Here is a 143,431-nt window from a genome sequence, read left to right as displayed (position 1 = left end):
CAGCTGTAGCTCCAGCCTCTCTCCAGTCTCAGTCAGCTGTAGCTCCAGCCTCCCTCCAGTCTCAGTCAGCTGTAGCTCCAGCCTCCCTCCAGTCTCAGTCAGCTGTAGCTCCAGCCTCTCTCCAGTCTCAGTCAGCTGTAGCTCCAGCCTCCCTCCAGTCTCAGTCAGCTGTAGCTCCAGCCTCCCTCCAGTCTCAGTCAGCTGTAGCTCCAGCCTCCCTCCAGTCTCAGTCAGCTCTCGGTCCTCCAGCCTCCCTCCAGTCTCAGTCAGCTCTCGGTGCTCCAGCCTCCCTCCAGTCTCAGTCAGCTCTCGGTCCTCCAGCCTCCCTCCAGTCTCAGTCAGCTCTCGGTCCTCCAGCTCCCCTCCAGTCTCAGTCAGCTCCTGCTCCTGTAGCTCCCCTCCAGTCTCAGTCAGCTCTCGGTCCTCCAGCTCCCCTCCAGTCTCAGTCAGCTCTCGGTCCTCCAGCTCCCCTCCAGTCTCAGTCAGCTCTCGGTCCTCCAGCTCCCCTCCAGTCTCAGTCAGCTCTCGGTCCTCCAGCTCCCCTCCAGTCTCAGTCAGCTCCTGCTCCTGTAGCTCTGCCTCGCACTCAGTCAGCTCCTGCTCCTGTAGCTCTGCCTCGCACTCAGTCAGCTCCTGCTCCTGTAGCTCTGCCTCGCACTCAGTCAGCTCCTGCTCCAGTCGCTCTGCCTCGCACTCAGTCAGCTCCTGCTCCAGTCGCTCTGCCTCGCACTCAGTCAGCTTCTGCTCCAGTCGCTCTGCCTCGCACTCAGTCAGCTTCTGCTCCAGTCGCTCTGCCTCGCACTCAGTCAGCTTCTGCTCCAGTCGCTCTGCCTCGCACTCAGTCAGCTTCTGCTCCAGTCGCTCTGCCTCGCACTCAGTCAGCTCCTGCTCCAGTCGCTCTGCCTCGCACTCAGTTAGCTTCTGCTCCAGTCGCTCTGCCTCGCACTCAGTTAGCTTCCACGCAGTCAAAGTCCCCAGTGTCAGCACTACCAGGTACCTCACAGTTGTCAATGTTAGCTGTAGCAGTCTCCCCTCAGTCTTGGTCAGCTGCAACTACCCCTCAGCTTCTGCCAGCACCTCTGGTGTCAGCCTCAGTAGCTTCCCTGTCTCAGCCCCAGTCTCTCCCGTCAGCTGCTGTAGAGTCCCTAGTCTCCCAGTCAGAGTCCCAGTCAGCTCCCCTGTCACCATCAACCTCACCATCGGACTCACCCAAACAATGCCCTAAGCAGACCCAGCCGTCGGAGGGGACGACTGCGCGCCCTGCAGAGCAGCCCCAGCCTGCACATCCAGAGCCCACGCTGGAGGGTCCCGCTCAGTCCGGGCCTCCTGTCCTGTCCCGCGGCCGGCCTCCAGTCCTGTCTCTTCGCCGCCGCCGCCATTGGGAGCGCGGCCGGCCTCCAGTCCTGTCTCTTCGCCGCCGCCGCCGCTGGGAGCGCGGCCGGCCTCCAGTCCTGTCTCTTCGCCGCCGCCGCCGCTGGGAGCGCGGCCGGCCTCCAGTCCTGTCTCTTCGTCGCCGCCGCCGCTGGGAGCGCGGCCGGCCTCCAGTCCTGTCTCTTCGTCGCCGCCGCCGCTGGGAGCGCGGCCGGCCTCCAGTCCTGTCTCTTCGTCGCCGCCGCCGCTGGGAGCGCGGCCGGCCTCCAGTCCTGTCTCTTCGTCGCCGCCGCCGCTGGGAGCGCGGTCGGCCTCCAGTCCTGTCTCTTCGTCGCCGCCGCCGCTGGGAGCGCGGTCGGCCTCCAGTCCTGTCTCTTCGTCGCCGCCGCCGCTGGGAGCGCGGTCGGCCTCCAGTCCTGTCTCTTCGTCGCCGCCGCCGCTGGGAGCGCGGCCGGCCTCCTGTCTCGTCTCTTCGCCGCCCACCTGAGGTCATCCATCGTCGCCGTCGCTGGGAGCGTGGTCGGCCTCCTGAGGACCCTTCTTTTTCCTGGCCTGTGATTCCTGCCCCTTGGCCCGGGCGGCCCCCTGAACATTATGGACTGGTTTCTGGCCTTGTGCTGTTTTTTTGTTTGGGCCCTGTGTTTTTTGTTTCTGGTTCTTTGTGTTTTGTTGTTTTGGTTCCCTGGACTGCTTCGGCCATCTTTGTCCTCGTACCCTGAACTGTTTATTGGACTGTTTTTTTTTCTGGCTTGGTGGCGCCGATTTTTGGTTTGCCCTGTGTTTTTGTTTTGTTTTGGACCTTGTCACTTCCCTGGCAGACCCCCTGAACTGTTTTTGACTTCTGTTTTGTCCCCCGGGTTTGGTTTGTTTCGGTCCCTCCGTCCGGTTCCCCCTCCTCCCGCCCTGGTCTGGTTTGTTTTGTTTTTTTTTGTTTGTTTCGGTTGGGACGTCTGGGGCCGTCCCTTGAGGGGGGGGTACTGTCATGGTCCGGGGTCCACAGGACCCCGTGTGTTTTTGTTTTGCTTCGTTTTGTCTGTTCTGTTTGGGATTTCTTTTGGTTGTGAGGTTTAATTATTTCTAGTCCCTGGTGTTCTCTCTATTGTGTCAGGTCTGCGTTTCTGTTCCATCGTGTTACTTCCTGTTTTATTTTGATAGTCATCCAGTTCTGGTCTCTTGTGTTTAGTTTTGCTTCCCCTGGTCTCGTCAGTGTTATCAGTGTCACCTGTGTTCCCACCTGTTTCCTCTTCCCTCATCAGGCCTCTTGTGTATTTAAGTCCAGTGTTTTCAGTGCCTGTTGTCGCGTCGTCGTCTATGTCTCCTGCTGTGTGTCCTGTTCTGCCTTCTTATTTTGCTCGGTGTTTTGCCACTAGCTCTGCCTAGTCCGGCCTTTTGTTGTGCACCTGATAATAAAGTTGAATTACCTTTTACCTGTGCCTGGCGTGTCCTGCATTGGGGTCCTCCTTCCTGCCTGCCACACAGACGATACATGACACTCTGTCTCGGTCAAGCATCATTTCTATGCTGTTTGTGTGCGACGGCAGTTGAAATGATGGTGCTTATAGATGTGAACGACCGTCATGTGACTCAGAGGGATTTGTGTTTTTGTGGCGTTGGCTTCGAGGAAAGACTCGAGCCTGTGCTGCCGTGTGTTCCCACAACAACTGCAAAGTCTTAAGAGTTGTGAAACCTGAGTGCAATGTGTGGCTGATTACTTACTGTGTGTATGTGTGTGCGTGTGTGACTCAGCTGTTTCTACACTGCCAGAACAGATTCAGACGTGACATGAAGCAGCTGAGCCAATCAGGTCGCTGGGGATGGAGTGGGTGTGTTTCAGAGTGCCCCCTCTGATTGGACCTGGGGTCAGCTGGAGGAAAAACAACACAATAAAACAGCTATGAGAGTTTCATCACAGTCGAGTGATGTGATTAAGTCATATATAAAGAATAACAGTAATTACGTGAAAACTGTTTTTTTTTCCATCTTAAAATCAGACATTTATCAATGTTGCTCACAAATTGTTGTTTCTTTAAATGTAGTTGTTGTGGTAAGTGGTATGTTTTTAAGAAGAAAATGCTTAAAAATTTCACAAAAAAACTGGATAACTTTCCTGTTTTTGTCTGAGTCGTTTGCCATTCTCAGTAAGACAATGCACCTCACTGTGCGCAGCCATCAAATCTGAAGCATAAAACTTTTTTGGATGGTCTGTACTACACAAAATGCTCCAAAAGGTGCACATAGCAAAAACATGATTAAGAGGTCCAGTTCAGGTGAAGCCTAGCAGACAGCCGGCAGCTATAGCATTTTAAGGGTTAATGCCATTTTAACAGATGAGTTCTAAAGAATGTACAGTTTTAATGAACTGGTCAAACTGCCTTTTTGTAGCAGGCTGTAAACATGTTTCTGTGTCCTCAAGTGGCCTTTACATGAACTTCATCTTCAGTCCTGGAAGTTGCCACTTGGGTGAAACACGCACACAAATACAAAAGGAGGGAAAATTGTGTGTCCATAAATGACAGCAGTAGTAGAAGCTGAAAGGAAAAGGGCATGACACGCGTCAAACTTTCCCCTCAGCTAAAAGTTTTGACAGCATCCATCAACATGCAAACAACATTGTGTTCCTTCTCATCTGTCTGTCCAGTGCATGCCACTGAAACACGAGGAGGTGTGTTTGGGAGGTCGTTGTTGTAGGATTGGTGTTGTTGATGGAGGCTGTTATTGTTGCCCCCCACCCCACTCCAATCCAACTCAGCCCAGCTCAACCCAACCCAACCCAATCCAGCCCCATCCCTCTGTGCCCCTGATGGCTGCAGGATGGAATGTAGTGTGACTCGGTTATTTTTAGATGAGGTCACTTGAAATACTCCAAGCGGGGCTTCATTGAGGATAAACAGAAGCTGCTCTCACGTAGTGTGTCACACTTAAAACTTGAGTTTACCTCAACACTGGGCTCGTGTTTTGTAACGGTGGGGAAACCAAATTCTAGCTGTTTCCTTCTTTCTACCTTGACCAGTTTGTGATCCAGTTTGTGGCTGGTAGTTTTTGTTGTGTCCTTAAGCCCTCTGAAGGTGCCTGAAGACCTTGAGATGTCTCCTGAAGACCATGGGGCAGGACTGAGGTATGACTTATTTTGCCAGCTAACCCAGCTCATATAGAAAAATATGTGTTTTTTTTTAACAGCTGGAGATACGCAGATATTTGGACAATTTTAGCTTCATTTTCCTTTTATTGTAGACGTTAAATGCATGTTTCTGAGATTTCTACAGCTGAAATGAATGGAGGTGAACTGAGCCTTTAAGGCTTTAACTTTTGTTTTAAATTTTGAAATCAGTGTTTTAATGTAATTCCTTTCAGGACCTCAACTTGCAAAGCGTAATGTTAGATCACACCTGAACGATCAAGTTTAGGATACATTCAACTTTTGATGGCAGTCTGAATAAATAAGCATCACTGAACATTTGTAAAGTTGTACACAGCGTTGCATCATCTCTCCATGTCTGTCTGTTACACTGGTGTCTTATATTACTTGTTGCTTTTGGCTTGGCTTCTTACACACATGGAGACTGGCCTTTCACTAAGGCATTAACTGTAAACTTGAGCAGCCTGGAGTCTGCTTTATCACTCCATTACTATCAGTCTTCTGTGTATATGTGTCTCTACGCAGAACATAATCAGGTATTAGTGGCATCAGAGTCAGGGTTTCTGTGGTAAATACCCATGTATTCCCCCTCCTTCCAATCACAAGTGAAGAGCTGGGAGGGTTTTGCTGCCATTCTTTGGATTGTTTGTTTCTCTATTTTTAAACCGCCGTCACCGGGCTTGTTAGAGGCTCAGACGTGCCACTTCTTGTGTTGTTTCAGAGATTACTGATTGGGTAAAAATTGATATCTGCCCAACAGCTGCTGCATGTGATGCCTCCATCTTCATCCCCCAGCTCCGCTCTCCTAGCTTGTTGCCAAGTTTTCAGTTGAAATTGGTCATTTAGTTTCCACTGGGCTGTTGACAGAAGCCTTCATACCATGTGACTGATTGATGACACATCAGTGTATGGTGGTGCTCATTGGTGGTGTGTAATAATCTGGAGCAATGAAATGTGATATATTCTTTTCTCAGCATCTGAACTGTTTTTGGAGCACAGAGTGTGGCAGGAGGGTTGAAAACGCACATGTAGAATGATGTGCAAACACGTTTGGGTTAAACTTTGTTCTGGCACATCCAGTTGAAGCTTGACTGGGATTTGGGGAGTTGAAGGCTGGGTTGTTGCCTTGAAATATGTTGTCTTCCTTTAACCATTCCCTGTGAGTTTTTGTGGTGTGTTTGGCAAAGTCCTGTTGATTTGGGTGTGTGCTTGGTCTGCAGCAATGATGATACTTACTTGTGGATGTGAACAGGGACAGCTGCTACCTGCAGACTCCACAGATAAGTAATGACTCCAGTTACACTTTTTTTCAGGTTTGCTTGGAGTCTTTTGGAAGGCGCTATGGGTAATTACTGCATTGTTGCGTCTGCATGGGCAAGTCCGATTGTTCGATTGTAACAAAACGATCAGTGTTCTTGACATCACCTCTCAGTGTATATACATAAGGATGGAAGATGGTTTCCAGCTTACCAACAGCTTACTTCTGAACATGCCGACAATCAAAGCACCACGTGTGCTGCTTTGCTCTGAGAAATCCACAGATTTTAGTACTTCTTGGTTTCGTTCCTTCACTCCTTATCTCATGAATGTGATGAAGGAGATGAGGTGGATGTAAAGGTAATTTTACCATCATTAATGTTTTCAGTTGTTAATGTTTGTACAGATGTCAAAACTTTAGAGTGTATTCAGAAGGAATATGGTTTGTCAAAATCACACCAACTAGCTCCTCTTCCTCAGCCTTAGAACAAAAAAAAAGAAAAGAAAAGTTCAAAACATGTCTTGTGAGCTGAATTTACCAGACAGTTTCTTTATGTTGTGTCACATCAAATCAGACCTCTGGTGGCCCCGCCCAGAAAAGTCAAGGCCAAAAGAATCCAAACCTTTTGCTAAATGTGCGTTCATTTCTCAGCTGACGCAAATATGACTGAAAAAGATGAGGTGGATGGAAAATTAAATGGGATTTACTAATTTCAGGCCAAGCATTCATAAGGCATTGGATCACATCACGTCCAAGAGGTCTCCATATCAGCAGCAAAGCTGGATTTGCCAAAGGAATTACCAAGCAACAAACTCAAACAAACAAATGTGGTGAAACTTTACAGAAGATCTGCGAGTCTTCTAGGGAGATGTATGGCTTTCGTGGAACCTTGTCAGTTTACCCATGTTGCTATAATTGCCTCACAGTTTCACTGTCACATGTTTAGCCCATCATGTTGTCTGGAAAGCAGCCTCTAGCAGGGGCCTGGAAGTCGAGAGGGGAGCAGCAGGTTGAACTTTCACCATCAGGGTTATGTGAGGCTGGGAGAGTGGGTCAGGTGCGTGTAAATGAGATACTGTCGCTTCGCGTGGCCTAGCAGTCAAACTTACACATGATTATGGGGGAAAGCCTTGGGTGGAGCTGTAGGGGGGAAAGAAGATACAAGTAAAAAATACTGAAGAATGGAAACTTAACTTTTGGCTTTGATAGTTGAATTTGTCTCCTTTAGAAAACACTGTGGCTGAACTAAAATGCAGGTTTTTGAATTAAAAGCAATTATATAGAGATTTTTTTTGTCAATTTGAACCTGTTCAAACTGTCCATGTTGGGTCTGACAGTGTAATAAGAGTATATATAGTAACAAATTGGTGGAGTCACCTTTAATTCTAGTCAAGGATGAAAGAGTAACAGAAAAATTACAACAGACATGGCACTGATTCAATTAGAAAGCAAGAAAATGAGCTGGGCTCAAGATGGGTTGCAAAGTGGCTTGCAGATGTGCAGCAACTGTAGGCAGGCGTTCCCCATATGAGATTTGCCAGTTGGATACATCGTGGGATATCAGCTGAATCATCTTGGTACTCAAAGTTTAAGTTTAGTTAGTTTAATGCTCTTTTTGTGAGACGGTAGATGGACAAAACAATGACTGTGGAGTTAAATGAGGAGAGGAAAAATGCGACCTTGGGAAACATCATTTCCAGTATTAGACGCTGCTGACAAAAGCTAATTTGCAACACTTAGGATGTCAAAGCTTTCCCTGAAGAGCTGCCAACAAGAAGGATAAATCTGGGATGTGTCAGAAATACCACATTAAATCAGATCTTCCTGGAAATAAAAACAATACACACATTCAATCCCTTTTCCACTATGTGCTGTTAAAACTTCTGTCAAGTCGCACTCAGAGAGAAGGTACGAGTTCATTTTATTAGAGTGACAAATAGACTTTCACAGCAGGTCACTGGAGGTAAACACATGGCCTTAAATTGTCAAAAACTTCTCAGATTCACTGAGATTAAATCAGGCTCAGAGCCAGAACCCAGTATGTCATTTAAGGTAGAATATGTCTACGAAAAACTCATTTACAAAAAAGCTGGTATGCTGTGTAAAATATAAATAGTCCCAACACAGTCTACAAATGTATGTCATTGTGCACTACTCTTAAATAAAGCCAACATTAGCTAGTTAACTGGTGGAAACCTATTTAGCTGCTGTAGTAACCTGAGCTCCATCATCATTTCCTACCAGCTGATTCCAGGACAGCTGCAACCACAGGACATATAGTTTCCATCCTCAGCTGGATAAAATGGGATATTTAATATGGTAAACATGGTTGAGGCATTTCCAACTTTTACACTGACAGCTTAATTCGGTCTGAACAACAGTATGCTGTGGTTTTAGGATAGAACATGCAGTCTTCTCTTTTCTTTTCTCCTTAAAAGGGAAAACTCACTCCAAAATCAAAGTTACAAACTTTCCCTCTGGCGATTAGTGCCATTTATCCATTTTGTTTTGACTGGCATGAGTTGCCCAGTTTTGGAGATATCAGCCGTCTGCTTTTTCTTAGATATAATGGAAGTATTTTGAGCCTCATGGTGCTCAAAATGGCAAAAATATACACTTGAAAAACTCAGAGGTGATGTATTTTTGCAGAAATTGTACACCATCTTGTGAACATTTTACTTAGGAGCTATTTCCTTTCTGCTATCTTCATCTACCAACTAAAACAAGTATGCAACTAATGTTTACTATCAGCCTGGAGGTAATAGGTTCAGGTCCAACTGCAGACAGGAGAGTAGCAGCAAAAAATAAATACTTTATTTAAAAAAACCCATCCATTAAACAAAAAGTGCTGCAGTTAGGAAGTGGGAACTTGATATTCCAAAGCATGAAAACCAAAAGTCCAAACAGAGTGTAAATGACAAACTTTGGAGACAAGACTGAGTCATTAGGCATAGACTAAATACACAGCAGGAAAACGAGGATAATAAGGTATAGGTGAATTTAATCAGACACTAAAGAGGGTAGGACAAAGAAGAAAATGAAGGAAGTAAAAGCATGAGGAGCTAACCTTCAAAATAAAACAGGGAGTAAACTGAAAAGGAGACTAAGAATTAACTGAGGCAACAACAATGAGACATTGCAGGGTAAATCAATGCTTTCTTCTATAGAGTGATGCTTTGATTGGTGTGTTTTGGTATAAGAGCAAATAGTTATTTCAGAACCAAGTTTGGGATTTTTTGAGTAACTGGGCGAAGATTTCCATCATATTCAAGAGAAGAAGGCAGATGGCATGGATAAATGGCATTATTCAATTTAATTTTATTTATATAGTGCCAAATCACAACAGTTGCCTCGAGGCGGTTTATTTTGTAAGGTACATAAATCTGATTTTTGGGTGAACTATCCCATTAGGTATCTTTATTAACATGATCTTATTCCTCAGTGTCTGACAGTATCAGTATGCTCTTTATTAAAACCTAATGGCATTTACACAAAGAAAATACTCAAACACGAGCTTACAATGAACATGCTGTAAATCAAATAAAAAAATATTCCAGATGTTTCATGTATTTATTTATCACCTGAAAATATTTTAGCTTTACAAAAGTTTCCAGCCCATTGGGTTACAGCCAGTGGACCAGAAAGCAGCTAAGAGAGGAGCATGACTTTACCTGCCTCATGCTCATATCTATTTATTGCACATGACCTACATATGAGCCACATCTGTGCCTTTCATAGTTGTTTTATATCTGACGGGAGCATGAGGGGCTGATAGTGGAGCTTAAATTGGAGGTGATATTTGGGAACTCCCTTCCTGGAGCGGAAAGTCTCATAAATCACCAGGTGGCCCAGAATTCCCTTCAGTGCCACAGCATGGAAACCACTTTCATATCCCTATTCCCATCCCACACCTGTCTGCGCAGTCATCTTGCCAATGTTATTGTAGGCTTCTTAATTTAGACAATGACATTTGCATTGGAGTTTTTTTTTTTTTACTTGGACTAAATTGTATCAATGACCCTCAACAAAGTAGAATTTCAAGCCTCCAAGAAGTCATGCAATCCCCTTCTTAGTGGGGTCAAATGCTGCTCCTATTTTTAATGCAGAGTCACTGCATGATGTGTCATGATCTAGTCTAGTCAATTAATTTATAAAGATAATACAAGTGCTTACAGAATTTCAAAGTGGCAACTTAAAACCTAAACGTGCCAACAGCACAGAGTCGGATGTTCTTGGATTCCTGTAAGGGACTACAAAGACAGACAAAGGTTATAGTGAAATAAATTACTTAATTTTACGAATTTTATAATACTTTGAAGTCAAAAGTCTTTGAAGTTTGAAGTTAATAACAGTTGTTAGTGAACCTTGCATGACCCAAAGTGTTGAGGCTGAGAGCAGCAGGAACGCCATGAACCCATTGAACTGTTTTGGGGGTATGTACAGCTGTTACAGCTTAAATTCAACATAAGTCAGTTTAAATAACCACCGTTGAAACTGGTGCCCTGTTGGTGTTGTACGAGTAAGTACAAGCATTACAGAAGAGACTCCAAAAAATAACGTAAGCTGAATGATTCAGCAGAGGGCGAGCTTTAATTGCTGATTGAGAATCCAAGTTAAATCCAACAGGGTAAAAAGAGGGCAGCACATGCTGGACGGTGCATACAGAGGGGACTAACTGGGGAACAGAAACAGGAGGGCAGCGAGATTCAGGTGAAAGTAGAGAGAAAAGGCACCAAAGAGGCACTATTAAAGTAAAACAGGTAACCCAAAATATTAACCATGGAAACAAGAAGACTCACATCAAACATGATAACATGAGGCAGTGAAACGCTGACTGGGAAACACTGAGGAGAACAAAACAGTCAAAATAATAAACCAATAACTTAACCATGTCCTAAGATCTCAACATGACTAGAAAAAGAAAACATGACCCAAAATTCAAAATGAAACAAGAATCCCAAACTCTGAAACATAAACGAACCCTGAGATACAAACTCATGCCTCGTGGCTGAAGGGTCTCATGTTTGATTCCCCCGTCCATCATGCCCTCCAAATGCTGATATTGTGAGTCTTCAAACCATCTTGCATGAGGTGCTACCTGCAAATGTGAAGACACTCATATATATATTGTTTCACTGATGATATTATTGTTATTATAGAGGATGTTTGGAGTTTTAAAACATGGGACAAAAAGCACATATTGCCATTTAATGAAAACCAGAGGCTCAGACTGACTCTAAATTATGGTGGATATTTTGTTTGGCAGTAGAGTGTCATCAGCTCACCTTATCTTTATGATTTCTTACAGTATGCTATGACCAACCATCCACCTAATCCCCTTTTTAGAGGCTTTCTGTTCCAAGCACAGTTATCTTAAATTGAACCTGGATTGCCTCTGTCTCCATCTCTTTGCAGCTGGGAGATCATTGATTCAGGCCAGGACAGCCGGTCTGGGGTCGGACCTCAGCTCACCGACTCCCTCAGACTCTTCCTCCAAGAGACATCGGCTTTCAAACAGCAAAACCCGGGCAAGGTGAGGCAGAGATGACATACCTGACATACTTACACACAGCGTAATGTGCAGGATGAACAGGTTGATAAAATTATTAAAAATGTCTTGCTTTTAACTGGAATAAATACTTGAACGATGCTTCTTTCTGAACTTTTTAAACAGATACATATTTAGTATAAGACTCAGTAAATGATAGAATCAGCTAACAGGTCACCCTGCCTGACAAAATTTCTATAAATCAATTTGGCCATTCAGCATTTTTGCAAAAGGCCTCGAATGTCTCCTGAATCCAGGAGGGACTCTGCATAAACACACAAACAGAAATGTTATAGTTGGTGTTTCAGGGGGAGTTTGAGTTGTAACTGACAGCAGAAGATTCTCTTTGTGTCTGCCTTTCTCTGTTTTAGTTTTGCCTGCTGGTTTGCAGTGTGTGCACTTTCTTTGCTGTGTTAGGACGCTACATTCCAGGGATCGTTATCTCATATATTCTAGGTGAGTCGTCAAAGATTTGCTGACCAAAAGCCCAAAAACATTCTAATCACATCTTTTTGTCTGTTTTCAGAGAGTTGTGCCACCCGATTGAGTGCTGTGTGTCACTAGCATAACTTTAACGAGTGCAGTAATCAGCAAATGATTACTGAAGATTGTAAACATAGATTTAAACTACACATATGATGAATATCAAATGCTCAGTATGAGAAAATTTGCTTCAACAAATAAAGTTGACATCACTTTTTCTCTCTCTCTGTGAAGTGCTGGGTGTTTTCCTCTGGCCTCTGATTTCATCTCATGAGGTCAGTTTATGGCTGGAGCCAGTTCTGCAGAAGCTGGACTTTGGCATCGGGGAGTTTTTTCAGAAAATCAAAGAGAACCATGGTAAATACTGTGCAGCCTGAAAACAGTCACAAAGATACTAATTTTTTTTAAAAAGTCATCATTATATTATACAAAAGCTAACCATGTGATTTTTGAAATGTTTGCATGATTGTTGAAAGCACCAGAACAGATAGGTGAAAACTTCTACTGAAGTTTGGTTGCAAGTTTTATGTGCTAACTCTGGGTACTGAAATATTATGCAGTGTATGAAATATGAGCCATATATCTCTGTGTTACATTATGTTTTCACTTGGTGATCACTTTGATGATGTAATCACATTGATCTAAGGCATCACAACAGTGCAACATGTTCATATACGATCTTGTAATATTTCTGTGAGCTGCTCTCCGTGCCAAGTTTAATGGGACCATAAAGATTTCATGCTTTATGCAGAATTCAATCTGTTGTCAGATCGTAAATACTGCACACATGCTCTTTCTATAAGAGTCGTGGTATATCTAAACAGAGCCTTAAGGAGCATAAAAGTCACACACCTCAACAACACAAACCCGACACATTAACAGCAGGATGAAACCAGCCATGTCTCCAAGTGTTTGATGGTTGAAAATATTTGTTGTTTCTACTCTGCACTTCATCGAGACCTGTCATTCACACAGTGATGTGGAGCTTTTTTGGTCTGTTTGTTTTTCAATTTGACCTAAATATCATGTTTGTAGAGAACATTTAGGTCTTGGTTTGGTTTGTGTAAAGTGTGTAATTTGAGTAAATTACTGTAGAAATGTGCACTGAATATAGAGCAGATTTTGAAACTTTATTATGTTGCATCAAAATAAGCTCAAGTTTTTTTAATCCAATGTTTTACTAATTCAGTCTTATCGTGTTTTTTTCTTTCAGAAAAGCGACTCCTGCAGGCTCAGACTGAGAAAGAGGGCATTGAGTCAGACCTCTCCTCTATGTTTCCCAAGGTTGGCTAATCATCTTCTCATCTCTATCTAATTATGCCTCTGTTGACTGACAGGGTCCAGTTAAAGCTAATGAAATTCAGTACACATGATCCACATCAGCATCGAGATCTGTTCCAAATACGATGCCAAAAAAATGCTTTTTAAATTTCACTCTTCATGCCAAAGACCGGCAGCCATGATGATATGGGGGAAAGTTAGTGTCCTATTAATATCTTGATGATATATTCAGGTGTTGGAGCCATCTGCTCCATTCAGATGACATATTTTTCAGGGAAGGACTTGTATATTTTTGCAAGACCATGCGAAACTGCATTCAGCAGGCAAGAAAGTATTAGTTTTAATTTTGCTGTGATAGACATTTTTTGCGGCTCCACCCACCCCAGGTCTAATCCATAGACTGCAAAAATAAGATGGTTGCAGCTGCTGGGATGTCAGTCATTAGTTTACAGTTTGGTATTTAGCTGCAAATGTCATGTTTTTTTAATCTGAGAGAGCGGAATTGGGTAATTATTAGCTAATGCTCGCTGTTGGTCTGAGCCGCTTGGTCTGAGTCAGCCAATTACCAGCTCAGATCTGGTTTTGTGCTATAAAATCTGATATCTGCATGTTTTCCTGCACTAGCTCGACTCCACAGCGTGTAAAGAAATGTCTGTCTCGGACACAGAGGTGTCTGATGTTACGTGGACAGACAACGGTACTTTCAACCTGTCAGAGGGACACACACCACAGACTGAGAACTCAGAAGGTAAGCTCCATTTGCCGGTTCTGCTGACCTACAGACACAGCTTCTTTCAGACAGACAGCTTCATGTCTTCTTAAATGATTGTGAATAATTGGTGTTGCTTCCTTTTCATGTCTCTCCTGCTTAAACAGACCTGGACAGAGAAGAAGTGTTCGCCGGTGGCCTCCCTGAATTCCCTTCGCTTGATAACGGCACAACCACCAACGGCGACGACGACGAAGACCTCAGCCTCGGCCTTCCTTCACCCCCACCTCGGCTCCAGCATCCAATCAAATCCAAGCATGAACCTCAAGACCAGCCCGCCAACAAAGCCCTCGAATTGGTCAACCAGATGGCAGGCGACGTTATCACTGCCGCAGTCACAGCCGCCATCCAGGAGAAAATAGAAGCGGCGGTCAGCTTCATGTCACCAAGTGAAGACCCCGAGCGGGCGAGACTCACAGAATCAAGCAGGCTGCTGGAGTTGGCGGAGGAGTCGGACAGCGAGGTGGAGGACTTTGAGCTGCTGGACCAGTCAGAATTGGAGCAGTTGGAGGGGGAGCTGGGCCTCGGAGAGGAGAAGGCCAAACCCAAAGAGGAGGTGCAGACCGATAAGCCTGCCTCTTCTGGCTTCTTCTCCAAACTCCTCAAACGCCACTGATGGATGAAAAGTTTGAAAGAGGAGGGTGGAGGGCGGGGGGTGTTTGCAGAGGACATGTGGAGGGGAGGAAACAGAGCTTCAGTTTAGCTTCTTCCTGTTGAGCAAACATCTACATTTCAGAGCTGATCAGAAAGTGCTGTGTTTTTTAATTTTTAACTCAAACCAGACCACACCATATCAGCCTAATCATGGCTGACCAAACTGATGGCACCTAAAAGGGTTTATATAATTAATGAAGGACCCACCCACTATATGTATCTCCAGGCCTGTGTTCTAAAATATTAGGTCCCCCATAAAACTAAACTGCATTCTCAGTACTGTTGCAATAGAAAATGCTTTTAAATTGTCACCAATACAACAAGGCAATCATGCATTAGGTGAGACAGGACCTCACACTGATAATCCAAAAAATAAAGGTGGAGCTTAGAATGTAGTTTACAGCGTGGAAACATGTTTTAACCCAAACTAGGAACTTTAACTGAACCTAACCAGGTAGTTTAAAGCCTAAACTTAACCAAACAGCAAGTGAATGTAAAAAAAGAAATAAAATGACACATGGATATTGAAACTTAGTCTCCAGGGTGGAAGTCTTGTGACACATGACTCTTTCAGTTTTCATCATGTTGGAGTGAAAATAGGTTTCCCTCAAAACGTGTTTAGGAGATGGAGTTGGTACTTCACACAGAGTTGAGAGAAATTAGGCATTTATTTATGCCTGTGAGTCAAATCACAGAAAAAAAAAAAAAGAATGATTCTCATTGGCTAAAGTGACATAGATGCCTTTATTAAACACAGAGATGTTGTGTGGTCTGGTTCTGGCGTGACGGGCTGGTGACTGATGACAAAGCTCCTGCTCTTGATTTGTATCAGTTGTGGCTTTTTGAAGCAGCTGGATGGTATATGAGGTCAATTTAGGATTAATAAGCATCATATAAACACATAACATTTGATTTATCACATGCTGTTATTTAGTTGTAAGCAAATAAGGATACTGTTGTGGTTATTTATGTATTTGTGGACTTCTTTTATGTAAATCATTTTGTATTGCAAAACTAATAAATTAATGATTATTCACAAAGTACAACAAATATCATATTAAGAAATGTTTATACCTTTGTGTGAACCATCCTGAGGTCTGTGCATTTAACTTCTGTGTCGAGGCCTTGTGGGGAAAACAGTTTGCTCACTTTAAATTGTGAATATTTCATATTTTGTGTTTTGATCACACTTGAACACTAATATTTATTGTCTTTTATGCACATTAAACATCTTTATATCTGCTTACAGCTAAATTATGGTGTGTAATAAATCATCAAATTAATATATGTTGCCTGCAAGTGCTGAGAGTGCTACCATCAGGATCTGCCTGAATTCGAAACAAGATGAATTCAAAAAAGTTATCTGAAAAATGCACACCTTTTAAATTGTAATTTAGGGTGAATATTAACCTCTGACCAGTGTTACTGTAGCAAAATCTGCATTTTACCAGTGAATTTGTGTAGCGAGCCGACAACCTGCTGCTAATATTATAACTGAAAGGATTTAGTTATTTCTCTCTCCGTGACAGCTGGGATAGGCTACAGGATCACACACACACACACACACACACACACACACACACACACACACACACACACACACACACACACACACACACACACACATATGCACAGAGCTCTGAACTGGATGTCTGGAAGAAGAAAATGGATGGATTTAGTTTCAAAAGCTGCTGCTGAGCTCCCAACACATAAATCTCACTTCAGTGCTGAAATAATCCTTCCAACTACATTACCCACAATTCCATCAAACCAATCAATTCAAGGCAACCAAATAATCTTCAGTTTATGGTTAGATCATTGGTATACATCAGGGATACTCAAATCCAGGCCTCGGGGGCCAGTGTCCTGCAGGTTTTAGATGTGTCTCTGATCCAACACACCTGAATCAAATGGTTGAATTACCTCCTCAGTATGCAGTCAAGTTCTCCAGAGTCCTGCTAATGACTTCTATATTTGACTCAGGTGTGTTGAAGCATATATATATATATGTATATATATATATATATATATATATATATATATATATATATATATATATATATGTATATATATATATATATATATATATGTATATATATATATATATATATATATATAAAATTTCGAATTATTTCCTTTCTTGAATTTTATATGTGCTTTCTTCTTTTCATGTGATGTTTATGTCCCAACCTGAGACATGAAGATATTTAATCTGAGAATGTCTGCATTTGATTCGTCACATTATGGAAAATGGGAGGATTTAATGACGGCTTCATTCCTCTTGCATGTGTTCACAGTCACGGCTTTCTTGGACACTGACGGCTTTTCTCATTTCTCTGTTTTGTGCCTCTTTATCAGCCATGAAATTGAGCTCAGTCTGCTCAGTCTCTCTTTTTGTTTTAACTCTTGATATACCAGAAACATTGTACGGAGCTGAACTATACAAACCACAGTGTGAGGAGCATGCTACAAATAATTATTCTTTTTTATTCATAAAATTAGATTTTTCTTAAGATGATCAACTGCATAATCAAACTTTCTGTCCTTCATCATTTCTGTGTGATAATTAAAAACATATGATTTAATTTTCAGGGTCAAAGGTCAAGGTTACCTTTAAAAATCCCTCTCTTATCATTGGTGAAATTTTATAATTCATATCTCAGTGTATTTTTCATCTATCGCTCTGAAATTGGATACTGAGGTATAAACAGTTACTGTTAATGATTCATTGTCTTTTTCTAGTTTCAATTTAAATACAATATGCAAAGTGAACAAACCCTACACAAAAATCACACAAAATATACAATTCATATCTCGACAAATGCTTGTTTTTATTTTTTCATTTCAGTTTTGAGAGGATGCTATTAGGGTACATAAACTCAATAAAACATATCCAGACTGTATATGACACTATCTGTCTATGTGGATCTGATTTTTTTAAATACAACTATAATATCACATTTACAGTTTTTAAAAGCCAATAAAATACATTTCTAATATGTACATTTTTCCTAGGGCAGCATGGTGGTTAGCACTGCTGCCTCACAGTTAGAATAACATCTAGAAGACTTGAGTTTAAGTCCACCTTGGCCCAGGCCTCTCTGTGTGCAGTCTGCATGTTGTCCCCGTGTCTGTGTGGGTTTCTTCCCACAGTCCAAAGAACTGCAGTTACTGGGGTTAGGTTAACTGGCCACTCTAAATTGGCCATAGGTGTGAATGTGAGTGTGGATGGTTGTCTGTCTCTCTGTGTTGGTCCTGCAAGAGGCTAGTGACCTCTACATGGTGTACCCTGCCTCTAGCCCCATGGCAGCTGGGATGGGCTCCAGCCCCCCCCTGTGGAACGGGATAAGCGGAAGAGAATGGATGGTTTCTAGTCTTTGTGAGCTAGTATTTATGATGAATTATGACAACATTCGATGGTATCTATTACAGCGTGGTATTGGCACATAGAAAATTTGGGGTGGGTTATGTATATGCTCTAGTGAGTGGCCTTTTAATCATGAGAAACTCCCACCCCACCCCTAATACAGTTTATTCATTTATCAGGGAGGTGTGGCCAAATGCAGAACTTGCGGAAAAAACAAAGGTAAATGAAAACTAACCTTTAATTAAGCTGAAAATTCAAACTCTTAACCAGAAGCACGACGCACAAATAACAAACAGACCCACTGACAAAGGACAAAAAGAAACTGAGACAAGCACAGCTAATTAGGGGGGGCAAAAAGACTTGGGAAATGAGAACAGCGAGAAAAATGCATTTGTGAATGCATAACGTTTCCATACTTCCAAACTACTAAAATGTAAATATACTCAGTTTTCCCCCTGGCTTCATCAGTAAGACATAAAAACAAAAACATCCCATTGAAAGCTGTTTTAAAGAGAATTCACCACTAGAGGGCAGAAACGAGCAATCAGCCCCCTGCGTACCCTTAAATAGTCAGAGGAGCTCTGGGCTTGATTTAGAGAGCTCTATTATATCTAACTAGCAGGGGTAAAAGTAAGCCGGTAGTGCCAGACTAACTTCACTGCCTTTGGTAAATATGTAATAACATATATAATAATATATTAAATGTTTTAATTTTTTAACTAAAGTGTTTTATGGTGTCTTCCTTAACAATTAAAAACACACACACACACACACACACACACACACACACACACACACACACACACACACACACACACACTGACACTGTCATCTATCAAAGTTAGTTTTAGTCAAGGTACTTTACTATGTCTAATATCTGTATGAGAGGAAGAACCCCAATGATTCAACACTCCCATGTGAGCAAGCACTTGGTGAAGGTGGGGAGAAAAAACCTTCCATTTTAACAGGAAGAAACCTCCAACAGAACCAGCATCAGGCAAAGTGAAGACAAAGTAGGCAAACACCACTCTACCACTTGGCAGGCTGGTTGGACCAGGGGAACATGCAGCTCCTGAATCAGAGATATTGGCAGCCTTTCAAAAGGGGCACCAATATCAATATTTTGCCTGCATTTCAGAGCTCACAGTCTCCCTCTCCTTCTTTCTCCTGTGATGATGAAAGTCAGCTGAAACACACTGGAATTTGTGACAGCACCACGAGTCACCTCTGACAGGCCCATATAACTTAAATGTGCACCTATGTATGGACATCTGCTGAGAAGAATGACTGTAGTGTATGCATTCATGGATTTGAATATACAAATGCAGCAATGGTTACTGAATTCTCTTGAATGATTCATTTAATGACTTGTGTCAGCATAAGATGATGAACTTCAATAGTTACTTCCTCCAAACCAGCAACATGTTTATTAGATCCCATTTCTACTAGACTGTTCAAAGAAGTCTTTACAATTATTGATGCTTCAATCTTAAAAATGATCAATCAGTGTTTATTAGTTGGCTATGTACCACAGACCTTCAAGGTGGCTGTAATTAAACCTCTACTTAAAAAGCCATCACTGACCCAGCTGTCTTAGCTAATTATAGGCCAATGTCCAACCTTCCTTTTCTCTCAAAGATTCTTGAAAGAGTAGTTGTAAAACAGCTAACTGATCATCTGCAGAGGAACGGTTTATTTGAAGAGTTTCAGTCAGGTTTCAGAATTCATCACAGTACAGAAACAGCATTAGTGAAGGTTACAAATGATCTTCTTACAGCCTCTGACAGTGGACTCATCTCTGTTCTTGTCCTGTTGGACCTCAGTGCAGCTTTTGATACTGTTGACCATAACATTTTATTACAGAGATTAGAGCTTGCTTTAGGTATTAAAAGGTACTGCACTGCAGTGGTTTGAATCATATTTATCTCATAGACTCCAATTTGTTCATATAAATGGGGAGTCTTCTTCACACACTAAGGTTAATTATGGAGTTCCACAGGGTTCTGTGCTAGGACCAATTTTATTTACATTATACATGCTTCCCTTAGGCAGTATTATTAGAAAGCACTGCATCAATTTTCATTGTTATGCAGATGATACTCAGCTTTACCTATCAATGAAGCCAGATGACACACATCAATTAGTTAAACTGCAGGAATGTCTTAAAGACGTTAAGGCCTGGATGACCTCTAATTTCCTGCTTCTAAATTCAGATAAAACTGAAATTCTTGTTCTCGGCCCCACAAATCTTAGAACATGGTGTCTAACCAGATACTTACTCTGGATGGCATTACTTTGGCCTCCAGTAACACTGTGAGAAATCTTGGAGTCATTTTTGGCCAGGATATGTCCTTCAATGCACATATTAAACAAATATGTAGGACCGCTTTTTTGCATTTGCGCAATATTTCTAAAATTAGAAACATCCTTTCTCAGAGTGATGCTGAAAAGCAAATTCATGCATTTATTACTTCTAGGCTGGACTATTGTAATTCATTATTATCAGGCTGTCCTAAAAGCTCCCTGAAAAGCCTTCAGCTGATCCAAAATGCTGCAGCTAGAGTACTGACAGGGACTAGAAAGAGAGAGCAGATTTCTTCCATATTGGCTTCTCTTCATTGGCTCCCTGTTAAATCTAGAATAGAATTTAAAATTCTTCTCCTCACATACAAGGTCTTGAATAATCAGGCACCATCTTATCTCAAGACCTCATAGTACCATATCACCCCAACAGAGCACTTCGCTCTCAGACTGCTGGCTTACTTGTGTTCCTAGGATACTTAAGAGTAGAATGGGAGGCAGAGCCTTCAGCTTTCAGGCCCCTCTTCTGTGGAACCAGCTCCCAGCTTGGATTCGGGAGACAGACACCCTCTCTATTTTTAAGATTAGGCTTAAAACTTTCCTTTATGATAAAGCTTATAGATAGGGCTGGATCAGGTGACCCTGAACCATCCCTTAGTTATGCTGCTATAGGCCTAGGCTGCTGGGGGGTTCACATAATGCACTGTTTCTTCTCATTCACCTTATTTACTTTGTTTATACTCCACTCTGCATTTAATCATTAATTGATATTAATCTCTGGCTCTCTTCCACAGCATGTCTTTCTCTCCCCTCAGCCCAACCGGTCGCGGCAGATGACCCCCCCTCCCTGAGCCTGGTTCTGATGGAGGTTTCTTCCTGTTAAAAGGGAGTTTTTTCTTTTCCACTGTCACCAAGTGCTGCTCATAGGGGGTCGTTTTGACTGTTGGGTTTTCTGTGTATTATTGTAGGGTCTTTACCCACAATACAAAGCGCCTTGAGGCGACAGTTTGTTGTGATTTGGCGCTATATAAATAAAATTGAATTGAATTGAATTGAATTGAATTGAATTGAATTGAATTGAATTGAATTGAATTGAAAATACTCGCTTATAATTGCCTAGGAGGACGTTGCAGTGGCTAAAAGTAAATTTTTAGCTTACATGTAATCACTGCAAGACAAAGAAATGTTCCAGCCTCTGAGTAACTACTGAGGCAGGTTCATGCTCATCCAAATAAAGATAATTTTGGATTATAGTGTAACATGGGGAATCCTTTAAAACAGCAGTTGTAAAGGTAGTTGGAAAGACCATAACCAACAGGCTAAATCATCATAGCTAAGCTTCGACTTGTGCTATAATCAAAGTTTAAAATCATCTGTGATTTTATTACGCTTTCAAATTCACACACTCAGGAGAAAATAAGGAGACAAATGTCAGACAAATGACACTTGTCATGCACTTGACACTTAAAATTGTTTTATAGAAATGATGATTTTCAGAAATGAATCCTGCAGTTAAAAGAACAGTGAAAAAGAAAGAACACTGTAATGGAGGATGTCACTTTCAGACAGAAAGACTTGACTTCTGTGACAGTGAATAGCAGATAAGAAGGTGCTGACTCATATGTCCACAATTTCAACATAATCTTATCAGTCTGATACGAACTGATGGCTCAATCTGAAATGAATCCACTTCCAAGCATGTAGATGTTGTTTACTCATTTATTGAACAGAAGTATTAGTCCAGGAATATATAGCCATAAGTTGTTTGTGGCTAGTGTGCAGTAAGGGGGGGTGTGATGTGTGGGATGGTGTGGTTTCTGTTGAAAAAGCACATAGAAGTCATACATAATTGTATGGACAGAATGACTGAATGTAATACCAAACAATACTGTAGCAGATGTGTTCCCAGTATAAGGGACTGTCAACAAAAGATAAACTTACTATTTGGAACTGTGTATAGGCACACTCATCACACTCACTTGGATCAGTGTGACAAATTAGTGACAGCACATGTAAAGAAGGCAGATATATGTTTGCATTCGGATCATGATTCTGTTTGTGAAAACTGCTAGAGAGGACAGGCTAAAAAAAGAAAACAAAAAAAAGAGAAGGCAGATAATTCCAGATGAATGTGGATCCAAAATTGATCAGCAAAGGCTTGACACTGTCTCCATCTATGCCGTCTCAAGAGCTCTGTTGCTGGATAGATGGCCTGCAGCAAAAGCTGGATTTGGCCGCCCCTTCAGCAACATGTTGGGGGTGATTGGGTCAGCATCTGCCACATCTGAGGAGATGTAACCCAGGAATTTGGAGTTGATGATAACTTCACAGACTGTGAATCCAAGGTAAGTGCAAAGAGCTGACTTAACGGAATGGATTTCCCATTCCCATGAACCACCGAAGTGTGGAGCATATGCAGGACTGACACAGAAGTGGATCTGGTACATTCAGGTCCTGCGGGATTTAATAGTTCTAACAAATAATTTAAAATATTCTAAAAATTTAAATACCCATTGTATTTTTTTAATAAAAAAAAAAACTATCTCTTTTGCAGAAATGGTTAAACACACAGTCTCTCTCTTTCCTCTTCCTGGAATGAGTCCCAGCCTGATAACCCTCCCTCTGCTTCCTGCTCTCTAACTCAGCACCTCCTCTCTGTCCACATGTCTCCTTGTTCCCTCCCCTTCAGATCTGCACTTTAAAGATGGGTGAAACCAACATGTGGTTACATGTGAGAGCTGAGAGGCTCCATTCACTGCAGACAATCATGTTGTTTAGATCAGAGCTCAGACTAGTTTCAGTTATCAGGAAGTGAAACTCACACAGTCACTGACACTGAGAGGAGAAATGGCGCAGAAAGGAGTTCAGCTGGACCGAGAAACCTTCTCTTGTTCGATCTGTTTGGATCTACTGAAGGAACCGGTGGCTATTCCCTGTGGACACAGCTACTGCATGAACTGTATTAAAGGCTACTGGGGTGAAGAGGAGGAGAAACTCTGCAGCTGCCCTCAGTGCAGACAGACCTTCACACCGAGGCCTGTCCTGGTGAAAAGCACCATGTTAGCAGTTTTAGTGGAGCAGCTGAAGAAGACTGGACTCCAAGCTGCTCCTGCTGATCACTGCTATGCTGGACCTGAAGATGTGGCCTGTGATGTCTGCACTGGGAGAAAAAGGAAGGCAGTGAATTCTTGTTTGGTCTGTCTGGCATCTTACTGTGAGGAACACCTTCAGCCTCATTTTGTTGCAGCTCCATTAAAAAAACACAAGCTGGTGGAGCCCTCCAAGAAGCTCCAGGAGAACATCTGCTCTCGTCATGATGAGGTGATGAAGATGTTCTGCCGTACTGATCAGCAGAGTATCTGTTATCTCTGCTCTGTGGATGAACATAAAGGCCACCACACAGTCTCAGCTGCAGCAGAAGGGACTGAGAGGCAGAGAGAGCTCGAGGTGAGTCGACTAAACATCCAGCAGAGAATCCAGGACAGAGAGAAGATGTGAAGCTTGCTTCAAGAGGAGGTGGAGGCCATCAATCAGTCTGCTGATAAAACAGTGGAGCACAGTGAGAAGATCTTCACTGAGCTGATCTGTGTGATCCAGAAAAGAAGCTCTGATGTGAAGCAGCAGATCAGATCCCAGCAGGAAACTGAAGTGAGTCGAGTCAAAGAGCTTCAGGAGAAGCTGGAGCAGGAGATCACTGAGCTGAAGAGGAAAGACGCTGAGCTGAAGCAGCTCTCACACACAGAGGATCACAACCAGTTTCTACACAACTACCCCTCACTGTCAGCACTCAGTGAGTCTACACACTCATCCAGCATCAATATCCGTCCTCTGAGCTACTTTGAGGATGTGACAGCAGCTGTGTCAGAGCTCAGAGAGAAACTACAGGACATCCTGAGAGAGGGATGGACAAACATCTCACTGACAGTCACTGAAGTGGATGTTTTACTGTCAGATCCACCAGAGCCAAAGACCAGAGCTGAATTCTTAAAATATGCACAGGAAATCACACTGGATCCAAACACAGCACACAAACAGCTGTTATTATCAGAGGGGAACAGAAAAGCAACATTAATGAAACAAATACAGTCTTATTCTGATCATCCAGACAGATTCACTAACAGGTTTCAGGTCCTGAGCAGAGAGAGTCTGACTGGACTTTGTTACTGGGAGGTGGAGTGGAGAGGTATAGGAGGAGTTTATGTAGCAGTCGCATACAAGAATATCAGAAGAGCAGGGAGTGTGAATGAATGTAAATTTGGACGTAATGACAAATCTTGGGCATTAAATTATAACAACTACAGTTTTACATTTTGGCACAACAACATTGAAACTCCTGTCTCAGGTCCTCGGTCCTCCAGAGTAGGAGTGTACCTGGATCACAGAGCAGGTATTCTGTCCTTCTACAGCATCTCTGAAACCATGACTCTGCTCCACAGAGTCCAGACCACATTCACTCAGCCGCTCTATGCTGGATTGTGGCCTTGTTCTTCTTTTGGAGACTCTGCTGAGTTCATTAAGCTGAAATAGACTGAAGTCTTTCATATTGTTGTGGGTTTAAATCTGTATTTTAGTTTCATGTTATTTTCTCTCCATCATTGTTGTGGCATTTCTGCACTGCACAGAGATCAGCTGTCAGTCAAACATTATGGGTGGTACCTTGACATCTTCTAGTTGTTCTCTTGATGTTTTGGAGTTTTTAGGTGGAGCTCTTTCCTGTGTCTGTTTAACCATGGAGGCGATCACTGCTCATGATGATTTTGATTTACAAAAATATTTCTCCACATGAAAATGTAAACTTCTCTGTGCTCTAAATGTTTGCTGAATATTTGTATTGATGTATTTGTATGTTGTTGTTTCTCTTCTACTTCATGGACTATAACAGAGAAATCAGCAGAGCTTCCTTTATCACACAGATTTTCTTCTCATCACTTTGGACATTTGGAAAGAAATCTATAATTACATTTATCTGTTTGATAGTGCAAATATTTTGCATACCTAACAGACCTCTTACACACATACACCCCACAAAGGTCCCTCAGGTCGGCTGACCAGCTACTTCTTACTGTCCCCAAGTCGAGACTGAAACACCGAGGTGACCGAGCTTTTTCTGTGGTGGCGCCTAAACTATGGAATGGGTTGCCTCTCTATGTTAGGCTGGCCCAACACTAGAGGTTTTTAAATCTTGATTAAAAACACACCTTTTCTCTGAGGCATTTCAAAATAATAGTCTCTAGTTAGTATTGAGTCATTTTGGGAACTGTTTTTTTTTTTTTTTTTTTTTTTTTTTTAAGTACTCCTTTTATGGTTTATCCTTTTAAATTATTATTATTATTATTATTTTATGTGTTTTTTGTTGTTTTTTTGTTTTTTTTTTGTTTTTTTTTTGTGCTGTATTGTATTGCTGTCTTTTATCTGGAAAGTGCTTTGTTCAACTTTGTTGTCTTTTAAAGCGCTCTATAAATAAAGTTGGATTGGATTGGTGTGGATTGTGGTCTATCAAACAAATGAGTTATTATAAAATTGTCATAATTATAATCAGTGATGAGATCATTCAATATATTTAATGTGTGAACAAACTGAATTTTTTTGTAATAAATAAAAGTTTGAAAAAAGTCTTTTATTCTGTCTCCCGGGATCTTCCAGGATATTAGTAAAAAAAAAAAAAAAAAATTTCAGTTTTTCATTTTTTCTTTAACCAATATGAAGTGTTCAGGGTTTTTTTGGTCTTGGCTGGAAGGTCTTCTCTCCAATCAGCATCAGTGTGATATTACAGATATTTAAATCTCTCTGTGCTGATGTTGTTGAAGCTGCTGGAGGCTCAGTGAAGGTTTCCATGTCTTCCTGCAGCTTAACAACTGAAATCTGAAAACTGATGCTCAACACAAGAGGGCGCCTTCATCCTGCTAACAGGGATGTAGAGGAGGTTAAAGCAACTCAGCTCAGTTTGATTTACATTCTGCCATGTTTTTAGTCTGATCAAACCCTTTATAATAAAGTACCTTGTGTCAAAAAAACATCTTAAACTGTATCAGAGCATCATTAGTTAGTCAGTGAGTTAATTTGGAGTTAATTTGGAGCTGTATCATCTAACACTGTAGAAACATTTCCTTCAGCTTCAGCACAGAGTGTTAAAAACAGAACAGGACTGTTGATGAGAACAAACAGCAGGGACACAGTATCAGCAAACAACAACATGGTTTAACATGAACACAGTCAAAATCTAATAAAATGGTAAAAAGGACTTCCTGCAGACATTTTTTGCTCCTGACTCTTCTGCAGCGCCTCCAGCATGGTTCAAATGTTCTGGCTGCTTTTGCACTGATTTTAGTTTCTGTCAGCAGGAAGTTCATGTTGAGCTCAGTGTGTTTGATGTGACTTCAAACTGATGCTTCAGTGTGAACACCTTTCTTTACAGCTATCAATAAAGCATCAATACTTTACTGCTGTGATGGAAATAAAACGCCTGTGTGAGTGTGACGTCTGTAAGGCAGGTAAGCATGCTGTGATGGTCTGCTCCAACTGTGCTGCAGAAAGAAACCTTAAACACGAGGAACTGTCAGGACATCACAGACTGTTCCTTAACTCAGCCGGGATCATTGGGAACCTCAAATTCTGTATTCAGGATTCTGCGAAGTACCAGAGTTTGTGTGAGGAGGGCAGCAGTACACCCGTGATACGTCTAATCTGCCTGAAGTCCAATATAAGAAGAAGAATGGCAATGACTCTTACCAGCAAGCTGTATTCCTGTTTTTGGCTCCATTTCAGGCGTTAAAAGGTTGAATTTTGGCTACATTTTGGCTAGGTTACCTGAGATCAGTTATCTGAGTCACTACTTAGTGCGGTTTAGGTCCCCCAGCCTTTTAAAGCACTTATTTAAATTAGAAGCAATTCAAAACTTGGATTCAATATTATAAAGATTGGGGCAATTTTATGAAAAGCTAATACTAATATTATGTTCATGAACAGAACATTCTGCTTCATTTTCACACAGTTGAACACTTTAAAAATTGTACAAATACTGGGATTAATTACACAGCTAATGTCAGTTTAATTATTTTGCTGTATTACCTGGTTGTTTTGATGTGTCATGAAAAACATACTTTAATGTTTGTTTTTTGGAAAAACACAAGCAGACAGGTCACTTGTTAAGCTGAGAGAGGAAAAGGTGATTTATTCACAGGGGCCAAACATTCAGCCAGAGCATTAAAAAATGGCTATTGTTGCATAGCCATTTTTTAATATACCAGTTTAACCATGTTGGGCTTAAGTTTACAGTTAATGAAACTCACATCCTAAACTGAGCTGTAATCATCCTATCCGCCTATCCTCTGTCACTGGGACATCATCATCTTCTCCCTATCATCCCCACACTGTTCACCAGCTGGGTTTGCAGGGCTGACTCCATCAGCATCTGTCATGTCACTAAGATGTTTTCAGAAATGCAGTGAGTGCAAAAGACTAATTGAGTTTTATTTTGGGCCCTGCAACAGGCTGGCGACCTGTTCAGGGTGTACCCTGCCTCTCGCCCTATGACAGCTGGGATAGGCTCCAGCCCCCCCGCGACCCTTAACAGGATGTGCGGAAGCGAATGGATGGATGGATGGAGTTTTATTTTGACCACAGAAACAATAAACTGTTCACAAATATCGGGCAAAGTATTTTATACAGATTAGAATAATAGTTTTATAATTTAATGTTTTAAAAATATTAATGAATCGTGAATAGTGATGTTCTAATTAGAGCGGAGACTGTGAGCCAGGCCTTCTCTCCAACATCAGTGTCTGACCTCACAGATGTGATTCTGGAAGAATGGTCAAAAATTCCCCAAAACACTCCTAAACCTGTGGAAAGACTTCCCAGAAGAGCTGAAGCTGTAATAGCTGCAAAGGGTGGGACAACATCATATTAAACCCTCTGGATTAAGAATGGATGTTACTCATATGTGTGTGAAGACAGACGAGATAATATTTTTTTTTTTCACATCATAGTGTATTTTGGAGCTGTTTAATTTCATTAGGAGGCTGTATGTTTGTATCATCTCTGTCCTCCGAGACTCATTTATCACAAAATCAGGTGGAGTGCAGGTCAGATATCTTTTGGCTTAAGACAGCTATGGAAATGCATGATTGTCTCAACCCATGAAGAAATATTTAACAGATCAGTTTATCTTTCATTTTATCAGAATCATTTAAAATTATCACATTATGTGAGATTACAATTTAATATTGTAACTAAAGCTTTCAGATAACTGTAGTTGTTGCAATAATTTAAAGAGGAAGATATGTCTCAGAGTTAAAGGTATAAATTGTCATGAAGTGAAAATAAATTAACGACTTTTTTTAAAATTTTTGTTCCACTTATTGCCATTTTTAAGATGGATGGATGGATGGATGGATGGTCAAAGTGAAACGATACTTACCACCTGAAGTACGCTGACCTGTTGTTATTGTTATCATGGCTGCTGGCTCGAAGGACCCAGCTGATCGACCTTGAGGTACCCGGTCCTGGCCGCAGATGAATCATCGCTCGTTTCGGTCACGGTTACTAGGCAACAGGAGCAGCGCGACGTAAGCTGGACCGTCCCATTCAGAGCCGCTCGGCCTTCACGGCCTGCAGAGGATGCAGCTCCCGCATTGGGACGCAGCTTTGTGCTGTTACCGTCGTGACTGTTAGCTGGGAGAGTGTGCTTTGGTGGTCTGAAAGATTTCAGTGTCTGAAGTAACAGTGGTGAGTTTATAAAGGAGAGATGAACTGCTGCTGCTGAGGACATCAGAGGTTAAGAAACGATCGTCCAGCATGAGGACATCAACCGTCTGCGCAGACTGCTGGATATCAGACCCGAGATAAAGTCACACCGAATCGGTATGAAAACCTGTGATGGTCCCAGTGACGCATGTAGGATCTGATCAGAGCTCCGTTTGTAGGCTAACAGTGAAATCACGGAGCAGCTAATAACACAGCTGCGTCTCCTTATTTAAACGATAAACTTTTAGCACTAAACGAACAGGGAGACAGGAGGACGCGACTTCCACAACATTTCTTTACAGATTAAAAAGAAAGCTTCTGCTTTCTGCAGTGAGCCACAGCTCGCTGTCTGCTTTCGTCTCTCTGTCCCTCACTCCGCGGCTACACGGCAGTCCGCTGCCGCCTGTGGTGCTCCTCACCTCCGCCTGCGCACGCAGACTTCCCGAGGTGGAGGCAGGCCGGCAGGGACCGCCGGTTTCCTTTGAGAGAAGAGCTTTACGGTCTAATCAGGTCATAACTCCCTGCCAGACCACCGTGAGTCCCCCACCACCCTCACCTCTTTGTTTAATATATATATATTTTTTTCATTTGAATTATATCTAGGCTCAAGGAAACTGAGGTTTTAATTAATATTGTAAAATAATAAAAACTGCGTCCTTGACCACAATAATGGTGACTGTGACTTTAATTAAAAGGATTCAGCTGAATCAGCATCAATTTTAAACTTATAATGCACATTTCATTACACGTAAACTCAATGTCCTTACAAAAAATTATGAAAACATAAAAAACTGTATGTGTGCAATGTCTTAAGACATTGAAAACAACACAGTAAAACTTTACAACAGTTAAAACAGTTAAAGATCAGCACCTGATGGCCTGAGAGGCCTGACTGGGTTTTAGGCACTGAGCAAGTGAGAGATGTGCTGGAGGGCCAAATCACTGAGAGCTTTATGAATTTATAGAAGGATTTTAAAGGTAATTCTGTATTGAACTGAGATCCAATGAAGTGAGTTAAGCACTGGGGTCATATGTTCAAATACCTGTGTACCTGTGAGGACTCTGGCTGCTGCACGCTGAATAAGTTTAAGTCCTACTCGTGATTTGGGTAACCCAGTAAACAGAGCGTTACAGTAATCTAACCTGCTTGATATGAATGCTGAATGAAAAGGGACTTTTTAACAATGGCTTTCTTCTTGCCACTCTTCCATAAAGATCACATTTGTGCAGTACACGACTAATACAGTGGCTTGCAAAAGTGTTCATACCCATTGAACTTTTCCATATTTTGTCACATTACAACCACAAACAAATATATTTCACTGGAATTTAATGTGAAAGACCAACACAAAGTGGTATATAGTTGTGAAGTGGAAAGAAAATTATACATGATTCAAAACATTTTTTACAAATAAAAAACTGAAAAGTGCAGTGTGCAAAAGTACTGAGCCCCCTTTTCTCTGAGTGCAACCAATTGCATTCAGAAGTTGCCTGATGACTGCTAATGACTGAAAAGAGTCCACCTGTATGTAATCTAATCTCAGTACAAATACAGCTGCTCCGTGACGGCCTCAGAGGTCGGTTAAGAGAATATTGGGGAGTAAACAGCATCATGAAGTCCAAAGAACACAGCAGACAGGTCAGGAATAAGGTTGTGGAGAAGTTTAAAGCAGGCTTAGGCTATAAAAAGATTTCCCAAGCTTTGAACATCTCACGGAACACTGTTCAATCCATTATCCGGAAATGGAAAGAGTACGGCACAACTGTAAACCTACCAAGACAAGGCCGTCCACCTAAACTTACAGGCCGAACAAGGAGAGCACTGATCAGAGATGCAGCCAAGAGGCCCACGGTGACTCTGGACCAAATGCAGAGATCCACAGCTCAGGTGGGGGAATCTGTCCACAGGACAACTTCAAAAGTATTCATATCTCTTGAACTTTTCCATATTTTGTCACATTACAACCACAAACATAAATATATTTCACTAGAATTTAATGTAAATGACCAACACAAAGTGGTTTACAGTTGTGAAGTGGAAAGAAAATTATACATGATTCAAAACATTTTTTTACAAATAAAAAACTGAAAAGTGCGGTGTGCAAAAGTATTGAGCCGAAATGCAGAGATCCACAGCTCAGGTGGGGGAATCTGTCCACAGGACAACTGTTAGTCGTGCACTGCACAAATGTGGTCTTTATGGAAGAGTGGCAAGAAGAAAGCCATTGTTAAAAGAAAACCATAAAAAGTCCCGTTTGCAGTTTGCCAGAAGCCATGTTGGAGACACAGCAAACATGTGGAACAAGGTGCTTTGGTCAGATGAGACCAAAATTGAACTTTTTGGCCAAAATGCAAAACGCTATGTGTGGAGGAGAATTAACACTGCACATCACTCTGAACACACCATCCCCACTGTCAAATATGGTGGTGGCAGCATCATGCTCTGGGGCTGCTCCTCTTCAGCAGGGACAGGGAAGTTGGTCAGAGTTGATGGGAAGATGGATGGAGCCAAATACAGGACAATCTTGGAGGGAAACCTGTTGGAGTCTGCAAAAGACTTGAGACTGGGGCGGAGGTTCACCTTCCAGCAGGACAACGACCCTAAACATAAAGCCAGGGCTACAATGGAATGGTTTAAAACCAAAAATGTTCATGTGTTAGACCGGCCCAGTCAAAGTCCAGACCTAAACCCAATCCAGAATTTATGGCAAGATCTGAAAACTGCTGTTCACAAATGCTCTCCATTCAATCTGACTGAGCTTGAGCTGTTTTTCAAAGAAGAATGGGCAAAAATTTCAGTCACTAGATGTTCAAAGCTGGTGGAGACAAACCCTAAAAGACTTGCAGCTGTAACTGCAGCAAAAGGTGGTTCCACAAACTATTGACTCAGGGGGGCTCAATACTTTTGCACACTGCACTTTTTTGAGTTTATTTGTAAAAAATGTTTTGAATCATGTATAATTTTCTTTCCACTTCACAATTGTATACCACTTTGTTGTTCTTTTACATTAAATTCCAGTGAAATATATTTGTTTGTGGTTGTAATGTGACAAAATATGGAAAAGTTCAATGGGTATGAATACTTTTGCAAGCCACTGTATTTGATCAGATACATGTTTTCCTGCCATTGCATAAGTAACGTTTTTCTTGTGTCACTTTGTTTCTCAAGACCTCCCACAGCAACATGAAGTGTGAGGAAGAGGAGGGTCTGGATGACCAGCAGGTCTGTAACCAAGAGAGGAACTCCAGTCTGGACCAGGAGGACCCAGAACCTCTACAGATTAAAGAGGAACCGGAGGAACTCTGCATCAGTCAGGAGGTGGAGCAGATCGTAGTGAAACAGGAGGACGAAGGCTTTGTTTGGACCGAGGAAGAGCGACTCAGACTCCTGGATAACATCTGGAAACCTGAAATGAACTTCCATGGCACAGGTATGGAAAACTGCGATGGTCTTCATAAAAGATGAATAGCATTCACGTAGGATCCCAATCAGTGCAATCAGGAGCATTAATTCATCTTTTTTTCTAAATGTTTAACATTAAACCTCTGAGCAGATCACTGCTGAGACGTCTGATCAAACGCACTTTGAATTACCGTAATTACGCGACCGTTTGTCCTATCAGGAAAATTCAAACGGTTTCTGGAAGCTGAGAAATTGTGCTTCACACCCAACATAGGGCTATTATGGTACTTGTTCCCCGAAGTCTGCGAGCAGCGGTACATTTGAAGTAGGTTGCATCCCAGACGACACGTTCAGCTTTATAGGCTCAAGTCAGAGGGAAAACTGATGTGAAAATCTCAGACTCTAGCATTTGGATTTTATTGCAGCATTTTATCCAGTCTAAATGCAGCACTAAATTGCTGAAAGTTTAATTGAGTCAAGCTAAAAGAATCTAGCTGATATCTGTTGGTCGAGAAGACAGAATTCTCCATGGAGTCTGTGCAGTCACAATATTTATTTAACATAAATATTCTTGTCCATTTGTCTCCTCAGATTTCCAACATGAGTGTGAGGAGCAGTTGGTTCTCGCAGACCGGCAGGTCTGTAACCAGGAGAGGAGTGTCAGTCCAGACCAGGAGGATCCAGAGCTTCCACAGATTAAGGAAGAACCGGAAGAACCCTGCACCAGTCAGGACGTCGATGGGCTTATCCTGAAGCAGGAGACTGAAGGCATTATTATCTTTATGGTGGCTCCTACTTATGAGGAAAGTGAACCAGACCTGGACAGTGACCAGCTCCTTCCTTACAGCTCTCCTGAACCAGAGAGCCGAGATCAGGAAGACAACTTTCCCGTGTTAGAGAGTCAGTGTAAAACTGACACAAGCAAAAAGTCTGTAAAATGTGACATTTGTGGAAAAACATTTGAGTATAGATCCAAACTAACTAGACACATGAGAGTTCACACAGGTGAGAAGCCACATTCTTGTAGCACCTGTGGGAAAAGATTCAGTCTGATGATAAACATGAAAACTCACATGAGAATCCACACGGGTGAGAAGCCGTATTCTTGTGGCATCTGCGGGAAAGAATTTCGGGACCAATCGACGTTCAAAAAACACATGACCGTCCACACAGGTGAGAAGCCTTACTCATGTAGCACCTGTGGGAAAAGTTTCAGTCAGAAACCAACATTGGAAAGACATCAGAGAAGCCACACAGGTGAGAAGCTACATTCTTGTGGCACCTGTGGGAAAGAATTCAGTCAGATGATAAACTTGAAAACTCACATGAGAATTCACACAGGTGAGAAGCCTCATTCATGTAGCACCTGTGGGAAAAGTTTCATTCAGAGGATACAGTTACAGAGACATGAGAGTTCACACTGGTTAAAAGTATCACGCGTGTAAAATGTGGCAGAGCTGTGAGATGCAAGAGTTCGTTGAGAAGCCAAATTAGTGCCACGCCTGAGTGAAAAGATGACCTCATATTCAGGTCATATATTTTCTGTGTAGAACAATAAAGAACCATCAGTATTGTTTATTGTATTCAGAGGTGGTTGACATAGCCTCAGTTATTTCACAGGCCCTTTTTCCACTGATCGGGTGCTGATGTCAGTATTTGAACCGTTCAGTGGTTTTCCACTCACTCGGTGCTCGGCTGAAAACGGGTTCAACTCCAGCACTGCAAGCTAGCTGGTTTGGAACCAAGAATAGGTGACACACAGCAGAAGGGCGTGACTCTTCCATCTCAACGTAAAGTTCTATCTATTCTAATCTAACCACCTCTAATCTTAACACCACCGCTATTTCACTGCATGGTGTGTATTACATGAGAAAAGCAATGCGATTTTCACAGCTGTGAATTAGATTGGGCCCTAAGGCTTCCCTGGAAGTTTTAAGAAAAGTGCATTATAGCTGCTCACACTTTACTTTAATGATAACTAAAATAACATATTGTATTATATTGTCATATAATCAAAATGATGTGGAAAATATTTTCTACCTGGGATGTTTTATGGGATGTCGAGCTTTTTAACCAGCTGCTTACAGCCCTGCTCTCCCACCGTGCAGCTACATCACTGATTTCCATCAGCTGTTTGCTCTTCCTCCTGCTGTCATATGGAGTGTAACTAGCGAGTGCTCCAGTGATGCTCGGTTGAATCATCTGTTAATGTTTGGGTTGCTCATCACCAGCTCTATATCTCCTCCTCGTGTGACTTCATAGCCTGGCTGTACTCAAGTGGGTTTTTGCTTCAAGTGGAGAAACAGGTTTGTTTCCACTTTCAGCAGGAACAGTTTTCTTGCATATTTTACGAAGCATTGTGCTCTGCTGGAGTTTGTTGATGAAGTTCATCTTTCAGGTACCAAACTGGAGGCAGACACGCAGCTCTGTCTGTGAAACCTGCCTGGGTTCGTCTCATTGTTGTAAATGTAAAGGTCCGTGTAAATGTTGTTATATCATTGCTATTGTAATGACACTTTTATATCATGTAAAATTTATACCAGTATTATTGCAGATGATGTGTCACAGCCCTGATTCCAGATTTTGCTTTTTTCATTTAAAACTTAGAATGAAGGTGAAACATTTATTTGATGTGATATTTGTACCATGTAGAGCTGTGGAGGTGACACAAAAAAGCCAAAAAAACCATGTTTTTGTGTCACTTGATGCTTTTCATGTTTCTGTTGTTCAGTGGAGAGTTTTTACTACACGGGGTTCAAAGCTGTAGGTGAAACAGGAGTCAAACACTTTGTTGTTGTTGTTGAGTTTCATGAAGGTCAAACTTCAGGATGTGCCTGTCCTGTTGATTCACAGTATGTCAGTGCTGGTTATGTGTTTTAAAGTCAAATAAAGAGTTCTTTAAAACTTCTTCTGAGGTGTCATCTCTGCAATATAAAACATCAGAGTGTTCTGTGATGTCGCTTTAATGAAAGAAGCAGAGCCTGGAGACAAGGACGGAGACCCACCCATCACTGTGGCTGGGATCACTGAGGGAATTAAACTCTCTGTTTGGGTGGAAGAGATTTGCTCTGAGCCACTAAAGGCTCTGGACGTTGTGGAGCTGTTCTGGTTGAAACGCTGCTCAAACATTGTGTGGAGGTTGAGGACTGCCCTGTTTTAAGCAGGGGGACTGGAGGGTGTGCTCCAACTTCAGGCTTCCCTGGGAGGGTCTTTGTATGCAGTTACTCTTAATGTTTCCTCACTGCTCATTCAAACATTTGCTTCTACTTGTAGACTTTTTACTTATTGATTTATTTGAATTATAAATTTAACCTTAGGCTTCAAGTTTATTTAAAACTGTATTTATCTGGGACTTCTGGTTGGCTCATGGGGTAGTAGGATGCACAGGGAAGCCGCTCTTCCAAAACGCACACGTATCCTACTAAATAACTCGATAGCTCGACTTTTATCAGTGTAAGGCGTTGATGAGTGGGAAAAGACCCACTAAAGGCCGTATAAGAAAGGGGAAAATGTCGAAAACCCAAGAAAAAAGTTCTTTGAGGTCGAAGGCTAACAATTCTGAACCCGGGTCATGCTAGCAGTGGTGAGTCGAGTTCAACAAGCGTTGTCCCCGGTGAGGTAATTAATGTGATAAAGGAGCTGAAAATGGACATGAAAGGAGAGAATGACAGTCTGAGACCTGTGATAAATAGCCTGGGGCAAGAAATCAAGGGGAAACTTAACGTGATCACTGAAATACAAAGCATCTCGGATCGACTTGAAGAAATGGTGACACGTGTGGAACAGGTGGAGGGATGGGCGACAGCGGCAGCGGAGGCTCCCTGCACCTGCCTTGGTGAGCAGCGAGCATTGCAGTCCAAACTAATGGACTTGGAGTCCAGATCCAGATGAAACAACATTCGCATCTTCGGGGTTGCAGAAGGAGAAGAGGGAAACTCGGTACAACAGTTCATTGACAGGCTTATACGTAAAGAACTGCGACTACCACCGGATTTTAAAAATATAATACAACGCGCTCACCGGTCACTGGCACAGAAACCTCACCCTGAATCTCCACCGAGACCCATTATAATCAACTTTCAGGACTTCACCATTAAGGACAAGATATTAAAAGAAGTTTGGAAGAAGAGAATCCAGGTGGGCTCCAGATTTATCTACTTTGACCATGACTATGCTTCTGAGACTGTGAGGAAACGAAAGGAATACAGTGGAATAAAGAAAATCTTAAAGGAGAAGGAGATCTGTTTCCAAGCACCGTATACGAACATATGGATTCACTGGGACACCGGGACTCAAACATACACCAGTGCACATAAGGCGCAGAGAGAGGTGGTGCAGCCGGAGTCACCTGAGAGAGAGTCAACGGAGACGTGGCTCCAGGAGCTTTTGGGATGGAGGCAGGACGACGGTCAGCGTGTTTTTGCTGATGATGTTATAGCATACCTCCAGAATCCAGACATAACTCTCCCCAGACTTTTGAAAATATTGGCTGACTACGGCCAGATGTCAGGTTACTGTATAAATATCACTAAAACACAAGTTCTCCCCATTAACTACATACCAAGTAAGACAATCAGGCAGGAATACAAACTGAAATGGGATGCTAAATCAATAAAATACTTGGGTGATGGAGACACCCAGGTATTTTATTGATTTAGCGTCATAATATAAATTATGACAAAATAAATAACATTATCCAGAAAGATATTAGAAAGTGGTCATTGTTAATAATGGATTTTAGTTCTAGAATTGAGGTAGTGAAAATGAACCTGCTGCCAAGGCTATTATATCTTTTTTTTTCCACTACCAATCAAGATCCCGGACTCTCAGTTTGCAAACTGGGATAAGATGAAATCCTGGTTTATATGAGCAGGAGCTCGACCAAGAGTAAAATTTTAAACACGTCAAGCAGGGATTATGGTGGGCTAGCACTGCCTAACCTTAGAGAATATTATTTTGCAGCCCAAATATGACACATTGTTTATTGGTACTCTCCAGATTATCAGGCCAAATGGAAACACACTGAACTAAATATGGACCAATCTCAACCTCAGACTAGGCTTAGTGCATATGATCATTCAAAGGTGGGGGGTCGTATATTTGAGAAAACTAACAATATGGAAAAAGGTTGTTAGGAACTATAAACTAGAAGGTAATAACAAACTTCTTGTTTGGCCCTCATGCACCCCTAAGTTTGGACCTGGAGTGATAGATATTACATTTACAAGATGGAGAGAAAAAGGAATAATGGCTGTGTGTACACTTTTAGAAGGAAGAAACTTCAAGACATTTGATCAGCTCAAAAGAGAATTCAAATAAAAGAGACCTGTTCAGATATCTGCAGCTAAAACATTTTTTGACAGAAATTAAAACAGGGATTTCAGCAGGAGGTTAGATGTTAGATTCAACTCATTGTACACACAACAAAATGCTTGTTCTAGATCACTCATCCAGAGACGAGCATCTGCAGTCATGCAGCCAGAGACCGGCACTACCATTAGGCAATGTGGTTTAAGTGTCTTGCACAAGGACACAATGTAGCGCAGGGAGAGGGGCTCGAACCTGCAGCCCTCCAGCTGTAAAGCAAGCGCCTACCCACTGCACCACTGCCACTCTTTTTGTCTGACGAATTGATTGATGTGTTGATTGCTGCATACTAACTCCTAGACAAATCATGTCCAAACTGTATAAGGGTTTACATAAGCAAAATGATATAAACTCTCTATATGTTATATTAAAATGGGAGCAGGAAATGAATATTCAGTTGTCTGAGAGTGATTGGTATTCTATGTGCAAAACACAACAATCCTCTACTAGCTCTAATGGGTGGAGGGAATTTGGTTGGAAGATTCTGATGCATTTTTTCACACCCTTATATCAAAAGTAAGCAATTAGGGCTATAACAGCAATGCTGGAGACAATGTGGAAACAAGAATGCCAGTCCCTCACATGTTTTTTGGTCATGTACAAGGCTGCAACCAATTTTAGACAGAATTCTGAAGACTTTGGACGATATTTTTAACTTCAACACTATTAAGGATGTGAAAATAATGTTCCTGGGTTTGATACCTGATGCCATATCTCAGACTGAAGATGCCTATCTCTTCAAAATTTTGATACTGGCATAGTTACAAGAAACGGGCTGAAGTGCGACGCTCCAAGCTTTGTCCAGTGGATGGACATTGTCAAGGAAATATACACCATGGAGAAGCTGACCTACTCTCTCAGGACTAAAGCAGGGACCCATGTAAGACTTTGGGGCAAGTGCGTATCGTACAAGAATAGTGGGTCAAATTTCCAGTTTTCATGAGACCAGCCTAATAGCTTAGCGATACAAATAATACCCCCCTTGTTTTGTTTTTTCTAATTGTGTGTTTTGGAATGTCTGTTTCATATAAAACTTTAAAATTTAAATAAAGAGTTAAAAAAACTGTATTGATCTTTTATCCTAATATTTGCTTCACGCTTCCTTTTCTGATTTTCCTAAATAAGTTTTAGTTTTAATTCAAAGGAAAATATTGTTATGCTTATGTGGGTTTTATAATTTTATTTTAGTTTATTTAAATTTTAATATGTTAGCATGAACTGGAAAACACTTTGAGTTTGTGTTTTGAAATGTACTTTATAAACAAATGTGACATAATTTGTTGGTAAAAATCAGTAAAAAAGAGGTGGGTAGTTCCATTCAAAGAATGCATTCAGGTCCTGTGGGATTTAATAGTCGTAACAAATAATTTAAAAGATTCTAGAATTTAAATACCCACTGTATTTTTTTTAATAAAAAAAATTTCTGTTGCAGAAATGGTTACACACACAGTCTCTCTCGCTCCTCTTCCTGGAATGAGTCCCAGCCTGATAACCCTCCCTCTGCTTCCTGCTCTCTAACTCAGCACCTCCTCTCTGTCCACATGTCTCCTTGTTCCCTCCCCTTCAGATCTGCACTTTGAAGATGGGTGTAACCAACATGTGGAGCTGTGTGAGAGCTGACAGGTCCCATTCACTGCAGAAACTCATGTTGTTTAGATCAGAGCTCAGACTAGTTTCCGTTAGAAGGAAGTGAAACTCACACAGTCACTGACACTGAGAGGAGAAATGGCGCAGAAAGGAGTTCAGCTGGACCGAGAAACCTTCTCTTGTTCGATCTGTTTGGATCTACTGAAGGATCCGGTGACTATTCCCTGTGGACACAGCTACTGCATGAACTGTATTAAAGGCTTCTGGGATGAAGAGGAGGAGAAAAAAATCTGCAGCTGCCCTCAGTGCAGACAGACCTTCACACCGAGGCCTGTCCTGGTGAAAAACACCATGTTAGCAGTTTTAGTGGAGCAGCTGAAGAAGACTGGACTCCAAGCTGCTCCTGCTGATCACTGCTATGCTGGACCTGAAGATGTGGCCTGTGATGTCTGCACTGGGAGAAAAATGAAGGCAGTGAAGTCCTGTTTGGTCTGTCTGGCATCTTTTTGTGAGAAACACCTTCAACCTCATAATGATTCTCCTCCATTAAAGAAACACAAGCTGGTGGAGCCCTCCAAGAAGCTCCAGGAGAACATCTGCTCTCGTCATGATGAGGTGATGAAGATGTTCTGCCGTACTGATCAGCAGAGTATCTGTTATCTCTGCTCTGTGGATGAACATAAAGGCCACCACACAGTCTCAGCTGCAGCAGAAAGGACTGAGAGGCTGAGAGAGCTCGAGGTGAGTCGACTAAACATCCAGCAGAGAATCCAGGACAAAGAGAAAGATGTGAAGCTGCTTCAACAGGAGGTGGAGGCCATCAATCAGTCTGCTGATAAAACAGTGGAGCACAGTGAGAAGATCTTCACTGAGCTGATCCGTGTGATCCAGAAAAGAAGCTCTGATGTGAAGCAGCAGATCAGATCCCAGCAGGAAACTGAAGTGAGTCGAGTCAAAGAGCTTCAGGAGAAGCTGGAGCAGGAGATCACTGAGCTGAAGAGGAAAGACGCTGAGCTGAAGCAGCTCTCACACACAGAGGATCACATCCAGTTTCTACCCAGCTACCCCTCACTGTCAGCACTCAGTGAGTCTACACACTCATCCAGCATCAATATCCGTCCTCTGAGATACTTTGAGGATGTGACAGCAGCTGTGTCAGAGCTCAGAGAGAAACTACAGGACATCCTGAGAGAGGAACGGACAAACATCTCACTGACAGTCACTGAAGTGGATGTTTTACTGTCAGATCCACCAGAGCCAAAGACCAGAGCTGAATTCTTAAAATACTCACATGAAATCACACTGGATCCAAACACAGCACACACACAGCTGTTATTATCAGAGGGGAACAGAAAAGTAACACGAATGAAACAAGACCTGTTTTATTCTGATTATGCAGACAGATTCTCTGGATTGTGTCAAGTCCTGAGCAGAGAGAGTCTGACTAGACGTTGTTACTGGGAGGTGGAGTGGAGAGGAGGAGTTTATGTAGCAGTCGCATACAAGAATATCAGCAGAGCAGGGAGAGGGAATGAATGTTGGCTTGGACGTAATAACAATTCTTGGGCATTAAATTGTGACAAAAACAGTTTTACCTTTTTGTACAACAACATCCAAACTCCTGTCTCAGGTCCTCAGTCCTCCAGAGTAGGAGTGTACCTGGATCACAGAGCAGGTATTCTGTCCTTCTACAGCGTCTCTGAAACCATGACTCTGCTCCACAGAGTCCAGACCACATTCACTCAGCCGCTCTATGCTGGACTTTGGTTTTACACCTATGGAAACTCTGCTGAGTTCATTAAGCTGAAATAGACTGAAGTCTTTCATATTGTTGTGGGTATAAATCTGTATTTTCTTTCCATCATTGTTGTGGCATTTCTGCACAGAGATCAGCTGTCAGTCAAACATTATGGGTGGTACCTTGACATCTTCTAGTTGTTCTCTTGGTGTTTTGGAGTTTTTAGGTGGAGCTCTTTCCTGTGTCTGTTTAGCCATGGAGGCGATCACTGCTCATGATGATTTTGATTTAGAAAAATATTTCTGCACATGAAAATGTAAACTTCTCTGTGCTCTAAATGTTTGTTGAATATTTGTATTGATGTATTTATATGTTGTTGTTTCTCTTATCACTTCGTGGACCTTAACAGAGAAATCAGCAGACCTTCTTTTATCACACAGATTTTGTTCTCATCACTTTGGACATTTGGAAAGAAACTGCTTCATTACAGAGAAATTACTAAAGTTTTTGCTTACTTGTTAATTGTTTTAAAGGTGTTTTTTTTTTTTTCTTTTTTCCAATCCAGTCATCCAGTTGGTAAATACTCAGGCTGTTAAGACTGACTGAACCATCTCAGTTAATTTTATTCCATGTATTCTGGCATTGATGTATTTTGGGATATTTATCAGTATCAGTGTGAACACCTTTCTTTACAGCTGTCAATAAAGCATCAACACTTTACTGCTGTAATAGAAATAAAACACTTGTGTGGGTGTGACATCTTTACCAAAACTTAAAAATAACAGAAAACATATACTCCCCCTTTAAAGATCTATATTCATATTAATCTACAACTGAACAGCAGGAGCAGCTGATCTGGTTCATTCATGTCCTTCTGGACTCAGAATTGGAGCAGATGCTGCATTGATTCAGTGATATTAGTTTAAATATTTTTGTAGCTCCAAGTGTTGGTTTGACTCAGGATGATGTTCTGAATTTAAGAAGTTTGGTTACAAATTCTTCAAACTAGTTTATTAAATATGTCAGAAAATTATTCAATCAAACTGAACCTGGGCCAAACATCAAACTGATCTTAAGCTGTGTCCAAATTCAGGGGCCTCATTCTTCGAAGGCCGCATTTGTAGGCTGATTACGTCACAGTGAGACAACGAAGGCTGTCCAGATTCAAAGACTCCTCCAAATGTGGTCAACGAATGGGTCCTTCTTTTCTCGAATTTGAAGGATGGGTCCGGTGTATCCTTCGCGGCCTACCATATCCCATGATTCATTGCGTATCAAAACTCAAACACAAAAATGGCGGAGGATAGCAGCCAAAAAGTTTGAAAAATGACTCTTTGTGTGACAAAAAAATAATCTTTTAAGTTTGTTTAATTGCAAAATGTGCTCCGCTGTTTTCGGAGCTGTCTGCTGTAGACTGCAAATTTAAAATTTAATATCAAGCAGGCTTTTCAAACAACCTGCACAGGCATATACGAATTATTCATCCATCAGTGCAATTAGAAGAACAAAACAGGGCAGGTCATAGCAGGTAGGAGAAATACGATCAACTTCTCAAAGGCCCTTGGTTTTTCTGAGTTCCAAACTTTTGTTTTATAATTTGTATTTGGAGCGCTCTATTATATGTTGAGTATATAAAGAAACGTTTCATATAATGTATGTTTTTACATTAGTAATTAATTTTACACTTTTTTTAAAATTAAAGTCTGAGGAGCCACTTGGGAGCCGAAAGAGCCGTCTCTTCTTTGGGAGCTGAGCCTTAAGAGCCGGCTCTCTGAAAAGAGCCGGTGTTACGTCGAGCCGCGTTTCCCCATCAGATACGGTTTCCCCAGCGTCTCTGCGCCGCCCACCAGCGTCTCTGCGCCGCCCACGCGGCAAAAAACGCGCGTGCTTGTTCAGCGCTCGTAACCAGCGCACCGTGCTTGCGCCGCAAGAAAACTACGGACACCGTGAAAGCTCAAACAACGTGTTTCGGCGAAGTTGTCCCACTTTTTGCAAATGCGCTCCCATCAGATACGTGCGCTCTCTCTCTCTCTCTATGTTTAGATGTTTATCGATAGATAGATAGATAGATAGATAGATACTCCATATAGCCCATGCGGATAGCTCTATATAACCCAAAACTGGGTAAACACATCTTGATAGCCTAATAACAGCCATCAGATACCGTACCCCCAGTTTAACACAGGGGGAACGGTTTCTGATGGCTGTCCCTGGGCCATCAGAATGTGTTCCCCCAGTTTAACACAGGGGAACACGTTGTTTGAGCTTTCACGGTGTCCGTAGTTCTCTTGCGGCTCAAGCACGGCGGTGTGGTTACGAGCGCTGAACAAGCACGCGCGATTTTTGCCGCGTGGGCGGCGCAGAGACGCTGGGGAAACCGTATCTGATGGGGAAACGCGGCTCGACGTAACACCGGAATTCCCATCACTAGGGCGTAGAAAACAAACCGTGACAAAGAGAAAGTGAGCCAAGGGAGACCCCTTGTGGCCAAATTTAGACATGACAACATGGGGTGAAATACGTCTTGTAAAGGAATGTCGAGCTTCTAAAAAACTTTTCAAATGAGTGTCTAAGGTCAGACAAAAGGACAGAAATGACTTCACAGCATTCAACCAGCCCACTGAAACAAAACGTTTACTTAGTTTAACTTCTCCCTTTCATCTATTTCAGTCCATTAAACACGTGGTTATAAAACACTGGCGGGTTTTTGTAAAGTTGTTTGTCCTCCTTTATGCTATGAAGCATTCTTGTAATTTTAGAGATAATCTTGCAAAGACAGATATATGTTAAACCTCAACATCCCTGAGCTGGGCGGAGTTATAGAGTTATAGAGTCATCTGGGTGGGTGACTTCAATGCACATAATCCTCTGTGGGGCCGTGGAACAAAAAACAGAACAACAGATTAGAATTAAGTATAACAGCACTTTATACATTTTCTGTATCATCAAGGTAATACACGCACATTCCTGTGATGATGCTGCACACAGTTTGCGCTTCATTCAGTGGTTTTATAGGGTAAGGCTAACAAGCTGCAGATATAAAACTGTTCCCCTATCAGAGGATCTATATGCTAACAGGATTTTGTCTCATCCAGGTACCTAGATCACGGGAGACCTGCTGAAGCGTGTTTTGCAGCTGGCTCAGCAAATCTCGTAACTTTTAAAGTCGCCATTTGTATGCGACTGCCAGAGACAAAAGGCCGCTGAGTGGTGTTAGGCTCAGCCTTTTTCTCTAATTTCAGCCAGTATGGCCACCAGAGGTGCTCGGTTCTGCTGTGCTGTGAACTGCAGCAATAACAGCAGGACTTCCAGCTTATTAATTAATCAAAGATTCAGACAGAGTTTTAATTCTTTTGAAAGCCTGACTCTTAGTTTTGTCCACCCTAATTGGAAAATTCAAAAACCTGTTTTATTTGTTATTATCTATCGTCCACCTGGTCCTTACTCAGAGTATCTGTCTGATTTCTCAGACTTTTTTTTTAACTGATTTAATGCTCAGTTCAGATAAAATAATTATAGTGGGTGATTTTAACATCCATGTAGATGCTGAAAATGACTGCATTTAATCTATTAGACTCAATTGGCTTCTCTCAAAATGTAAAGGAGCCCAACCGCCACTTTAATCATACTCTGGATCTTGTCCTGACATATGGCATAGAAACTGAAGACTTAACAGTATTCCCTGAAAGCCCCCTCCTGTCTGATCATTTCTTAGTAACATTTACATTTACTTTAATGGATTACACAGCAGTGGGGAATAAGTTTTATTACAGTAGAAGTCTTTCTGAAAGTGCTGTAACTAAGACATGAGATGACCCAAATTTCTGTGAGTATTTCTGGTACATCTGGCACATTTGACAGCTGTTTGATTTTGCTTTTTTTTTAAATATTGTTTTGCAGCACTAGATCAAAACACATGTGCTCTGCCCACTTTGAGGAAGTGGCATACAACTGCCAGTCTGACATCTCCAACTCCAACCTCCTGCCTTCTGCTGTCCCCACTCTGGTGGCATGTCCAAATCCCTCACTCAGTCAACATGCAAACCATCTGCTGAATGCCGCTGTCCAGGGCGCCTGCCCCCTCCATCGCCACCTATCCAGGCTGTGAGCACACCAGAAATAACTGGAACGGTTGGTGATGACCTGGAAGCAAAGGGCAGTTTCCTGGAAGAGCAACTTCAAGCTGAAAGAGATGGGGTAAATCTTAATCTTTTGTTAATTAATTAACTTCTCTATTATGTGTGTAACCTGTTCAGATCTTTCTAAGAAAAAAAATTATCATATGATCCATGAAATGCCCCTTTTGGTCAATTGCTGCCAACGTCACCCCGTTTCATGTGAACGGACTTGTACCTAGATCGGGAAACCATGGATCAACTTAGTGAGTTGATAACCAGCTCTGTGTGAGTGCTTATCCTGATTGCCAGTATTTGGGTAAGTGAATCCAGATAATGGAAGAAACCCTGGGTATGCTGAACTCGCATGTAGTGTAGGGCCCAGGCCATGGGTGTCATTGTTTGTGCTTTCCTTTTGTTGATGGACTTCTGTCACCTGTGCCCACCATAGGGTTTGGTGCTGCTGGTGCTTTAATAATGGGAATACGCACATGAAATGCAGAAGAAAGCTCCATGCTTATGTTTCTTTTTGCTGCCCTGTAATGTTAAAAGCATCGCATATTCTGACATTCTCAAAAATTTGTTTAAATGCTTCAGAAACACACAGTCTAACAATCTGTATTTGCACTGAGACAATGAAGAAACCAATAACTTGATGATCAAGATAAACTTTCATACCAAAGATGACAGATAAAAATGAAAATCATGTAAAACTTTTACATTTTTTTTTTTTTTGGTCAGGTCTGTGTGAATGGTTGTCTGTCTCTTGATGCGTCTTGATGTCGCTGCCATGTGGATGTATTGAAGAAATTCTCCCCTGACAAAGTTCTTCTTAGATTATCATAGATTTTTTTACAAGAAAGAACAGTGTCATACCAAGAACTCCTAGTCTGTGCTTGAGAGAGATGTCCAGTCGTCATCTCTTTGTCTCTCTCAGAAGACCAGAAAGTTTCAGCTTCTATACCATAGTGCTCTGCCCCAACATCTGTTTACATTGCATGTGATGTCATCTATAGACTGGCTGGAAACAGTTTCAGAGAACTCTGAGAGCCTCTGGTATGCAAACCTTTCCTTATTTGGTCAAAGGAGAGAAGAGGACTTTAAGGTAAAGGGCCTCAGCTAAGAAGGCCTCAGCTATAATTCGTATATCTTAAAGAAAACCGTATATGGAGTTTAAAACACACAGTATATCAGACATCACACTCTCTGTGTTAGCCTTGCCACAGGCTGGTGACCTGTACAGCGTGCATCCTGCCTCTCTGACAGCTGGGATATGCTCCAGCCCCCCCCATGACCCTGAAAAGGATAAGTGGAAGAAGATGGATAGATGAAGGTCTCAGTCTTAGTGCAGAAGCAGCATTTATATGAACTCACTGGCCACTGTTTTTCCATGGGTGAACTCTCTCTGCTTCCTCACCTCAACTTCTTCTTCTGACTGCTGCTGAACTCTGACCTGTTTGACCCACAGAAAGATTCCTTGATGGGATTAATCTAGGTCCAGACAAGCTACACAGGTTCATGAGGGAGAACTGGAGCTTCATGAGAGAGGGAAGAGGGTGAGGAAGTGTACAGAGAGAAGTGTTCGAGTCATGGATATTCATAAGGACAACTGACTTGTAACTTTTGCAGTGTGATGCAAGTTTAATTGCATTACAATGAGAGGAGTTTAAAGGATTTGTGTTTTAAAGATCAACCAGCTATTTTGTGCACTCAGGAGTCTGGGCTTAAGCCTTGTCTAGATTTATGTGTTACTACGGTATGAAAGTGTCAGACTTGATCAAAATGAAAAAGCTGGTGAAGGGTGTGTAGCTTTTCTAAGGTCAGATGCTTATTCAAGAGTGGAACTTCAGTTTTGAGTGTCTGGCTGTAAGGATTTGGGTAAAACACAAGTGCATAAACACAGTAAACTTGTACATTGTACTGAGTTGGATGGAGTTCTGGAGCAACGAGTCATTTGTGTGGGTGACTTCAATGCACATAATCTTCTGTGGGGCTGTGGAACAAAACAAAACAAAACAAAACTGGGAGTACTTTAGAGGAATTCATGGACAAGTGTGGGTTATTATATTTGGATGGTGACAGCATTCTGTCCCATTAAGTTTCTCCCATTGCTGGTTTACATCCATCTTGTAAATTACCACCATCTCATGACTGCAGTTGGGTTTAATCTCAGGAAGCTAGCTTGACTCCGAGCCAGTGGAATCTGTAACATTTGTTATTTTCATAGCTGTATCTTTGAGTTAACAAAATCTTGAGTTCATGAAGCTGCGAGGTGAATGGCTTTTTTTCTGGTGTAAAAAAAGAACAGGAGGGATAGGGTGATATTTAATTTCTTAGCGGAATAAAGCCTGGGAACTGTGCTTTGAGTTATGCCTGAATGACTGCCTAAGAACAGACACTGACACTTCTGGATGCAGATCCATCATCAGGGAAAACATAACAGCTTTGTGGCAGCAGCAGTGGGAGAAGGAAAATAAGGGCCATCGTGAATTTTCATTGAAGAAGAATATTAACCCTTTAACATTCCGGGGGTTTTGTGTCAAAAACGCCTAAGAATTTACTCAAATTTTTAAGTTAAAGCTGTTCCTAAACCCTTGGGACTATGTGAAAAGCTTGGGCATTTTGGAAAGGTAACATTCTATATTTTTAATACAAAAGTAAGATTTCCTCTAAGTGTAACTATCAGAAAGTTATTCTCTTTGAACAGACAAATTTGAAGATTTTTTTTCTCGCCTAGATTAAAAAACAAAAAAACAAGAGATTAGACAGTTGAATTTGGTACTTATGGACTTAAAACACATCATGATTGCAAAGAATAAGGTCTTGGCTATTCCCCATTTCAAATTTGAAAGCAATAGCTGTAAAATTGAGCATTTTACAGCATATTCCATAAGGTATGGGTTGTGCGTTTTTCAGAGTGACATTTTGGAGACACTTGGACAACCCTGAAATATGCAATAACTTCTGAATGCTTCATCCTACAGACATCAATGAGGGCTCTAATGAAAGCTTACACTTAGAGGAATTAGAATATAGAGCCAAAGCCACTCTCCCTGTTTTAGAAATTCATATTTTATCATAAAAAGCAATAAGAGTACACTAAACGTGTGCATTATAAACAGTAGTCCAAACCAGTGCTATAGTCAACAAACATTTTAATAAACACACAAATATTACTATATATACTATATACATACTATATTTAAATAAAAATATTAAATAAAACTATTTACATACTCATGGCACATTATTATTTTACATGTTCTTTTCTCTGTGTCAGTCATCACGGTTTACAAAGGCATGGTACACACTTGACTGGAGTTTTTTCATGGCACTATAGCCTTTTATAATCTTTTCTTTGTGTTTTGGCAATGTTTTGAACAAAAAAAAACCATCAAAACAGCAATAGCACACATAAAACATCTTTTATACATGAGCGCACAGAAATCCTGAAACCACAAATCTGTCATTCGAAGGATGCTCTGTTTTACAGAAAGAACATAGACCCCTCAAACTATACATCCACGTGTTCAGAATTTCATTGGCTAAGCGTCTGTAGCGTTATTTTTATTCTGTGAGCTGATAGGTTGGATCTGTTGTCATCAGAATGTGGGCAGGAGCTTGTGCTAGTCTGTGACACTCATTGGCTATTCCTTGCTACAGACAGCCGTCACAGTGTCCCAGTTGGTCAAGTTAGGTGTCAATCAAAGCCTAAGACCCGGAACTTCCGATTTGGAGCAAAATGGAGGCTCTATCGGCAGCTATACAGCTAACAGGAGGCAACAAACAGTGTTTACGTTTTTTCAAGAAAAGTTTAGGCTCTGTTTTTGGTGCCCTTGTGGATACGACTCGTGTTTTTGACCTCATGGATGTATTGGATTATATTCACTGGACTGTTACGGACAGAATGATGCCAAATTTGTGGAGAATTATGAAGATTTGGAGTCCAGACGAGCGGTCGAAGGTAGGAAAGTCAAATTACTAGTTTCGGCTATCAGCTTACAATACCCTGCGCTGTATATGCTGTGATTTTTGTACATGGCAATGGCATACATGGTTAGAAGAGGAGAACCGTGGCTTTCTTTTAATGTTTCGTATGTGTGTTTTGACAACATAGGGACGGAGAAATTTGACTGTATATTTAAGAATTCTGCGCGACGGCCCTTGATCGGGCCGCGGAACGTTAAAGGGTTAAAATACAGAAACACCATCTGTTGTGTATAAAGCAGCAGGGATGGGGTGATTTTGATTAGAGTGAGGCTGGACCACTGTGATTTGAATTATGGGTTGGCACTGATGGATGAGCATCCTGGTGGAAAGGCAGAAAGTGTTAAGCATGCTTTGATGGTCTGCTCCAACTATGCTGCAGAAAGAAACCTTGGACATTACAGAATATTCCTTAAAATCAATGCTCAGCTTGGATCACTGGGGGAAAAATAAATTCTGTATTCAGGTTTCTGCAAAGTACCAGACTTTAAGGCTCGTTTGAATGGCACCAATGACCCGAGGAGGGCAGTGATGCACATTTGGCGCGTCTATTCTGATAGAAATACAACAGAAGAAGAAGACGAAGGGCGGCAATGACACGACTGTTATTGCTAAGCAGCAAAGTCTGCTGTATGTGAGTTTATCAAGCAGAGATAACCTGCTGCTGCAGAAGCAATATGAGGATGAGAAACTATCGTCCAGTATGAGGAGGCGATCAGGCGTCAGGTTAACCTGCTGGATATCAGCCTCAGACCCGAGATGGAGTCACACAGAATAGGTATGTAAACTGTGATGGACTCAGCAAGCCTGATCGGAGACGGCAAACCTTTAGCATTAAGCGTCCATTGAGACAGGAGAAAGCGACTTTCAGAACATTTCTTTACAGATCAGAATCAAAAGACAGCGGGAGAAAGTTTCTGCTTTCTGCAGTGAGCCACAGCTCGCTGTCTGCTTCCAGCTCTCTGTCCCTCTCTCCGCGGCTACGCGGCAGTCCGCTGCCGCCTGCGGTGCGCCTCACCTCCGTCTGCGCCCGCAGACTTCCCGAGGTGGAACCGTCGGTGCAACATAAAGGTTGCAACCTGGCCATCAGCATATACTGTCGTCTATGTGAACCGGCCATAAGACTGATCATATACTGTGCATGAAAGGGTCAGAGGGTGCCTTGACACAGACGTATGCACCTGCACTCTAAGTACAGTAAATGTTTTCATGCCGTGATATTTGTCTCCAAACGCAAGTGCTGTAAAACCTAAAAACATCACTCTCCCTGCTCTCTGAAATAACAGTTAAGGATTAATCATCTGTTTATTTGTGTTCAGTTGAATATTTATACATTCTAAACGCATCTGTAGTTCAAAATCTGGTATAGAAACTTATTATGAAAGAATTGGACAAAAACTGACCTGGACCATATTGTGAAGGTATAAAGTATAAACACTATGTAAAGACTGAAGTGTGAAGGTAAATGTTTTCTACACTGTTGTGTGTACTTTTGTTCCTCAAGACCTCCCACAGCATCATGAAGTGTGAGGAAGAGGAGGGTCTGGGTGACCAGCAGGTCTGTAAGCAGGAGAGGAACTCCAGTCTGGACCAGGAGGACTCAGAACCTCCTCAGATTAAAGAGGAACAGGAGGAACTCTGCATCAGTCAGGAGGGAGAGCAGCTTGCAGTGAAACAGGAGGCCGAAGGCATCATCGTGTGGACCGGGGAGGAGCATCTCAGGCAGCTGGCGAGCATCTGGAAACCTGGTGAGCTTTTTTGTTGTTTATGAATAACCTGTTAATGGCACTCTTTAATAGCAGCTTCATTTTGTAAAACTCTGCATTGTAATTGTGTTACAAAGTGTTTTTTAGTTACTTTTTCTACCTACTTTCTCTTTACCAAACTAAATTTCTTCCTCTGAGTTTTGTTGTAGTTTAACCTCGTTGTGTGAAACTACCAGTCCAGTTCAAATGAATTCCACAGTCACTGAGGCCCCGTTTACACGACAGCGTTTCCAGTGGAAATGGTGTTGTTCCGAAAAGTGACGCGTTTACATGGAGATGATTCAGAAATGATCTCCGTTTACACGGAAAAGATAAATGCTGAAAATGCTGCAGTTCCCATTGCCAGGCCACCAGTTGGTGGGGTGGATATAGGAGCCGCAACCATAGTGCGCAAGTGTGAGTGTTCCCTTTTCAAAAAAGCGTTTTTGTCTGTTTACGTGGAAACGGAGGCCGGAGCGTTTCAATAACACTCCACTCTGGAGCCCGTTTCCAAAAAGTGTCATATTCACTCTGTTCTCGTGTAAACATTAGGAAACTTAACCGTTTTCATTTTGAAACATTGACATGTAAATAGGGTCTAAGTGTGACTGACTAACGATGCAGTGAGGATGAAGTCTGTTGGTTAAGGAGACTGAAACAGTCTGATGTTTGCAACCTGTGAATGAGATCAGATCTAAATTTGCTCTTAATATGCTTGTGCCAGAATATGCTTAATATTTGTGTACATTATTAGTGGCAGCAGCAGATATCACATTTTGGTAAATGTGAATTCACACTTTGAAATAACAGCTTGCTGACTTTTGTATTCTGCTTTCTCAAAGATACTTTCACAGAATACTGAAGGTCCTGATTCAGAACTAAAACTTGATCCACTTCATTTATTCATGATAAGAATAAAATATCAAAAAATAAACTCTGAAACTGATGTGACATGTTCAGCTGATTTTACAGCTGCTCAGTCTGATGATGAGTTGAACTGCAGACTTTGATTGCACAACTATGTAAGTGAAGCTTCTTCTGCTTAACAGCAGCAATCTGAGACTGCAGATCTCCACCAAGGATGAAAACTCTTCTACACAGTGCATGACTTGAGTCCCTGAATCCAGAAGGACCTGGATTTGTTTAAAATATTTTGTGGAAAACATTTAGTGTTCCTAAATGTTTCTATTTCTTTTTTTTATATGAATTTATGAATAAATTCTAGGAGATTTTACAGTGAAATAGTAAAGAATACTTCCAAAAATACCAGAAATATTTTACTCAACGTTTCATTCCAACAGACTGGAAAAAAAATCACTCCCATTGCCTGATCTTGTGCTGAGTGGAGACAGTACAGAAGTGAAGGCACATTAAAATGACCTGCAGTTTAACATGCTGTCACAGTTGTATCAGCAGCAGTGACCATCAGCACCAGTAAACAGTCACTTGAACCCTTTTTACTCTTAACATTGCTGAAAAGTGTCAGAACTCAAGTTCTCATTTGCATCAGTTTGTTGTTCACATTTATACACTTTTAATTTCACCTGCACATGTGAGCCACATGCTGTCATTACAGATTTGACCAATAATTAAAACTTATCTTCTCATTGTCTCATTGTCCTTTCAGAATGCCACCAACAACATATTTGTAAGGAGGAGGAGGTTCTTGCACACCAGGAGAGGAACTCCAGTCTGGACCAGGAGGACCCAGAACCTCCACAGATTAAAGAAGAACAGGAGGAACTCTGTACCAGTCAGGAGGTGGTGCAGATTGTACTGAAGCAGGAGACTGATACCTTTACGGTGACTCCTACTTATGAGGAAAGTGACCTCAATGAACCAAACAGTGACCAGTTCCTTGCTCACAGCTTTCCTGAACCAGAGAGCGTGGATCAGGGAGAAAGTGTGCATGTGGACTCGGGCTCAACTAGAAATGCAGAGCTAAAGAAGAGGAGACATCCCAGTAACAGAGTAAAAAACTCTCCGGTGTCAGAGAGTCTGTGTAAAACTGATACAAGTAAAAAGTCTATAAAATGTGAAACTTGTGGGAAAACATTTCAGTGTAGATCCAGCCTGATGAGACACATAAGAGTTCACACAAGTGAGAAGCCACATTCTTGTGGCACCTGCGGGAAAAGATTCATTTGGAAATCAGGTTTGGAAACACATGTGAGAATCCACACAGGTGAGAAGCCATACTTTTGTAACACTTGTGGGAAAAGGTTTAATAAGAAATCAGGGTTTGAAAGTCATGTAAGAATCCACACAGGCGAGAAGCCGTATTTTTGTGGCACCTGTGGGAAAAGTTTTGGAAAGAAATCAGGACTGGAAACTCATTTGAGAATCCACACAGGCGAGAAGCCGTATTCTTGTAACATCTGCAGGAAAGAATTTCGAGACTTGTCGACAATGAAAAGTCACAGGAGAATCCACACAGGCGAGAAACCATATGTTTGTAGGTGCTGTGGGGAAAGATTCAGTTGGAAATCAGGATTGAATTTTCATCTAAGAATCCACGCGGGTGAGGAGCCAAAGCACTACAACAGCTGAGGCAGAAGATGACCCCATATTCACATCATGGTGGACTTCCTGTCCACAGCCGTGAAGAACTCTACATTGTTAATTCCAACTCTGACTTAACGTTTCTCTCAATTTGTTTAGTTTTTAGAGGTCCATCCATCCATTTTCTTCTGCTTATCCTTTTGAGGGTCGCGGGTGGGTCGGGGGGGGGGCTATCCCAGCTGTCATAAGATTAGAGTCGGGGTACACCCTGTACAAATCGCCACCCTGTTGGCGGGCTAGGTTTTAGAGATGACACTAATATTTATTGAATACAGAGGCTCTTTTAATATTTATCACAGAAATTGCTTCATTAAAAAGCAACATGGAAATTAGGGCTGCAACTATTGATAATTTTAGTAATCAAGTATTCTATCAATTATTCCATTGATTTATCGAGTAATAGGATAAGAAATACTTTTGTCTTATTAACAGTTCATCTGCATATTTTAACTTCGTAGATTTACTGAAGATTTTTTTTGCTGTGTGAAACAAACAGCAGTGGATGGAGCAGCTACAAAGTTCTCTTTTCTTCACTTGCTGATCAGGTGGTTGATGAAGGACCTCCAGCTGTTTCCCAGTAAAGGTTTAATGGTCACAGGGAAAAGTGCTGCTGCTTTGGATGCTAGAAAACGTTTCGTTTTGCTCCACCTGAGCTCACCGTCTCGATGACGGCTCAGCGACGGAGAACTTTAACGTAATGTGGGTGAAATGCTCCGCTTACCTTGAGGCACCTGAGCTGCAGAGTTTAAACGAAGCATCGAAGCAAAAAATTTATGAAGATCTTATTTAGAATTGAATTATTTGAGTTACTCAAGGAATTGTTGCAGCCCTAATGGAAATGAATCTTTCCTCACTTGTACCTTTTTAATAATGTTCCTTTCTTCTTTATCAGCCAATAAATATGTTTTACTGCACATGAATAAAGACTAAATTATAAATGTGGGTTATTTTGTTGCAATTTATTTTTAATGAAGACTAAACTTCAGTATGGCCTTGTCCTGTTGGTTTAGTCTCTTGTGCTGTTTTTTTTTCATATTGTGACTCATATGTTGCAAAATTTGATTAAAACTTGTGACTAATTTTGTCTCATGTGTACGCCCTGAAATATAAATGCAGTCTTATGTGCTATACTGGCTCATGATAAGTGGTTGTGTCATATTGTCTGGACTCAAGTAAACTCATCATATGCAAACCCAAACATCTGTGCAGCTTACTTCATAAGTGCAGTCACTTACTGTTAAAAATACGCTGTTATAGATGTATATTATTCATAGTTTATATTTTATTCTGTATTACAATCTTATCCACAGTCTCTCTGCAGCTGCACTCTCATCATCACCAGTCCTTGCCATTGCCTGACTCTCTGTCCAGACCTGCCATCCTGTAGCTGTCCACCAGATGTCCTCAGACCTTTGCTACATACCTGTCACTACCTGTCATTTGTGTTACCATTACCTAAGCCTGCTTCCAACCTACAATCCTTTACATACAAGGTCCTGTTCAGGAGGCAGGCACTCGGGTCATTTCTTCATTCACCAGTGGAACCAATTACTTTATCAATTTACCAATTAATCAGCCAGTTTCCCCACACTGGAAACATTTACTGTAGCAATCACTGTTTAAATAATCTGTTTAAAGCTGATCAATAGTCAGTCATGATCACGCTGATGGAAGAATGTCACAGTTGGGATCTTGGAGATGATGGGAACATTTGAGTGAAGATGAGGATGAAATGACTGAGACTAAAACAAAAGTATATTTTAAAATGACTTTAAAATTGGCAACATAAAGGCTGATAGTAATCTGATTACATTTCATGTTGAAATTTGTTCACAGATTGAGATTCAGTCATTAAATGACATCATCATTTTGTAAGGTACAGTGTCTGAAATTCAAAGTCTGAATTTCAACATATTTCCTACTGAAAATCACTTAAATCCATCTCAGTGGGTCAACCCAGATAGCAGTGACTCCAATCCAGGTCCACCTGAAGGTATCATAGGCTCTGTGATGGAACCATAAACCGGTCATCAGACTCCAGTTGCATGGAGCGGTGGATCCACTTCAGATCTGGTCATTTCCCATTCATCCCTTCCAAATCTGAAATGGATGGAATGGTGTCAGCCTTGTACTCATTTGTGCACATGTCCAACTTAAACCCCTTGAAGGTCTCAAAGGCCAGATTAACACTTGTTGCACTTTAAATTCTCACTCTACATTTGCATTTACTAATTTGTATCCACATTCTCATAACACATTTAAATCAATGTAAACATTTAAATCAGTGAAGTGGTTCATTAAATATGTAAAATAATATTCAGTGATCCAAGTCTTTCATGTTAGTTTATTTTGAAAATCTCTGTTTTCATTCATCTGTTTTTGAAGCATTAAAATTCAAGAAACATGAAGCCAGGTGTGTGTGTGTGTGTGTGCCAACCAAAGGAGCTCTAACTAGTCTAACATGACTGAATGATTGGTTTTGTGGTCTCGGAATATGCATGTTACACATTGTCATTAGTAAGTAAATCTCATGATTCAGTAGCTTGTAGAGCCACGTTTACCGCAATAACATGAAGTAAATGTTTTCTCTATGACTTTATCAGTCTGTTACATCACTATGAAGGAATTTTGGCCACTCTTCTTTACAACGTTGTTTCAGTTCATTGAGGTGTATACACAGTTCTCTTGAGACCAGCCACATCATTTCAATCAGTTTGAAGTCTGAACTTTAAATTGGCCATTGCAGCACCTTGATTCTTTTTCAGCCATTGTGGTCTAGATTTGCTGCTGATCTTGGGATCATTGTCAGAAACAGATGGCCTTGGATCTGACTCTAGAATATTTTGGTATATAGAGGAGTTCATGGTTGACTCAGTGACTGGAAGGTACCCAGGTCCTGTGGTTGCAAAACAAGCTCAAATCATCCCACCAGGTTTGAATCTTGATGGTCACTTTTTGGTTCTGGTTCACTGGGGCCACACTTGTAAAGACAGAAATGCTAAGCATGCTTTGATGGTCTGCTCCAACTATGCTGCAGAAAAAACCTTATGCATGAGGAACTGTCAGGGATGGAAATACAGACTATTCCTAAAGTCAGTACTTTAGGAATGTTAGTACCTTTTGGATCATTAGGAGCCATAAATTCTGTATTCAGGCTTTATCCAGACTTTATGTGAGAACTTCAGGGGGGCAGCAGTGCGCATTTGATGTGTGTCGCCTACTGGAAATCAAGAAGAAGAAGAAGAAAAAGCCGCAGCAGCAGGAGCAGAAAGCGCGGAAATGACGCGGCTCACGGCTATTTTGGTGTGTGAAGGACAGTGAGCTGAAAGAGTTTCGTTTGGTGGCGTGTTAGCGCGATATTTCATAGTTAAAGCAACAACGGTGAGTTTATTAAGGAGAGACTCACTGCTGCTCCTGGAGAAACCTTCTCAAAGGTTAAAAAACCATCGTCCGGTATGAGGAGATCAGTTGGTGTTGTGACCAAAAGTGATCGTCTGCAAAAAGTGATCTCCGATGTTTTTATGTGTTTTTAATGTCTAATATGTTTGATTATGTTGGTAAATAGACTGCAGTCAACATGATTTAGAAAGGCGTTATATAGAAAAGAAAGAACTTAGCTGTTTTCGAGCATCTTTATAACTGCGTTACTGTACCTACTGCTTACATTATAATCAATGCAGTGAGTCCTTTTTGGCCCCCTAAAAAATCCCGATTTTAACAGTTTTGTTATATTTGTTGTAGGGGTGGGACTTTTACGCGTTAATTACGATTAATTAATTACAGGAAAAATAACGAATTAAAAAATTTAACGCATTTTAATCGCACTTTGCACCATGGAACGTTTCTCAGGAGTTCCAGGCATACAGATTATATCGACGCACAATGTGATGACCGTGATGAGCTGTGTCCAAATTCATATCGCTTATTTGCAAAAAGTGCTCCGCTGTTTTCGGAGCTGTCGGTTGCCGCTGCTCCAACAGCAGCTCGCCTCGCTAGCTGTCTGCTGACCGGGCTATCGCTTGTCATCCAGCTGCACTCCCAGGTACCTGTAGCTGGACACAACCTCTACCTCCGAGCCTTGTATGCTGACTGGAGCCAGTGTGGGTCTCTTCCTCCTAAATTCAATCACCATTTCCTTGGTTTTACTAAGAAGTCCCTGATTGTGCCCCTGTACTCCTCTTCCTGTCCTTCACTTGTACAACCACGATTGCTGACTCAGATATGTATCAGATATGAAAGGACCAGCCTCTTAAGAGTCTTAATAATGTGGGAAGTGAGGGCTACAGGCCTGTAATCACTGTTGTCATCAGGGAATCTGTTCTTGGGAACAGGAACTATGCACACTGTTTTCCAGAGTGTAGAGACCTTTTGTAGGTACAGTTGACTGGAGGAGGTCCTGAGAAGTTTGGGGCTAATTCCATCAGGACCAGCCACTTTTCCCAGCCATGTTGTTTCAGGCTCAAAATGATTGATATAATTCATGCAAAACATGAAATATGTTTCCAAGATTATAGGCTAGTGAGTCATTTACAACAGCTTAAATACCAGCAATCAATTATCAACACTGGCACACTGATTTCCATAAACAGTCACAGGAACAGGATTCATGTAGGACACTAATCAGGTCAGCTTGTAGGCTAACAGACTAAAATCAAGGAGCAGTTAATAACAAAGGTAAACCTTCAGCAATAAACATCCAGTAAGATGCAGGTGACTGAGAGTGGGAGGAGACACAAATTCCCTAGAGGGCTGCATAAAATAAAAAAAGATCTGCTGTGGTGATCCCTCCTGTCAATAAGGCAGATTTTTTTGTACACTTTAAATTTCTCTCACATAAGTGAGCCACATTTTCACTGCTGCTGAAATCTATTTGCTTAGATGTTTATTTTGCTGTCAACACATTAGTAAAGTTTTTCTTTTGTCTGTTCTACAGGAATTTCCATAACAGCATGAAGTGTGAGGAAGAGGAGGATCTGGATAACCAGCAGGTCTGTCACCAGGAGAGGAACTCCAGTCTGGACCAGCAGAACCCAGAGGCTCCCCAGATTAAAGAGGAACAGGAGGAACTCTGCATCAGTCACAAGGGAGAGCAGCTTGTAGTGAAGCAGGAGGGTGAAGGCATCATCGTCTGGACTGGAGAAGAGCAACTCAGACTGCTGGATAACATCTGGAAACCTGAAATAAAGTCACACCGGATAGGTATGTCAAACTGTGATGGTCTTAATAAAAAATGAATATGACTCATGTAGGATAGTAACCAAGTTACTTTTACAGGAAGAATTTAAGATCAACTACAACAAATATCATTAATGCATTTCTTTTCTAAACTGTTAAAATAAAACATCAACTTTGTATCAGTCAAAGGGGAAACATAATTATATTTGATACTGATATTTAAGATCTTTATTTGTGTGCGCGCTCCAGGATGCCCACAATAACATACCCGGGACAGATAAACTGTGAGCTACGCAGTCAAAACTGCATTTATCCATCTGAATGTGATGGATTTGCTAAATGTTTCCACAGATCGCTCGTGTTTCCACTTTTATAAGCAGAAGACCTTTTGCACGTGTGACAATGAGCACAGTCAGGATGGACTTTATTTCTCTGCCACTATCAGTAAGACCAGGACCAGAGAGACAGAGAGAGAAATCAGTACCAGTAACGTTGGAGCTTATTGCTATTTTAGCCTTTAATAAATTAGCCGGGTTTTATAACCCATCCCTAGGTAGTGATGCTTCTTCCTCATAAACTGTCTCTGCTGAGTGCAGACAGTGGCGTTGTGTAAATGTCCGTTTCACCACCAAATTAGAGACACACAGGTAGGAATTAAAGGGGGAATGCAGGGGAAACATCCCTCCAGTGTTTATAAGTCATACATTTGCACCAGCAAATGCATGGAAAAACCAGAGGAATTACTCAGACAAACTGGTAACATGACTTAGTGAGATCATGCACTAGTGATTCTGCAGTGGGTCTTATTTTACTCCCAAAAAGTGATTATGAGCTCCTACAACCACTTAAGTTTTTGTGGAAAACGCAAGTATTCCCATTGCGCAAACATGCATAGACGCACGGTGTCAGTGTTGTCAGCCAGCAGCTACACGGTGTCTCCTCTGGTGGGTGCACATTCAGGCAGGTTTATCATCATGGAGGAGCCACAAAGGAGGAAGGAAGAGATCAGATATCAGGGCAGTTTTCCCAGAAAGTCTGGAAAAAAAAGTAAACTGGGAGCCCAGTAATGTTTTATGGAGTTAAAAAGGGTTGTTGCTCGTTTGCTAACTAATATTAAAGTAATGTTGCCTGTCCCTCTTTTCAGTCAGCTTCAGTATCAGAGTTGAGATGTACATGATTTGTAAAACTCACTGAAAATACAGGGATGTGAAATTTTTTGGAATGAGCAGAAAATTTTGAACATAAGCAGAAATCTTGCTGAAGCACATGTGAGCTTTTAAAGGCCCTGGTTAAAATCCAGCTGAGCTGATTTCAGGTATCATTCAGGGGAACAGGTGACTTGAAAGAAAATTGCCAGTGTTTTCATATTTCATACATATGCAGCATCATAAACAGCCAAATATTGAGCTAAACTTTAATAATAATCAGGAGTCAGCAGTCATTTTCATCAGTGTCTAAATAATTTTTCACTTTTGAACATTTTAAATTTCACTGGTTTATGTTTGGGCTGTCAGGATACTAGAATTTCAAACTGGATACCCAGGAAGGAATTTGATACCAGTTTTGACACCACAGAGGACAAAAAGGACAAAAAAATTAAGAGAGGATATTTTTATAAAGATTCTCCATCCATCCATCATTCTCTTCCGCTTATCCTGTTCAGGGTTGCAGGGGAGTTGGAGCCTATCCCAGCTGACATAGGGCGAGAGGCAGGGTACACCGTGTACAGGCACCAGCCTGTCGCAGGGCCAACACAGAAAGACAACATTCACATTCACACCTATGGGCAATTTAGAGTGACCAATTAACCTAACCCCACTAACTGCATGTCTTTGGACTGTGGGAAGATACCGGAATACCCAGAGGAAACCCACGCAGACACGGGGAGAACATGCGAACTTCACACAGAGAGGGGCCTGGGCTAAGATGGAATCGAACCCAGACCTTCTAGATGTTATTCTATTAGTGAGGCAGCAGTGCTAACCACCATGCCATCGTGCTGCCTAAAAATACAAATAACATAAATGTCACTATTTGTAACTTGTGTGACTTGAAGCAAAAAAAATTACATTAACATAACTGTAAGGTTATGATGAATATTTTAAGATTCTTTTAGGCTGTGAAAAGCTAATATTTTTAAATGGTCTGAGGTAGATTTTTCACAGCTTCAATCTGGGACTTTAAGAGAAACATAAAACTTTTTAGATACAAATAGTTGTGTTAACCTGTTAAATTAACACAGTTTAATAACATTACAGAACGTTTGCTGCCTAGCTCCCACATTATTGTTACTGTTTCAGCCGCTAGCCGTGACCTTAATGATAACAGAAGGCGAATGTGGCTATTGGGTACTTGCTAATAGTTAAACAGTTTGTATTAAAGAGTGCAGTGGCCAGGTTAGCATTTATAATTGTTTAATATTTCAGTGTTGTTGAAGCAGGAGCTTTACTGATTTCTTGAATTCCTCAGTTTTGCTCAGTGTTGTGAACGTTAAATATCGTTCATGTGTTCAGCTACTAGTGAGGGAAGGGGCTTTGTGCCTGCCTGTCTGCAGAGTTGCTGTGTGAAGTTGTATTGACTGGATGAAGATGGCACTGTTTGTATCACTAGTGTGTCAAATGAGTATCTTAATCATCACTGACTCCTCCAGTCTGCATGCAGATACTAACCTCTGAGGTACCCCTGATACATCCATCAGAGTGTGTGCGAATCTTAGAAAAAAGCTATATGTGTGATTGGATGAGAATTGAAGTAGAAAGTGCTTTGATTGCTCAACTAAGTAGCCATGCACTAAATGGGTACCAGTATATTTATCATTTACATGCCTGGAACACCTCTCCTTGAACGTGTCCAGGAGGCATCCTGGATCAGATGCCTGAACTACCTCACCTGGCTCTTTTCGATGTGGAGGAATAGCAGCTGATCAAATGACAGAGCTCCTCACTCTGTCTCTAAGGCTGAGCTCAGCCACTGTTCGAGGAAGCTCATTTTACCTGCTTGTATCTGGTACCGGATCCATATCACTGCAGATGCTGCAGCAGAGATGAGATCCTGAAGCCACTGAACCAGACACCCAGCTTACCCCTCAGCTGCAACTATAAATTCTATCCATAATAATTATGAACAGAATCAGTGAATAAGGGCAGCCCTGATGACGTCTAACACCCACTGAGAATAAGTGGATGTTATTGGGAATGTGGACCAAGTTCTCACAGCAGTTGTACAGGGACTGTATAGCCTGCACCAAAGAACCAATATCTTATACTCCTGAAGCACATTTAAGAACATCCAGAGCCTTGATTTTATTTATTTATTTATATATTTTTATTTTTATTTAGTATAGTCCTTGGGGTTACAGATCTTGTACAGCACTTTGGTCAACGTCGTTGTTTTAAATGTGCTTTATAAATAAACTTGACTTGACTTGACTTGACTTGACTTGACAAAGTCTCCAAGTCCACAAAACACAGAATTCGACAACTGTGATGAAAAACGCATTGTTCCTCCAGAATCTGAGGTTTAGCTAATGCATGGACTCTCCTCTCTAGGACCCTCGCATAGACTATCCAAACGAGGCAGACAAGTGTGATCACCCTGACACTGAAAAAAACCCACTCTGGTCCCCTTTCTTGAAAAGGGGGAACCACCACCACTCCAGTCTGCCCTCAGTTGAGGTCAGCAGAGTCCCATCCCCACCATATACAGAGTGGACAGGAAGCTACTTCCCCCTCCTGAGTTACCTGATGGTTTGCCAGAATGGCTTTGAGGCTACCTAAAAGTCTTGCTTTGTGGCCTCCCCCGAGGGAGGGTTGGCACCTTTGGGCTGAGCCAGTATCTAAGCCCGGCGTTTTGCCATGCTGAGGTCATCTTACGCTGGGCTGAGAATTTCACTAGTTTGCTGTTCAATCACTGCAGTTAGCAAGCAGGTGCGCACTCCGCACACGCCACCCCACCACTGATACCAGACTGTTTTTTTTTTTTCCTCTGGCTAGATTGTTACAGTATAGGATTATTTCACCACAATTTGCAGTCGAGCACTGGGCACGGGCAGTTTCTCTCACAATGTGCCTGCGTGATTATATAACAGTCCTGTTCATGCTTGATTTTGTGTGGTAAAATAGCGATCAGCATGAAACTGAGGGAGAAGCAGAGGAAAAAGGGACCTCAAAGGGCACTTTTGAGCTTCCTATTAAACATGAAATCCCAGGAGCTTGTCTTGTTTCTTGTCTTGGTAGACTCAAGGATAACACACTGAAGTGTTGGTTAAGGAATGTTTATTAACAGTAGCTGCAGGTAAAAGTGCATCTTACTTTCAGAGCATGTAACACAGACTAGGGGGATTTACACTCCTATTATCATCATGTCACATGGTCCAATCAGATTCAGGTGCCTTCAATGACCCAAGGGATCAACCATTATCACATTAGCAGGCTGACATAGCAGTTAGCATTTAGCATTGGCAAGATAATTAGTATTACCAAGTTAATGCTAATTAGCTCACACCTCCCAACACACTTCTGCGCTGGGCGGAATTTTTTTTCTGGATAGAACCCTGCAACAGTATTCAATTAGTGTCTCGGCATAAAATTTAAATGCGTGACATTCTCATAATGTAGAGACCCAATGATTACGATTATATTTCCTCAGATATGTGTGTTTCTATAATTTGTGTCCATTCCTCCCTTCAGACCTACCACAACGACATGTCTATAAGGAAGAGGAGGTTCTCACAGACCAGCAGATCTGTAACCAGGAGAGGAACTCCAGTCTGCACCAGGAGGACCCACATCCTCCACAGATTAAAGAGGAACAGGAGGAACTCTGCACCAGCCAGGAGGGAGAGCAACTTATGCTGAAGCACGAGACTGATGCCTTAATGGTCACTGCTGCTTATGAGGAAAGTGAACCAGAACCAAACGGTGACCTGCCCCTTTTTTACAACTCTCCTGAACCAGAGAGCCGACACCAGGAAGAAAGTGAGCATGTGTACTCCACATCAACTAGGAATGCAGAACCAAAGAAGAGGACACATCAGAGTAACAGAAATCAGTGTAACAGAGTAGACAACCCTGCTGTGTCAGAGAGTCGGTGTAAAACTGACACAAGTAAAAAGTCTTTAAAATGTGACACTTGTGGAAAAGCATTTCTGTATAAATCCAGACTGACTGCACATCTGAGAATTCACACAGGTGAGAAACCATATTCTTGTAGCGCCTGTGAGAAAAAATTTAGTGACTTGTCAACATTCAGAACGCACAGGAGAATTCATACAGATAAGAAGCCGCATTCTTGTGGCACCTGTGGGAAGAGATTCCGGCAAATGACACACTTGAAAACTCACCAGAGAATTCACACAGGGGAGAAACCATATTCTTGTAACACCTGTGGTAAAAGATTTACTGACTTGTCAACTTTCAAAACTCACGAGAGAATTCACACAGGTGAGAAGCCACATGCTTGTAGCACCTGTGGGAAAAGATTCACTCATAAATCAACACTGAAAACTCACGAAACAATCCACACAGGTGAGAAGCCGTATTCTTGTGGCATTTGTGGGAAAAGATTCCGTGGCTTAACAGCAATAAAAACTCACATGAGAGGCCACACAGGTGAGAAACCTTATTCTTGTAGCACCTGTGGAAAAAGGTTCAGTAAGAAATCAACACTGGAAACTCACGTAACAATCCACACAGTCAAGAAGCCTTATTTTTGTAGCACCTGTGGGAAAACATTCAGTCAGAAATCAGCAATGGAAACTCGTGTAACAATCTGCACAAGTGAGAAGCCTCATTCTTGTAGTACTTGTGGGAAAATATTTAGTGATTTATCAGCATTCAAAAGTCAGATGGGAATTTACACTGGTGAGAGGGCTCATTCCTGTAACACCTGTGGGAAAGGATTCAGTAGGAAATCGACGCTGGAAGCTCATGTAAGAATTCACACAGGTGAGAAGCCACATTCTTGTCGCACTTGTAAGGAAAGATTCACTTACATGATTCAGTTAAAAAGACACATGAAAATTCATGCAGGTTAAAAGCTTAAAACTTGTAAAATGGTGAAGAGCCCACACTGGTGAGAAACCCACAAAGATTCAGATTAAGGTGGTATATTTTACTTTAGGTTGTAGAGGTGACACACATAAGCTGTAGATCAAGGTTGTTAACATTTTAATTTAACAGCTTTGGTAAGGTAAAATAAGCACAAAAGAGTAGTGTTTTTTTTTTTTTTAATAAGGATTTCATTCCTCTGTTGATCAATAAAGAGGTTTTGCTACACAAGATTAAAGCTGGAAAGAGATGCACATAAGCTTGTATTATTGTGAACTTTGAGGTCACTTCATGTGTTGTGATGTTTTTCGTAGTTTAATCTTCAATATGTGCCCTTCCTGTTGGTTCTTTAACTGTGTTAAATCTTAGTTTTTTTTCCCTAAAGTTTATTTAAAACTTATTGTGACTATTTTTTTTCCTGGTGAGTACTGTCTTAAATATGAATGGGAAGTTTTTGTGTTTGACTTTGTGTTATATAAATTTAGAAGCTGCTGTTTGGATAAACACGTCTCAGGCTGCTTTATACTTCTGTTTAGCTATTGTAGCTGCAGAACTTTTTGTCTCATTGTAGGGCAATGAGAGATATAAGATGTTCATGTAGTATAGCTGCAGGCTTATGCTTCAAACTGCATTAAAATGTAACAGTAAAAACATTTAATGGATTTCTAAGTCTTGTTGTTTTTAGTAATTTAATCAGACGTTTTTCAGTCATATTTAATGTAGATTAGCACATTGTCTGACATGCTGTTTGATAATAAATACCTTCACACTGCAGTGAATTATTATCTACTATATTTTTCAGACCATAAGGCGCACCGATTTATAAGGCGCAATATCAATGAACGGGTCTATTTTCATACATAAGGCGCACCGGGGTTATAAGGCGCATGATAAAACATGTTGAACGAAACAAAAGCATCAGGTAAGTTGAGCTTTATTCAACTCATTCACAATAACTCGGAATATTATTCAGTTGTAACAAATACAGAAAAATACACACATTTTAAATCATTCATCTTCCACAAATCCATCAAATTCCTCATCTTCAGTGTCTGAGTTGAACAGTTGGGCGATTTCAGCATCAAGCATGCCGGGTTCCCTCTCGTCATTATCCGAGTCAGTCTGGTTGTTACTGTTTTGTTCTGGTTGCGGCACACAGCAACCATTTAATTGTTAATAAAAGGGCAACTTTTGCTGGCAATCTCTCGCCATCTTCTTCAATGTCTTAACAGACGCTTCAATATATTCTTTATTAATGAGGGTAAGAACAAGTCATTTCTTCATTTTATATATAAGCGCTTCACAAATCCTGTGCACCAGCATATTTTCCGATATAAGCAAAGAAAAAACATTTAAAAAAAAAAAAGGAAATCCCTTTTTGACTCCACACTGGAAACCTGAAAACTCCGCTGTCACCGTGATGTGCTCGTACTGCATCCCTTTGTACGCTGTGGCATCGCCCGGACCTCTCTTTGACACCAAGGGAGACAGCACACACACCCGGACCTCAATTCGTCCTTTAGCTACTTCTAGTGATTTTTGAGACAGCCAACAGCGAGTTTTGTTGCACAAAAGTTGCCAACAGTTGAGCTCTGAAACTGATTTTTTGATATTTTTTGAAAATCCTTTGCAAGGGGATCAAAACAGCACAAACAGTCTTTGCACCAGCATTGATCGAAGAAAAAATAACAGCTCCTTTATGCTCATTGTGTGGATAAAATCTTGTTCTGTTAGCTGTGTGGAGTTCCAGTTCCCACCACCATGTAGCATCAGCATGATAATAACCTGCGTCATGACCTTGGACACGTCTTACATTTTAGTTGTTTTCTCATCTTCACTCACTCAGTCTTTGTACAGGAAAATTACAGGTACATACCCAAGAGGTACACAGAGGTTATTAGAGTTGAAAAACAAATTTTCCATTACACAAATTTTGATTACCACCGTGTTTCTGTTGACAACAGAAATTTGCTGACAGTTCTGAAAATCTCCAGCAGTGTGAGGGTATGAAAGCACTAATGTGCAGAATCTTGTGTACTGTGTTGTGTACTGATAAACTCTTTTACTAGTGTAAAAGCAGAAATTGGAATGTAATTAGAACCAGAACGTATTTTGGAAGCAAGTTGTGGATTTCATCAAGAAAACAATCTTTGTAAGAGAAGATAGTGTAATGGGTTTAAACATGGCTAGTTGAGATAAACAGGTCAGTGTGGTGTTGAATAAGTTAATCAAATCTTCTGTGCTGAGAAGCCTCATGAAAATTGGCTCAGGGATGAGTTGCTGCACTGGGAGGAGGAGTTTAAGTATCTCGGGGGCTTGTTCAGTAGTGACGGGAGAAAGGAGAAGGTAGCAGGTGACTGCCAGATGGACCAGGGCTGCGTCTGCAGTGATGCAGATGCTGCACCGGTCTGTGGTGGTGAAGAGGGAGCTGAGCGTGAAAGCGAAGCTGTCGATTTACTGGTCGATCTACAGTGTATCACAAAAGTGAGTACATCCCTCACATTTCTGCAGATATTTAAGTATATCTTTTCATGGGACAGCACTGACAAAATGACACTTTGACACAATGAAAAGTAGTCTGTGTGCAGCTTATATAACAGTGTAAATTTATTCTTCCCTCAAAATAACTCAATATACAGTCTAAACCAGCAGCAACAAAAGTGAGTACAGGCCTAAGAGACTACATCTGTAAATGTCCAAAGTGAGCACTGCTTGTCATTTCCCCTCCAAAATGTCATGTGACTCGTTAGTGTTACTAGGTCTCAGGTGTGCATAGGGAGCAGGTGTGTTCAATTTTGTAGTGCAGCTCTCACACTCTCTCATACTGGTCACTGAAAGTTCCAACATGGCACCTCATGGCAAAGAACTCTCTGAGGATCTTAAAAGATGAATTGTTGCTCTACATGAAGACTGTTATATAAGCTGCACACAGACTACTTTCATTGTGTCAAAGTGTCATTTTGTCAGTGTTGTCCCATGAAAAGATATACTTAAATATATGCAGACATATGAGGGGTGTACTCACTTTTGTGATACACTGTATGTTCCTACCCTCAAATATGGTCATGAGCTTTGGGCAGTGACTGAAAGAATGAGCTTGTGAATACAAGCGGCAGAAATGAGGTTCCTACGAAGAGTGGCTGGCCTCTCCCTTGGAGATAGGGTGAGGAAAGCAGCCATTTGGGAGGGGCTCAAAGTAAAACCGTTGCTCCTTCACATCAAAAGGAGCCAGTTGAGGTGGTTCGGGCATCTGATTAGGATGCCTCCTGGGTGCTCTTGGGTGAGGTGTTCAAGACATGTCCTAGCAGGAGGAAGCCCCAGGGCAGACCCAGAACATGCTGGAAAGATTATATCTCTCGGCTGTGCTGGGAATGCCTTGGGGTCCCCCGGACAAGCTGGAGGAGGTGGCTGGGGAGAGGGAGGTCTGGGCTTCTCTGCTTAGGCTGCTGAATAAGTGAATAAGGTTTATTGAGTGCAACAATTGCTTATTTTGGAGAAAGTAAGCTGGGAGCAGCTGGAAAAACTGTTTTTAATCTTCACACCTTATTCAGCCTGAAAAACTGACCTAAATAAAGAAGACAGTCAAAGTGAGCGCACCTGTAGGAAGGACTGGAAAGAGTGAAGGGAGACTCAGAGGAGATGAGTGAGCAAACATGAGTGAGTCTGGAAAGACAGAAAGCAGGCTGGAGGGTGAGAGACCCGAGCTGACTTTGTAAAATATTCACGTGAAATTTCACAGGATCCAAACACCAAACACACATTGCTGTTATTATCAGAGCCGGCCCAAGCCTTGAAGGGGCCCTAAGCAAGATTTGATTTGAGGCCATTCTCATATCACTTCATTGTCCCCTGAGCCTAAGTTGAAGTTGAATATTAATATTTTGTGATGCATTGCTGTTTCAGTCATGTGCATAAGCCGAGTGAAAAACATTGTATTTCAGTGTGATAAACATTGTAAAACTATGTCATGTCCATGACAGTGAGGAGGGTGGGATGAGTATCAGTGCATATCATATCCAATCTAGAGGGCATAGGCTTTTTAGGAAATGTGTGATTAAAGGTGTTTCACCTGCTTTTGGACATGTTGGACTGTTTTCATCCAAAAGATGTATATTTTTGCTTAACTATGTAAATACACCTAATTACAGACTAGTAAATAAGCCATTTGTAATATATAAGAATTGCTCAGCATTAGTGGAATAATCTCAAACACAAATGTCAGCAATTGGACCCTGTGCTACAAGAGGTGCTGTAAATATGTTATTACGCTGCTATACCATAAAATGGCGAGGTGGCACCCCAAGAGCACAAATGAGGCATAAAAGTGAAGTCCACTAGTCTATCCATGCAACCTGACCACAGTGTGAGAACAACAAAACGCTGTAACCACAGGAACAGTGAGTAAATCAGTTGGATTAAACCACCACAGCTCACAAATGTAGTTATGTCTGAACATGCGCGAATAAAACCAAGATATGCATAGCTAGTTTTTCCCATGCACTGAACCTTGTAAATATTGAACAGCGTTGACATAAGTCATTGTTGTGCTACATCAGTGAGATATCATAGAAATCACTGTAATTTGTATTTATCCAAAGAAGCAGAAAGGAAGTCACATGATTTCAAAGCACACACTGTGAAGACCTCCTCGCTGAGTTTTAATCATTTACAGAAAGTAAACAACAGCCTGTTAAACTTTAGCTTGTCAATGATGACTCACAGTTTATGATCACAGAAAAACAAACTTCCCTCATCTGTGTCATTTGAAAACTGAGGGAAACTTAAATCCAAGTTTTTGTTGGAAAATAATGTTGCAATGATTAGCACAAATACTATTACTACTAGTTATGATTATGTTGTAATTAAACACTCATCTTTATTGCAGGAAATGTGTTTTTATTTTTTTTATCTCACATTTATATTAAATTCCAGTTGGCCATCAGTTTATCTAGAATAATTATTTTTATTACACATTTAAAGATTTGAGTTTATCATTGTTCAATATTCAGTCATGGCTCTAACACAGAGCCTTCATGTCCATTTAATCACCCAGAAAGATTTGATACAGAAAATTTAAATAATAAATATAAAATATGTCTGGAAAGTAAGTATAAATTATTCCTGTGACACTACATGAGGAGAAAATCATATTTTTCCTGCCCCGAGTTGATGTTGTAGTTTGATGGGGCTAAAGTGAAACCCTGATCAGGAGGCTTTCCCTGAGGCCTCCTGCATGTCCGCAAACAGTGTTTCAGGTTCGAGGACTTTAAATTCATAATTTGATGTTGTTTATTGTTGTATTTTCATATATCTCAAGTCTGTATTTCTCCTTTTCAGGTTACCTCCATTTGAATTCTGGTCGGGGTTTATGTGGGGTAGATGTTTATGTTATTTTTCCTAGCTCTATCCCCCAGGTTCTTCTGTGGGGACAAATGCTGTTGCTTCTGAACTGCTGTGAATGTGTTGGAGAAATTCTCGTAGACAGAGCCTTCTTGAATAATATGGTTTATTACAAAGGGAACAATGGCTTACATTCTTCCGGTTGATGAATGGGAGAGGAAAAAACAATCGTCCTGCTCGTCAGAGAATTACAAGAGTTTTATACCTTCATATCCATACCCACATCTTGATTTGCATCAAACATGATATCTTATGGTGAATCCGGCTTCACCTAGTTTTCAATGTGAGATACTTGGTATGCAAACATTTCCATATTGGGCTAATGTCACGTAAGGGGGCCTCAGTGTCTAAGCTTCTTTACTGATGAAAGCATACACATATTCTAAACATGCACATCCTTATATAGAAAAAACACGAAGTGTGTGTGTGTGTGTGTGTGTGTGTGTGTGTGTGTGTGTGTGTGTGTGTGTGTGTTTGTGTGTTTGTGTGTGGGGGGGGGTCCACACAGAGAAAAACAGGGCCTCACCTTAAGAAAAAGGCTTCATATCTGATATGTCCCCTAGAATAGTTAAAAATCCAGTATGAAATATCAGACATGTAAAGCATCAGATACCACATTTCCATGTCAAGTTTTGAGTGATAGGATCTTGTGTCGTGTTTGCTGGTTTTATTTTGATAGTCATTTGTCTCTTGTGCTTTGAATTTAGTTCTACTTCCTTTATCTCCTTATTCCTGATCAGTCTCAGCTGTGTACCCAGTTGTTCCCTATTCCCTCAATTAGCCCTGTTGTTATGGTCTCTCTCTTTGGCCCGGGACCTTTGAATTTTTTGAGTAATGGACTATGTGAGGGTTTTTTAGCCTTGTATCTTTGTTGTTTATTGGTTAATTTGTTCCCTCTTTCTGTCTCCTTGTCTTGTCATGTGTGACTGGTTTCAGCTGTGTTCCCACCTGTTTGCCTGTTCCCTCTCTGTCCCGTGTGTGTATATCATCTCAGACTTCCCCTGTGCTTTGTTGCATTTTCCCTCTTGTTGTGTGGTTTCTGTGCAGACGGCTCTAGTTATTCCCAGCTGTTGTCCAGTTACTTTTCTGTTGATTGTTTTGATTTGGAAGACTTCAGCAATAAAAGCTATTTGTGAGTCTAATCCTGTTTTTTGAGTGCTGTGTTGGGGTCCTGTTTCTGTCTTGACACCTATAAATAAGTATAAATACTATGATGCAGTATTAGCATAATCAGTTTCAGTTATCTTTTGTTCTCTGTCACAGCGTCTGTTTCTTGTCTGGATTTTGTTTGCAGGGACTTCTTGCTGGACTTTCCACCTGGTGCGTTTTCAGTTTACTCAGTTTGTCTGAAGAGTCTGCATTTGGGTCCTCCTCCTGCAAGTACATGACAATCAGGGCTTCAGGGCACAACATCAAACATCTAAAAGTAATTTCACCTAAATCTGTAAAACTGAAACAAATAAAATGAATCTGAGCAGGTTAAAAAACAAAGGAAGAAGAATCCTTTTATTAAGGATATTTTATCAAATTAAATGACACTACTCTTAAATTTCATTATTAAACTGTTGTTTCCTAATGTTAACATTACTGTACCTGACTGTGTTCTTCTCTCAGCCGCAGGTGCATCATATATCGTCATCATATATATATCTCCTGTAATAATAAAACAAATGAGAGAAAACTGAGATTTGTGCATCCATCAAACAATGCTGCATAAAAAAGCTCTCAGCTTCTACTGTCAGGGTTGCTAGGCAACAGGAGCAGCGCGTCGTAGGCTAGACTGTCTCAATTAGAGCAGCGTTGAAAGGATGCAGCCCCTGAATTGGGACACAGCTTTAGCGCTCACGGGCTCTGATGGATGCTATCTTCAGGTGTGGCGTGCAGTTAGCTCGAAGACTTTGGTTTGAGAAATATTTCAGTTGTTGAAACAGTCATGTCTTCAGCTCAGCATTTGAGAGAGTTTATCAAGGAGAGACTAACTGCTACAGCTGCAGAAATCTCCTCAGAGGCTGAAAAAACAATCGTCCAGTATAAGGAGGGGATGAGCCATCTGTGCAGACTACTGGATGTCAGCCAGAAACCCAACATAATAGGTATGTAAATATATATATATATATATATATATATACACACACACACACACTTTTTTTTTTTAAATATAAAAATGACACAGCAGTAAACTTTTAGCCTTAAACATTCAGTAAGACACAGGCAAAAGTGACTTTAACAGAAGATGGCTTTAGAGGTTAAGTATGCTTTATACAGTGTGCCACAGTTGGCTGTCAGCTTCATCTCTCTGTCCCTCACCCCGAGGCTGCCGAGCTGGTCTCCTGAAGCAGGATAGTCCTTCACCCCGTCTGCATCCGCAAAATTCCTGAGGTGGAAACACTGGCAGTTTCCTTTGAGACATGTTTTATTGTCAAAAATACCCCCAAATCAGAGCCTAACTTCCTACGTGTCTCCCACCACCTTCACCTCTTTTTTATATATGTATATATGTGTGTGTGTGTTGTTACATTTGATTTAAATGTAAGTTTCAAGTAAATTGAGTCCATAAATATTCCTGTTAAATAAGATAATAATCATGATTATGACTTTTGCTATGTGCTTTTGCAGCAGCCTTAACTCAGACTAAAAAGATCAGCTGTGTGGTGGAAATCTGAAAAAATAAGCACACTTCAAATGTCTCTGAGTCTTCATTAAAGCTGCAGAAGTGCCAGCATGGACAGACACACAAAGCATTTTGTGCAGGCTGAATAACGAAGAACTGCCCTCTGAGAGACATTTATTGAGTGAACCAGCCTGATAAAGAAAGACTGACCTTGAGAGTGAATGAAAAGCGCTACGCTGCGCAAACTGGTTCAGACTGGCTGCATAGTTACTTCCTGCACACATAAACAGTGGAAAAATACAAAGTGCACCACACAACACTATACAGTGTTTTAGAAGATTCTATGTAAATTACAATATATCACACCTCTTTATTAATATGTGTTTTCTATTTGTATTGATTGAGTTTCATTTACACTAAAGATCGCAGACATAGTCACTGATGATACCTCACACTGGCAGTAATGTCTGACAGGAGCAGAAGATCCTATCTGAAGGAGCCTAAAGTATAAAAGCTTTTTTTCCAAGACACACTTACCCATTCATGTGAAACTTTTGACTGGTACTGTATGGAAAAAGGGATGTTCTAGTCAGCTAATGTACTCTAAGGAAGGCAACAGTTAATTACATTCATCAGTAGTCTAATTGTCTGTTAATATTCACTGAAATGTGTGGCCCTTTGTACCATTCATAAGGTTTCACACATGCAAATAGTAATGTAGCTAGCTACAGAAAAAATGGGCAAATGTGTAAGAAAAACAGGACATGCTAAATTCTGTTTTTGCGCAAAAGACTAAGCGGAAGAGGATGGATGGATGGATGGATGGATGGATGGATGAATGGACAATCAGCAGGCAGCAGCTTCCTAAATGTTTGATGCTCTGAACCGTGTTGATAAGAGTGTCAGAACTCATATTAACACACTTTGAATTCCATTCACGCATATGAAGAACGGGCTCAGAATGTTGAGTTTACTGGAATATTGTGTGTTTCTCTGTCATCACATAAGTAATCTTTTCTTATGTCCCTTTGTCCCTTCAGACCTCCCACAACAACATGAGTGTAAGGAAGAGGAAGGTCTGCTCCAGCAGGCCTGGAACCAGGAGAGGAACTCCAATCTGGATCAGGAGGACCCAGACTGTCCACAGATTAAAGAGGAACAGGAGGAATTCTTCACCAGTCAGCTTGTACTGAAGCAGGAGACTGATACCTTTATGGTGACACCTTCTTATCGGGATAGTGACCACACTGAACCAGAACCAAACAGTGATCAGGTCCTTTCTCACAGCTCTCCTGAAACAGAGAGCCAAGTTCAGGAAGAAAGTGGGCATGTGGACTCAGGATCAACTAAATATGCAGATCCGAGGGAGCGAAGACATCAAATAGACAGAAATTACACTAACAGAGTAGACGACTCTCCTGTGTCAGAGAATCAGAGTAAAACTGATACAAGCAAAAAGTCTGTAAAATGTCACACTTGTGGAAAAACATTCCATTGTAAATCCAACCTGACTAAACATCTGAGAACGCACACAGGCGAAAAACCGCATTCTTGTGACACCTGTGGAAAAAGATTCAGTCAGATGGCAAACTTGAAAACACACATGAGAATTCACACAGGTGAGAAGCCGCATTCATGCAGCACCTGTGGGAAAAGATTCAGTCACATGATAACCTTGAAAACTCACATGCAAAATCATACAGGCGACAAGCCGCATTCGTGTGGCATCTGTGGGAAAAGATTCAGTCGTATGATACACTTGAAAACTCACATGAGGATTCACACAGGTGAGAAGCCGCATTCGTGTAACACCTGTGGGAGAAGTTTCAGTCAGAAATCAACATTGGAAACTCACTTAAGAATCCACACAGGTGAGAAGCCACATTCCTGTCGGATCTGTGGAAAAAGATTTAGTCAGATGGCGAACCTGAAAAGACACATGGGAATCCATACTGGTTAAAAGTTTCAACCTTACAAATGAGTGAGTTTTCAGACATGGCAGTAATGTGTTGATGACAGAAATCACACTGGTGACAAACCAAATTGCTGCAATTCCTGAGGGAACAGATGAGCTCGTATTCAGTTCAGTCTAGATTTTCTGCTCCAAACTCTCATCATTGTTTATTCCATTTATTTGGCTTATTGTTATGACACAGGGCAAACCCTGATTTCAGAATTTTTATTTTTGTTGTTTATGTTGTGGAGGTGACACAGAATCAATAGCTGTAAACAGATTATTTTAATGTTTGTCACTAAAATGTTTTTGTACTGAAAAATGAACAGGAACCCCCCGCTCCCCCATATCAACAGCTGGTGTCCCACTTCAGGGGCTCCCTGGTGGGCAAGATGGTTGCTTTCCTGCACCTTTGGGCTGGGGAAAGGGTTCTCAGTGTCATCTACACCAACACACCAAACAACAGCTCAGAGTGCTTGGGGTACCTGAGTGCGATCTGGGGGCGCCAGTGTCCTATGGGAGACTTGGGCACTCGTGAGCAATGACAATGTGATCTGAAGGGATGTGACTGAAAATAATGGCCTGTCCAGTCTAAACCCAACCAGTGTTCTGTTGTTGGACTTTGATGCCATGTTCAAACAAAAGGGTGTCCACGAGTACACGTGACACCAGGGCCACAGGTTGCTGATCAGTTTTGTAATCTGTCAGACTGTCTTTGGTGATTTTTATAGATTCAACTAAAAAAAAAAAAGGGAACACTGTAACAAAGTGCTCAAAGATATAATTTAAAATTGATTCTTCTCTGAGTAGTCACTTATGTGTAGACACAACACCAATTCATCCTTTGAGTTAGGTGCCTTTTTAAATGCTTGCTTGAATGATTCATGGGTCAGTGTTTAAAAAAAACATTCCTCTGAAAATGGTCAGGTACAAGGCCTGGATTTAAAATAAATGAAAAAGCAGCCAGTGTCAAAAAACCACACACACACACACACACACACACACACACACACACACACACACACACACACACACACACACACACACACACACACACACACACACACACACACACACACACACCAAAGGTCTTCTTTCAGAAATCATAGAGAACAAGATCACTTAAAATTCAGAAAAATTACAAGAAAATTTGGCTCCTTTAAAATTTAGAGAAATGAGGGGTGGCTCAAGACTTTTGTGCGGTGCTGGTGACTGGTTTTGTATTGCTATTAACTGTATTGTAATTTTCAACTATATTTTATTGTGATTTTTTTTTCGCTCTTGTTTTCATTTGTTGTGACTGCAAGTCTGTGAAAAGCACATAATGAATAATCTTTATTTACTAACTGTAGTTTAATTAAATGAGTCACCAGATCGATCAATGAAGTGATGTTTTTTTCTGATGTGGTGTTTTTGTGACTAGTTACTTCCTGTTTTAATTTGATGGGTCGTCATTCCTTGTGCAGTGTGTCTAGTTTTGCTTCCTGTGTTTCCCTCCCAGGTGTTCCCTATTATATCGTTACCTGTGTGTGTGTGTGTGTGTGTGTGTGTGTGTATTTTGCCTCAGTTTCCCTTTGTTTGTTCCTTGTTGCAGTGTCATCACTGGGTTTTTTTCTCTTTTTTTTCAGCTCTTACAAATGACCACATGTTGGTTACAGCCATCTTCAAAGTGCAGATCTGAAGGGGAGGGAACAAGGAGACACAAGGACAGAAGGACAGAAGGTGCTGAGTTAGAGAGCAGGAAGCAGAGGGAGGGTTATCATGCTGTGATTCGATCCAGGAAGAGGAGAGAAAGACTGTGGTTCACTGTTTTTGCAAGAGATTACTTCACATTTAAAAACACAGTTCATAACTTGTTCCAAAAAAATAATCTTTTAAGTCTGATAAGTTAATGTTTTTCATTGCAATAATTAAAATATTCCAGATGAACAGAGAAAATATTGAATAGCTTGTCAGTAGTGGTGGGTGGATTGATCCAAATATCGATAATATCGATACCAACATTGGTATTGATATTGAGCAATACCAATGTAATGAGATCAATACTTTAGCTTCAGTTCCTCTCCTGTATGCAGTGCTGTGGTTTCATCAAAGATACGAGGTGACTGTTTAAGTGCCGCTCCTGTCTACAGCACAGCGCAGGAACACTTTGCTCCCCTCCTCCTTTTGTTCCTTTAAACATATTTAAAGGAACAAAAGTAATTTGTTTAAATGTTTTATAATGTTGTGGAGAGATAATTTTGTACAGCTTGTTTATTTAAGAAAAAAATCCAGAAAATTAGTGAATGGAGGGATATTTTTTATTACATTTTTGTATTATACTTTCTGAACACTCTACCTGAAAAAAGTTTTAATTTGTTCTTGAGTGATCATTTTGTACATTTTATTTAAGAAAAAAAATCCAGACATCACAACATTTACCCATATATATATATATATATAAACTTTGCCCATTTCTATTGAGTTCTAATTAATGATCCAAAGGGGAAAAAAAAAAATCACAAAACACTTAAAAGTCATGAAAATTCTTTATAATTATTAAAAAAGTATCGCTATCAGTATCGGCGATACTGGCCCTGTATTTTTACTTGGTATTGGATCGATACCAGATCTTGCAGTATCGCACACCACTACTTGTCGGGATTGAGCTGAGAACCAATACAGACCTTATATGTTTTATATTATTAGTTAGACTGCAGTTCGACTTTACAACACATCATGATGTCATGAATCACTTGGACACTTCACCTCCATTGCCATCACTTTATCCATACAGTACATATACATTTTATTTATTACACTCTCACCCATATAATGCATACCATGTATGCTGTGTACCTTACAGCTACAAATGTATATAGTGTTTTGATGTGTGTGTATATGTAAAGGTGTATTGATATTGTATTGATATACATATTTTATGTATATAGTGTTTTCTATTCTATTTTATTTCATTTGTTTTATTCATCCTCTCATTTTTCTCTGTACTGAGCTGCTGTAATGCGCAAACATCCCTGTCATGGGATCATTAAAGTTTTATCTTATCTTATCTTAGTTACAAAATGAAGAAATTTTAAATAAGTTGCACAACAAGCTCTTCATATGCTCTAGTAACTCTGTAATTTAATACAGTTGAGCTGTATGTATTTTAAATAGTTCTCTTGTGTGGCAGTTTTTTGTTTCTTATAACATGTCTGTGTCATGTAACGCTGTGGCAGGCAGGTTGATGACCCAAATGCAGAAATGCAGGAAGCTAAACTGCGAACACTGCACAAGGCCCACCCCAAAATAAAACTGAAAGTAAGTAGACACAGAGACCAGGACTAGGACACAGGAACTTAATGCAAAGGCAGAGGATGAACAGTAAAAGCAAATATAAGACACCAGCAAATCCTAAAACACAAAACTATCCCACAACCAAAAAATAAGCCAGGAATCAAATACAAAAGCAAATTCAGAACATAGAAGAAAGAACAATAATAACAGAACCTCAGGGAAACAAAACACAAGACACTGGTCAAAAGGCCCAGGACCGTGATAATACCTCACCCCACCCCCGCCCTAAGGGACAGCTCCCATGGGAGCTGTGGAGATGCCGCTGGGGGCTCTGGCCTCTTTTGTCCTTGGTCTGACCAAGTGGCAAACAGGTTACAGAGTTCTGGTGAAACAGTTCTTGGCTGAGGCATAGCTGCTCAAGTCATTTCACACTAGTACAGGTGTCTCAGAGGGCTAACGGGGAGCTGCATATTTAAACTTTCTTCATTTTGTAACTAATAATTTAAAATTTTTGTGGTCTGTATCTGTTTTCAGCTCAGTCCTGACAAGCTATTCCTTATTTTCTCTGTGCATCTGGAATATTTTAATTATTGAATTGAAAAAAAATTATTTATCAGACTTAAAAGATTATTTTTTTAGAAGAAGGTTTGAACAGTGTTTTTAAATGTGAAGTAATCTCTGTTTCAAAAACAGTTAAACACAGTTTCTCTCCTCCCACCCTGATAACCCTCCCTCTGCTTCCTGCTCTCTGTCCACATGTCTCCTTGTTCCCTCCCCTTCAGATCTGCACTTTGAAGTTCTGTGTAACCAACATGTGTGTTGGCTGTGCGAGAGCTGACAGGCTCCATTCACTGCAGAAACTCATGTTCTTTAGATCAGAGCTCAGACTAGTTTAATTTATAAGTAAATGAATCTCACACAGTCACTGGCACTGAGAGGAGAAACACAGAAAGGAGTTCAGAAACCTTTGTGGTATCTAACACTGTCTATGTTTTAAACTCCATATATGGATGTGTATTATAGCTGATGCTTTTTTAGCTGAGGCCCCTTTTCCTCTCCCCTTTCCTTCCCCCTTTTCTCTCCTTCAGCCAAATAAGGGAAAGGTATGCATACCAAGACCCTCTGAGGTCTGTGAAAACTGGCTGGAGCCAGTTCTATGCATGAGGCATGTGTGGTGTGAACCATGTGTTAGATGCTACATAACCTATGAGATCCTTTGATCGAGGAGAGAGACAGTCGGCAGGAGCTCTCTTCCAAACACAACTAGGAGTGTTTGATGTGATGCTTTACTTTTTGTAGTAAACTGCTCTATTCATAAAGACTGCTTCAGCGGAGAATTTCTTTGAACACATCCACATGGCATCAATATCAAGAAAAAACACCTTCTCTTGTTTGATCTGTTTGGATCTACTGAAGGATCCGGTGACTATTCCCTGTGGACACAGCTACTGCATGAACTGTATTAAAGGCTACTGGGATGTAGAGGAGAAGAGAATCTACAGCTGCCCTCAGTGCAGACAGACCTTCACACCGAGGCCTGTCCTGGTGAAAAACACCATGTTAGCAGATTTAGTGGAGGAGCTGAAGAAGACTGGACTCCAAGCTGCTCCTGCTGATCACTGCTATGCTGGACCTGAAGATGTGGCCTGTGATGTCTGCACTGGGAGAAAAATGAAGGCAGTGAAGTCCTGTTTGTTTTGTCTGGCATCTTACTGTGAGAAACACCTTCAGTCTCATTATGATGTGGTGCCGTTAAGGAAACACAAGCTGGTGGAGCCCTCCAAGAAACTCCAGGAGAACATCTGCTTTCGTCGTGATGAGGTGATGAAGATGTTCTGCCGTACTGACCAGCAGAGTATCTGTTATCTCTGCCCTGTGGATGAACATAAAGGCCACCACACAGTCTCAGCTGCAGCAGAAAGGACTGAGAGGCAGAGAGAGCTCGAGGTGAGTCAACAAAAGATCCAGCAGAGAATCCAGGACAGAGAGAAAGATGTGAAGCTGCTTCAACAGGAGGTGGAGGCCATCAATCAGTCTGCTGATAAAACAGTGGAGCACAGTGAGAAGATCTTCACTGAGCTGATCCATCTGATCCAGAAAAGAAGCTCTGATGTGAAGCAGCAGATCAGATCCCAGCAGGAAACTGAAGTGAGTCGGGTCAAAGCGCTTCAGGAGAAGCTGGAGCAGGAGATCACTGAGCTGAAGAGGAAAGACGCTGAGCTGAAGCAGCTCTCACACACAGGGGATCACATCCAGTTTCTACACAACTACCCCTCACTGTCAGCACTCAGTGAGTCTACACACTCATCCAGCATCAATATCCGTCCTCTGAGCTACTTTGAGGATGTGACAGCAGCTGTGTCAGTGATCAGAGAGAAACTACGGGACTTTCTGAGTGAGGAATGGAGAAACATCTCACTGACACTCAATGAAGTGGATGTTTTACTGCCAACACCAGAGCCAAAGACCAGAGCTGAATTCTTAAAATATTCATGTGAAATCACCCTGGATCCAAGCACAGCACACACACAGCTGTTATTATCAGAGGGGAACAGAAAAGTAAAATTTGTGAAATATCAACAATCTTATTTTGACCATCCAGACAAATTTTTTGGATGGCTTCAGGTCCTGAGCAGAGAGAGTCTGACTGGACGTTGTTACTGGGAGGTGAGGAGGAGCGGGAGAGGAATTTTTGTAGCAGTTGCATACAAGGATATCAGCAGAGCAGGGACTTTGAATGAATGTGGATTTGGACGTAATGAGAAATCTTGGGCATTAGATTTTTCCAAAAACGGTTACACATTTTGGCACAACAACGTCCAAACTCTTGTCTCAGGTCCTCGGTCCCCCAGAGTAGGAGTGTACCTGGATCACAGAGCAGGTATTCTGTCCTTCTACAGCATCTCTGAAACCATGACTCTGCTCCACAGAGTCCAGACCACATTCACTCAGCCGCTCTATGCTGGAGTCTGGCTTTACAACAATTATGGAGACACTGCTGTGTTCATTAAGCTGAAATAGACTGAAGTCTTTCACATGGTTGTGGGTTTAAATCTGTATTTTAGTTTCATATTATTTTCTCTCCATCATTGTTGTGACATTTCTGCATCAGCTGTCAGTCAAACATTATGGGTGGTACCTTGACATCTTCTAGTTGTTCTCTTGATGCTTTGGAGTTTTTGGTGGAGCTCTTTCCTGTGTCTGTTTAGCCATGGAGGCTATCACTGCTCATAATGATTTTGATTTAGAAAAATATTTCTCCACATGAAAATGTAAATTTCTTGAATATTACTTGTCAAATATTAGTATTAATGTAAAAAAAAAAATCAACAGACCTTCCTTTTGTTCTCATCACTTTGTATGTTTGAGAAGAAATCTGTAATTGCATTTACATTTACAGTCAAACTTTTGACTGGTACATTATCTGTTTGGCACACTATATTTATTTTGGTTTTTGGTTTTTAATTACACAAACAAATGAGGTATGATAAAACTGTGGTTTTAATGTTTCTAATCAATGATGAAGTCATTTATTGTTTTTAATATTGAATGTGTGAATAACTAGGACATTTTTCTGATAAATAAAACTTTTCGAATTTTCAAATTATTTTCTTTTGTCTTCATTCCAGGATTTCACTCAAATCTGATAAAATGTGAAACTGATCTGAGAGAATAAATGAAGCAATTTTCCTTCTGAAACACGACATGTTCAGAGTTCATGTTTGGAACAGAAGAAGATTTGTATATCCTTTTCTTTTACTTGTTAATTTTTACAAGCAGTTTTTTAAAATGAGTTAATAAATATGACCTTTTCTGTTTTGGTAAAATTACACACATTTTCTAGCATTGACGATTTTTTTAGAATATTTGAAAACTGCACATATGTAATGTGATATTCTCCTCCTGCTCTCTGACGGCGACAGTTGCATTCTATCTTTCTCCTGCCTTCCTGCCCTCCCTATCTCTCCTGCTTGCTGCTTGCTGTAAGTGCGTCTCTTACACACTGACCGAATAAGAATAAGATTAAGAAGCAACATGGATGAGGCAAACTGGGCCCTCAACACCAGTGATCGAATTTTCTCCACTATGAGATCGGAGAAAGGGGAGCCCGCGTGTCCGAGTGGAACAGACCCCATTGGATACGTCTTCGATTCTTGGAGCTCGTGGAGAGCTGTGTACCTCTCAGCTCTGGCGGTTGAGGATGTGGAAGACCTATACATATTCGGCTATTTGGTAATGGGATCTGTTCTGTTTGGGCTTGGAGGATACCTGATTTACTGGGAAATTAAGAAAATCTGGACAGCAGTTCGACATCTGCCGAGACTGCACAACCAGATGGATGGACTGTGCAGAGCCATACAGACTCAGACTCAGAGCCTGTTGGACCTGAGCTGCAAGCTGGACATGTAGTCCAGCTGAGAACGTGCTTGCAGGTGAAAGGATTAGAGTTCGGTTCTGCTCGGCGACGACGGTAATTGAACAATTTGGATTACTGGATTTACTGAATGGGTTCCCCAGTGAAACTGAAGGCTGTTGGAAAATAACAAGCAGTTTGTTCCAAAACAACATCTGCATTATCAGAAATTTGGTTCCCTAGCCAGCCTTGACGCTGGTAATCATATCTCTCCGGGACAATGTGTGACAGATGCTCTTCCCCCCAGCCCTCTTGTGATTTGTGTGAGCTGGATCTGGCATGCCACGGCCACTGACGAACATCCATCACTATCAGCGAACTGTTTTGGCTAGGAGCTGGCATCTGGCTCCACCCTCTCATCTCCGTCTGCATCCCCCCACCCTACCCTATTGTTATCCCGGCTTTAAATGTGCGAGTATGCTTTGCTTAAGGTGTTTTTTTTTTGGACCCTGGTACGGTGCTCAACATGAGCACCGTACCAGGGTCCAGCTGATTTTTTTTTTAACCTAACTACCCTGTTGTGTGTCTGTTTCCTTTTCTTCCGGGGACTGATTGTATTGGCGGCACCTGTAGTGGCAGTGGCTGCAGACACCCATCTCCCCTATGTTAGTCTTGTCTGTTCTCCTCTTGGATGTTTGTCCTGAACGGAATTTTGTTGTATGTATAATGATTAACTTTGTTGTATGTATAATGACAATAAAGTTCTATTCTATTCTATTCTATTCTATTCTACTCTATATTGCCAGAGCTGAAAGGCAGTGCAAAGAGCAAGAAAGAAAAAATGAGAAAAATTGAAATGAGGGGACCAAGCACAGGTACAAACATACAATGGTTAACCAACTGCTGCACCTGTTAAAACCAACTAATACAAAAAACACAGCACCTGAAAGAAACGTGCTCAATACCGAGGGTGAGAAGTCACAGCAACATCCCCTGTGAAACAGTGGCAGACATGCTACTTTTCCACCGCTGAGGTGCCGGTGCTCGTGCCAGTGCTGGTGTCGGTTTCAATGAACCGGCGAAACGCTTAAGAACAAGCCTGCATTTCCACCACGCTGTGTGAACTGCTCCTTTACGTATGAGTGTGGGTGGGTCCTCGTCTGGACACGGAAGCCGAAGGGCACAAACGTGGGAGAACACGCTCCCCTTTCTTGTACTGCGAACACATTTTACGGTCCAAACAAAACTACTGCAGCATGTGTGTGCAGCACAGAGGGAAACACAGACAGAGATTAGAGCAAGACGACAAGTACGCACTTTGTGTCCTTTTATCTGTGATATGAACTTATACAAAGCAGCAAGTTCAGCCTTAGGGCCCAACCTAATTCACAGCTGTGAAAATCGCATTGATTTAGATTAGATTAGATCAGATCAGATCAGATCAGATTAGATTGCTTTACTGTCACTGAACGTTCAGCGAAATTTCCATTGCAGCTACCGTTTAAAAAGACATATATACAATAGTAAAATACACAATAAGTTAGAATAAAATAAAATAAAATGTGCAGAATAGTGCAGGAAGGAAGTAACTTCCAGCCTCCCCCTTATTAAGTGGGAGGGATTATGTGTGCGACTGCAGAGGGGAGTAGGTGTGTGGCAGCGGCAGTGGTGGACAAAGTACTCAACTCTAGTACTTAAGTGAAAGTATTGATACTCGTGGTCAAATATTACTCAACTACAAGTAAAAGTTGCTCAGTCAAAAGTTTACTCAAGTTAAAGTACTGAAGTACTTACTTTTAAAAATACTTACGTATTCAAAAGTACATGCATTTAAAAATACTCAAGTATCCAAAAGTACAAATTATATTTTCTAATATCCGTACATTGCTGTATTGTTTTGAGTGCATTTACAGAACCTTGTAACTTGTTGAAACCACATGATGATGTATTGACATGTAGAACCACTCTGCAACAAAAAGTCTACACCACTTGTAAAACTTCAGCATAAAAACGCAATAAAAAATAGGACAACTCTTGTCATTTTTTTTTTATTTACACCCCCCCTCAAAAAAACCAAAAAAACAAAAACAAAAACAAAACAGGAGACTTTTCTCCCCACAAACAATAACACTGGTAACTAAGAACTACCATACTTAACATAGATGCTTACAAAACAGTGAAAGCTCTGTACAGATTAATCTAGATCAGGGCTCTAAAACCTGTCCTGCAGGTTTTAGATGTGTTCCTGATCCAACACACCTGAGTCAAATATAGAAGTCATTAGCAGGACTCTGGAGAACTTGACTGCATACTGAGGAGGTAATTCAACCATTTGATTCAGGTGTGTTGGATCAAGGACACATCTAAAACTTGCAGGACACCGGCCCTCAAGGCCTGGAGTTACCCACCCTGCACTGAGTAGTCTCCTTCTCATTTGCCAGCACCAGTGTTCTGATGATCTGTGCTACCTCATCAGATTTTCCTACTGTAGCGTATCTAGATAGCTAAGTCTATCTGTTGGTGCTACCTTTCAGAAATTGCTTCCAACATGTTTACATACAGAACACCGACCGCTCAGTTACCAGTGCCAGCCTCTTAATCAGATCAGTAGCTGGCTTCAGAATGGATATAGCCTTCTGCGACGAGAAAGTAGCCACCACTGGGTGTGCAATATTTGTAATTTTGGCGCTGAAACCATGCCATAGTTTCCCTCTCACTTGTCACCAAGCTTACCACACTACTGGTCGGCTTTATTTCAATCATCGGTCATGGCATTAAACTGCAACCACTTAAACCTCAGTCAAAGTCATTTAAAGTTTTTATCTAAATTAGAAAGAAAAAAGTTTGCTTACATACTTCAATGTGCTTTCTAAGGTTGGATGGCGAGTTCTTAAATGCAGAAATATAGTTTGTTCGTGGTAAACACAGAAGACATTTAAACTGATACGAACAATTTTTTTGTCCTGAAATCTCAAACAGCAAGCTGAGATATGGCCATGGGTGCAGTGGTTTCTCCGCTTGACTTTCTCCAACTGTCTCCATTGCTGATTTCTGTTTGAATGAAAGCGGGAGCTCAGCTCAAGTCGACGATTGTGTAATTCCAAATCCCAGGTGTGAGTGGAGACTGTGATTGGTCTCCCTTCTTGTGAAGATCATACCGTGTGGCCAATTGCATTTCAGTAAAGAAAAATAACAACAGCGAAAAGCTGTCCTGAGCCAAAAGGAACAAGTAACAATCTTTTTAGAAATGTAGTGGAGTCGAAAGTACAATATTTGTCTTTGAAATGTAGTGGAGTGAAAGTCATAAGTTCACCAAAAAATAAATACTCAAGTAAAGTAAAAATACTCAAAAAATGTACTTAAGTACAGTACTTAAGTAAATGTACTCCGTTACTGTCCACCACTGGGCAGCGGGGGTGTGTGTGTGTGTGTGTGGGGGGGGGGGGGGGGGGGGGGGGGGGGTGAGTGCAGTGTGTGGCTATAGTAGGGGGAGAGTGTGTGAGTGTTGCTGTTGGGGGAGGTGTATGAGTGTGAGTAACCGCAGGGTGATGAGGTGTGTGTGTGAGGTTTGTGTGGGGGGTGATGGCTCTGACAGCTCTGGGGAAGAAACTGTTCTTCAGTCTGTTGGTGGTAGTCCGTATGCTCCTGTACTGCTTTTCTGATGGAAGTGGTGCAAACAGTCTGTGGCCTGGATGGCTGGGGTCCGTGATGATGGCTCTGGCTCTCTTTTTGACCCGGCCTGCATAAATAGAGTCAAGGTCTGGGAGGGGGCAGCCCACAGTGCCCTGTGCTGTTCTTACCACCCGGGCCAGTTGTTTCCTCTCCAGTGCCGTGCATCTGCCATACCACACTGTCACATTAAGGCAGAGTACGCTTTCAATTGTGGCCCGGTAGAAATTCAGGAGCAGCTGAGATGAGAGTCCAGCAAGTTTCAGTTTCCTGAGGAAAAAGAATCTTTGTTGTGCCTTCTTCACCAGGTGGAGGAGTTGGTAGACCAGGAGAGATCAGATGTGATGTGGAGGCCCAGGAACTTGATGTTCTCCACATGCTCCACTGCCTCTCCGTCTATGAGGAGGGGGTGTGGTCCGTCTTCCTGGACCTCCTAAAGTCCACAATGACCTCCTTGGTTTTTCCTGTGTTCAGCACATGGTTGTTGGGTGAACACCACTGGGTGAGCTGCTGGATCTCCTCTCTGTAGTTTGTCTCATTGTTGTCCGAAATGAGACCCACTACTGTGGTGTTGTCCGCGTACTTCACCACTGTGTTTGTGTGGTGGATGGTAACACAGTCGTGTGTGAACAGGGTGAAGAGTGCTGGACTGAGCACACAACCCTGCGGCGTGCCTGTGTTAAGGACCACTGGGGACGATGTTGCCCCCCACTTTTCTCATGTAATACACACCAAGCAGTGAAACAGCGGTAGAAAACTAAGTTGAGACGGCAGAGTCACGCCCTTCTGCCGCTTTCATCACGCGTTTTTGGTTCAAGACTAGCGAGCTTGCGGGGCCGGAGTTGAACCCATTTTTCAGCCGAGCACCGAGTGCATTTGCGGTGGAAAAACTGCTGAACGGTTCAAATGCTGGCACTGGCACCGGAACCCCATCGGTGGAAAAGAGGCCACAGAAAAAGACCCAGGGGACCTGGGCCATTTGCAGCACCCCAGGACCTCTGAAGACCCGAGGTTACACATCCCGATGGCATCCCAGAAGAGGAAGGAGGAAGGCCCTAGATGGAGCCCTCTCAGCCAAAGGGCAAGAGTCTCAGAGAGTCAGAGGTAATGACCAGCCCACTCCACCAGAGGCTGACCACTTCAGCACGAGCCCCAAGGCCCCAGGTGCCTGAGAACTGCCCGACATCCAGCAGACTCTCTAAGGTGCCCTGGTCAAAGTACCTTTGGTGATCTGTGGTCTCATGTGCTGATTTTCTTTTTTTAATAAGAGCAGTTGCATGAATAGCCCATGACAAGTCTTTGTGCAAGTGATTCCAAGGTATTTAACCTCCTGAGACCCAAACTCCTGTTTGTGATGTATTTTCAATTTCTCCTAGATATTTGTGATTAGGAACACCTGAAATGTATATATACTAAGATTCCTCTTTTAACAGGAAGTTGTATTTTGTTACATGGTTGTTACGTACTTTTGTGAGAATAAAAGATGTCCTCAGATGTGGACACTGGAATTATTTTATAGCATAACACAACAAAAACAAAATAACTTAACAAAGTATAAAACACTATTGAGCACAATGAAGTATAAGGTGCAGGAAAGCCAAAATGTAATGTCGCTGTCATGGTCCTGGGCCGGTGGCCCAGTGTTTTTGGTTCTAGTTGTATAGTTCTGTTTTATTATGGTTTCTGTGTTTCTGTCTCCCCGTGTTTATGTGTTGTTCCTAGGTGTTTAGTCAGAAATAAACTGAAGAAATAAACTGTTAATAAAGATAGAAAACTATTTACAACAAGTACAGTTCAGTAGTGGTGTTACATTTTGCACTAAAGCGCCGAGGCCTGTGCTGAGCAAAAGTGGGCGTGTCCAAACAAAGCCTGTGTTGAGGCATGTATTGTTTTTGATCCACTGTTATAGCAGCATAACCAGAAGCACCTAGATCCTGTACAAATTAGAACTTCAGTCTCAGCGCCCCTGCTTCTGAAGTCTGTGAGAGTGTTTCTAAGGTTGTGGATGTTATACCAAAAAGAAGGAATCGCCTGAACGCCAACACTGTCAATTTTTTTTATTGGTGTATAAAAATTAATAAAAAACTCCCATCTCCACCCAAGCACTTCTTGTGACTGTTGTAACAAACACACCACACAATGTCTTTATACAATACTTTATTCACATACCACTTAGATATGCCACGATCAGCATAGATTTATTTAATCTGGTTTTAAAAAGCCTCAAATGGAGATTTTTGGCATAACAATTGCATAATTTTGCCAAAAGATCCACCTGTCAACATGTGACAGAACAGCAGGACTGCTGTACCTCAAATGTGCAGCAAATGTCAATACTCCAAAATGAGCCATTAAACGGGACTTTGTGTGATCAGGCTTTTGGCGAATCAGTTGGCCGGAAAGAGTCAACACATTCACAGGTTCTCATCATACCATCACTACAATTCAGCCTTACAAAATTACAAATTTATTAGAACAGATGAACAGATCATCGTGCAAAATATCAAAAGTTCCATGAGTTGACTGTATAGTATGCTGAGTGTGGACACACTTGCAGAACTCTGGAAGCAAAATGTAAACTGTTAACTCAGCATGATTGTGTTATCTCACAGAAAATATACCAAACCATATAATAAATAAGCATGGCCTGTAAAACCCAGACCTGAGATACACACAAGCATAAGGAAAACTGACGACTTAAATACAGACACAGGGTGATTAAGGAATGAGGACACACACAGGGAGAACGGGTGATCAGAATGAAGCTAACGAGACAGATAAGATAAGACAAGACAAGACAAGACAAGATAAGATAAGATATTTTTGACGGGAAACACAGTGAAGACAGAAATTGAAACAAAAACTAAAGAATAAGATATGAGAAACTCCAGGTTAAACCCAAAATATCAAGAACATAGAAAGTCATAATGCAAACATAATACAAAACAATCTGTGAAACAAGCTGAAGATTTTTTTTTTTTTTAAACTGTCCTGTCTGGCAGCTTAAGCAAGCAAAATTATTGTCTGCATGCTCTGTTGTGCCAAACAGCTTTGCTGTGCCAAGAGGAGCTGTATTGTAGGCTTCAAATGGTGCACCTGTAATAAAATACAAAAGCACACAAACAAAAGAGGACAAAACAAAAACAACAACAACAATCACCTGAAAAAGAAGTATAGAACAGAAAACAAGCATATGTTGGAGTTATGGTATAAATTCCATTCTGTTTATTATAAATTATCATACCTTCTGTTTGTATATTTTCTATAAGTTGTTTTATGTACATATGATACTGTTGTTTTTATGTTGGAAATGGAAACACGTGGTGACATTTTTTACAAAGGAAGTTGTAGTTACCTGCAGGCTGTTTTCAGCCTGCAGAGAATACACACATAGGACACGTGTCTCGTATACGCCATGTTACATCCACATTCTACCGGATACTTACTACCATATATGGTAAGGAAAAAGCCAAGAATGGTGTTTATTACATGCTGTAAACTGTGTTTGATGTAACCCACGTGATCTTATTGTGAAAGTCCGAATAAAAGCGCTGCGCAGGAAGCCGTCCTTTAGGAAAGATAACTTCCGCTCAGCCGCGAGCTGAGTTCAAGGAACGGATCTCTCCTCCTTGCGCAAGTTTAAAAAGAGTTGTGTGTTTGTTCTCTGAGTTATTAAAATGATCTGAACCTATCACATATACTATTGTTCTCTTGCTTTGTACTTAGTGTGGTGAAACTGCTGTTGGTCTCATACTGTCTGTACGAGTGCTGCATGGATCAAACTGTGGACACAAAGTTTCTTGATTCTTACTCATAAGATGCCTCCTCCTATGTGTGGTGCAGGTTTGGGTCTAAATTCTCAAATCAGAATCAGAATCAGAATCAGAAGGTTTTTATTGCCATATGGGTGAACAGGTTCACAGCATTAGGAAATTGCTGCGGTACTTCGTGCTTACAGAAAAAAAACAAATAAGTATAAAAACTATAAGACAATATACAAGTATACAAATTGCAAATATACAAAGATATTAGAGCTATGACTATAACACAATATTACAAAATTACAAAATATACAGTGCAGAGACTAATTAAAAGATAAAAGAATGTAAACTATATTCCACTAATATGTACATCAGTGCAATCAGACAGGTGCATAGACATAGGGTCATCAGCGTTTGTGGAGGGTGGTGGTAACAGTCTTAGGGTAATTGTTCATGAGTCCAACAGCAGAGGGGAAGAAACTGTTCTTATGGCGGGAGGTTCTGGTCCGTATGGACCGTAGCCTCCTGTCTGAGGGGAGAGGGTCAAAAAGTCTGTGCCCAGGGTGAGAGTGGTCGGCTGTGATCCGACCTGCACGCCCCAGTGTCCTGGAGGTGTACAGGTCCTGGAGAGATGGGAGGTTACAGCCAATCACCTTCTCAGCAGAGTGCACAACGCGCTGTAGTCTCTGTTTGTCCCTAGTGGTGGCTCCAACGTACCACACAGTGATGGAGGAGGTGAGGATGGACTCAATGATGGCAGTATAGAACTGCACCATGGTCCTTGCTGGCAAGTTGAATTTCTTCAACTGCCGCAGGAAGTACATCCTCTGCTGGGCCTTTTTGACGACAGAGGTGATGGTGGGCTCCCACTTGAGGTCCTGGGTGATGGTAGTTCCCAGGAAGCGAAAAGAGTCCACTGTGGTGATGGGGGTGTCAGTCAGGATGATGGAGGGTAGAGGGGCTGTGTGCTTCCTAAAGTCCACTATAATCTCCACTGTCTTCTGGGCGTTCAGTACCAGGTTATTGTGGCTGCACCAGGACACCAGACGTTTGACCTCCATCCTGTAGGCCGACTCGTCCCCGTCTGAGATGAGTCCGATGAGAGTCATGTCGTCTGCAAACTTAATAAGCTTGACAGACTGGTGGTCAGAGGTGCAGCAGTTGGTATACAGGGAGAAGAGCAGAGGAGAGAGGACACAGCCCTGAGGAGTGCCAGTGCTGATGGTCCGGGAGTCCGAGACATTCTTCCCCAGCCTCACGTGCTGCTTCCTGTTCATCAGGAAGTCAATGATCCACCTGCAGATGGGATCTGGCACGTTCATCTGGGACAGCTTGTCTTGGAGGAGATCAGGGATGATGGTGTTGAAGGCAGAGCTGAAGTCCACAAACAGGATCCTGGCGTAGGTTCCCTGGGAGTCCAGATGCTGTAGGATGAAGTGCAGAGTCAGGTTGATGGCGTCGTCCACAGACCTGTTGGCTCTGTAGGCAAACTGCAGGGGGTCCAGAAGGGGGGCTGTGAGGGACTTGAGGTGGGACAGCACCAGACGCTCAAATGACTTCATGACCACAGAAGTCAGTGCCACAGGTCTGTAGTCATTTAGTCCAGTGATCCTTGGCTTCTTGGGGACAGGAACAATGGTAGCGGTTTTAAAGCAGACAGGCACGTGGCAAGCCTCCAGTGAGGAGTTGAAGATGTTCGTGAACAATGGGGCAAGCTCGTTAGCACAGTGTCTCAGTGTGGCAGGTGAGACACCATCTGGACCTGGAGCTTTGCGAGCTTTGACACTCCTGAACTGCTTTAGCACCTGGTCCTCCTGAATACAAAAGACTGTGGGGGTGGGGGAGGAGGGGGACTCTGGGGTGGGAGTCCTTGATGATGTGGGCTTCTCTGAGGTGTGGGGAGTGGGGGAGGTTGGGAGGTGAATATTTGTGTTGGCTGTATTGTAGTTGGGACTGGTGGAGGTGTGAAGGCTGCTGAACTGACCATCAAAACGACAATAGAACTCGTTCAGTCTATTTGCAGTTTGTAGGTCGTCTGTGGAGTGGGGGGGTTTTAGGCTTGTAGTTGGTAATCTGCCTAAAACCTTTCCATACAGAGGCCGCGTCGTTCTCTGAGATCTGCTGCTGTATATTCTCAGAGTGATGTGATCTAGCAGTGGCCACTTCCTTGCTAAACCTGTACTTGGCCTCTTTGTAGCAGTCTTTGTCCCCACTTTTAAAAGCCTCCCTCTTCTCTATCCACAGCTGCTTCAGTTTGGGAGTAAATGACAAAAGGTAACTATAAAAAGTAATTTGAATAACAAACACCAGAGGGCAGAATAAGATCAGTACAGCATCTGAGACGTCTGCACTGGGATGATAGAAAAGTGCTGCTGCTTGGAAATTTGGAAGTTTGGAAATTTCTTATTTTGTAACAAAATGTTTCAAATAATAGACATTAAAGACTTAAAGAATTATCTTAAAAAAGAAGGTTTGAACAGTGTTTTTAAATGTGAAAACAGCTCTGTTCTAATAAGTGTTAAACATGCATCTCTCCTCTTCCTGGAATGAGTCCCAGCCTGATAACCCTCCCCCTGCTTCCTGCTCTCTAACTCAGCACCTCCTCTCTACCCACATGTCTCCTTGTTCCCTCCCCCTTCAGATCTGCACTTTGAAGATGGGTGTAACCAACATGTGGTCACGTGTGAGAGCTGAGAGGCCCCATTCACTGCAGACGCTCATGCTGTTTAGATCAGAGCTCAGACTAGTTTCAGTTATCAGGAAGTTAAACTCACGCAGTCACTGACACCGAGAGGAGAAATGGCACAGAAAGGAGTTCAGCTGGACCGAGAAACCTTCTCTTGTTCGATCTGTTTGGATCTACTGAAGGATCCGGCAGCTGTAGACTAGAATCTACAGCTGCCCTCAGTGCAGACAGACCTTCACACCGAGGCCTGTCCTGGTGAAAAACACCATGTTAGCAGATTTAGTGGAGCAGCTGAAGAAGACTGGACTCCAAGATGCTCCTGCTGATCACTGCTATGCTGGACCTGAAGATGTGGCCTGTGATGTCTGCACTGGGAGAAAAATGAAGGCAGTGAAGTCCTGTTTGGTCTGTCTGGCATCTTACTGTGAGAAACACCTTCAACCTCATAATGATTCTCCTCCATTAAAGAAACACAAGCTGGTGGAGCCCTCCAAGAAGCTCCAGGAGAACATCTGCTCTCGTCATGATGAGGTGATGAAGATGTTCTGCCGTACTGATCAGCAGAGTATCTGTTATCTCTGCTCTGTGGATGAACATAAAGGCCACCACACAGTCTCAGCTGCAGCAGAAAGGACTGAGAGGCAGAGAGAGCTCGAGGTGAGTCGACTAAACATCCAGCAGAGAATCCAGGACAGAGAGAAAGATGTGAAGCTGCTTCAACAGGAGGTGGAGGCCATCAATCAGTCTGCTCATAAAACAGTGGAGCACAGTGAGAAGATCTTCACTGAGCTGATCAGTGTGATCCAGAAAAGAAGCTCTGATGTGAAGCAGCAGATCAGATCCCAGCAGGAAACTGAAGTGAGTCGAGTCAAAGAGCTTCAGGAGAAGCTGGAGCAGGAGATCACTGAGCTGAAGAGGAAAGACGCTGAGCTGAAGCAGCTCTCACACACAGAGGATCACATCCAGTTTCTACACAACTACCCCTCACTGTCAGCACTCAGTGAGTCTACACACTCATCCAGCATCAATATCCGTCCTCTGAGATACTTTGAGGATGTGACAGCAGCTGTGTCAGAGCTCAGAGAGAAACTACAGGACATCCTGAGAGAGGAACGGACAAACATCTCACTGACAGTCACTGAAGTGGATGTTTTACTGTCAGATCCACCAGAGCCAAAGACCAGAGCTGGATTCTTAAAATATTCATGTGAACTCACACTGGATCCAAACACAGCACACAGAGATCTGTTATTATCAGAGGGGAACAGAAAAGCAACATTTATGCAATATCAACAGTGTTATATTGGTCATCCAGACAGATTCACTGGATGGTTGCAGGTCCTAAGCACAGAGAGTCTGACTGGACGGTGCTACTTGGAGGTAGTGAGAAAAGGGAGAGTTCATGTAGCGGTTGCATACAAAAATATCAGCAGAGCAGGGTGGAGGGAATGTATATTTGGACGTAATAACAAATCTTGGGCATTGCATTGCTCCAAAAACAGTTTTTCATTTTGGTACAACAACATTGAAACTGTCATTTCAGGTCCTGGGTCCTCCAGAGTAGGAGTGTACCTGGATCACAGAGCAGGTATTCTGTCCTTCTACAGCGTCTCTGAAACCATGACTCTGCTCCACAGAGTCCAGACCACATTCACTCAGCCGCTCTATGCTGGACTTTGGTTTTACCACAATTATGGTGATAATGCTGAGTTCATTAAACTGAAATAGACTGAAGTCTTTCATATTGTTGTGGGTTTAAATCTGTATTTTAGTTTCATGTTATTTTCTCATTGTTGTGGCATTTCTGCACTGCACAGAGATCAGCTGTCAGTCAAACATTATGGGTGGTACCTTGACATCTTCTAGTTGTTCTCTTGGTGTTTTGGAGTTTTTAGGTGGAGCTCTTTCCTGTGTCTGTTTAGCCATGGAGGCGATCACTGCTCATGATGATTTGGATTTACAAAAATATTTCTCCACATGAAAATGTAAACTTCTCTGTGCTCTAAATGTTTGCTGAATATTTGTATTGATGTATTTGTATGTTGTTGATTCTCTTCCACTTCATGTGGAAATCAGCAGACCTTCCTTTATCACACAGATTTTGTTCTCATCACTTTGTGCATTTGTACAGAAATCTATAATTACATTTACATTTATCTGTTTGGCAGATTTTCTTTCAGAATCCAGAAACAAGAATCTATAATCATGATTTTAATGATTACGAGGAATTCGATCATTTATTCTGTTGAATTTTTAATATGTGAACAAACTGAAGGTTATTCTAATAAATCAAAGTTTGAACAAAGTCTTTTCTTCTGTCTTCATTCCAGGATCTCACTCAGATCTGAAAATGTGAAACTAATCTGAGAGAATAACTGAAGCAGTTTTTCTCCTGAAACACCACAAAGGTCAGAGTTCATGTTTAGAGCAGAGCAACATTCATCAGTCACTCTGTGACCTTTTCTTTTAGCTGTTGATTTTAATAAGCAATGTGTTTTATTCAGTTATTACATACGGATGATTTTGAATGTACTGAACCATCAAAGGTAAAGTTACTGCACATTTTCCAGCACCGAAGTTTTTTATTTGATATCTGGAAACTCCTCCCTCCCAGCTTTCCCAAGGTCCCGCTGCACGTCTTCCTTCACTACATCCATGAATGACTGGTTTCAGTTATGTTTGAGGTAATTATTACAACACTTCATCATTGTCCCTGAAAACTTGGATTAAAGTTTGATTAGTTCTCAGATGACCCAGATGAGTGATGATGGGTTTTCTGTGCTCATAAACTGAGTCATCATTCAAAAAATGTAAAAGTAAAAGTTTAATGAGTTCCAAACAAATGCAGCAATTTGTAAAAGCAACAAACTTGAATGTGGTAAATTGTTTGTACATTTTACAATGCAGGTTGAATAAAGGAAAATATTTGAATTTTTTAGGATTCTGCTAATTATAACTACTGGGTTAGAAAAAATGAAGAGCATAAAATTCTACAGCAGGATTTCGAATCTGCTGAATTATGTTGTTAAAACTCCACCTGCACATCCAGACTCACCAAAAAGTTCAACCTTTCACGAAAACGACTCATATCATGACAGCACCACCACCAGCACGAACCATTAACACAAAGCAGGATGGATCCATGGGTGTTCATGGCAAATTCTAACCCTGCAATCCTAACGTCACAGCAGGGATGGAGATTTATCAGATCAGGAAACATTTTTCTAGTCTTCTACTGCCCACCAAAGCAGACAATAGAAGAATGACTATGAACGCTAACTTCATTTTTGTCTTCTTAGTTGACAGGAGTGGCACCACTTGTGGTGTCGTGCTTTAAGATTTGGCATTTTGTGTATTCAGAGATGCTCTTCTACACACCTTGGTTGCAAAGAGTGGTTATTTGAGTTACTGCGAATTACATATGAGCTCAAATCAGTCTAACAGTTCTCTGACCTCAAACATCAATTGAATATTTTCCCCCAGAGAACTGCCGATCCCCGGATTTTTTCTCTTTTTCTCACAATTCTCCAATCTCATTGTACATCCTGTATAATGACAATAAAGGCATTCTTTTCTATTCTATTCTGAACCCTGGAGATGGTTGTGTGGGAAAATCCTTCTAAATCAACTGTTTCTGAAACACAACACTGACACCAACAACCATGTCATGGTTAAAGTCACTTGAAACATGGGAGTGGCCTGAAGAAGGGGTCGTTGAATAGTTGATGAATATAAAAATGATATGAGTCATATAATAGGGCCTTCACAGTCACCTGATCTAACCCCAGATGAAAACCTCTGGCAGATTTTGGACTGACATAAAAGAAAATGCTTTCCAGAGAAGAGATTTTCAGAGACGTGCAGAATCAATACCATGAAACACTGATGCTGAAGCTTTATCCTATAATCTGCCACCTGTCTGTGTTGCTGCTCTAGTTCTGACCACTTATATTTCTGAATGATGGTGTCCAAGGAGCCTGTTTGGGCAGAGAATCTTATTTGTGTGTGACATAATAATAAAGCAATTTAGTCAACCACATGAGAGAATGCTTTGTCTTTCTCATCACATTTACTGACACTGGTCACTTGTATCATTGTGAAGGGCCTTAGAAGTATTGGGAGGCTGTAAAAAGAAGCTAAATTCGTGCAGATGTCCTTATCTGAAAATAATCTCTCACCCAACATCTGTCCCCCTATTTATCATTAAACTACATAAACCCTACTGTAGTACTTATATATAATGAATAGATAATACAACTCCATCCATCCATCTTCTTCTGCTTATCCGGGGCTGGGTCATGGGGACAGCAGCCTAAGCAGAGAAGCCCAGATCTCCCTCTCCACAGCCACCCCCTCCAGTTCATCCGGGGAAGACACCAAGGCATTCCCAGGCCAGCTGAGAGATATAATCTCTCCAGCATGTCCTGGATCTGCCCCAGGGGCCTCCACCCAGTAGGACATATCCAGAGGTGGGAAGTAACGAAGTACAAATACTTCGTTACTGTACTTAAGTAGATTTTTTAGGTATCTGTACTTTACTTGAGTATTTATTTTTCTGAGTACTTTTTACTTTTACTCCCTACATTTTTACACAAGTATCTGTACTTTCTACTTCTTACATTTTCAAAACAGACTCGTTACTTTTTAACACGTCAGGGAGAAGTTTGCGTTTCCGGTCAGTGCGGCGTCAGTCATCAAGCGATCTGAGCCGGAGGAATATTAACATATAAGAGACAATCGTACTGGCGTATCCTCCATCACCGGGGCTTATCGGGTACAAAGGGATTAAATACACAAACCCATATAATTAATGTCTCATTTATAGCGCTATAATCAGGGGTCACAGCGGGCCGGACCGAATCCGTAAGTTATGCTCGCGGGACATAAACAGCTTAGCTAACGCTACTGAAGATGAGCGAGCATGAAGGGAGTAACGTGTGGCAGGTAAATGCAACGTTTCTAAATGCTCAACAAATATCAGCAAACACACAAAGTGTGTGCAGTTTGTCACACACAATAAGTTAGAATAAAATAAAATAAAATGTGCAGAATAGTGCAGGAAGGAAGTAACTTCCAGCCTCCCCCTTATTAAGTGGGAGGGATTATGTGTGCGACTGCAGAGGGGAGTAGGTGTGTGGCAGCGGCAGTGGTGGACAAAGTACTCAACTCTAGTACTTAAGTGAAAGTATTGATACTCGTGGTCAAATATTACTCAACTACAAGTAAAAGTTGCTCAGTCAAAAGTTTACTCAAGTTAAAGTACTGAAGTACTTACTTTTAAAAATACTTAAGTATTCAAAAGTACATGCATTTAAAAATACTCAAGTATCCAAAAGTACAAATTATATTTTCTAATATCAGTACATTGCTGTATTGTTTTGAGTGCATTTACAGAACCTTGTAACTTGTTGAAACCACATGATGATGTATTGACATGTAGAACCACTCTGCAACAAAAAGTCTACACCACTTGTAAAACTTCAGCATAAAAACGCAATAAAAAATAGGACAACTCTTGTCATTTTTTTTTTTATTTACACCCCCCCTCAAAAAAACCAAAAAAACAAAAACAAAAACAAAACAGGAGACTTTTCTCCCCACAAACAATAACACTGGTAACTAAGAACTACCATACTTAACATAGATGCTTACAAAACAGTGAAAGCTCTGTACAGATTAATCTAGATCAGGGCTCTAAAACCTGTCCTGCAGGTTTTAGATGTGTTCCTGATCCAACACACCTGAGTCAAATATAGAAGTCATTAGCAGGACTCTGGAGAACTTGACTGCATACTGAGGAGGTAATTCAACCATTTGATTCAGGTGTGTTGGATCAAGGACACATCTAAAACTTGCAGGACACCGGCCCTCAAGGCCTGGAGTTACCCACCCTGCACTGAGTAGTCTCCTTCTCATTTGCCAGCACCAGTGTTCTGATGATCTGTGCTACCTCATCAGATTTTCCTACTGTAGCGTATCTAGATAGCTAAGTCTATCTGTTGGTGCTACCTTTCAGAAATTGCTTCCAACATGTTTACATACAGAACACCGACCGCTCAGTTACCAGTGCCAGCCTCTTAATCAGATCAGTAGCTGGCTTCAGAATGGATATAGCCTTCTGCGACGAGAAAGTAGCCACCACTGGGTGTGCAATATTTGTAATTTTGGCGCTGAAACCATGCCATAGTTTCCCTCTCACTTGTCACCAAGCTTACCACACTACTGGTCGGCTTTATTTCAATCATCGGTCATGGCATTAAACTGCAACCACTTAAACCTCAGTCAAAGTCATTTAAAGTTTTTATCTAAATTAGAAAGAAAAAAGTTTGCTTACATACTTCAATGTTCTTTCTAAGGTTGGATGGCGAGTTCTTAAATGCAGAAATATAGTTTGTTCGTGGTAAACACAGAAGACATTTAAACTGATACGAACAATTTTTTAGTCCTGAAATCTCAAACAGCAAGCTGAGATATGGCCATGGGTGCAGTGGTTTCTCCGCTTGACTTTCTCCAACTGTCTCCATTGCTGAGTTCTGTTTGAATGATGGTGTAATTCCAAATCCCAGGTGTGAGTGGAGACTGTGATTGGTCTCCCTTCTTGTGAAGATCATACCGTGTGGCCAATTGCATTTCAGTAAAGAAAAATAACAACAGCGAAAAGCTGTCCTGAGCCAAAAGGAACAAGTAACAATCTTTTTAGAAATGTAGTGGAGTCGAAAGTACAATATTTGTCTTTGAAATGTAGTGGAGTGAAAGTCATAAGTTCACCAAAAAATAAACACTCAAGTGAAGAAAAATACTCAAAAAATGTACAAAATGTACAGTACTTAAGTAAATGTACTCCGTTACTGTCCACCACTGGGCAGCGGGGGTGTGTGTGTGGGGGGGGGGTGAGTGCAGTGTGTGGCTATAGTAGGGGGAGAGTGTGTGAGTGTTGCTGTTGGGGGAGGTGTATGAGTGTGAGTAACCGCAGGGTGATGAGGTGTGTGTGTGAGGTTTGTGTGGGGGGTGATGGCTCTGACAGCTCTGGGGAAGAAACTGTTCTTCAGTCTGTTGGTGATAGTCCGTATGCTCCTGTACTGCTTTTCTGATGGAAGTGGTGCAAACAGTCTGTGGCCTGGATGGCTGGGGTCCGTGATGATGGCTCTGGCTCTCTTTTTGACCCGGCCTGCATAAATAGAGTCAAGGTCTGGGAGGGGGCAGCCCACAGTGCCCTGTGCTGTTCTTACCACCCGGGCCAGTTGTTTCCTCTCCAGTGCCGTGCATCTGCCATACCACACTGTCACATTAAGGCAGAGTACGCTTTCAATTGTGGCCCGGTAGAAATTCAGGAGCAGCTGAGATGAGAGTCCAGCAAGTTTCAGTTTCCTGAGGAAAAAGAATCTTTGTTGTGCCTTCTTCACCAGGTGGAGGAGTTGGTAGACCAGGAGAGATCAGATGTGATGTGGAGGCCCAGGAACTTGATGTTCTCCACATGCTCCACTGCCTCTCCGTCTATGAGGAGGGGGTGTGGTCCGTCTTCCTGGACCTCCTAAAGTCCACAATGACCTCCTTGGTTTTTCCTGTGTTCAGCACATGGTTGTTGGGTGAACACCACTGGGTGAGCTGCTGGATCTCCTCTCTGTAGTTTGTCTCATTGTTGTCCGAAATGAGACCCACTACTGTGGTGTTGTCCGCGTACTTCACCACTGTGTTTGTGTGGTGGATGGTAACACAGTCGTGTGTGAACAGGGTGAAGAGTGCTGGACTGAGCACACAACCCTGCGGCGTGCCTGTGTTAAGGACCACTGGGGACGATGTTGCCCCCCACTTTTCTCATGTAATACACACCAAGCAGTGAAACAGCGGTAGAAAACTTTAAGTTGAGACGGCAGAGTCACGCCCTTCTGCCGCTTTCATCACGCGTTTTTGGTTCGAGACTAGCGAGCTTGCGGGGCCGGAGTTGAACCCATTTTTCAGCCGAGCACCGAGTGCATTTGCGGTGGAAAAACTGCTGAACGGTTCAAATGCTGGCACTGGCACCGGAACCCCATCGGTGGAAAAGAGGCCACAGAAAAAGACCCAGGGGACCTGGGCCATTTGCAGCACCCCAGGACCTCTGAAGACCCGAGGTTACACATCCCGATGGCATCCCAGAAGAGGAAGGAGGAAGGCCCTAGATGGAGCCCTCTCAGCCAAAGGGCAAGAGTCTCAGAGAGTCAGAGGTAATGACCAGCCCACTCCACCAGAGGCTGACCACTTCAGCACGAGCCCCAAGGCCCCAGGTGCCTGAGAACTGCCCGACATCCAGCAGACTCTCTAAGGTGCCCTGGTCAAAGTACCTTTGGTGATCTGTGGTCTCATGTGCTGATTTTCTTTTTTTAATAAGAGCAGTTGCATGAATAGCCCATGACAAGTCTTTGTGCAAGTGATTCCAAGGTATTTAACCTCCTGAGACCCAAACTCCTGTTTGTGATGTATTTTCAATTTCTCCTAGATATTTGTGATTAGGAACACCTGAAATGTATATATACTAAGATTCCTCTTTTAACAGGAAGTTGTATTTTGTTACATGGTTGTTACGTACTTTTGTGAGAATAAAAGATGTCCTCAGATGTGGACACTGGAATTATTTTATAGCATAACACAACAAAAACAAAATAACTTAACAAAGTATAAAACACTATTGAGCACAATGTAGTATAAGGTGCAGGAAAGCCAAAATGTAATGTCGCTGTCATGGTCCTGGGCCGGTGGCCCAGTGTTTTTGGTTCTAGTTGTATAGTTCTGTTTTATTATGGTTTCTGTGTTTCTGTCTCCCCGTGTTTATGTGTTGTTCCTAGGTGTTTAGTCAGAAATAAACTGAAGAAATAAACTGTTAATAAAGATAGAAAACTATTTACAACAAGTACAGTTCAGTAGTGGTGTTACATTTTGCACTAAAGCGCCGAGGCCTGTGCTGAGCAAAAGTGGGCGTGTCCAAACAAAGCCTGTGTTGAGGCATGTATTGTTTTTGATCCACTGTTATAGCAGCATAACCAGAAGCACCTAGATCCTGTACAAATTAGAACTTCAGTCTCAGCGCCCCTGCTTCTGAAGTCTGTGAGAGTGTTTCTAAGGTTGTGGATGTTATACCAAAAAGAAGGAATCGCCTGAACGCCAACACTGTCAATTTTTTTTATTGGTGTATAAAAATTAATAAAAAACTCCCATCTCCACCCAAGCACTTCTTGTGACTGTTGTAACAAACACACCACACAATGTCTTTATACAATACTTTATTCACATACCACTTAGATATGCCACGATCAGCATAGATTTATTTAATCTGGTTTTAAAAAGCCTCAAATGGAGATTTTTGGCATAACAATTGCATAATTTTGCCAAAAGATCCACCTGTCAACATGTGACAGAACAGCAGGACTGCTGTACCTCAAATGTGCAGCAAATGTCAATACTCCAAATGAGCCATTAAACGGGACTTTGTGTGATCAGGCTTTTGGCGAATCAGTTGGCCGGAAAGAGTCAACACATTCACAGGTTCTCATCATACCATCACTACAATTCAGCCTTACAAAATTACAAATTTATTAGAACAGATGAACAGATCATCGTGCAAAATATCAAAAGTTCCATGAGTTGACTGTATAGTATGCTGAGTGTGGACACACTTGCAGAACTCTGGAAGCAAAATGTAAACTGTTAACTCAGCATGATTGTGTTATCTCACAGAAAATATACCAAACCATATAATAAATAAGCATGGCCTGTAAAACCCAGACCTGAGATACACACAAGCATAAGGAAAACTGAGGACTTAAATACAGACACAGGGTGATTAAGGAATGAGGACACACACAGGGAGAACGGGTGATCAGAATGAAGCTAACGAGACAGATAAGATAAGACAAGACAAGACAAGACAAGATAAGATAAGATATTTTTGACGGGAAACACAGTGAAGACAGAAATTGAAACAAAAAACTAAAGAATAAGATATGAGAAACTCCAGGTTAAACCCAAAATATCAAGAACATAGAAAGTCATAATGCAAACATAATACAAAACAATCTGTGAAACAAGCTGAAGATTTTTTTTTTTTTTAAACTGTCCTGTCTGGCAGCTTAAGCAAGCAAAATTATTGTCTGCATGCTCTGTTGTGCCAAACAGCTTTGCTGTGCCAAGAGGAGCTGTATTGTAGGCTTCAAATGGTGCACCTGTAATAAAATACAAAAGCACACAAACAAAAAGAGGACAAAACAAAAACAACAACAACAATCACCTGAAAAAGAAGTATAGAACAGAAAACAAGCATATGTTGGAGTTATGGTATAAATTCCATTCTGTTTATTATAAATTATCATACCTTCTGTTTGTATATTTTCTATAAGTTGTTTTATGTACATATGATACTGTTGTTTTTATGTTGGAAATGGAAACACGTGGTGACATTTTTTACAAAGGAAGTTGTAGTTACCTGCAGGCTGTTTTCAGCCTGCAGAGAATACACACATAGGACACGTGTCTCGTATACGCCATGTTACATCCACATTCTACCGGATACTTACTACCATATATGGTAAGGAAAAAGCCAAGAATGGTGTTTATTACATGCTGTAAACTGTGTTTGATGTAACCCACGTGATCTTATTGTGAAAGTCCGAATAAAAGCGCTGCGCAGGAAGCCGTCCTTTAGGAAAGATAACTTCCGCTCAGCCGCGAGCTGAGTTCAAGGAACGGATCTCTCCTCCTTGCGCAAGTTTAAAAAGAGTTGTGTGTTTGTTCTCTGAGTTATTAAAATGATCTGAACCTATCACATATACTATTGTTCTCTTGCTTTGTACTTAGTGTGGTGAAACTGCTGTTGGTCTCATACTGTCTGTACGAGTGCTGCATGGATCAAACTGTGGACACAAAGTTTCTTGATTCTTACTCATAAGATGCCTCCTCCTATGTGTGGTGCAGGTTTGGGTCTAAATTCTCAAATCAGAATCAGAATCAGAATCAGAAGGTTTTTATTGCCATATGGGTGAACAGGTTCACAGCATTAGGAAATTGCTGCGGTACTTCGTGCTTACAGAAAAAAAACAAATAAGTATAAAAACTATAAGACAATATACAAGTATACAAATTGCAAATATACAGAGATATTAGAGCTATGACTATAACACAATATTACAAAATTACAAAATATACAGTGCAGAGACTAATTAAAAGATAAAAGAATGTAAACTATATTCCACTAATATGTACATCAGTGCAATCAGACAGGTGCATAGACATAGGGTCATCAGCGTTTGTGGAGGGTGGTGGTAACAGTCTTAGGGTAATTGTTCATGAGTCCAACAGCAGAGGGGAAGAAACTGTTCTTATGGCGGGAGGTTCTGGTCCGTATGGACCGTAGCCTCCTGTCTGAGGGGAGAGGGTCAAAAAGTCTGTGCCCAGGGTGAGAGTGGTCGGCTGTGATCCGACCTGCACGCCCCAGTGTCCTGGAGGTGTACAGGTCCTGGAGAGATGGGAGGTTACAGCCAATCACCTTCTCAGCAGAGTGCACAACGCGCTGTAGTCTCTGTTTGTCCCTAGTGGTGGCTCCAGCGTACCACACAGTGATGGAGGAGGTAAGGATGGACTCAATGATGGCAGTATAGAACTGCACCATGGTCCTTGCTGGCAAGTTGAATTTCTTCAACTGCCGCAGGAAGTACATCCTCTGCTGGGCCTTTTTGACGACAGAGGTGATGGTGGGCTCCCACTTGAGGTCCTGGGTGATGGTAGTTCCCAGGAAGCGAAAAGAGTCCACTGTGGTGATGGGGGTGTCAGTCAGGATGATGGAGGGTAGAGGGGCTGTGTGCTTCCTAAAGTCCACTATAATCTCCACTGTCTTCTGGGCGTTCAGTACCAGGTTATTGTGGCTGCACCAGGACACCAGACGTTTGACCTCCATCCTGTAGGCCGCCTCGTCCCCGGCTGAGATGAGTCCGATGAGAGTCATGTCGTCTGCAAACTTAATAAGCTTGACAGACTGGTGGTCAGAGGTGCAGCAGTTGGTATACAGGGAGAAGAGCAGAGGAGAGAGGACACAGCCCTGAGGAGTGCCAGGGCTGATGGTCCGGGAGTCCGAGACATTCTTCCCCAGCCTCACGTGCTGCTTCCTGTTCATCAGGAAGTCAATGATCCACCTGCAGATGGGATCTGGCACGTTCATCTGGGACAGCTTGTCTTGGAGGAGATCAGGGATGATGGTGTTGAAGGCAGAGCTGAAGTCCACAAACAGGATCCTGGCGTAGGTTCCCTGGGAGTCCAGATGCTGTAGGATGAAGTGCAGAGTCAGGTTGATGGCGTCGTCCACAGACCTGTTGGCTCTGTAGGCAAACTGCAGGGGGTCCAGAAGGGGGGCTGTGAGGGACTTGAGGTGGGACAGCACCAGACGCTCAAATGACTTCATGACCACAGAAGTCAGTGCCACAGGTCTGTAGTCATTTAGTCCAGTGATCCTTGGCTTCTTGGGGACAGGAACAATGGTAGCGGTTTTAAAGCAGACAGGCACGTGGCAAGCCTCCAGTGAGGAGTTGAAGATGTTCGTGAACAATGGGGCAAGCTCGTTAGCACAGTGTCTCAGTGTGGCAGGTGAGACACCATCTGGACCTGGAGCTTTGCGAGCTTTGACACTCCTGAACTGCTTTAGCACCTGGTCCTCCTGAATACAAAAGACTGTGGGGGTGGGGGAGGAGGGGGACTCTGGGGTGGGAGTCCTTGATGATGTGGGCTTCTCTGAGGTGTGGGGAGTGGGGGAGGTTGGGAGGTGAATATTTGTGTTGGCTGTATTGTAGTTGGGACTGGTGGAGGTGTGAAGGCTGCTGAACTGACCATCAAAACGACAATAGAACTCGTTCAGTCTATTTGCAGTTTGTAGGTCGTCTGTAGAGTGGGGGGGTTTTAGGCTTGTAGTTGGTAATCTGCCTAAAACCTTTCCATACAGAGGCCGCGTCGTTCTCTGAGATCTGCTGCTGTATATTCTCAGAGTGATGTGATCTAGCAGTGGCCACTTCCTTGCTAAACCTGTACTTGGCCTCTTTGTAGCAGTCTTTGTCCCCACTTTTAAAAGCCTCCCTCTTCTCTATCCACAGCTGCTTCAGTTTGGGAGTAAATGACAAAAGGTAACTATAAAAAGTAATTTGAATAACAAACAGCAGAGGGCAGAATAAGATCAGTACAGCATCTGAGACGTCTGCACTGGGATGATAGAAAAGTGCTGCTGCTTGGAAATTTGGAAGTTTGGAAATTTCTTATTTTTGTAACAAAATGTTTCAAATAATAGACATTAAAGACTTAAAGAATTATCTTAAAAAAGAAGGTTTGAACAGTGTTTTTAAATGTGAAAACAGCTCTGTTCTAATAAGTGTTAAACATGCATCTCTCCTCTTCCTGGAATGAGTCCCAGCCTGATAACCCTCCCCCTGCTTCCTGCTCTCTAACTCAGCACCTCCTCTCTACCCACATGTCTCCTTGTTCCCTCCCCCTTCAGATCTGCACTTTGAAGATGGGTGTAACCAACATGTGGTCACGTGTGAGAGCTGAGAGGCCCCATTCACTGCAGACGCTCATGCTGTTTAGATCAGAGCTCAGACTAGTTTCAGTTATCAGGAAGTTAAACTCACGCAGTCACTGACACCGAGAGGAGAAATGGCACAGAAAGGAGTTCAGCTGGACCGAGAAACCTTCTCTTGTTCGATCTGTTTGGATCTACTGAAGGATCCGGTGACTATTCCCTGTGGACACAGCTACTGCATGAACTGTATTAAAGGCTACTGGGATGTAGAGGAGAAGAGAATCTACAGCTGCCCTCAGTGCAGACAGACCTTCACACCGAGGCCTGTCCTGGTGAAAAACACCATGTTAGCAGATTTAGTGGAGCAGCTGAAGAAGACTGGACTCCAAGATGCTCCTGCTGATCACTGCTATGCTGGACCTGAAGATGTGGCCTGTGATGTCTGCACTGGGAGAAAAATGAAGGCAGTGAAGTCCTGTTTGGTCTGTCTGGCATCTTACTGTGAGAAACACCTTCAACCTCATAATGATTCTCCTCCATTAAAGAAACACAAGCTGGTGGAGCCCTCCAAGAAGCTCCAGGAGAACATCTGCTCTCGTCATGATGAGGTGATGAAGATGTTCTGCCGTACTGATCAGCAGAGTATCTGTTATCTCTGCTCTGTGGATGAACATAAAGGCCACCACACAGTCTCAGCTGCAGCAGAAAGGACTGAGAGGCAGAGAGAGCTCGAGGTGAGTCGACTAAACATCCAGCAGAGAATCCAGGACAGAGAGAAAGATGTGAAGCTGCTTCAACAGGAGGTGGAGGCCATCAATCAGTCTGCTCATAAAACAGTGGAGCACAGTGAGAAGATCTTCACTGAGCTGATCCGTGTGATCCAGAAAAGAAGCTCTGATGTGAAGCAGCAGATCAGATCCCAGCAGGAAACTGAAGTGAGTCGAGTCAAAGAGCTTCAGGAGAAGCTGGAGCAGGAGATCACTGAGCTGAAGAGGAAAGACGCTGAGCTGAAGCAGCTCTCACACACAGAGGATCACATCCAGTTTCTACTCAACTACCCCTCACTGTCAGCACTCAGTGAGTCTACACACTCATCCAGCATCAATATCCGTCCTCTGAGATACTTTGAGGATGTGACAGCAGCTGTGTCAGAGCTCAGAGAGAAACTACAGGACATCCTGAGAGAGGAACGGACAAACATCTCACTGACAGTCACTGAAGTGGATGTTTTACTGTCAGATCCACCAGAGCCAAAGACCAGAGCTGGATTCTTAAAATATTCATGTGAACTCACACTGGATCCAAACACAGCACACAGAGATCTGTTATTATCAGAGGGGAACAGAAAAGCAACATTTATGCAATATCAACAGTGTTATATTGGTCATCCAGACAGATTCACTGGATGGTTGCAGGTCCTAAGCACAGAGAGTCTGACTGGACGTTGTTACTGGGAGGTAGTGAGAAAAGGGAGAGTTCATGTAGCGGTTGCATACAAAAATATCAGCAGAGCAGGGTGGAGGGAATGTATATTTGGACGTAATAACAAATCTTGGGCATTGCATTGCTCCAAAAACAGTTTTTCATTTTGGTACAACAACATTGAAACTGTCATTTCAGGTCCTGGGTCCTCCAGAGTAGGAGTGTACCTGGATCACAGAGTAGGTATTCTGTCCTTCTACAGCGTCTCTGAAACCATGACTCTGCTCCACAGAGTCCAGACCACATTCACTCAGCCGCTCTATGCTGGACTTTGGTTTTACCACAATTATGGTGATAATGCTGAGTTCATTAAACTGAAATAGACTGAAGTCTTTCATATTGTTGTGGGTTTAAATCTGTATTTTAGTTTCATGTTATTTTCTCATTGTTGTGGCATTTCTGCACTGCACAGAGATCAGCTGTCAGTCAAACATTATGGGTGGTACCTTGACATCTTCTAGTTGTTCTCTTGGTGTTTTGGAGTTTTTAGGTGGAGCTCTTTCCTGTGTCTGTTTAGCCATGGAGGCGATCACTGCTCATGATGATTTGGATTTACAAAAATATTTCTCCACATGAAAATGTAAACTTCTCTGTGCTCTAAATGTTTGCTGAATATTTGTATTGATGTATTTGTATGGTGTTGATTCTCTTCTACTTCATGGACCTTAACAGAGAAATCAGCAGACCTTCCTTTATCACACAGATTTTGTTCTCATCACTTTGTACATTTGTACAGAAATCTATAATTACATTTACATTTATCTGTTTGGCAGATTTTCTTTCAGAATCCAGAAACAAGAATCTATAATCATGATTTTAATGATTACGAGGAATTCGATCATTTATTCTGTTGAATTTTTAATGTGTGAACAAACTGAAGGTTATTCTAATAAATCAAAGTTTGAACAAAGTCTTTTCTTCTGTCTTCATTCCAGGATCTCACTCAGATCTGAAAATGTGAAACTAATCTGAGAGAATAACTGAAGCAGTTTTTCTCCTGAAACACCACAAAGGTCAGAGTTCATGTTTAGAGCAGAGCAACATTCATCAGTCACTCTGTGACCTTTTCTTTTAGCTGTTGATTTTAATAAGCAATGTGTTTTATTCAGTTATTACATACGGATGATTTTGAATGTACTGAACCATCAAAGGTAAAGTTACTGCACATTTTCCAGCACCGAAGTTTTTTATTTGATATCTGGAAACTCCTCCCTCCCAGCTTTCCCAAGGTCCCGCTGCACGTCTTCCTTCACTACATCCATGAATGACTGGTTTCAGTTATGTTTGAGGTAATTATTACAACACTTCATCATTGTCCCTGAAAACTTGGATTAAAGTTTGATTAGTTCTCAGATGACCCAGATGAGTGATGATGGGTTTTCTGTGCTCATAAACTGAGTCATCATTCAAAAAATGTAAAAGTAAAAGTTAATGAGTTCCAAACAAATGCAGCAATTTGTAAAAGCAACAAACTTGAATGTGGTAAATTGTTTGTACATTTTACAATGCAGGTTGAATAAAGGAAAATATTTGAATTTTTTAGGATTCTGCTAATTATAACTACTGGGTTAGAAAAAATGAAGAGCATAAAATTCTACAGCAGGATTTCGAATCTGCTGAATTATGTTGTTAAAACTCCACCTGCACATCCAGACTCACCAAAAAGTTCAACCTTTCACGAAAACAACTCATATCATGACAGCACCACCACCAGCACGAACCATTAACACAAAGCAGGATGGATCCATGGGTGTTCATGGCAAATTCTAACCCTGCAATCCTAACGTCACAGCAGGGATGGAGATTTATCAGATCAGGAAACATTTTTCTAGTCTTCTACTGCCCACCAAAGCAGACAATAGAAGAATGACTATGAACGCTAACTTCATTTTTGTCTTCTTAGTTGACAGGAGTGGCACCACTTGTGGTGTCGTGCTTTAAGATTTGGCATTTTGTGTATTCAGAGATGCTCTTCTACACACCTTGGTTGCAAAGAGTGGTTATTTGAGTTACTGCGAATTACATATGAGCTCAAATCAGTCTAACAGTTCTCTGACCTCAAACATCAATTGAATATTTTCCCCCAGAGAACTGCCGATCCCCGGATTTTTTCTCTTTTTCTCACAATTCTCCAATCTCATTGTACATCCTGTATAATGACAATAAAGGCATTCTATTCTATTCTATTCTGAACCCTGGAGATGGTTGTGTGGGAAAATCCTTCTAAATCAACTGTTTCTGAAACACAACACTGACACCAACAACCATGTCATGGTTAAAGTCACTTGAAACATGGGAGTGGCCTGAAGAAGGGGTCGTTGAATAGTTGATGAATATAAAAATGATATGAATCATATAATAGGGCCTTCACAGTCACCTGATCTAACCCCAGATGAAAACCTCTGGCAGATTTTGGACTGACATAAAAGAAAATGCTTTCCAGAGAAGAGATTTTCAGAGACGTGCAGAATCAATACCATGAAACACTGATGCTGAAGCTTTATCCTATAATCTGCCACCTGTCTGTGTTGCTGCTCTAGTTCTGACCACTTATATTTCTGAATGATGGTGTCTAAGGAGCCTGTTTGGGCAGAGAATCTTATTTGTGTGTGACATAATAATAAAGCAATTTAGTCAACCACATGAGAGAATGCTTTGTCTTTCTCATCACATTTACTGACACTGGTCACTTGTATCATTGTGAAGGGCCTTAGAAGTATTGGGAGGCTGTAAAAAGAAGCTAAATTCGTGCAGATGTCCTTATCTGAAAATAATCTCTCACCCAACATCTGTCCCCCTATTTATCATTAAACTACATAAACCCTACTGTAGTACTTATATATAATGAATAGATAATACAACTCCATCCATCCATCTTCTTCTGCTTATCCGGGGCTGGGTCATGGGGACAGCAGCCTAAGCAGAGAAGCCCAGATCTCCCTCTCCACAGCCACCTCCTCCAGTTCATCCGGGGAAGACACCAAGACATTCCCAGGCCCGCTGAGAGATATAATCTCTCCAGCATGTCCTGGATCTGCCCCAGGGGCCTCCACCCAGTAGGACATATCCAGAGGTGGGAAGTAACGAAGTACAAATACTTCGTTACTGTACTTAAGTAGATTTTTTAGGTATCTGTACTTTACTTGAGTATTTATTTTTCTGAGTACTTTTTACTTTTACTCCCTACATTTTTACACAAGTATCTGTACTTTCTACTTCTTACATTTTCAAAACAGACTCGTTACTTTTTAACACGTCAGGGAGAAGTTTGCGTTTCCGGTCAGTGCGGCGTCAGTCATCAAGCGATCTGAGCCGGAGGAATATTAACATATAAGAGACAATCGTACTGGCGTATCCTCCATCACCGGGGCTTATCGGGTACAAAGGGATTAAATACACAAACCCATATAATTAATGTCTCATTTATAGCGCTATAATCAGGGGTCACAGCGGGCCGGACCGAATCCGTAAGTTATGCTCGCGGGACATAAACAGCTTAGCTAACGCTACTGAAGATGAGCGAGCATGAAGGGAGTAACGTGTGGCAGGTAATTGCAACGTTTCTAAATGCTCAACAAATATCAGCAAACACACAAAGTGTGTGCAGTTTGTCACACACAATAAGTTAGAATAAAATAAAATAAAATGTGCAGAATAGTGCAGGAAGGAAGTAACTTCCAGCCTCCCCCTTATTAAGTGGGAGGGATTATGTGTGCGACTGCAGAGGGGAGTAGGTGTGTGGCAGCGGCAGTGGTGGACAAAGTACTCAACTCTAGTACTTAAGTGAAAGTATTGATACTCGTGGTCAAATATTACTCAACTACAAGTAAAAGTTGCTCAGTCAAAAGTTTACTCAAGTTAAAGTACTGAAGTACTTACTTTTAAAAATACTTAAGTATTCAAAAGTACATGCATTTAAAAATACTCAAGTATCCAAAAGTACAAATTATATTTTCTAATATCAGTACATTGCTGTATTGTTTTGAGTGCATTTACAGAACCTTGTAACTTGTTGAAACCACATGATGATGTATTGACATGTAGAACCACTCTGCAACAAAAAGTCTACACCACTTGTAAAACTTCAGCATAAAAACGCAATAAAAAATAGGACAACTCTTGTCATTTTTTTTTTATTTACACCCCCCCTCAAAAAAACCAAAAAAACAAAAACAAAAACAAAACAGGAGACTTTTCTCCCCACAAACAATAACACTGGTAACTAAGAACTACCATACTTAACATAGATGCTTACAAAACAGTGAAAGCTCTGTACAGATTAATCTAGATCAGGGCTCTAAAACCTGTCCTGCAGGTTTTAGATGTGTTCCTGATCCAACACACCTGAGTCAAATATAGAAGTCATTAGCAGGACTCTGGAGAACTTGACTGCAGACTGAGGAGGTAATTCAGCCATTTGATTCAGGTGTGTTGGATCAAGGACACATCTAAAACTTGCAGGACACCGGCCCTCAAGGCCTGGAGTTACCCACCCTGCACTGAGTAGTCTCCTTCTCATTTGCCAGCACCAGTGTTCTGATGATCTGTGCTACCTCATCAGATTTTCCTACTGTAGCGTATCTAGATAGCTAAGTCTATCTGTTGGTGCTACTTTCAGAAATTGCTTCCAACATGTTTACATACAGAACACCGACCGCTCAGTTACCAGTGCCAGCCTCTTAATCAGATCAGTAGCTGGCTTCAGAATGGATATAGCCTTCTGCGACGAGAAAGTAGCCACCACTGGGTGTGCAATATTTGTAATTTTGGCGCTGAAACCATGCCATAGTTTCCCTCTCACTTGTCACCAAGCTTACCACACTACTGGTCGGCTTTATTTCAATCATCGGTCATGGCATTAAACTGCAACCACTTAAACCTCAGTCAAAGTCATTTAAAGCTTTTATCTAAATTAGAAAGAAAAAAGTTTGCTTACATACTTCAATGTGCTTTCTAAGGTTGGATGGCGAGTTCTTAAATGCAGAAATATAGTTTGTTCGTGGTAAACACAGACGACATTTAAACTGATACGAACAATTTTTTAGTCCTGAAATCTCAAACAGCAAGCTGAGATATGGCCATGGGTGCAGTGGTTTCTCCGCTTGACTTTCTCCAACTGTCTCCATTGCTGATTTCTGTTTGAATGAAAGCGGGAGCTCAGCTCAAGTCGACGATTGTGTAATTCCAAATCCCAGGTGTGAGTGGAGACTGTGATTGGTCTCCCTTCTTGTGAAGATCATACCGTGTGGCCAATTGCATTTCAGTAAAGAAAAATAACAACAGCGAAAAGCTGTCCTGAGCCAAAAGGAACAAGTAACAATCTTTTTAGAAATGTAGTGGAGTCGAAAGTACAATATTTGTCTTTGAAATGTAGTGGAGTGAAAGTCATAAGTTCACCAAAAAATAAATACTCAAGTAAAGTAAAAATACTCAAAAAATGTACTTAAGTACAGTACTTAAGTAAATGTACTCCGTTACTGTCCACCACTGGGCAGCGGGGGTGTGTGTGTGGGGGGGGGGGGTGAGTGCAGTGTGTGGCTATAGTAGGGGGAGAGTGTGTGAGTGTTGCTGTTGGGGGAGGTGTATGAGTGTGAGTAACCGCAGGGTGATGAGGTGTGTGTGTGAGGTTTGTGTGGGGGGTGATGGCTCTGACAGCTCTGGGGAAGAAACTGTTCTTCAGTCTGTTGGTGATAGTCCGTATGCTCCTGTACTGCTTTTCTGATGGAAGTGGTGCAAACAGTCTGTGGCCTGGATGGCTGGGGTCCGTGATGATGGCTCTGGCTCTCTTTTTGACCCGGCCTGCATAAATAGAGTCAAGGTCTGGGAGGGGGCAGCCCACAGTGCCCTGTGCTGTTCTTACCACCCGGGCCAGTTGTTTCCTCTCCAGTGCCGTGCATCTGCCATACCACACTGTCACATTAAGGCAGAGTACGCTTTCAATTGTGGCCCGGTAGAAATTCAGGAGCAGCTGAGATGAGAGTCCAGCAAGTTTCAGTTTCCTGAGGAAAAAGAATCTTTGTTGTGCCTTCTTCACCAGGTGGAGGAGTTGGTAGACCAGGAGAGATCAGATGTGATGTGGAGGCCCAGGAACTTGATGTTCTCCACATGCTCCACTGCCTCTCCGTCTATGAGGAGGGGGTGTGGTCCGTCTTCCTGGACCTCCTAAAGTCCACAATGACCTCCTTGGTTTTTCCTGTGTTCAGCACATGGTTGTTGGGTGAACACCACTGGGTGAGCTGCTGGATCTCCTCTCTGTAGTTTGTCTCATTGTTGTCCGAAATGAGACCCACTACTGTGGTGTTGTCCGCGTACTTCACCACTGTGTTTGTGTGGTGGATGGTAACACAGTCGTGTGTGAACAGGGTGAAGAGTGCTGGACTGAGCACACAACCCTGCGGCGTGCCTGTGTTAAGGACCACTGGGGACGATGTTGCCCCCCACTTTTCTCATGTAATACACACCAAGCAGTGAAACAGCGGTAGAAAACTTTAAGTTGAGACGGCAGAGTCACGCCCTTCTGCCGCTTTCATCACGCGTTTTTGGTTCGAGACTAGCGAGCTTGCGGGGCCGGAGTTGAACCCATTTTTCAGCCGAGCACCGAGTGCATTTGCGGTGGAAAAACTGCTGAACGGTTCAAATGCTGGCACTGGCACCGGAACCCCATCGGTGGAAAAGAGGCCACAGAAAAAGACCCAGGGGACCTGGGCCATTTGCAGCACCCCAGGACCTCTGAAGACCCGAGGTTACACATCCCGATGGCATCCCAGAAGAGGAAGGAGGAAGGCCCTAGATGGAGCCCTCTCAGCCAAAGGGCAAGAGTCTCAGAGAGTCAGAGGTAATGACCAGCCCACTCCACCAGAGGCTGACCACTTCAGCACGAGCCCCAAGGCCCCAGGTGCCTGAGAACTGCCCGACATCCAGCAGACTCTCTAAGGTGCCCTGGTCAAAGTACCTTTGGTGATCTGTGGTCTCATGTGCTGATTTTCTTTTTTTAATAAGAGCAGTTGCATGAATAGCCCATGACAAGTCTTTGTGCAAGTGATTCCAAGGTATTTAACCTCCTGAGACCCAAACTCCTGTTTGTGATGTATTTTCAATTTCTCCTAGATATTTGTGATTAGGAACACCTGAAATGTATATATACTAAGATTCCTCTTTTAACAGGAAGTTGTATTTTGTTACATGGTTGTTACGTACTTTTGTGAGAATAAAAGATGTCCTCAGATGTGGACACTGGAATTATTTTATAGCATAACACAACAAAAACAAAATAACTTAACAAAGTATAAAACACTATTGAGCACAATGAAGTATAAGGTGCAGGAAAGCCAAAATGTAATGTCGCTGTCATGGTCCTGGGCCGGTGGCCCAGTGTTTTTGGTTCTAGTTGTATAGTTCTGTTTTATTATGGTTTCTGTGTTTCTGTCTCCCCGTGTTTATGTGTTGTTCCTAGGTGTTTAGTCAGAAATAAACTGAAGAAATAAACTGTTAATAAAGATAGAAAACTATTTACAACAAGTACAGTTCAGTAGTGGTGTTACATTTTGCACTAAAGCGCCGAGGCCTGTGCTGAGCAAAAGTGGGCGTGTCCAAACAAAGCCTGTGTTGAGGCATGTATTGTTTTTGATCCACTGTTATAGCAGCATAACCAGAAGCACCTAGATCCTGTACAAATTAGAACTTCAGTCTCAGCGCCCCTGCTTCTGAAGTCTGTGAGAGTGTTTCTAAGGTTGTGGATGTTATACCAAAAAGAAGGAATCGCCTGAACGCCAACACTGTCAATTTTTTTTATTGGTGTATAAAAATTAATAAAAAACTCCCATCTCCACCCAAGCACTTCTTGTGACTGTTGTAACAAACACACCACACAATGTCTTTATACAATACTTTATTCACATACCACTTAGATATGCCACGATCAGCATAGATTTATTTAATCTGGTTTTAAAAAGCCTCAAATGGAGATTTTTGGCATAACAATTGCATAATTTTGCCAAAAGATCCACCTGTCAACATGTGACAGAACAGCAGGACTGCTGTACCTCAAATGTGCAGCAAATGTCAATACTCCAAAATGAGCCATTAAACGGGACTTTGTGTGATCAGGCTTTTGGCGAATCAGTTGGCCGGAAAGAGTCAACACATTCACAGGTTCTCATCATACCATCACTACAATTCAGCCTTACAAATTACAAATTTATTAGAACAGATGAACAGATCATCGTGCAAAATATCAAAAGTTCCATGAGTTGACTGTATAGTATGCTGAGTGTGGACACACTTGCAGAACTCTGGAAGCAAAATGTAAACTGTTAACTCAGCATGATTGTGTTATCTCACAGAAAATATACCAAACCATATAATAAATAAGCATGGCCTGTAAAACCCAGACCTGAGATACACACAAGCATAAGGAAAACTGAGGACTTAAATACAGACACAGGGTGATTAAGGAATGAGGACACACACAGGGAGAACGGGTGATCAGAATGAAGCTAACGAGACAGATAAGATAAGACAAGACAAGACAAGACAAGATAAGATAAGATATTTTTGACGGGAAACACAGTGAAGACAGAAATTGAAACAAAAAACTAAAGAATAAGATATGAGAAACTCCAGGTTAAACCCAAAATATCAAGAACATAGAAAGTCATAATGCAAACATAATACAAAACAATCTGTGAAACAAGCTGAAGATTTTTTTTTTTTTAAACTGTCCTGTCTGGCAGCTTAAGCAAGCAAAATTATTGTCTGCATGCTCTGTTGTGCCAAACAGCTTTGCTGTGCCAAGAGGAGCTGTATTGTAGGCTTCAAATGGTGCACCTGTAATAAAATACAAAAGCACACAAACAAAAAGAGGACAAAACAAAAACAACAACAACAATCACCTGAAAAAGAAGTATAGAACAGAAAACAAGCATATGTTGGAGTTATGGTATAAATTCCATTCTGTTTATTATAAATTATCATACCTTCTGTTTGTATATTTTCTATAAGTTGTTTTATGTACATATGATACTGTTGTTTTTATGTTGGAAATGGAAACACGTGGTGGCATTTTTTACAAAGGAAGTTGTAGTTACCTGCAGGCTGTTTTCAGCCTGCAGAGAATACACACATAGGACACGTGTCTCGTATACGCCATGTTACATCCACATTCTACCGGATACTTACTACCATATATGGTAAGGAAAAAGCCAAGAATGGTGTTTATTACATGCTGTAAACTGCGTTTGGTGTAACCCACGTGATCTTATTGTGAAAGTCCGAATAAAAGCGCTGCGCAGGAAGCCGTCCTTTAGGACAGATAACTTCCGCTCAGCCGCGAGCTGAGTTCAAGGAACGGATCTCTCCTCCTTGCGCAAGTTTAAAAAGAGTTGTGTGTTTGTTCTCTGAGTTATTAAAATGATCTGAACCTATCACATATACTATTGTTCTCTTGCTTTGTACTTAGTGTGGTGAAACTGCTGTTGGTCTCATACTGTCTGTACGAGTGCTGCATGGATCAAACTGTGGACACAAAGTTTCTTGATTCTTACTCATAAGATGCCTCCTCCTATGTGTGGTGCAGGTTTGGGTCTAAATTCTCAAATCAGAATCAGAATCAGAAGGTTTTTATTGCCATATGGGTGAACAGGTTCACAGCATTAGGAAATTGCTGCGGTACTTCGTGCTTACAGAAAAAAAACAAATAAGTATAAAAACTATAAGACAATATACAAGTATACAAATTGCAAATATACAGAGATATTAGAGCTATGACTATAACACAATATTACAAAATTACAAAATATACAGTGCAGAGAATAATTAAAAGATAAAAGAATGTAAACTATATTCCACTAATATGTACATCAGTGCAATCAGACAGGTGCATAGACATAGGGTCATCAGCGTTTGTGGAGGGTGGTGGTAACAGTCTTAGGGTAATTGTTCATGAGTCCAACAGCAGAGGGGAAGAAACTGTTCTTATGGCGGGAGGTTCTGGTCCGTATGGACCGTAGCCTCCTGTCTGAGGGGAGAGGGTCAAAAAGTCTGTGCCCAGGGTGAGAGTGGTCGGCTGTGATCCGACCTGCACGCCCCAGTGTCCTGGAGGTGTACAGGTCCTGGAGAGATGGGAGGTTACAGCCAATCACCTTCTCAGCAGAGTGCACAACGCGCTGTAGTCTCTGTTTTTCCCTAGTGGTGGCTCCAACGTACCACACAGTGATGGAGGAGGTAAGGATGGACTCAATGATGGCAGTATAGAACTGCACCATGGTCCTTGCTGGCAAGTTGAATTTCTTCAACTGCCGCAGGAAGTACATCCTCTGCTGGGCCTTTTTGACGACAGAGGTGAGGGTGGGCTCCCACTTGAGGTCCTGGGTGATGGTAGTTCCCAGGAAGCGAAAAGAGTCCACTGTGGTGATGGGGGTGTCAGTCAGGATGATGGAGGGTAGAGGGGCTGTGTGCTTCCTAAAGTCCACTATAATCTCCACTGTCTTCTGGGCGTTCAGTACCAGGTTATTGTGGCTGCACCAGGACACCAGACGTTTGACCTCCATCCTGTAGGCCGACTCGTCCCCGTCTGAGATGAGTCCGATGAGAGTCATGTCGTCTGCAAACTTAATAAGCTTGACAGACTGGTGGTCAGAGGTGCAGCAGTTGGTATACAGGGAGAAGAGCAGAGGAGAGAGGACACAGCCCTGAGGAGTGCCAGTGCTGATGGTCCGGGAGTCCGAGACATTCTTCCCCAGCCTCACGTGCTGCTTCCTGTTCATCAGGAAGTCAATGATCCACCTGCAGATGGGATCTGGCACGTTCATCTGGGACAGCTTGTCTTGGAGGAGATCAGGGATGATGGTGTTGAAGGCAGAGCTGAAGTCCACAAACAGGATCCTGGCGTAGGTTCCCTGGGAGTCCAGATGCTGTAGGATGAAGTGCAGAGTCAGGTTGATGGCGTCGTCCACAGACCTGTTGGCTCTGTAGGCAAACAGCAGGGGGTCCAGAAGGGGGGCTGTGAGGGACTTGAGGTGGGACAGCACCAGACGCTCAAATGACTTCATGACCACAGAAGTCAGTGCCACAGGTCTGTAGTCATTTAGTCCAGTGATCCTTGGCTTCTTGGGGACAGGAACAATGGTAGCGGTTTTAAAGCAGACAGGCACGTGGCAAGCCTCCAGTGAGGAGTTGAAGATGTTCGTGAACAATGGGGCAAGCTCGTTAGCACAGTGTCTCAGGTGCCGTTTACACGAGACCGTTTTCATTTTGAAACGGTGTCGTTTTGATGCGTTTCGGCCTTGCGTTTACACGACAACGGTGTCGTTTTGATGCGTTTCGCCCTTCTGTTTACACGACAACAGAGTGAAAACGATGTGTTTCAGAAACGGGGTCCAGAGTGGAGCGTTTCAGAAACGCACCGGCTTGCGTTTTCGTGTAAACACTTGAAACCGGGGTGATTTGAAAACGCTCGACTCGCACATGCGCACTATGGTTGCGACGGCCAGTTTTTCGCGCACGCGCAAACTGATAAACAGTACTCGCGGATTCACGAGTGCTTCTTATGCTTTTCTTGTGTTTTTACCGTTTTGTAATTCAGCGTTGTGTGCAGCAGCGATCCAACCTCATCATCGGTCGACACAAAACCTCTCACATTGGCCGTTTTGTAAGTAATGAACAATTTGCCGCACTACCTACTGTGTCACTCCACGCATGCGCGTCTTGCGTAAACAAACTTTGCAAAGAGAAAACCAACGCCAACTTGTGGCCTGGCATGGGAACTACATCGTTTTCATCGTTTCACATGTCCTCGTGTAAACGCGGATCGTTTCTGAAACGCCATCGTGTAAACGAAAGGCTGAAACGCATCAAAACGACACCGTTTCCAGTGAAAACGGCTTCGTGTAAACGGCACCTCAGTGTGGCAGGTGAGACACCATCTGGACCTGGAGCTTTGCGAGCTTTGACACTCCTGAACTGCTTTAGCACCTGGTCCTCCTGAATACAAAAGACTGTGGGGGTGGGGGAGGAGGGGGACTCTGGGGTGGGAGTCCTTGATGATGTGGGCTTCTCTGAGGTGTGGGGAGTGGGGGAGGTTGGGAGGTGAATATTTGTGTTGGCTGTATTGTAGTTGGGACTGGTGGAGGTGTGAAGGCTGCTGAACTGACCATCAAAACGACAATAGAACTCGTTCAGTCTATTTGCAGTTTGTAGGTCGTCTGTGGAGTGGGGGGTTTTAGGCTTGTAGTTGGTAATCTGCCTAAAACCTTTCCATACAGAGGCCGCGTCGTTCTCTGAGATCTGCTGCTGTATATTCTCAGAGTGATGTGATCTAGCAGTGGCCACTTCCTTGCTAAACCTGTACTTGGCCTCTTTGTAGCAGTCTTTGTCCCCACTTTTAAAAGCCTCCCTCTTCTCTATCCACAGCTGCTTCAGTTTGGGAGTAAATGACAAAAGGTAACTATAAAAAGTAATTTGAATAACAAACAGTAGAGGGCAGAATAAGATCAGTACAGCATCTGAGACGTCTGCACTGGGATGAAGGAAAAGTGCTGCTGCTTGGAAATTTGGAAGTTTGGAAATTTCTTATTTTTGTAACAAAATGTTTCAAATAATAGACATTAAAGACTTAAAGAATTATCTTAAAAAAGAAGGTTTGAACAGTGTTTTTAAATGTGAAAACAGCTCTGTTCTAATAAGTGTTAAACATGCATCTCTCCTCTTCCTGGAATGAGTCCCAGCCTGATAACCCTCCCCCTGCTTCCTGCTCTCTAACTCAGCACCTCCTCTCTACCCACATGTCTCCTTGTTCCCTCCCCCTTCAGATCTGCACTTTGAAGATGGGTGTAACCAACATGTGGTCACGTGTGAGAGCTGAGAGGCCCCATTCACTGCAGACGCTCATGCTGTTTAGATCAGAGCTCAGACTAGTTTCAGTTATCAGGAAGTGAAACTCACGCAGTCACTGACACCGAGAGGAGAAATGGCACAGAAAGGAGTTCAGCTGGACCGAGAAACCTTCTCTTGTTCGATCTGTTTGGATCTACTGAAGGATCCGGTGACTATTCCCTGTGGACACAGCTACTGCATGAACTGTATTAAAGGCTTCTGGGGTGAAGAGGAGAAGAAAATCTGCAGCTGCCCCCAGTGCAGACAGACCTTCACACCGAGGCCTGTCCTGGTGAAAAACACCATGTTAGCAGATTTAGTGGAGCAGCTGAAGAAGACTGGACTCCAAGATGCTCCTGCTGATCACTGCTATGCTGGACCTGAAGATGTGGCCTGTGATTTCTGCACTGGGAGAAAAATGAAGGCAGTGAAGTCCTGTTTGGTCTGTCTGGCATCTTACTGTGAGAAACACCTTCAACCTCATTATGATGTGGCTCCATTAAAGAAACACAAGCTGGTGGAGCCCTCCAAGAAGCTCCAGGAGAACATCTGCTCTCGTCATGATGAGGTGATGAAGATGTTCTGCCGTACTGATCAGCAGAGTATCTGTTATCTCTGCCCTGTGGATGAACATAAAGGCCACCACACAGTCTCAGCTGCAGCAGAAAGGACTGAGAGGCAGAGAGAGCTCGAGGTGAGTCGACTAAACATCCAGCAGAGAATCCAGGACAGAGAGAAAGATGTGAAGCTGCTTCAAGAGGAGGTGGAGGCCATCAATCAGTCTGCTCATAAAACAGTGGAGCACAGTGAGAAGATCTTCACTGAGCTGATCCGTGTGATCCAGAAAAGAAGCTCTGATGTGAAGCAGCAGATCAGATCCCAGCAGGAAACTGAAGTGAGTCGAGTCAAAGAGCTTCAGGAGAAGCTGGAGCAGGAGATCACTGAGCTGAAGAGGAAAGACGCTGAGCTGAAGCAGCTCTCACACACAGAGGATCACATCCAGTTTCTACTCAACTACCCCTCACTGTCAGCACTCAGTGAGTCTACACACTCATCCAGCATCAATATCCGTCCTCTGAGATACTTTGAGGATGTGACAGCAGCTGTGTCAGAGCTCAGAGAGAAACTACAGGACATCCTGAGAGAGGAACGGACAAACATCTCACTGACAGTCACTGAAGTGGATGTTTCACTGCCACATCCACCAGAGCCAAAGACCAGAGCTGAATTCTTAAAATATTCATGTGAACTCACACTGGATCCAAACACAGCACACAGAGATCTGTTATTATCAGAGGGGAACAGAAAAGCAACATTTATGCAATATCAACAGTGTTATATTGGTCATCCAGACAGATTCACTGGATGGTTGCAGGTCCTAAGCACAGAGAGTCTGACTGGACGGTGCTACTTGGAGGTAGTGAGAAAAGGGAGAGTTCATGTAGCGGTTGCATACAAAAATATCAGCAGAGCAGGGTGGAGGGAATGTATATTTGGACGTAATAACAAATCTTGGGCATTGCATTGCTCCAAAAACAGTTTTTCATTTTGGTACAACAACATTGAAACTGTCATTTCAGGTCCTGGGTCCTCCAGAGTAGGAGTGTACCTGGATCACAGAGCAGGTATTCTGTCCTTCTACAGCGTCTCTGAAACCATGACTCTGCTCCACAGAGTCCAGACCACATTCACTCAGCCGCTCCATGCTGGACTTTGGTTTTACCACAATTATGGTGATAATGCTGAGTTCATTAAACTGAAATAGACTGAAGTCTTTCATATTGTTGTGGGTTTAAATCTGTATTTTAGTTTCATGTTATTTTCTCATTGTTGTGGCATTTCTGCACTGCACAGAGATCAGCTGTCAGTCAAACATTATGGGTGGTACCTTGACATCTTCTAGTTGTTCTCTTGGTGTTTTGGAGTTTTTAGGTGGAGCTCTTTCCTGTGTCTGTTTAGCCATGGAGGCGATCACTGCTCATGATGATTTGGATTTACAAAAATATTTCTCCACATGAAAATGTAAACTTCTCTGTGCTCTAAATGTTTGCTGAATATTTGTATTGATGTATTTGTATGGTGTTGATTCTCTTCCACTTCATGTGGAAATCAGCAGACCTTCCTTTATCACACAGATTTTGTTCTCATCACTTTGTGCATTTGTACAGAAATCTATAATTACATTTACATTTATCTGTTTGGCAGATTTTCTTTCAGAATCCAGAAACAAGAATCTATAATCATGATTTTAATGATTACGAGGAATTCGATCATTTATTCTGTTGAATTTTTAATGTGTGAACAAACTGAAGGTTATTCTAATAAATCAAAGTTTGAACAAAGTCTTTTCTTCTGTCTTCATTCCAGGATCTCACTCAGATCTGAAAATGTGAAACTAATCTGAGAGAATAACTGAAGCAGTTTTTCTCCTGAAACACCACAAAGGTCAGAGTTCATGTTTAGAGCAGAGCAACATTCATCAGTCACTCTGTGACCTTTTCTTTTAGCTGTTGATTTTAATAAGCAATGTGTTTTATTCAGTTATTACATACGGATGATTTTGAATGTACTGAACCATCAAAGGTAAAGTTACTGCACATTTTCCAGCACCGAAGTTTTTTATTTGATATCTGGAAACTCCTCCCTCCCAGCTTTCCCAAGGTCCCGCTGCACGTCTTCCTTCACTACATCCATGAATGACTGGTTTCAGTTATGTTTGAGGTAATTATTACAACACTTCATCATTGTCCCTGAAAACTTGGATTAAAGTTTGATTAGTTCTCAGATGACCCAGATGAGTGATGATGGGTTTTCTGTGCTCATAAACTGAGTCATCATTCAAAAAATGTAAAAGTAAAAGTTTAATGAGTTCCAAACAAATGCAGCAATTTGTAAAAGCAACAAACTTGAATGTGGTAAATTGTTTGTACATTTTACAATGCAGGTTGAATAAAGGAAAATATTTGAATTTTTTAGGATTCTGCTAATTATAACTACTGGGTTAGAAAAAATGAAGAGCATAAAATTCTACAGCAGGATTTCGAATCTGCTGAATTATGTTGTTAAAACTCCACCTGCACATCCAGACTCACCAAAAAGTTCAACCTTTCACGAAAACGACTCATATCATGACAGCACCACCACCAGCACGAACCATTAACACAAAGCAGGATGGATCCATGGGTGTTCATGGCAAATTCTAACCCTGCAATCCTAACGTCACAGCAGGGATGGAGATTTATCAGATCAGGAAACATTTTTCTAGTCTTCTACTGCCCACCAAAGCAGACAATAGAAGAATGACTATGAACGCTAACTTCATTTTTGTCTTCTTAGTTGACAGGAGTGGCACCACTTGTGGTGTCGTGCTTTAAGATTTGGCATTTTGTGTATTCAGAGATGCTCTTCTACACACCTTGGTTGCAAAGAGTGGTTATTTGAGTTACTGCGAATTACATATGAGCTCAAATCAGTCTAACAGTTCTCTGACCTCAAACATCAATTGAATATTTTCCCCCAGAGAACTGCCGATCCCCGGATTTTTTCTCTTTTTCTCACAATTCTCCAATCTCATTGTACATCCTGTATAATGACAATAAAGGCATTCTATTCTATTCTATTCTGAACCCTGGAGATGGTTGTGTGGGAAAATCCTTCTAAATCAGCTGTTTCTGAAACACAACACTGACACCAACAACCATGTCATGGTTAAAGTCACTTGAAACATGGGAGTGGCCTGAAGAAGGGGTCGTTGAATAGTTGATGAATATAAAAATGATATGAGTCATATAATAGGGCCTTCACAGTCACCTGATCTAACCCCAGATGAAAACCTCTGGCAGATTTTGGACTGACATAAAAGAAAATGCTTTCCAGAGAAGAGATTTTCAGAGACGTGCAGAATCAATACCATGAAACACTGATGCTGAAGCTTTATCCTATAATCTGCCACCTGTTTGTGTTGCTGCTCTAGTTCTGACCACTTATATTTCTGAATGATGGTGTCCAAGGAGCCTGTTTGGGCAGAGAATCTTATTTGTGTGTGACATAATAATAAAGCAATTTAGTCAACCACATGAGAGAATACTTTGTCTTTCTCTTCACATTTACTGACACTGGTCACTTGTATCATTGTGAAGGGCCTTAGAAGTATTGGGAGGCTGTAAAAAGAAGCTAAATTTGTGCAGATGTCCTTATCTGAAAATAATCTCTCACCCAACATCTGTCCCCCTATTTATCATTAAACTACTTAAACCCTACTGTAGTACTTATACATAATGAATAGATAATACAACTCCATCCATCCATCTTCTTCTGCTTATCCGGGGCTGGGTCATGGGGACAGCAGCCTAAGCAGAGAAGCCCAGGTCTCCCTCTCCACAGCCACCCCCTCCAGTTCATCCGGGGAAGACACCAAGGCATTCCCAGGCCAGCTGAGAGATATAATCTCTCCGGCATGTCCTGGGTCTGCCCCAGGGGCCTCCACCCAGTAGGACATATCTGGAACACCTCACCCAAGAGGCACCCAGGAGGCATCCTAGTCAGATGCCTGAACCACCTCAGCTGGCTCCTTTCAATGTGGAGGAGCAGCGACTCTACTCTGAGCCCCTCCCGAATGGCGGCACTCCTCACCCTATCACTGAGGGAGTGGCCAGCCGCACAGTGGTGCAGAGGTATATGAATCGAGACAGCTCTACAATATCCAGAACCTTCAGGAACTCGTCCACCCCAGAGGCCCTGCCACTAAGGAGTTGTTTAACCACCTCAGTGACGTCACCCCCAGTAATGGGCAAGTCATCCCCCTCATCTCCAGACTCTGCTTCCACTACAGAAGGTGTGTCAGTGAGATTAAGTAGGTCATCGAAATATTCCTTCCATCGCCTGACTATAGCCTCAGTTGAAGTGTGTGAGTAGAGCACGGCTTTGTCATCCTGAGTCACTTGATGGTTTGTTTGAGGCCGTCCAAAAGTCTTTTTCCATCGCCACACCGAACTCCTCCCTTGCTTCAGTCACTGCCCAAGCCGCATTCCTTGGCTTGCTAGTACCCGTCAGCTGCCTCCAGAGTCCCACAGGCCAACAAAGCCTGACTGGACTCCACCACCATCTGGTTCAGAGATTACCACCATGACAGGCAACAACCACACTGCAGCCACAGCTCTGAGCAGCAGCCTCAACAATGGAGGTGCAGAACATGGTTCATTCTGAATCAATGACCTCAACCTCCCTAGGAATGCTTTCAAAGTTCTACTGGAGGTGAGAGTTGAAGATCTCACAGACTGGGGCCACAAATGTTTTACCTATCAAAAGTAATTTGAATAACAAACAGTAGAGGGCAGAATAAGACCAGTGTAGCATCTGTGATGGCTGCGTTGGGATGAAGGAAAAGTAGTTATGAAGCTCAGTTTTTGCTCCTTGTCTGGGCAGCATGGTGGTGTGGTGGTTAGCACTACTGCCTCACAGCAATAATAACATCTAGAAGGTCCGGGTCCACCTTGGCCTGGGTCTCTCTCTGTGTAGAGTTTGCATGTTCTGTCTGTGTGGGTTTCCTCCAAGTACTGCAGTTTCCTCCAAAGACATGCAGTTACTGGGGTTAGGTTAATTAAAAAAGAAGGTTTGAACAGGTTTAAAAAAATGTTTTTAAGTGTGAAAACAGCTCTGTTCTAATAAGTGTTAAACATGCATCTCTCCTCTTCCTGGAATGAGTCCCAGCCTGATAACCCTCCCTCTGCTTCCTGCTCTCTAACTCAGCACCTCCTCTCTGTCCACATGTCTCCTTGTTCCCTCCCCTTCAGATCTACACTTTGAGGATGGGTGTAAACAACATGTGGAGCTGTGTGAGAGCTGATAGACCCCATTCACTGCAGACACTCATGTTGTTTAGATCAGAGCTCAGACTAGTTTCAGTTATCAGGAAGTGAAACTCACACAGTCACTGACACTGAGAGGAGAAATGGCGCAGAAAGGAGTTCAGCTGGACCGAGAAACCTTCTCTTGTTCGATCTGTTTGGATCTACTGAAGGATCCGGTGACTATTCCCTGTGGACACAGCTACTGCATGAACTGTATTAAAGGCTTCTGGGGTGAAGAGGAGGAGAAGAGAATCTACAGCTGCCCCCAGTGCAGACAGACCTTCACACCGAGGCCTGTCCTGGTGAAAAACACCATGTTAGCAGATTTAGTGGAGCAGCTGAAGAAGACTGGACTCCAAGCTGTTCCTGCTGATCACTGCTATGCTGGACCTGAAGATGTGGCCTGTGATTTCTGCACTGGGAGAAAAATGAAGGCAGTGAAGTCCTGTTTGGTGTGTTTGGTCTCCTATTGTGAGGAACACCTTCAGCCTCATTATGATGTGGCGCCATTAAAGAAACACAAGCTGGTGGAGCCCTCCAAGAAGCTCCAGGAGAACATCTGCTCTCGTCATGATGAGGTGATGAAGATGTTCTGCCGTACTGATCAGCAGAGTATCTGTTATCTCTGCCCTGTGGATGAACATAAAGGCCACCACACAGTCTCAGCTGCAGCAGAAAGGACTGAGAGGCAGAGAGAGCTCGAGGTGAGTCGACTAAACATCCAGCAGAGAATCCAGGACAGAGAGAAAGATGTGAAGCTGCTTCAACAGGAGGTGGAGGCCATCAATCAGGCTGCTCATAAAACAGTGGAGCACAGTGAGAAGATCTTCACTGAGCTGATCCGTGTGATCCAGAAAAGAAGCTCTGATGTGAAGCAGCAGATCAGATCCCAGCAGGAAACTGAAGTGAGTCGAGTCAAAGAGCTTCAGGAGAAGCTGGAGCAGGAGATCACTGAGCTGAAGAGGAAAGACGCTGAGCTGAAGCAGCTCTCACACACAGAGGATCACATCCAGTTTCTACACAACTACCCCTCACTGTCAGCACTCAGTGAGTCTACACACTCATCCAGCATCAAGATCCGTCCTCTGAGATACTTTGAGGATGTGACAGCAACTGTGTCAGAGCTCAGAGAGAAACTACAGGACATCCTGAGAGAGGGATGGAGAAACATCTCACTGACAGTCACTGAAGTGGATGTTTTACTGCCACAACCAGAGCCAAACACCAGAGCTGAATTCTTAAAATATTCACAGGAAATCACACTGGATCCAAACACAGCACACACACGGCTGTTATTATCAGAGGGGAACAGAAAAGCAACATTGCTGCTTTATAATGAGTCTTATTCTGATCATCCAGACAGATTCACTCATTGGTGTCAGGTCCTGAGCAGAGAGAGTCTGACTGGACGTTGTTACTGGGAGGTGGAGAGGAGAGGGAGAGGAGTTTATGTAGCAGTCACATACAAGAATATCAGCAGAGCAGGGTGGGGGAATGAAAGTGGATTTGGACGTAATGACAAATCTTGGGCATTAGATTGCAAGAAAAACAGTTTTTCATTTTGGTACAACAACATTGAAACTGTCATTTCAGGTCCTGGGTCCTCCAGAGTAGGAGTGTACCTGGATCACAGAGCAGGTATTCTGTCCTTCTACAGCGTCTCTGAAACCATGACTCTCCTCCACAGAGTCCAGACCACATTCACTCAGCCGCTCTATGCTGGACTTTGGCTTTGGTATAATTGTGGCGACATTGCTGAGTTCAATAACCTGAAATAGGCTCACATCAGCAGACATTCCTTTATCAGATTTTGTTCTCATCAATTTGTACATTTGAAAAGAAATCTATAATTACATTTATCTGTTTGCCAGACCAAATACCAGCAAACAAATAAGACAGTATAAAGCTGTAGTTTCAATGATTGTAATCAGCAACAAGATCATTCATAGTTTTCAACATTTAATGTGTGAACAAATTGGAGGTTTTTATCATGAATAAAAGTCTTTTCTTCTGTCTTCATTCCAGGATCTCACCCAGATCTGAAATTGTGAAACTGATCTAAAAAAAATCACTGTATCGGTTTTTCTCCTTGAACACCACAAATTTCAGAGTTCATGTTCAGAACAGAAGCAGATTCATTAGTCTGTGAAGTTTTCTTTTATTTGTTGATTTTAATTAGCCACATTTAATTTTTTTCAATCAGTAAATAAAGCTGACCTTTAATGCATTGAACCATCACAGGTAGTTACTGCACATCTTCCAGCACTGAAGCGTTTTAAAATATTTGAAAACTGGAACCTGTTCTCTCCCATCTTTCCCATGGTCCCCGAATGCAGCGTTAGAGGTTGCGGCTGCAGCCTCGCAGTGCTGGATGTTTTTTTCTCTTCGTTCAGATATGGATCCTAAACTTATAGTTCCTATTTATTTTCGTAATTTAAAGTAAACACAGGTTTGCGTTTTGCATAAGGTTAGATTTTTAGTAAGCGACAGCATTTTTAACATTAATTGATCAATCACTGAGCAGATGTTTTTCGTGTTTTCGGTGTTCTAGCTGCAGTTCCAGCAGTTTAACAGAGACTTATCAGATTAGAATCATGTATCACAACATTTTACATATTCACAATATGTAAAATCAGCTGCACGTATAAAACAGGCTCTCCCAGCAGAGAATCGGTAATTTAAACATGCTGTGACTAAAGCAGCCAGTGAGGCGCTTCCAGCCGATTTAAAACAGAAACATAACCCGACAGTTTTAGTTTTTATCTCGGCTGCGGATTGTTGTTGTGCTGTTTAAAGATTATGATCATACATGAACAATTACACAACAAAAAAATTGTTGTAAAACTGCTTGCTGCCAACATTAGAAAAAAATAAGGAATAAAGTTGCATCTGTGAATCTATATCCAAAAAAAAAAAAAGAAGTTGAAAAATATAAAAATAAAATAACTTAATATCCTTTGCTCACACATTAGTTTAGCATGTTTTAGCTGAGTCTGGACGTGTGGGAGGTGTTTAAACCACATAATTTGGCAAAATCTAAAAATATTCAGAGTTCTTTAATTGAACTGCAGGAATCATCTTGTGTGTCTACTGTGTTTCATTTAGCTGCTTTTATGAACTATTTGTAGTTTGTTAAATTTTAGATTTTGAACGCTCTACAAAGCTGGATGAAAACATGCAAACGTCAAACCCCACTCTTTATTATGGGTGCTGAAAACTGTTACAAAGAGAACATATTCCAAAGGAGACACCTGGTGGTCAAACACAAACATGACAACAAGAAAAACTAAACTGTGCAGTGTTCAAGATCCCCAGACCGTGATAGATGCAGCATCAGGAAGAAAATATTACACCAGTTAGTGACCCCATGACATGAGCTTACTTCAGTGTAAACAGATGTTACAGGTAGTTAAATACACATAACTGTGGTTAATGTCGTCATATTTGTTCTTGATATCATTAATTAGAGATGTTTGGCACGTTTCACAGATCAGAGGCCAAAAAGCCATTTACAGCTGTTTTCTTTGTTGTTTCTTGGCAATCACTTTTTGACACAACACCAGTGTTCCAGTTGAATTTGTCACCAGTGTTCCAGTTTCACTGGTTTCCTGTTTATCCACATTTCATGATTGTAACAAACTCCAAATGTTTATAGTCGCAGAGTTGTCACAATTGTTCTCACATCCATGTTTAGTTGTGAGTATAATTAACCTAGGATTATGCTCTGAATGTGTACAGAATATGTTTATTTTTACATTTAGGCATTCACGATGTCAAGACCGTTTATCGTGAACAAATAGTCAAAGGTTCTCCCTGTAGAGCTTGCCATAGTGGATCATCTGCCTCCATCTCTCCCTATTCTTGACATTCTCCTCTGTCCTCATTCATGACATTCACGAACCTCCTCTGTGGTCTTTCTTTTTTCCTCCTGCCTGGCAGCTCCATCTTCGACATCCTTTGTCCTAAATATCCCCTATCCCTCCACTGCACATGTCCAAACCATCTCAGCCTTGTCTTTCTAACTTAGACTCCAAACTGCTCAGTGTGATCTTTCCCTCTGATGGACTCATTTCTAGGGAAAATAATGCAATAGCAGCTGCACTGGGAAACAATGCTTACATTGTAAGTAATAAATTGATCTATTGTAAACTTTAACCTGCATTTGTGGATGCAACAGTAAATTGTGTTCACAGACAGTGATTTCTGGAAGTGTTCCTGACCCTGTGCAGGGATTTCCGTGACAGAATCAGGCCTGTTTCTAATGCAGTGCTGCAACTAGCAGTCAGGTGCAGTTTGTGTTGAGCTTTTGTGTTCAGTGATTATGAATGCAAGTTGTTCAGGTAACAACACTGAGTCCACTTGCCCTGTGGGGTTGGAAACTTCTCTGTTGGCAGCCTTCCAATACTGCTGTTCTGCTGTCTTTCTCAGTGTTGTTCACTGTTAAAAAGAGACTCTCTGGCTGTGATTCCCCTAACCAGTATGGTGATTGTAACTGACACATTCAGTGGCATCTCGCCGTGGCGCAGACTGGTGAGTGAGAGTTCCTCTCCAGCCCATGAAGAGAGCCCAGTGTGTTGATTGTAGGGCTGCAACGATTCCTTGAGTGACTAGAATAATTCGATTATAAAAAAATACTCAACACAAATTTGTTGCTTCAATGAGTTGTTTAAACTCTACAGCACTCAGGAGTCTCCCTGTAAGAGGAGCATTTCATCTGCATTAGCAGCATTAAAGTTCACCGTCACTGCGACGGATTCCCTTTAATGTTGAGCGGATCATCACTGACACGTTTTTCCATGCTTCCAATGTTCTCTGCCGTGTGTGTGTGTGTGTGTGTGTGTGTTGTGCTCGCTGTGCTGAGAATTTGAGCTGTTATATTTTTGGCCCCCCCGTTCAGTACCGAGGGGCTCTGTCAAAATATTTTTTATACTTTAATCCCTTGTTAGTGACTAAAAATAAACCTGCAATAGAAACTTATTTAGGAGTATGCTTGTGAATTCAAAGCATTACAACATTAACCATGTGTAGCCCCCAGTTTTTCAACAAAACACTGATAGCAGCAAGCAGCTGTTTTACATCTGTCTGCGCAAGTGCAAAGAGGCGAAGCCGTTATTGAGATGGTGAGGTCAGGTGGAGTGAAAGGAAATGTTGTTCTAGTGTTCAAAACAGCAGCACTTTTTCCTGTAACCACCATTAACCTGTAAACTGGCCGCTTCAAAATCAACAAAAACGCCTGAAAAAGCATACCCAAATTAAATCAGCTGCTGTTCCTGAACTCTGAAAAGCAAAAGCTTGGTCTCTTTGTGGGAAGACAAGCTATATTTTTCATTTTTGCAGTCAAAAATGCTGTAACTGTAATGAGTATGTAGCTATTAAGTTTTGAACACAGAAAAATTAGACAATTTTTGTCTCACCTAGATTTTTCCTGTTTGTTTTTATGTAACTACACACTGAGTGTAGAAGGTATGGACTCAAAAATATAATGAAGCTGTAGAATTAAGTCTTTTCAACGTGTATTTCAAATTTGATCAAGATAGTACAAAAACCTACTGTTTTGTAAAGGTTTTTGTGCATTGATGTCCAGGCGTGGTCTCACATGTGCATTTGGAGACTCCAAGTGCCACATGTGAGCCAGCCAACACCCAAAATAAACAAATTGTATATTGATCAAAAGTTACAGTAAAACCCTCAACGTGAAGGGAATCAACCATGTTATTAAGAGGCGTAAAATACTCTCCACGCTTAAAAAAGATAGGGTTCAGGTTGCATTGCTACAGGAAACTCACCTAACTGATCTTGAACACCAAAAACTGAAAAGGGATTGGGTGGGACAAATTTATTACTCCTCCTATAACTCCAAAAGCAGGGGGGTAGCAATATTGATTCATAAAAAGTTAGCCTTTACTGTGGGTAAAATTATAAAAGATGCAGATGGACGATTTGTCGTAGTCACTGGGCTCCTCCATGGTGAACAGATGCTTCTAGGCAGTGTATACGCCCCAAACACGTACGACAGTGCGTTTTACTCAAAATGTCTGGCTGAAGTCTCCCTGATTTGCCCTACCCATGTTCTGATTGGCGGTGACTGTAGCCCCTTAACTGGCAAGGGCCCGGTGACGGGCCGTTTGTAGTCCCTTTTATATGGCAGGCTAGACCCTCCCATTTTTATTGACACGTCATTCGGCCAATCATGTAACTGGCTGCACCAAATCACCTGACAACGCTACGTGACGCCCTCTGAGTATTATTGGCTCTGGGAAACCCATTTCTTAACATGATTGGCCGAATGAGGTGTCAGTCAAAATGGGCGGGTCTAGCCTGCCATATAAATGCACTTCATTCGGCCCGCGGACCAGACGCAGCCGATTAATAGGCTATGAAATGGGTTGTTCAGAGCCAATAGTGACCAGAAGGCGTTATGTAGTTTTTGTCAGGTGATTTTTTTGCTGCCAGTTAAGGGGTTAACTGTGGTATTGATCCCAGTGTGGATTATAACCCACCCAAAAATAATCCACCCTCAAAAATGGTAAGAGCCACAGTCAAACTGTGCACTGATCTTGAGCTGCTTGATGCCTGGAGACTATGTAACCCACGTGTAAAAGATTTTACTTTCTTCTCACGTCCTCATCACTCCTTATCAAGAATAGATTACTTGTTTGTTTCTAGATCAGTTCTGGACAGGACTCTGACCTGCTCAATTAACCCATGTGTCCTGTCTGATCACTCATCAGTGTTTATGGAGTTGTTACCACCTTATTATGATCCAGTAACAAGAAATTGGCGTTTAAACCCAACTTTGCTGAGTGATCCTGATTTTATTAAATACTTAGAAGACCAATGGGAACTATTTATATCCAAAAATGACACACCTGATGTTAGTGCCTCAACTCTGTGGGAAGCAGGTAAGGCATTTCTCAGAGGCTCTATTATTTCTTTTTCAGCAGCAAAAAAGAAGAACACCCTCAGCAAACAATTTGAACTTCAACAAGAAGTGATTACCTTGGAGCGGGACTTTAAACAGTCTCCATCCACCTTAGTGTTGAAAAAATTAGATGCAGCCAGATCTGCATTAGATCAATTACTCACTCAACAAGCAGAAAAAGCAATATATTATGCAAAACATAGATTATTTGAATCTGGAAATAAACCTGGACGCCTTCTTGCCCGACTTGCTCAAGGGAAAAATGGGCCCTATGTAATATCCTCTTTGAAGGACAAGAAAGGGGATGTACACTTTGAAACTAAAATGATCACCAAAATAATTAAATAGTTCTATCTTGTGAATGCTATAATACAGCAAATCTCTGTGATGCTTTTTTTGATAAATTGAAGCTCCCTGTGTTGTCAGAGCAAAGCAGATCAGATTTGTGCAAACCCATTACAACCCAGGAGGTCTTACAGGCTATAAGATCTCTGCAGGGCGGGAAGGCACCAGGCCCAGATGGGTTTGGGCCTGATTTTTACAAAAAAATGGCCAATCACATCGTCAACCCTTTATTAAACATGTTTAAAGAATCTTTTGAACTGGGTATACTACCGCCAACTCTAAATGTAGCCCATATATCCTTAATCCTGAAAAAGGATAAACCCCCTGATTCATGCACATCATACAGGCCTATTAGTTTGCTAGGGGTAGATGAAAAGATCTTGTCAAAGATCCTGGCAGGGAGACTAGAGAATGTGATGACAACCTTGGTGAGGCCTGATCAGACGGGATTTATAAAGAACAGGTACTCCCATTCCAATGTGCGACGACTTTTAAACATTTTACAATATTCACAGAATGCGAACTATAAGGCTCTAGCAATATCTTTAGATGCGGAGAAGGCATTCGACCGGGTGGAGTGGGAGTATCTATTTAATGTTTTGGGCAGGTTTGGTCTGGGCCTGGAATTTATTAGGTGAGTTAAATTGCTGTACAGTGCCCCCACTGCAAGGGTCTTGGTAAATGGCTCTACTTCTGAGTTGTTTCACCTGGGCAGAGGAACCCGTCAGGGCTGTCCCCTTTCCCCCTTATTATTCGCACTGGCAGTGGAACCACTAGCGGAGGCTATAAGAATCAACCCTGAGATTACTGGAATTCGATTAGGAAATACTGAATACAAAATTTCACTCTATGCTGATGACATTTTACTATTTATTACTAAACCAGAAACATCTATCTCAAAATTAATCTCTGTTATTGATCAATTTTCCCAAATCTCAGGGTATAAAATTAATTTTGAAAAGTCTGAGGCCTTGCCACTGGGGGTCAGGGTTATTATAGTTAACGAAAACGAACGAAATAACGAAAACTGAAATTGAAAAAACATTGTCGTTAACTGAAATAAATAAAAACTAAAATTAAAAGGAAGAAACGACAACTAACTAAAACTGAATTGTGAGTTCACAAAACTAACTAAAACTAACTGAAATTATAGATATTGTTATTTTTTCAAAAGTCTTGTGGATTGATATGAAATCATTTTTTTCTCTCTCCGAGTTTAAGCTCGGAACGCCGTCGGGCAAATGGGTGCGCATGTGCGTGCGTGCGCACACCGCGCTGCTCCTCAGAGAGTCCCATGTGGTGTTTTTTTTTTTTTTTTTTTTTTACTATGATAGCACAGATAGCAGCGAGTGTCTTGTTGTGGATGATGTTGTGGATGATGTTGTGGATGATGTTGTGGATGATGTACGGAACACTTCTTAGTCAGGAAAAAAAACACCAACATCAAAGTAGACCTGAGAAGCGCACACAAGGCAGCTACGGAAACCGCTCTCATCCTACAAGGCAACCCGGCCTCCACCTCCAGAGAAACGTGACTACTCGTCGGGTCAACGCAGCCCACAACGTTGTGTTTAGTCCTTGTGCGTTTCCGGCTACTTTATCAGTCAGATAATAACAATCAGGACTAATAATCAAAGCATCAATATAAGGACTCACAAATGTCAGCAAATTCCTGGAGGGAGCTGCTGAAACTATGGGAATGGACGTGAAGGAATGAAGAAAGTGAAAAAACAGGGACAAATATGTTTGCACCCTAAAAACTGAGCACAAAGAGCAAGGACCAAAAAAAAACCCCAGCACACAACCACAAGGTAATTAACACACGCAATCCAGCTATACATGCATAAATGCGGACATGAGGTCGGAGGTAGGCTACATAGGCCGCAAAGACCCTGCAAGTCTAATCAGCGAGCATCTAACCAAGCTAGCTCCAAAACAGAAGCAGCATCAGGTGGTGAGAACATCAGGATGCAGCTGGATTTGAGCTTTGACTCCTTCAAAGAGTTTGTTTTTGTCAAACACCACATGTAGCTGTTGTTAATCTGCTGCACTGAGGCTGAACTTTATTGGGAGTTTATTGTAGAATTTATCGAGTTTTGGAGTTCATATTGTTCTTTGTTTCTCCATGTTGATGTTCATGTGTGTCCTTAATATTACACACATTTAGCATGTAGTTCTGCTGTCTGTGAACAGTTGGTTGCTGAATTTATTTCTTTAAAGGGTATCTTTAAAGTGTACCTGATTAAGTATGAAAATACTAAAACTAATACTGAAACTAACTAAAACTAAGCATAAAACCAAAAATAAAAACTAATAAAAACGAGCAAAACCACTCTGAAAACTAATTAAAACTAACTGAATTAGAGAAAAAAAAGTAAAAACTAACTAAAACTAAACTATAATGTAAAATCCAAAACTATTATAACCCTGCTGGGGGTTCAGAGGTCTGGTTGGGACCCCCCTGCTGACTTTCCCTTCAGATGGTCAACCACAGGTTTTGCATATTTGGGCATTAGAGTATCTGCAAATACCTCTGAGTTGTACAAATTAAATTTCAAAGCAGTTCTGGACTCAATTAAGAGTGATCTGAATAGATGGTTTGACCTCCCACTGTCCTGGATAGGTAGGATGAGTTTAATAAAAATGAACATCCTCCCCAGGATACTTTACCCTATGCAAATGCTACCTCTTAAAATTAATAGAACAACCCTCTCTGAAATTGAAAACTGCTTCCAAATATATATGGCATGGGAAGAAACCTAGACTTAAGATGAAGATTTTACAACTTCCAATTGACAGGGGGGGTCAGGCTGTCCCTAACTTATTATATTATTATTGGGCATGTCATGCCAGGTTAATATCGGGGTGGCTACACTCTTTTTTACACCAATCTGAACCGCATGTAGACAGTTGGTGTTGTGAGCCCTTTTCGCTACTCTCTCTTTTGTCCACAGATCTAGCTGAGCTTCCGGTCGGGGTTAGAAACAATAACTTACTGCTTATAACATTAAAAGTGTGGCGTAATATTATGAGTCACATTGGGAGAAGGAAATATTCAAGTGCAATGCAGCCGCTTATTAAAAATAGAGCCTTTCCCCCTGGTATGGGTCCAAGTATATTTGACAACTGGTATCACAAAAATTTTAAATTGGTTTGTGACTTGTTTGAAGAAGGTAGGTTTGTGTCCTTTAGACAAATACAAGTTAAGCGTAATATCTTAGAGAAGGACTTCTTTGGTTTCCTTCAAGTAAGACATTTTGTACAATCACTTATTTTTCCAGACGACCAGCCAATTTTAAACCCCATAGAAAGTTCTCTGCTTAAATTTAACACAGGTCCTGACCATAAAAAGAAATTAATTTCTTTTTTTTATAGGCAACTAATGATGCTAAATCCTCTCACAACTGAAAGGTCCAAAAGTCACTGGGAAACGGATTTGGGGGTTGAACTTAGCAGTGAAACATGGTCGAGGGCTTTTTCACTAACAAAAAAAAACATTTATCTGCAACAGACTCAGGGAGAACCAATTTAGAATTCTTCACAGGCTACAACATACTCCACAGTTTATGCATAAACTTCACTCTCAATATTCACCTCTCTGTATAAAATGTAACACAGTTGTGGGTGACTATTATCATTGTATCTGGCAATGTGCATTGATAAACAGGTTTTGGAAGAATGTTGCTATAGAACTTTGTTCTGTTTTTCATCAAACAATTCCTATGGATCCTAGGTTGTTTCTTTTTGGCTTATCTGTGCATGGCCTGTCCCTGATGCCTGAGGAGATGATGTTACTACGCAAACTTTTACATCTGGCAAGACGCTGCATTCTGTTACAGTGGATCCAAGGACAGCCCCCTTCTGTTACACAATGGTACAGAGAGACATTTAGGGTCCTCCCAATGGAGCGCCTCAGTGCCCTAATAAAAGGCAATTTGGATGCCTTTTATAAAATATGGCAACCCCTTCTGGATTACTTACCTCAGGATTTAAATGATATACTTTGCAAAGGAGGGTCACATTTTACTTTTAAAATATAACCAATGTTAAGTCTACTTTATTTTATGTATGCCCTGTGCTGGCCTGTTCTGTTTTTGTTGTTGCTTGTTTGGCTTTTGTTTTTTTTTTTTGGTTTTTTTGTTTGTTTTTTTTTGCTTTTTTCTTTTTCTCTCATCATTTTTTTTTCTTTCTCATAAAAAGTAAATGTTCAATAAAATATATATGAAAAAAAAAAGTTACAGTAAATGTAAACACTACATATTCACATAAAATAAAAAACCCACAATCCTCCCAATAGTCCATCTCTGATACATAACTTACAACCCCCTCCCAAACAAATACCCCCAACCCCACAAAGAAAACTTACACAAAGCCCACCACAAAGCATAAAGGTTTTTGTAAAATTTTAGACACTTACTGGTCAAAAAAAGCTCTGAGCCATTGTCCTCCTCATCTTGCCGTAATAAACGTAATAAAGAAAAGCCTTATCGAGACCTATAACAGACCTTCCCTGCCCCCAGCGCTGCTCTTGTAAATTTCCATATGCAAAGCACACACACACAATATAAGTGGCACAACAACAGCGTAGGGTGATATTTTCTGTGTAATGGTGCATGTCAAACTCACCATTACATACATATTTACATCTAAATGGCATATAACACAAGGACGAGCTGAGAATAAAACATAACATGTACCATGAATCACCTTCTGAGTAACAGCTGTTCGTTTGTGAGATTCCATAAAACCAGTCGAATCAGCGACGAAATCCTCTAATAAATAATAATCCACTCTCATGAGTCATTTAGTCACTTCGTTGAATAAATCTAGCTTGTTTTTGATGCATTCTGACAATCCATTGGTGAGAAAAAATATTGTAAACACTGTTCACGCACGACGGCGCACAAACTCTTACTTCCTGCTCAGTTTCACGCATGGAGGACGCACTGACTATGCAGGGAGTTTAATGGATTCATGTGAAAACACACCCCACAGCGCCATATACCCACGTGTCAGGAATTTTATTGGCTATACATCTGTGGTTTTGGATTTTGGGTCAGAGTCGACCAATCAGAACGATTGCAGAACATTTGGGGCACGTCCAGAGAAGTCACTGCTGTCTGGTTAATATTGGCTCTGGAAAATCCATGTCATAACATGATTGGCCAAATGAGATGTCAATCCAATTCTGAGGGTCTACTCTGTCATATAAAAGCATCGTAAGGGCGGACTGCAGCATTACTGTGACGTTATGAGGCTTCGAATTCGGAGAGCACTACAGACGTCCTGCTCACGGGACACTGCCAGTTAACAGGTTAAAACCTTTACTGGGAAACAGCTGGAAATCTTTCATCAACCACCTGATCAGCAACATGAAGAAAAGAGAAAGTGGATTTAGTCCTTGGCATGCTTCGGCATCCCTCCTTTGAGCCCCTCAAGGATGCTGATTTCAATTGAATTTTATTTATATAGCATCAAATCACAACAGCCACCTCAAGGTGCTTTATATTCTAAGGTAAAGACCTCAAAACAGCTTTCCTGATAACCATAACATCTGCCAAGAGGATCAGTGAGCTCCATGTTCTGTCAATCCCAGAGATTACTTCAGGTTTTTGCCAGAAGGAGTCCCTGGGACTGCATTCGGCGTAACCCTGCATTTCTGCACTCAGACCATTAGGAAGGCAGATCAGCTCTTTGTCGAAGATCAGGCTGTCCCACTGGGTTGTAGATGTCATTCAGCAGGTGTATGCATTTTTGGGTACTTCCCTTCCAGAGTATGGACCCACTTGACCCAAGGTGTGGCCACTTCAAAGACCTTGTGGAGGGGTGTTTCCCTTGTGTCTTCTAAGTCCACGTTTTACAGATTCTACCACCTTAATGTGGCAGACAGTCCCTCCTTCGGAGAACGTGTGTTGGGTTCATCCTCGTGGTAGCCAGCTGGGTGTTGGCTTGCAGTATTGCAGACTGATAGCCCTCTGCACCCCAGGCTTGGATATTGCGTTTTGCAAGGCTGGTTAGCATGTAAATTTGTAAATAGTTTGTTTATTTAAGCACGGTGGTGGTTGGGATATTGGGCTGCACTGTCTCCTGTTGGAGTGTCTTAGGAGTTACTCCGTATATATGGAATATGTAATAGAGTTGAGAGAGAGTCTCTGTACAATAGAGCATCTATGGTTATGTTGTAACCTCGGTTTATCTTTTCAGTCTTTATGGCTCTTGGAGACATATTCTGATCTGATCTGATATCAGCCACTAGACGCTGAACGTAAACGTACATTTTTTGCAGACTGGTGAACCTCCATCCATCTTCATCTTAATATTTCATAATATTAATATTATGAAATAGTCCGTTTTCATGACATTTGGAGCTGAGCAGTCAAAATCTTAACCACTGTGTAAGGAAGCATGAGCTCTGTCTCAACAGCTTTATAACCCTAACAAATCCAGGCACTGACATGGTTACAATTTTTTTAATGATCTTTTTTGTCTCTTTAGACTTTCCAGATCAAAAGCTCTGTAAGGAAGAGGAGGTTCTCACAGACCAACAGGTTGTAATCAGGAGAGGAACCCTAGTCTGGACCAGGAAGACCTAGGGCCTCCACAGATTAAAGAGGAACCAGAGGAACTCTGCACCAGTCAGGAGGGAGAGCAACTTGTACTGAAGGAGGAGACTGATGCCTTCATGGTGAATCCTATTTATGAGGGACGTAATACAAAACCAAACAAAGACCAGATCCTTTCTCACAACTCTCCTGAACCAGAGAACCGGGATCAGGTAGAAGGATCAATTAGAAATGCAAACACAAAGAGGAGAAGAAAAAAAAAACAGACCAGACAGTCAGCCTGCATTAGAGAGTCAGTGTAAAATGTCTTTAAAATGTCACCTTAGTAGCAAAACCTTTCTGTATAAATACAGACTGACTAAACATCTAAGAGGTCACACAGGTGAGGAACCTTACTCTTGTAGCACCTGTGGGAAGGGATTCAGTCAGACGATGCACTTGAAAACTCACATGAGAAGCCACACAGGTGAGACACCATATATTTGTAGCACCTGTGGGAAAGGATTCAGTCAGATAAGACACTTGAACACTCGCATGAAAATCCACAGAGGTGTGAAGCCATATCCTTTTAACACCTGTGGGAAAAGATTCAGTCAGACGATGCACTTGAAAACTCACATGCAAATCCACACAGGTGAGAAGCCGTATTCTTGTAGCACCTGTGGGAAAAGATTTAGTGACTTGTTCAAAGTTCACATGAGAATTCACACTGGTGAGAAACCACATTCTTGTAACTTGTGTGGAAAAGCATTCAATCGCAAATCACAATTGGAAACTCACGAGAAGTCTCACAGGTGAGAAGCTGCATTCTTGCATCACCTGTGGAAAAACATTAACTCAGAGGAAAACCATTAAAACCCACACAAGTGAGAAGCTGCAAGTTGTGTAACATTTGTGGGAAAAGATTCAGTCTGATGACACACTTGAAAACTCACATGAGAATTCACACTGGTTACATTCACACTATTTAAATGGTGCATCATTTTAATATTGTTACATATTTGAAGGAGTGAGTATAAACTTAACTGCCAAAAGCACAAACTTCAAAATGTCTCCTTTCTGTAATCTGTTTCGGTTTCTTTTCTTTTTTTTTTTCAATATGAATGCAATTACGATAAAGTTCAGAGCGAGAGATTCTTTTGGTATAAATGGAAACTGTGTTTCATGTGACGCATGGAGTAACTTTTAAGTCACAGAATTACTGTTTCTCATATTTGCCAGTTAAGATAAAAGCATCCAAATGTCTTTTTATTTCCAGACCTGGATACTATCTGAAAATGTGGGAATAAAGTCACATGTAATAGGTATGTAAAACTCTAATGTTCTTAATGATCTAAAACATGAATATGATCCAAATCACAGCTTTATTTTGGGAGCCAGAAGTTTAAATTTAAGGGGCAGGTATTAATGCTATTTTTTTTTTATTTTTAAGTATTAAAATTGAGCATTCAACCTGCACTTCAAATCAGACCGCAGAAAAGTGTTGCGCTACAGCTTCCTGGTTTAATTTGTTCCTGAGACCTGTTACCTGCCAGTTCAGGCCTCACCTGCTCATTGGTCTGTTGATTCTTTCTTGCTCCCTGTTGCCTGTTTGGACTGCCTGCTCTTCCTCACCGTTCTGTGAGTCTTTGTACATATATTCTGTTTCACAGATCAATTAAATATATCTTTAGAAATTATTTATTTGTTTAATGATGCAAATTTGTGACAAAGTTTGATTAAGTAAACTTGTTTGACCATCACTTCAAGTCTCCCAGTGATTTGTAAAGAAATGGATCGCAGTGACTGACAGTTGAAGCTTCCTAGCTGCAGATACTGTGATCAGAAGTCTGTAGTATGAAGCAAGATTCAAGGCTTACTGAGTTTTAGTTTATTTTATTATATATATTCTCCCTGGGCTCTCCAAAAAACGTAAATTCAGGTTTAAGCCTAGTTTTTCAGTATTATGAAGGGGTTTGCTTACATTGCCACGATAACTTGTGCTGCAGACCTAATCACCTAATGGCCTGCTGACCATCCTGGAAGATCCCTCAGACCTCAGTTCACAGTTAATAAGGCTCTCATGTTTATCAAAGATCATCTATAGCAGTGGCATTCTATCAGGGCAAGCACGTCATGCAGAGCTTGTCATGTGAGCTTTAAAAATAGACATCAATTAAAACCTGCTAAAGTAGCTGCTGCAGTTGGATTTATATTTCTCTCACAGCTGTGCTTTTTATCACTTTTCTTACTTTCATATTGGGTAGCAAAAACTAGCATGTTTTATGGTTGTTGTTGTTTGTGTGTGTGTGTGTGTGTGTGTGTGTGTGTGTGTGTGTGTGTGTGTGTGTGTGTGTGTGTGTGTGTGTGTGTGTGTGTGTGTGTGTGTGTGTGTTTCAGCTGGCTGCAATTATTTTTAAAGCACCTTTGTTGTTGTATGAACCAAATAATGTGTCTAAAATATTCTCTTAGTTTAACAGGTTCTTTGATTAAACTGCAGCTTGTAAAATGTGCATCTAACGTGTTTCCATTTCAGTGAATTATTTGTAGTTTGTTACATTTTAGATGTAGAATGATGACTCACAGTTGATGATCACATAAAAACCAACATCCCTTGTCTGCCATTTGAAAACTAAGCAAAACCTAAATCCAGGGTGTTTTTGTAGCAAAGGCAGATGAATTGTTGTGAAAATCTAAACAAACTGCACTGAATGGTCATGGTCCACCCTTGCTTCTAGAATCATCACTTAAACACAAAGCTTTCATGCAACTAACATAAATCTGCAGACAGAAACACTGATCAGGAGTCTTTAACTGAGGTTTTCTGCATGATGTCTGTAAACAGTCTGTGTCAGTGTTTATTTCAGAAACTATCAGAGGTTCAGGACATAATGTCACCCATCTTTAAAACTATATCTCTAAACTCTGGAGCTTGAAAAAAGGCGACTGGACTTTTTTTGTTTCGTGAAGATGTTTCACCTCTCATCCAAAAGGCTTCTTCAGTTCTCAGCTTTTCTGAGAATTGAAGTTCTCTATAGCTCTAAACATAAAATACATAAAACAAACACATAAACCTGAGCAGATTAAAAAATGAAGCAACTGAAGAAGAATCCCTGTTATTGCTGAACTGGTGACTGCTGATTATATTAGACATTCTTTTAACTTGGTTTATAAACAAACTGGCTGCTGGTGAAATATACTGACATCTCTACAAACCTGAACTAAACATTAAACTAGTGAAATAAAATAAAATATTGTAAAATAAAACTGGGGGTTACTGGGTTAGATTAATTGGTGATTCTAAATTGCCCATAGGTGTGAATGTGAGTGTGAATGGTTGTCTGTCTCTATGTGTTAGCCCTTGCAACAGGCTGGCAACCTGTACAGGGTGTACCCCGCCTCTCGCCCTATGACAGCTAGGATAAACTCCAGCCCCTCTGTGACCTTGAACAGGATGCGCAGAAGAGAATGGATGGATGGATAAAACAAAACTAAGTTAATAATTATTAATACATTTAAAAAATTGTAAAAAAAAAAAAAAGA

The 143,431-nt window shown here is 41.8% G+C and overlaps 9 protein-coding genes and 3 pseudogenes across 14 annotated transcripts; all 12 read left to right on the top strand.

Annotated features, from left to right (window-relative positions):
• Nucleotides 1-4,342: 4,342 nt before the first annotated feature.
• retreg1 (reticulophagy regulator 1) lies at nt 4,343-14,981 on the top strand. The gene is made up of 7 exons (XM_030751989.1): nt 4,343-4,486; nt 11,181-11,298; nt 11,685-11,769; nt 12,031-12,153; nt 13,010-13,080; nt 13,702-13,825; nt 13,954-14,981. Exons 1-7 carry the CDS (start codon nt 4,455-4,457, stop codon nt 14,460-14,462), a joined length of 1,062 nt encoding a protein of 353 aa, XP_030607849.1. The 5' UTR covers nt 4,343-4,454; the 3' UTR covers nt 14,463-14,981.
• A 7,969-nt stretch (nt 14,982-22,950) lies between these two features.
• Nucleotides 22,951-25,277, top strand: LOC115795849 (tripartite motif-containing protein 16-like; annotated as a pseudogene).
• Nucleotides 25,278-28,896: 3,619 nt separating this feature from the next.
• On the top strand, nt 28,897-34,111 carry LOC115795859 (zinc finger protein 184-like). 3 transcript variants are annotated; one of them, XM_030751983.1, is made up of 3 exons: nt 28,897-29,030; nt 32,083-32,344; nt 32,908-34,111. In XM_030751983.1, the coding sequence occupies exons 2-3, from the start codon at nt 32,098-32,100 to the stop codon at nt 33,759-33,761; spliced, it is 1,101 nt and encodes a 366-aa protein (XP_030607843.1). In that variant the 5' UTR covers nt 28,897-29,030; nt 32,083-32,097; the 3' UTR covers nt 33,762-34,111. The 3 variants fall into 3 exon arrangements, with proteins under 3 accessions (XP_030607843.1, XP_030607844.1, XP_030607842.1); XM_030751984.1 differs by having other exon boundaries at nt 28,949-29,447; XM_030751982.1 differs by lacking the exon at nt 28,897-29,030 and adding an exon at nt 30,758-30,801.
• Nucleotides 34,112-39,369: 5,258 nt separating this feature from the next.
• LOC115795852 (tripartite motif-containing protein 16-like) lies at nt 39,370-41,592 on the top strand. Its single transcript, XM_030751970.1, has one exon. It carries the CDS (start codon nt 39,409-39,411, stop codon nt 41,080-41,082), a length of 1,674 nt encoding a protein of 557 aa, XP_030607830.1. The 5' UTR covers nt 39,370-39,408; the 3' UTR covers nt 41,083-41,592.
• A 7,813-nt stretch (nt 41,593-49,405) lies between these two features.
• LOC115796265 (zinc finger and SCAN domain-containing protein 2-like) lies at nt 49,406-53,556 on the top strand (annotated as a pseudogene).
• Nucleotides 53,557-56,724: 3,168 nt separating this feature from the next.
• Nucleotides 56,725-65,278, top strand: LOC115795830 (zinc finger protein OZF-like). Of its 2 annotated transcripts, none has more exons than XM_030751940.1 (3): nt 56,725-56,798; nt 58,351-58,616; nt 63,281-65,278. In XM_030751940.1, the coding sequence occupies exons 2-3, from the start codon at nt 58,367-58,369 to the stop codon at nt 64,624-64,626; spliced, it is 1,596 nt and encodes a 531-aa protein (XP_030607800.1). In that variant the 5' UTR covers nt 56,725-56,798; nt 58,351-58,366; the 3' UTR covers nt 64,627-65,278. The 2 variants fall into 2 exon arrangements, with proteins under 2 accessions (XP_030607800.1, XP_030607801.1); XM_030751941.1 differs by lacking the exon at nt 56,725-56,798 and adding an exon at nt 56,803-56,870.
• A 6,694-nt stretch (nt 65,279-71,972) lies between these two features.
• On the top strand, nt 71,973-141,198 carry LOC115796263 (zinc finger protein OZF-like). Its single transcript, XM_030752589.1, has 4 exons — nt 71,973-72,132; nt 73,691-74,521; nt 140,292-140,553; nt 141,168-141,198. The coding sequence occupies exons 1-4, from the start codon at nt 71,973-71,975 to the stop codon at nt 141,196-141,198; spliced, it is 1,284 nt and encodes a 427-aa protein (XP_030608449.1).
• Nucleotides 79,062-81,491, top strand: LOC115795827 (tripartite motif-containing protein 16-like). Its single transcript, XM_030751936.1, has one exon. It carries the CDS (start codon nt 79,237-79,239, stop codon nt 80,899-80,901), a length of 1,665 nt encoding a protein of 554 aa, XP_030607796.1. The 5' UTR covers nt 79,062-79,236; the 3' UTR covers nt 80,902-81,491.
• Nucleotides 92,360-94,614, top strand: LOC115795829 (tripartite motif-containing protein 16-like; annotated as a pseudogene).
• Nucleotides 92,414-108,235, top strand: LOC115795821 (tripartite motif-containing protein 16-like). 3 transcript variants are annotated; one of them, XM_030751928.1, is made up of 2 exons: nt 92,414-92,605; nt 106,211-108,235. In XM_030751928.1, exon 2 carries the CDS (start codon nt 106,223-106,225, stop codon nt 107,681-107,683), a length of 1,461 nt encoding a protein of 486 aa, XP_030607788.1. In that variant the 5' UTR covers nt 92,414-92,605; nt 106,211-106,222; the 3' UTR covers nt 107,684-108,235. The 3 variants fall into 3 exon arrangements, with proteins under 3 accessions (XP_030607788.1, XP_030607786.1, XP_030607785.1); XM_030751926.1 differs by lacking the exon at nt 92,414-92,605 and having other exon boundaries at nt 105,909-106,714; nt 106,778-108,235; XM_030751925.1 differs by lacking the exon at nt 92,414-92,605 and having other exon boundaries at nt 105,909-108,235.
• On the top strand, nt 120,241-122,560 carry LOC115795823 (tripartite motif-containing protein 16-like). Its single transcript, XM_030751932.1, has one exon. The coding sequence runs from the start codon at nt 120,325-120,327 to the stop codon at nt 121,993-121,995; it is 1,671 nt and encodes a 556-aa protein (XP_030607792.1). The 5' UTR covers nt 120,241-120,324; the 3' UTR covers nt 121,996-122,560.
• On the top strand, nt 126,090-128,099 carry LOC115795818 (tripartite motif-containing protein 16-like). The gene has a single exon (XM_030751923.1). The coding sequence runs from the start codon at nt 126,181-126,183 to the stop codon at nt 127,855-127,857; it is 1,677 nt and encodes a 558-aa protein (XP_030607783.1). The 5' UTR covers nt 126,090-126,180; the 3' UTR covers nt 127,858-128,099.
• Nucleotides 141,199-143,431: the final 2,233 nt, after the last annotated feature.

The sequence above is a fragment of the Archocentrus centrarchus genome, chromosome 17 (assembly GCF_007364275.1).
Source record: "Archocentrus centrarchus isolate MPI-CPG fArcCen1 chromosome 17, fArcCen1, whole genome shotgun sequence".
Classification (NCBI taxonomy): domain Eukaryota; kingdom Metazoa; phylum Chordata; class Actinopteri; order Cichliformes; family Cichlidae; genus Archocentrus; species Archocentrus centrarchus.
The sequence above is the reverse complement of the archived record's forward strand: the minus strand, read 5'-3'. Positions and strand labels throughout refer to the sequence as shown.

Bases quoted from the DNA above. Each gene is read 5' to 3' on its own strand.
- LOC115795830 (XM_030751940.1), top strand. From the start codon at position 58,367: ATGAAGTGTGAGGAAGAGGAGGATCTGGATAACCAGCAGGTCTGTCAC. The intron at 58,617-63,280 runs GTATGTCAAACT...TCCTCCCTTCAG, and splicing joins AATAAAGTCACACCGGATAG to ACCTACCACAACGACATGTC.
- LOC115795821 (XM_030751925.1), top strand. From the start codon at position 106,013: ATGGCACAGAAAGGAGTTCAGCTGGACCGAGAAACCTTCTCTTGTTCG.
- LOC115795818 (XM_030751923.1), top strand. From the start codon at position 126,181: ATGGCGCAGAAAGGAGTTCAGCTGGACCGAGAAACCTTCTCTTGTTCG.
- LOC115796263 (XM_030752589.1), top strand. From the start codon at position 71,973: ATGTCTTCAGCTCAGCATTTGAGAGAGTTTATCAAGGAGAGACTAACT. The intron at 72,133-73,690 runs GTATGTAAATAT...TTGTCCCTTCAG, and splicing joins CCAGAAACCCAACATAATAG to ACCTCCCACAACAACATGAG. The intron at 74,522-140,291 runs GTGAGAAGCCAC...GAGGTCACACAG, and splicing joins TCACTTAAGAATCCACACAG to GTGAGGAACCTTACTCTTGT.
- LOC115795823 (XM_030751932.1), top strand. From the start codon at position 120,325: ATGGCACAGAAAGGAGTTCAGCTGGACCGAGAAACCTTCTCTTGTTCG.
- LOC115795859 (XM_030751982.1), top strand. From the start codon at position 30,781: ATGCAGAGATCCACAGCTCAG. The intron at 30,802-32,082 runs GTGGGGGAATCT...TTGTTTCTCAAG, and splicing joins TGCAGAGATCCACAGCTCAG to ACCTCCCACAGCAACATGAA. The intron at 32,345-32,907 runs GTATGGAAAACT...TTGTCTCCTCAG, and splicing joins AATGAACTTCCATGGCACAG to ATTTCCAACATGAGTGTGAG.
- retreg1 (XM_030751989.1), top strand. From the start codon at position 4,455: ATGTCTCCTGAAGACCATGGGGCAGGACTGAG. The intron at 11,299-11,684 runs GTGAGGCAGAGA...TCTCTGTTTTAG, and splicing joins AACAGCAAAACCCGGGCAAG to TTTTGCCTGCTGGTTTGCAG. The intron at 11,770-12,030 runs GTGAGTCGTCAA...CTCTCTGTGAAG, and splicing joins CGTTATCTCATATATTCTAG to TGCTGGGTGTTTTCCTCTGG.
- LOC115795852 (XM_030751970.1), top strand. From the start codon at position 39,409: ATGGCGCAGAAAGGAGTTCAGCTGGACCGAGAAACCTTCTCTTGTTCG.
- LOC115795827 (XM_030751936.1), top strand. From the start codon at position 79,237: ATGGCATCAATATCAAGAAAAAACACCTTCTCTTGTTTGATCTGTTTG.